Source organism: Triturus cristatus, chromosome 4_1 (assembly GCF_964204655.1).
Source record: "Triturus cristatus chromosome 4_1, aTriCri1.1, whole genome shotgun sequence".
In the NCBI taxonomy this organism is placed as follows: Eukaryota; Metazoa; Chordata; class Amphibia; order Caudata; family Salamandridae; genus Triturus; species Triturus cristatus.
Genome location: NC_140585.1, coordinates 14,370,639 through 14,514,817, shown reverse-complemented (window position 1 = coordinate 14,514,817; position 144,179 = coordinate 14,370,639). Strand labels below are relative to the sequence as shown.

The 144,179-nt window shown below is 46.4% G+C and overlaps 1 protein-coding gene across 1 annotated transcript; it reads left to right on the top strand.

Moving 5' to 3' along the window:
* Window positions 1–130,850: 130,850 nt before the first annotated feature.
* LOC146839313 (olfactory receptor 8U1-like) lies at window positions 130,851–131,789 on the top strand. The gene has a single exon (XM_085650334.1). The coding sequence runs from the start codon at window positions 130,851–130,853 to the stop codon at window positions 131,787–131,789; it is 939 nt and encodes a 312-aa protein (XP_085506460.1).
* The last annotated feature ends 12,390 nt before the right edge of the window (window positions 131,790–144,179 follow it).

Sequence of the window (144,179 nt, the reverse complement as noted above, 5' to 3'; positions counted from 1 at the left end):
TTTTCCTTTGGCAAACCTTTCCACAAACAACCCTTCCCTTCCATTCATCAAACCCCTAACCCTCCTACCCCAGGCTGTATGATTTGTTGAGGTGAGGCTTAATTTACACCATCAATGGATCACACACCTGGTGAGGTTTGATGAGGTGAAAGCAACACCTACTTACTTCAGGATTTCCTAAGCGATAGCCCACACTGGCCCCATTTACCCATTCACACATGAAAAATGATACATATTTTAGATCAGTTGACAGCATCATCATGCAGGCGTAACTGTAAACGCCTGACCTAAGCGTATCCACAGCAGACTTTGATTCCATTTTTTATAACGTGAGGATTTGGTAAATACTATTAGCTCCTCATTAGCCAAAAATTACTAGCATTGCTATTTTCTGTATTTTAGCACTATCAGGAATTCCTGTTGTGTCATCATGTAGTACTCAGGTGTCAATTCTTTGTAAAACTTTGATAAAATATAACCCACTAACATAATCAATCATTTAGATTATTCCTACAGTTGGAGCTCACCTGTGTGGAAGTGGGATCTAACTTGTGAAGTTGTGCTGCCTTCCCTGTTATTGCTTCATCTATATTGAGGTAAGACAACTAGTATGGATGAAACTGAACTAGTTAACCTAGTAAGTAAGTAACTAACTGCTGTTGTTTATCCAGGTTCTTGCAGAGTAGAAAATATATAGGTCATCAGAGCAGCATTCCCCCAATGGTCAGATAGCTATAGAAATCTAGGTCTATAGCTAAGCACTACACTGTCTCTTACAAGCACATAAACAACACGTGTGAAACTAGCTAAATGTAGCAGTGCAAAATAAAACTAAAACAAAGTATTTCAGACATACGTTTTGATAAACTATAAATTCGCTTTTAGTTTTTTAACAAAGAAACCCACCCTCACCACCTACACAGCATGCCCACTCCTCTCCCCAAACAAAACTGACCCAAGCCCCAAAAGTCCCGAAAGTCAAAATGTCCTTTTCACCCGGTCCACCAAGCCCCAACGAACAAGAGCTAGAAGAGGGCATTGTGTATACTGGTCCGGAGCTGGTCCAGGCTCTGCTCCATCGTGGTGAGCCAGCCTTCAAAGGTGTCCAGCCGCTTCAGGATGCAGTGCAGCAATGGCCTGTTGTCAGTGTGCGAGGGGGTGGTAGCAGGTGGCTGGCTGCTGTGCCGGTGACAGGATGGCCGGGAGGCTAAAGGGGTACCGGCTGCACTGGGGCCCAGTTTAGGTGCATTTGCTACCTCCTTCTCCTCCTCTTGCTGGACCACTAGCCACTGGTACTCTTGTTGAATATGCTCCAGCCTCTTGCCTGATGGGGTTGAGTGGTCCGGCTGAACCTGCAGGAGCAGCATTATTGAGAAAAACAAAAAAGACCAATTGTAAATAATGCTCTGTTGTCATAAATTACTGGGTGGCACAGTAGTAGTACATAGCTGGTCCCCTAGAGTCATTGGAATTTGATGTGATTATGATTAGAAGAGTAACAAGGTCAATTTTATATTTTATCCGCAGATGCCTTTCATAAAAATCACTGACTGTGTGACAGAAAAGTATTAAAAGGTAGAATAACACCAGATTAAAAAAGTGTGATCTGATTATTTTTTTCTTCTAAAGGCTATTCAAGTAAATATAAACTCACACTTTGAGTTGAAAAATAAATTACCTCTCTTTACAGATACAGCATTATGCACTATATGGAGGACATGCACATTGCTAGCCAGCGCATCGGGTAGTTTGCTACTGTCTGCAGCTGGGACAGCCGTAGCTGACAATTATCTATTTTTAATTCCAATGGCCATGCACATCTCCAAATGCAATTCTCTTTCTACCCTGACTCCAAAGAGGCAGATGAATAATAACACGATGCTACGCCACACACCTCACGTATGAAAGGCGGATATTAATCAATCAATCAGGGAATTGTAAGCACGCTACTCACCCGTGAGGATCTCAAGGAGCTGAGGGGGGGTCTGCAGATCTGTTTAGCTGAAGAGCCAGGTCTTGAGGGTCTTCCTGAAGGTGTTCAGGGAGGGGGCGTGTCTGATGTCTGCTGGTAGCTCGTTCCAGGTCTTGTCTGCAATGTGAGAGAAGGATCTTCCGCCTGCTCTGGCTCTGTGGATGCAAGGGTTTTTGGCCAGTGCGAGGTTGGAAGATCGGAGGTTTCTTTTGAGTACATGGAAGTTGATTCCGTCATTGAGGTATTTGGGTCAATTGTTTTGTAGGCATTTGTAGGCATGAGTGAGGATTTTAAAAGTGACTCTTTTCTCCACGGGGAGCCAGTGGAGACTTCGTAGGTGTTGGCTGATGTGTTTGTGTCGAGGGATGCCGAGGACGAGTCTGACGGCGGTGCTCTGTATTGTCTGGAGTTTGCGGAGTAGGGACTTGTTGATGCCGGCGTAGAGTGCATTTCCATAGTCAAGTCTGCTGGTGATGAGTGTGTGGGTGACTGTCTTCCTTGACTCAGTGGGATCCACTTGAAGGTCTTGCAGAGGATGCGGAGGGAGTTTAAGCAGCTGGAGGTAACGGCATTTACCTGTCTGTTCATAGTGCGTGATGAGTCGAGTACGATGCTGAGGTTCTTGGCGTGGTCTGAGGGGGTAGGTGGGCTTCCGAGGGCAGTCAGCCACCAGGTGCTGTCCCATGCAGAAGGGGTGGTACCGAGGACGAGGACTTCTGTCTTCTCGGCATTGAGCTTCAGGCAGCTGTCGGTCATCCAGACTGCGACCTCTTGCATTCCTTTCTGGAAGTTGAGTTTGGCAGTGGTGGGGTCTTTAGTGAGGAAGAGGATGAGCTGGGTGTCGTCGGCGTAGGATATGATGTTGAGGCTGCGTTTTCTGATGATGGCTGCGAGGGGGGCCATGTAGATGTTGAAGAGGGTGGGACTCCGCAGGTAATTTTCATGGGGTCGGAGGGTAAGGGTGGGAGTCTGATCCTTTGGCTTCTTCCGGTGAGGAATGATCGGATCCAGTCCAGTCCAGGGCTGTTCCTCGTATGCCTGCGTTGTGTAGTCTGGCGACTAGTGTGCAGTGGGAGATGGTGTCGAAGGCCCCTGATAGGTTGAGTAGGATGAGGGCTGCGGAGTGGCCTTGGTCCAGGAGGGTGCGAATGTCGTCTGTGGCGGTGAGTAGGGCTGTCTCTGTGCTGTGGTTGCTTTGGAATCTTGATTGGGACGGGTCGAGGACAGCATTCTCTTCAATGAATCGTATCAGTTTCCTGTTGACTGTTTTTTCTGCAACCTTGGCTGCAAAAGAGAGGAGCGAGATGGGTCGATAGATCTTGAGGTCGGTGGGGTCAGCTGTGGGCTTCTTGAGCAGGGGTCCTACTTTTACGTGCTTCCAGACATCTGAGAAGGTGCCTATTTTGAAGGTGGTGTTAATGGTGCATTGTAGTTCGGGTGCAATGGCTGCCGCAGCTCTGTGGTAGATGTGAGGGGGCAGGGGTCGGTGGGGGCCCCGAGTGGATACTTTTCATGGTTAAGGTGGTGTCTTCAGCCATGATCGGTATCAAGTTGGAGATGGTGGGATGGCTGGTGTTTCTGGGGGGCAGGGGGCCATCTGTGGTGCCTGGTGGCTGGTCGATGAAGTTGTCGTAGAGGTTTTTGATGTTGAGGTGGAAATAGGTTCCAAGCTTGTCGCAGAGGTCTTGGGATGGGGTGATGTCTGTGGCTTCGCTGCGTGGGTTGGTGAATTCTTGAATGACACTGAGAAGTTCCTTGGAGTTGGCCAGGATTTTGTTGTGGATGAAGTTCCTCTTGGTGGCTCTGATCTGGTTGTGGTAGTCCGTCATGGCGTCCTTGTAGATGGTGTGGTTTTGAGTTGTCTTTGTGTTTCTCCAGTTCTTCCCCAGGCGTCTGCAGATGTGTCTGGCATCTTGGAGACTGGTACTGAAGCAGGCGGCTTTCCTGGGGCGTTGTCTGTCGGGGTTACATAGCGGGTGTGCTCGTCTGCACAGTTGGAGATCCGGGTGTGGAGTTCTCTGGCTGCGTCATTTGCGTCGGGTGCCCAGGTGTGGTTGTCTTGGGTGAGGATGGAGTTAGGTTGCTCGTCGGTAAACTTGCTCCAGTTCCTTCATGGTGGGTGTGGAAATGGTTTGGGTGCCTTGGGTTTGTTGATGGCGAAGTGAACGCAGTGGTGGTCGGTCCATGGCGGCTTCGTTGTGTGGCTGAATCGGACGCTGTTTCCTGCAGCCAAGATGGGGTCGAGGGTGTGTCCTGCTCTGTGGGTCGGCGTGTTGACTGGTTGTGTAAGTCCGATGCTGGCGAGGTTGTCATGAAGGATAGTGGAGTTGGGGTCACTGGGGTTGTCGAGGTGGCAGTTCAGCTCTCCAATGAGTATGTAGTTTTATGAGGCGATGGCATGGGGTGCGATGAAGTCAGTGATGGTTGTGGCGAAGGGTGTTTGGGGGCCAGGGGGTTTGTAGATGAGGGTTTCTCAGAGTGTGGCTTTGGAGGTGATCTGGATCTGGAAGTGCAGGTGTTCGGCGGAGGCGAAGGTTTCTCTGGAGGTGGTGAGGTGGAGGGTGCTCTTGTGGGCGATGGCGAGGCCCCCTCCTGAGTGGTTGGGGAGGTCTTCCCAATGGATCTTGTATCCATCTGTGATGGCGGTGCTGATGTCGGGGGCAGAGGATGCATTGGTCCAGGTCTCTGTGAAGAAGGGGATGTCGGGTGAGAGAGAGTCAAGTAGGTTCCAGATTTCCATGGCATGTTTGTGTACGGAGCGTATGTTGAGGAGGATGCATTTTAGGGTGTCGCGGGTGTTGGAAGCTGGGGTTTTGGTGAGGGTCTGGCAACAGTGGAGACAGGAGAACTGGCCATGGCTCGAGTCACGGACGGGCATAGACGGGCTAGCCTTTGTCACTCCTTCGGCGTGCCGGCGGCGACCGTGGCGGCCGCCATTAAGTAGGGGAGAGGAGAGGGAGGAGAGGCTGGGAGGCGGGAACTGGGGAATTCCAGGGGGGAGAGGCCGCAGGGGCAGCAGCAGCAAAAGGCGAAAGAAACAGGCAGGCATGAGAAAATAAAAACAGCGGTGGAATTAGAGCAAGACACAGATGGGCACAATAACAGTGGCACAACAGGGAAAATTAAGAAGAAAAAAATGGCTGAGAAAGGTTACGGTGGTTGCAGGCAGTCTGGACCCAGTTGAAGTGGGCAGCAAGCGCAGGAGTGGGCAGAAGCTGCGAACATCCCAGGGAGGAGGTTGGGGTCTGTAGAAAAGAGATGACACAGTGGAGCTGTGGGGAGAGAGTGGACCTAGACCGAGGGTCGGAGGTCTTAATATTAATATTAATATTATCCTGTATGCCGTAAGTAGACATTGGGGAAAATTAATCTTATGGACTGAACTACAGGGAAAGGAATGGGCTATGTAGATTGTATTTGGCACATTCATCACTGTGTATCCCATACGCCTAACTTGACATCAAATCAAACACTTACTTCCACTTTACACTGTGGCCTCGCCCACAACCACATTTTTCCAACAAATGAATTTGCTAAGCAGTAAGCAAGGAAAGGACACTTGACTTACTCTACTGCAGGGGGTTGGGTAGAGGTGTTAGACAGGTAAGGTAGAGCTTTTTCAAATGGAATAGAAGGGCCACTACACTGATTATAGAGGCATCATCTTTGACTTATACAGTCACGGTACACGTCAAAAGGGAAGAATCTGAACAGGTGTAAAATAAATCTCTTATGGGAACATGGAACCATCGAATATATTCTGGAATCACTTCACTTCACATGGTTATAAAATCAAATGTGACACATGCCAAGAATGGATGTTCCAATTTGGTAAGAACTTATGAAAAAATAACGGAGGAAATTATTAAGAGGTGCCTGAGTGGGCAAATGGACAAAAATACACCTTGTGTGTTCAGTTTGCAATGCATTGAAAACATTGTAAATGCCGCATTAACTGTGGCAGACGCACATTACATAGCCAAAACTGAAGTCACGAATTGACCCACACTGCACTTTGGTCATAGGTAGCAAAAATGCCATGGGCAGGGAGGTGGGGTGATGAATGATGGGTGGAATACATCTGGCTCATTTAGCAAATTCAGCAAGTCAAGGGAGTAGAACAAAGAAAAGAAATCCCCCACTTAGAACCATAGCTTTGAATGATATCGATAACTCTACATAAACCAAGTAAGCAAAGTAGGTGAGCCGCATGCTCCTCATGAGAAGAAGAGCCGCCTTGCTTATTCATCCAAACAATCCAAATATGCATTCATCCTTTCATTCTAATTCACCCGTAGCCAACATGATTAAGCTTTACTTTCTCCCATCCAGTCATTCACCATCCTTTCCAATACATTATCCTTCCATTCAATAGCCACACTTTCTTCAAACCATCCTTTTGCCCATCCATCCCTTTACCCACACATGCACCATTGTACTCACCCACCCTTTAATTCATATACCATTTCCTATTTTTTAACCTTCCGATCATGTTGATTGGTTCACAAAGTTAGACAAGCTAGGGCTGGAATAATGTTCAATGAAAGACATATGGTGTTGGTTGGCAAATTTAATTGGAGTGGGACCTCATATTTGTTTTCCAGCCATGCTGCACTGCCATGGGAAACTGCTGACATGCTGTAACTATAAATGAACGAGACAGCAGCACACTACATTGGGGGGGGGGCCATGATGACCATGGCCACTCTCTTGTGAACTCAATTGTGTTAGAGCATGAGCAGAAAAAGAAAGACTTCTTAACAAACATACATGGTGAAGTTTATTCATAACACTAGCTTACTTGAGCCTGCAATATTCACGGAAGACAGCATCAACATTCCAATACCCCAAGGTTAATTCTACCCTAAGTTCACAACAATCCTAAAATCCAACATTAGGTAAATAATAATAATAAATAATAGGATTTACTGGGGTCAGCAAAGCCATCGGCAGCGGCGCTGGAGGTTGGCAGCGGCTGACCACCTTCTCCCGTACCCTCAACATTTCCCTCTTCTTGCTCTTGAATGCTGATGCAAGAAATTAGGAAGATAAAAAAAATAGATTTGTGATTCAGTTAATAATCTCCACAAACATTTTATGACAAGCACACGTAGTCAGATTGTGCTTCTCTAAAACAGATCGCCTATAGTACAACCAGTTTCAACTCAAGTCTATCGATTTTTGTTGAGTTGCCCCTACTAATCCTGAAATCCCTATTCCAAATTTCCCTAACAAAAACAACATTTGGAAGTAATGCAGTGAATGATCTTTGAATCTATTCTCATTTCTCAACCCCCTTGATGGACCAACTCCGTCTCCCTTTTTTGCAATGCACAGATGCATACTAGACATCACTGTTAAATAAATACCTTGGAACAGTACAAGTTATATAAACAAAGTCACAGAGAGAACGTGCTATTCATTAATTCACAATAGTAACAGGAGAACAGTCAGAAATGGGTTCTTAATTAAGTACGATTAAATAGCATTGAGCACCTGCCTGGCAACTAGAAACTGCATCACACAATAATATACCAGCGTAAACTAAACGTAACTTACCTTAGAGTGTGAACAGCATGCTATTCGGGATAACAAATGTTAGCATTGCAGAACATAAACACAATGAATAATTAATACTCCCCTAGCCCCGGAATATCTACGCCTCGCAGGTCAAGCAAGTCCTGTTCCCGGTACAGAATGTCCTCCCAGCGGTGCGTCAGCTGCTGGGTGGTGCGCCAAACCTGGCTGGTGGGCCAAACACACACTGGTGCATCGTCCCCCAGCACTGCAGACACTCCCGCACCAAAGATTGCCCGGGGCTGCACAACTGGGCGGCGGGGGTGCACACAAGGAAGTCTTCCCTCTGCCATGGTGCTGGGTGGGGTAGAAAATTTAAGGAATGGGAAGGGAAAGGAAAGGAAAGGAAAGGAAAGGAAAGGAAAGGAAAGGAAAGGAAAGGAAAGGAAAGGAAAGGAAAGGAAAGGAAAGGAAAGGAAAGAAGAAATAAATAAGGAAGTAAGGGAAAATTTGAAAAAGTACCAAAAAACACGAACATTTTTTCTGAAAAATGTAAAATGCACACCCACAAAGACACATGCTACTATAAAAAATAAAAATTGGGGTAGATCATTTTTAAAGGAGGAGGATTACAGAGATTAAAGAGAGATTAAGATTTAGGCCTGACACTATAACAGAGAGCAGAAAAACAAGATGAACGCCACAATTCGTGAGATTTAGAATGCAAGAACGTGTTTGAGAACGGCTTGCACACAATTTGGAGCAGGAGGATGAACTTTGCGTTCCCTTCGCAACACAAACGGGCGCACCAGCAAACTTCACCCACTAGTGGAACTCCCTGTAGTATGGTGGATTTTTTTTGCGACTCCACTCAGGCAAAATGTGCATAAACAAATCTGTCTTCGGAATCATGATGATGAGAAAATAATTGTGTGTGAGATTTGCATGAAAAGAGAATAGCCCTCCATTTTTGCATCCCATAGCTGGAGCGGAAACAATGCTACTTATCCATCCTTTAGACATGGAACGTAAAATGTTATCATTAATATGAGTTTCCTGTAAAAAGCTAATTTTATGAGATATTCTAAACGTTTAGGCCTCTTGACAGGATACTGTAAACCTTTAATATTTTGAGAAAGACAATATTCAGATTTTGTTGATGAGCAGTAGAAATAGGTAGAGAGATGCAAAAAATATGAAAAATAGATGACAGAGATAAGAAAGTAGCCCATAGAAAACAAGACAAACATGACGAACAGAACAGATTGAGGTCATAGACCCAGACCTCATATCAACTGGGAAAATAGAGACAACGGCACAATGTAAGACTGAACACGCTGCAATATAACATAGTAGACCGAGGGGCATTACATTTAAACCACTAGTAGACTGAAGGTTTGATTCCATGACAATAGGATCATGGTGGTCTAGAAATTGAATCAGGTCTGAAGAGGAAGAAAAAGTTTTATAAATGAGTCAAAAAGGCCATATTCATATACTGCCTCTTTCAGTCTTCGTTGTAGATCTCAAAACTGTCAATGAATTTTCAAAGTTTCTTTCACAAAATCCTTTCTTGTCTTCAAAAAGAAGAGTTTGAATTTCTCCTGCAGCTTTTCTAATAAGAAGACGACGATGTTGTAAAACTTAACATGATTTTCCTGGGCTTAGTTTGATGAGTCTTTCGATGTGAAAGGATACGGTGGGCTTTATCCATTTCAAAACTTTCTGGAAATGCAAGGTTGAGCACCTTAGGTAAGGTAGATTCCAAGAGGAGTCAACAGTTCTAGCCTTCAATACTTTCAGGAACACTGAAGATCCGTAGATTGTATCAGCGGTTTCTATTTTCCAGATCAAGTAACATTGTTTGAAAGTGAGAAATCTGATGCACACGCAGAGCTATAGTCGAAAGTTATTTAGTGCTGTCACAGATTCTGATCTCATTATCTGCTACCTTCATGGAAAGAGAAGCAATGTCTTATTGAATTTACTTAATGTCTGCGCAGAGGGAATCTGTATTTACATGGATCGCCTGTATTTCCTCTAAAATGTTACTTAATGAGGCTTCCTGTGAGTCTACGTCTTTGGACTTAGTGAGCAAAGATGAGGCAGTTTGTTACTTTTTGTTTAGGCGAGCTGACATTGATTTTCTTTACATTGTAGTGTATTAAGACAGCAACTAGGAAGCAAGAAAAAACAAATTATTTTCAGTGACCCAATGAAATGGCCCGGATACATCGTATTACAGGATTGCAACTCCAAAAAAACAGAAAACCAGTACTGACAGAGTTGATTGATTTCTACAAGCAGAGGTGCTGCAGTGGCTCCTGTTGGAAATTAACAGCCCCTTTAATAAGTTGGCAGTGGGAAATCTACCAAGCAATAAGACTGTTGGAAAATCGCTTTAGGAGGGAGAATGTAATCTGTGAGGAGGGAGGGGCTTACCACTGAGAAGCCCACCTCCTCACACTTCCCTTCAGAAAAGCAGGCTGTGTGAGGCAGTGCTGAAGAAGAAATATCAGAGGAGCTTCTGAAGCTGCCTGTTCATTGAAAAATCAATTGTAAACCTCAACAGAGAGTCTAGACAGTTTTTACAATCTGTTGCTGTTGTTGAAAATCAAATTAGTGGCACCACATGGGCATAGAAATTCATACAGCAGGTAAGGAAGGATGATTGGAGAGCAGTGGCCATCTTGCGTCACAGATGCTGCCATCTCCTAGAATAGATTATATCTTTGTAAGCAATGAACTCTTGCCTACAGTGACAGGCACCAAAATTCAAACCATAACATTCTCAGAACCACGCCCCCATATAAGCTACTTTTGCATGGGATGCCGAGGACCTTTCAGGGAAAATGGATTTTCAATACAACCCTACTTAAAGATGAGATGATAAAACAGGAATTGCACTCACATGTTGAGTGCTTCCAACAAAATCAGAATTGGAGACCCAAGCTATTCCTGCGACTCAGACACCTTTAAAGCTCTTATAAGGTGCAGATATACAGGAATACTCTCTTACTCTCGGCTACCAAAACAATTAAAAAATAGAGAAAAGGCCCTCTTAGAGGCAGAATCACACCCAGCAGAATAAGAATTAAAGGAAAACTGGATGAGGGTCTTCCAGAGAAAAGCAATATCCATCAGGGAAAAATTGAACACATTTACGACAAATAAGGTAGAACTGGTCCTTCTGTGGCTAAATAGAACCACATACAACCAGAGGAATAAAACAAGAACACACCTAGGCAGACAACTGCCTCAGAAAAAATAATATAGCTTTGTTAATAACATACGTTTTGCCATGTTGTATCTTCTGAAAAGGAGAATTTAGAGGCCTTCTGAGCATTCTTCCTTAATCTCTATTCGAAATACATGATCTCCAATGAAAATCAAACTCAGTATCTCAAAACGATTGATCTCTCTAGGCAACGCAAAAACTTGAATTTCCCTGCTAAGTAGGATGAGGTACACCTGGCGTTCAACAAGCTTAAGGTATATAAAGCTCAAAGGCCAGATGGGTTCACGAGTAAATCTTAAAAGGCTTTGACACTCCTTTAGCACCACACCTCAAAACCCTTTCTAATACATAACAAAAGAATGCAAAGAATCCTACTCAGTGAGTGAAGCTTTCATTTCCTTGATTCATAAACCTGAGAAAAATCTATGCAATGCATATCATATGGACCAATATACAAAAATTGTGGCAAATAGACTGAACGCCTTCATGCGGAATCTAACATACCCAGATCAATCTGGATTCATCACGGGTGCACTGACACATGATAACTTGCGCAGGATACTCCCCGTTGCTGAGAAGGCGAGTAGGAAAAACATGTTGGCTCTTCTGATGTCTCTAGTCACTAAAAAGGTTTTGACCAAGTGGACTGGCCCTTCCTCATTAAAGCCCTACACAAATTTGGATTTGGTCCACGCTATATCTCTACAGCGAGGGCCAGCTATAGAGCTCCTCTGTCTAGAGAACTAGTGAACAACTGTAGGTCTTGACACTTTACCCTGAAAAGGGAAACAAGACAGGGTTTTTCCCTGTTTGTATTAGTGTTTGCACTCAGTATAGTACCACTCACGGCACAGATAAGGGTGTACAAAGAGATTTGGCAACTTATTGTCCCTTACCAAACCTCACACATTTATCTTGAAAGTGCAGCATACACTTAATGAGTTAGAGCGCGTAGCCAAATTCAGGGTTTATCTTATTAAATAGCAACTCTGAACCTCACTTCTGAGGATGCATACGAAATGGCATCTCAAACCCCTTTCAAATGGACAAAACCCTTGATTACTTACCGTGAAGTCTGAAATGTCCCCAACCCAGATGACCTTTACACAGACAATTTTCCTCTCGTCTTTACGCTCTGTGGAATGATGTCATTGATGGTGTCCAGCTCTGCTGATGGGATTGTTTGGCTTAAAGTTCCTTTCAAAATATTCAACACATTTTGTTATCACCATTATGGACATCAATTTCTATACCTAGCCAATACTCAACATGCATTGTTTAATTATACACAATGGGAACATTGCCCAATTGCCCCACAAGGGAGTTCTAAAATGCATAAAGACAAATTCACATATTTTACCGGGTATGACACTTCACACCCCACCTCAGATTATTTTAAATCAGTTCCAACCCCACCAAAAAGATATATGGTGACACAGACCAAGCTAATATAGACAGCTTTATTTGTTTACCAGTTAGCCGTTAAAGGCTATGATTACTGGAAAAATACAATTGATTTGAAATCGATTTGGGGAACACAATCTTGGCAGGTTTAGGGGACGGAAACCTTGTTTCAGGCCTGCTTAATTGCCACACAAATGATCTTCTTGGATGATACGGTCCAGCAGACTACATGTCTGGTCTTCTCAAAAATTAAAGAAGTGAAAGCCCCAACAACTCCCTCTGTTTCCCGCTTTGATTATTGTGGAAGTTTGACCAATTAGACAATGAACAACTAAATAGCATCGTGCAGAATAGTACATTTAATTCCACCATTTCAGTTCCTAACAGGCTGCTATTGTGGCCAATAGACACTAATGGCAATCATGCTCATTTTCCTTATTCCACACCTGGGTTCAAATCGAGCAGACCCGAGCCCCGATACCCTCAATCACAACATTTTGATATTGTTACCACCTATGTGGTGAGAAGGTTCTGCCAACAATGGTTGGAACATTCCTCACCGTCTGCAGCAAAGCAACAACTTTCTCTCCTGTAAGCTGCTGCACGTTTAAGACCAGTTGACCAAGATACTTTGGATAAAGTCTTTGCTGTTGCTGATAATAGTATCAATATGTTGTCTTCTCATAATTGAATTTAAATAACATTGAATCATCTTTTATTGATACCAGGCAAAGTGACATGTCAACATTGTATTATGGGCAAAGTCATCTTAGATCTATTATGCAGTTTAGCTGGACACTTCAGAGACTTAAAAATGGGCGCATACCCGGGAACTACTTGAGCTTTAGTAGTTTATTCCTGCCCTTTAATTTGACCCTCAAACAACAACTGATGGCGATGAAAGACCCAACTTAAACAATGCTGCATCTAGAGAAATTAGAACTTCCATTTATTTTAGCTGAAACACCCTCAGCTTTGTGGCTAAGACACAGCGTTATTTCTTTACCAATCTCAACATTTCAGTTCACAGCTTGCATGAAACACTTTCCTGTTGGTAGATATGAACCCCTCGGGAGCAGCTTCATTCACAAAGTATGGTCACTTCCCTTTAGATATCATTGTGAACAGGCCAGTAAGGAGGTTTTCCTTATTGGAGAAGAATGTGACTCTTCTATCGAAAATTCACTCATTTACAATCATATTAAAATCCCCTGCGCATGAGATACTTCAGCGCCAAATCAGGCCAGTTATTTAAAAGGAATTCCAGTCCCCATAATTCTTCCTCTTATTACGGTTTTTTCAAATGGGAGGTATTTAATGTTTAGTGATCAAGATTGCTGTTTCCTGTCCACATGTAGATAGCTTCTTGTGGCCTTCCAACACAACTTTGAAGGCAAACTTCAACAAGCTAATCAGACTCAAAGCATTATTGTTTCAACATGCGGTAACACTCACATCTGCTCGCTAAACTTTTGAATTCCAGGTGGCTAGAACATCTAGTGAAATACAGTCATTGTTAAATGCAAAGCTTTCCCTGCATTTCAGCGAATTAGTGCATCAAATTTTAATGCCTCCAATAAAGCCGGCCTCACACACTTGTTTAAAGTGCTTGGCTCCGGCCTCGTCAGTTTATTTCAAACTATCTTTGGAATAATACTGGCTTTTTTCCATTCCATTTTTTCCAGTGTATTCAGGGGAGTTCCACTGCTGTCATTACTCATTTGCGGCATTCTCATCCTATTTCTGCTTCTCCGCAATGGATGCTACTTTTGCGCGCCCCCTGCAACTACAACCTCTCCAACATTATTGTGAGTGTATGCTTCACATCTTTTAAATATTTCTACTGCAAGAGCTAGATTTTGAGGTGTCCCTAACATTCCAGCCTGCCTGATTTACCTACGTGCAACCCGTGTTCCACTGTATCTGGTGCCCCTTTGAATGAACACTGGATATATGCCTGACTTCAAAGACACCACTGCCTTGGACATTAAAGTGCCAATGAGTCCCTTAGCGTGTGCCTTGGGTTTGCAACTTCTCCATATTGCGAGACTTGAAGTACTCACTTTCAAGGAATTATGTGCATCGGCACATGGATCACGGAATACAGGCGCTATAAACACAGAGTCGGTTGCACAGTAATTATTCCAGCATTGGGTGGGAAGAGGATCATGTCTGTTCTTTAAAACTTGTGACTTGGGCTGTTGATCCATCACCTTGTGCCGAATCAGACTCCTTTAGGGAGCTCCTCGCCCTTGAATTGGGATTCCACTGAAACACCATGATTTGATTATTTTGCCAAATTGACAATTCCTTATTACGGATTTATTAAAATTATGGCTTTTACAAGCTATGCTTTGAGTTTGTTTATCTTTTAATTACTTTTATGTCATTTGGTGCTTTTTATCGTCCTATTAGCCTGACCAAAGGGTGTTTCCTGCATGACCCACTGTCGTTTTCCCATGTTAGACTAACTGTGCATGTTGCAGGCCATTTGTATTGTGTACACGTAACCTACTTGTTTTTGTGCCACATTGTATTTTCACACAGAACCTGCACATGTTTTCATATTTTAATATTTTAATGGGATTCAATCTGAACACATTAGACAAGGTCAAACAACAATGCCCCTCATTATTATCTCTGGTCAGACACTAGCACTTAGACATGACGAGAGAATGCATCTGCTGTTTGTGAGCACACATGTCTTGTCATATAGCTGATGCCAAAAAGTGGGGTCAGGACATGGGGGTGGGTACCTCTACTATCTAGAGAGGCCTGGGTTCGCATATCTAAGGCGGCGGGGCCTTTGAAGATTCCCACACTGGAATGCCCATCCTGCTTGGATGAGGTGTGAACACTTTCACCCAGAGCAGACTTTTTTCCTGTCATCCGAGAGCGAAGGCTCTCACCTCAGGAGAGCAGAAGCATGTCTAGTGTGGCTGGCTGGTCAAGACCGGTTTGTCAACACACTAGTAGTCAGCAGGTTTTCAGGGAGCCCTTTGAAGGTGCTCTCTGGGTGCATCTATTAATAAATTCACTCCTGCCATGAGTGTGGGTTTATTAAGATGAGGCGTTTGGTACCAAACACCTTGGGGTACAGTGAAGCCGTTATGTAGCTGCGGAACCCGTAATAATGGGTGTCCAGCCCATGTACTCGGTATGGCTTACATGCGCACTCATAATATCTAAGGGCGTATCTAGATATCCGGGGACACATCCACTCGGGTAGATATGACCACACAGGCGTTAGTGCACCTTGCCTTCGGGCTGTAAGGTCTGCCATAGGGATGACTTACTTATATCACATGCAGTGTTTTGCTGACATGGGCACGGAGATGTGTGCAATATCGACTCTTCAACTTTCTATGCACTAGGACACACAGGCTGCAATGACAGTTTGCATGGCTTGGTGGGGGATCCTTTAGGGTGGCATAATTCATGCTTTAGCCCTTAGGGACCCTCTTTAGTTCCAAAAACCTAGATACCAGAGCTAACACTTAATAGGGACTTGCAAGGATCCTAAAGGGGTGTCAATCGTGGAACAATGGAACAGTTGAGGGAAAGAACACTGGTGCTGGGGACCTGGTTATCAGGAACCCCACACATTCTAAGTCAAGTTGTATCAGATAGCAGGCAGAAAGGGGAGGTAACCATGTCAAAAGGGGCACTTTCCTGCAACCACACACACTGTACTGGGTGTGGCCTGTCCACTGACACTCTAGTGATGATGGCTCTCCAGGTGTAAAGTTACAATCACAGACACACTGTGCTGGGCACGGTCTGTTAACTAACACTCCAGTGATTACTATCCATGGTTAAACTCGCAACAACACACATACTGTACTGGGCATCATCTGGCCACTGACACTCCAGTGATGACTGTCTGTGAGTAACGTCACAACCCCAGATATGCCTGCATGAAGGTGTGCTAGGGGGCCAAGTAAATGATTTGTGTGAGCTGCATAGGAACTGGACAACATAGCGTAAAACACCACATTACAAACCATAGGATAAGATGTTGGTGTCCCTATATATTATGACATTTTATTTTGGGCCCTAATATCAGCTCTCTTTTATTGAAGTGCCCAGGACAGCTTTGGTCATAGAACCCTTGATCCCAATCAAGGGTCTGGAGCCCCTTTGACACAGTGGGACCTGCTCCCTGGCAGTACATTGAGTCCTCGTTCACTGTCCCCTTGTTTCATCCAGCATCACTCATGGCAGCTGGCTAGAGTGAGATGCGCCAGCCGAGGGCCCTGTTGTCTCATTAGTGGGACCCTAGAGCTCAGCCAGTGCATCTCTCCAGTGCAGCTCCATCAAATTATTCTATCTCGAAAGAGCAACACAGAGATGAACCAGTGTTATTGTCCTGAGACGTGCTGTCTCTGCCACCCCGGGTGCGCCGCTGCTAGACACCAAGGGACCACATCCCTCGCACGGGAAGGCTCTCCAACACATAAAGCAGATCACCTCACGGGTGACGTGAGAGGAGACGTGAGCAGTGCAAGGTGTCTTCAGGCTCCACAGATGCCTCAGGCGTGTATGTGTATATATATTGTATATATATGTATGTATGTATGTATGTATGTATGCAGGGTACTTGCGTAGCACAAACCCAGCACTGGAGCAGCAATAAGAGTGGTATCCCAGAGGCAGAACTTGTTTGCAGTCGGAGTGTACATCTCTGAACACACTGACTGGACCACTGTCAGCACCGAGGACGCTGCAGCGCGGGCTCACCCTAAGGGACGGCCAAGAAACGAAAGAGCCAGCAGGTAGGTGATTCTCCTAGAGAGCAAGAAAGAGGCACCCAGCTTCAACTTGAGGACACCCGAGGAGTCACCACGAAAACACAGCAGGCATCACTTAAGAGAAGGCACCCATCACACTGAGGACAACACACACCAGGTATCACTGAGGGCAACACACTGTTCACACAAGGACAATGCATCTCTCATTCTTAGGCAAAGATGGCTACAATCGCATCTCTCCTTCACTCAGAGCCCTCTACTGGCTCCCAGTTGAAGCCAGGATCCAACTGAAGCTGGCGTGCACAACACACAAAGCCCTTCACAATTCTGGTCCTAAATACATAGCGAATAGGATCACTCTTTAAGGAGGAAGAAGGGATTCTAGAAGTGCTAAATCCCTCATACTTGAACCACCCATATTAAAAAACAGGAAATTTCACGGTGGCACTTTCACCGGCTGTGCCCCAAAAATGTGAACTCCCGACCACCCTCAACGAGAGCAATTAACTCACTCAGGGGCATATTATCAAGCACAGCGTTAAAATTATCGCCGCTTTAGCGGCAGAAAACTGCCGCTAAAGCGGCGATAATGGGCTTGACAATATGCCGCAGAGAATTCCAATAGAAGCCCATGTTGACACCAGAACATGGGCTTCTACGGGAATTCTCAAGGGCATATTATCAAGCCCATTATCACCCCTTTAGCAGCAGTGTTCTGCCGCTAAAGCGGCGATAATTTGAAGGCCCTTCCTTGATAATATGCCCCTTAAACTTTTCAAGAAGGAAGTTAAAGCCGTACTACTATAACGACATGTGGCATAAAAGAACTATTTCGAAACTTTTATCCCTCCCTATTTGAAATTGTATCCTATTTTGCTCTACCTTGCTCGTCAAAATCTATGTACAGCGTATCTTAAATTATAGTTCTTTCTGCCCTGCAACCCTCATCAGATCTCTCTCTGTACAGTGCTATAGAGTGCTCTGATACCGTGATGGTCATGTTTGCGCTTTATAAAACACAATAAATAAATAAATATGTAAATAAAAACACACTCTTCATACTGAGAACACACCAAGCATCACTGAGAACTCAGCAGAACCCACTGTGGAGAACATAGCAGGAACCTTTAACCTTAAAGTGAGGGCTGTGGATGGTAATTTGAGACACGGATCACACATGTCACAGAAAGCACACACTGTGTGCTCTCAGTTGTAGCTCAGTTTCTTCCTCAGTTTTGGGCTGACTGATGTATTCATTTGCTGCGCTATTTTACTACGGTAGACACTGGTAAATGGTTGCTTGTCGCAGGAACTTTCAAAGCATGTGCTGCTCTTGAGAGGAAATGTAGCCGCATTTGTTGATGTATCTAAAGTAAACAACTGAACATGACTCTAACATGTACAATAATACACTGAGTAACATAACAACATAATTAAAATATAACGGGGTACAACATAACAATGAAAAACGCGTGCCACTCAACAACCATTGGAACACATCATCACAGGAGACAACCTCACAGTCTCAAAAGCGGCTCAAACTCACAGGCGCAAGTGCTGGGGGACTTGTCACTCATGAGGAAGTGCATATGTGGTGGTGGGCTTTGGTCCTGCTGGGCCCTGCTTGCGGGAAATGTAGCAGTGTGTGTTGACATATCTAAATAAGAAAATATAACAAAAGGAAGCCAATGCAGGGCAGCCAGACCTTCCCCCCTCCATGCGACCCCTTGCACCGTAAACTGCTGCAGCACACACACCAGGTGAGATCTAGGTGAAATATGGGTCAGAGTCACATGAGCATGGGTCATCTTACACACCGGTTCCTTGGAGCATACAATGTTTGCATGAGTAAAAGCACAAAGTGTGCACTTGTGCAATCCTCCTCCAATACGTATTTATGGGCAGGACTGGTGTTCACGGCGTGCACAGAGACTGCTGGTGCTTCAGCCAATCATCACTGAGCTCCCATGAAATGCCTCATATTCACCCAAAGACGCATGGGTCAGTCATCAGCAAACACAGGGGCATATCAGCAAGCGCCGGCGACAATTATCGCTCAGCGCTCTTAGAGTGAGGATAATTATCGCCGGCCAACTCTGAATTTTAACGCGGAGATAGCGTGCTATTAGCAACGCTTATCTCCAAAGCGGGTCAGTGGGTGCCCTGACACCCTGTCCTGTCCTGAGACACACATGCCGGGTCGGACTGGCCTGAAGGGCAATGAAGCAGGCCTCGATGGACTGCTCTGACAGGTCAGTGGGTACCCTGACACCCTGTCCTGTTCTGAGACACACAGCCCGGGTCGGACTGGCCTGAAGGGCAATGAAGCAGGCCTCGATGGACTGCTCTGACAGGTCAGTGGGTGCCCTGACACCCTGTCCTGTTCTGAGACACACAGCCCGGGTCGGACTGGCCTGAAGGGCAATGAAGCAGGCCTCGATGGACTGCTCTGACAGGTCAGTGGGTGCCCTGACACCCTGTCCTGTTCTGAGACACACAGCCCGGGTCGGACTGGCCTGAAGGGCAATGAAGCAGACCTCGATGGACTGCTCTGACAGGTCAGTGGGTGCCCTGACACCCTGTCCTGTTCTGAGACACACGGCCCGGGTCGGACTGGCCTGAAGGGTCCATGATGGACTGCTCTGACAGGTCAGTGGGTGGGCCTGTTTTATAGTCTGCTGGGACGGTTTTTACTGTTGATTTTCATGCTATTAAAATAAACATTGCCTGCAGAAAGCTCACATCCACGCAGTCTTCTGTCCTGTGCAACACTATTTTTCAGCTGCATTTACAAGTTCAAAACTCCTGTGATTTCCAAATATGAGCCAGTTTTTAATTTATCTAATTCACCAGCTGGGGGCACCTTTATTTTGATGCCCGGGTGTACCGATAGAGCTTTATTACTTGTTTAGTGCAAGGGACTGACTAGACCCGAACTTCAGGGTGAGGGGGGCTAACAACACTCCTAGCCAGGGCTGGCTCTAGCGCTGGTGGCGCCCTTTGTGACAGTCTTTGTTGGCCCGCCCCCATGACCTCCTTCTCTGTGGATTCCCTCACTACCACCCTCTAACAGTGCACCTCATCTCTCCACAGCCTCTCTTTGACAAACATTTAATTTTTTATAGTGCTACTCATAGTTCATTCACACTCAGTTCTGTGATGCGCATAGTACACATTCTTTGCAGCAGGCACATTAACCCTCTGCGGTACTTGACAATGAGTCTAAACTGCCACTAGACAAGATTCCAGTCTCTCACAAGTAGGAACATTAATCACCAGAGTTTTCTTAACATTTGTATTGTCGCCTACAACCTGCTGCATGTGATGGAGCTTAGATTTCACCTATAAAATGTATGCATTATTATATGACAAAAAGCTGCAGACATGAGTTTTAAAATGGCATGCAGATTGTGGCGCAATCAAGATGAAAAGATAGGGCCTGATCATAATGCTTCAGTTTGGAGGTGCTTTCATGTGAAAACATGCTTAATTAGTTGAACAGCCATGCTTATATGTGATTAATCCATATGTAATCTCACTATAGAATGCACATTAATTTAGAAAATGTATTTGTACTTTTAAAATGGCATCATGTATTTTTTGCAAGACTAGAAATGTGCTGAATTGTGTTTCACAGTGTAGAAAACCACGTGATTTTAGTTTGTTTTAGTGGACTAAACTGAAACATTAGTTTGGAAGGTGCTCCTCTTTCCCCAGCAACTTTCAATGAAAGGGCCCTGATAAAAAATCCTGCCTACAGCTTCCTCCGACCTTCAAAATGTTGCATATTTTTGTAGCCTGTTTAAATGTGGAGAGAAGAACACACTTTTTTTTCATAAATCACAAGACTGAAATTTGAACAGGAACAAGCCTGATTAATGACGTATCCAGTCAGCCCATGGGGAGATGATGTGTCTTAAAGTTCTGATTGGACCAGCTATGAGGACTGAGCACGTGAACTTTTACTTGAAATATGGCTTACAAGTGGGAGGAGTGCCTTTTTGCTTTGCTTCTTTTTTCATTTTTCTGAGGGCCAGGCCCTGTTTCTGTGCTGGACACAGAGACAGGGTGGGGCTGAATTCTGTGGGGCTATGGTGCAGCTTGAGACAGAGACACAGACTAGCACAGCGAAGCAGAGGCAGAGGGAAAGAGCTGAAAGGATCAGAACAGATTTAGATTTTAGGTGCTAAACTGCATTTATTTCTATTTATGGGATATTTTTGCCATTTTTAATTATTGATTAACCTTGTAAGACTGAGGTGCCGATCACGATCCGGTAAAAACCGGGTACGAACCGTCGGACGGAGCAAAATCTCCGTCCGACGCGTACCCGGTCGTCAATTTTCACAAACAAGGAATTACGATTCGCACGGGTACACCAGTACCGTACGAATCGTAAAAAAGCCCGACCGACCAAAAAAAAACCTACCAATGCGATCCGGAAAAGCGCCGACCTGACGTCGGGACGCTCGCAGCCAGCCATTCACGACCCAGGAATCACGATTCGCACCGACGTCACCCCGCACGGTGAATATTTTGCGGCAGCCAAAAACTGCCGGGAAATCAGGACGACGCGAACAAGGACCACCAGTACGCGACGGACAGACGACGACGCGAACAAGGAGGACCAGTACGCGACGGACACACAGGACCACGCGACCAAGGAGGACCCGTACGCGACAGGACGACGCGAGCAAGGAGGACCCGTACGCGACAGGACGACGCGATCAAGGAGTACCAGTACGCGACGGACAGACATGGACCCGAACCTACGAGTCATCCCTGCCCTCATAGCAGTCCACCTCCTCTACAGGTTACGACGCAGACGCCGCAGAAGGTCAGAATAACTAAGGGAGGGGGGAAAGTGGGGTGGGGTGGGGGTGGCAGGACCAGGGCAGGCCACAAAACAACCACATAAGTCACACACCACACATGGCCTGGACATACCTGACTCCCATGCCCTGGTCACCACGAGGGGGTGGGGGCGTGTCCTGATAAGCCAGCGACCGCCACAACGGAAGTCCGTCACCACGCGAACCGGCAACACAACCAGACAGGTACGTCCCGTACCCACGCCTGAAGAACGTGGGTACGAGTCGTACCACGCCCACACACGTCACCCCAACAATGGCGGGACGGATCGCACCCACGTGGCAAAGGCCTGGGTACGGGCCGCACAAGCATCACATAGCGTGGGGACGTATATGTACGGACCCTACCCCCACCCCGTATGCAAGGGGCGCACCCCCCACCCCAACAGTGAAAGTACGACCCGTACCCCCACCCGCCCATGCATGGAGCGTACCCCCCATGCCAACAGTGTAAGTACGACTCCTACCCCCACCCGCGGACGTACGGACCGTACCCCCACCCCCACCAGTGTAAGTACGACTCCTACCCCCACCCGCGGACTCACGGACCGTACCCCCACCCCAACAGTGTAAGTATGACCCGTACCCCCACACGCGTATGCAAGGAGCGTACCCCCCAGCCCAACAGTGTAAGTACGACCCGTACCCCCACACGCGTATGCAAGGAGCGTACCCCCCAGCCCAACAGTGTAAGTACGACCCGTACCCCCACCCGCGTATGCATGGAGCGTACCCCCCATGCCAACAGTGTAAGTACGACCCGTACCCCCACCCGCGTATGCATGGAGCGTACCCCCCATGCCAACAGTGTAAGTACGACTCGAACCCTCACCCGCGGACGTACGGACCGTACCCCCACCCCCACCAGTGTAAGTACGACTCCTACCCCCACCCGCGGACTCACGGACCGTACCCCCACCCCAACAGTGTAAGTACGACCCGTACCCCCACCCGCGTATGCATGGAAAGTACCCCCCAGCCCAACAGTGTAAGTACGACCCGTACCCCCACACGCGTATGCATGGAGCATACCCCCCATGCCAACAGTGTAAGTACGACCCGTACCCCCACCCGCGTATGCATGGAGCGTACCCCCCATGCCAACAGTGTAAGTACGACCCGTACCCCCACCCACGTATGCATGGAGCGTACCCCCCATGCCAACAGTGTAAGTACGACTCGAACCCTCACCCGCGGACGTACGGACCGTACCCCCACCCCCACCAGTGTAAGTACGACTCCTACCCCCACCCGCGGACTCACGGACCGTACCCCCACCCCAACAGTGTAAGTACGACCCGTACCCCCACCCGCGTATGCATGGAAAGTACCCCCCAGCCCAACAGTGTAAGTACGACCCGTACCCCCACACGCGTATGCATGGAGCGTACCCCCCATGCCAACAGTGTAAGTACGACCCGTACCCCCACCCGCCCATGCATGGAGCGTACCCCCCATGCCAACAGTGTAAGTACGACCCGTACCCTCACCCGCGTATGCAAGGAGCGTACCCCCCAGCCCAACAGTGTAAGTACGACCCGTACCCCCACCCGCGTATGCATGGAGCGTACCCCCCATGCCAACAGTGTAAGTACGACCCGTACCCCCACCCGCGTATGCATGGAGCGTACCCCCCATGCCAACAGTGTAAGTACGACTCGAACCCTCACCCGCGGACGTACGGACCGTACCCCCACCCCCACCAGTGTAAGTACGACTCCTACCCCCACCCGCGGACTCACGGACCGTACCCCCACCCCAACAGTGTAAGTACGACCCGTACCCCCACACGTGTATGCAAGGAGCGTACCCCCCAGCCCAACAGTGTAAGTACGACCCGTACCCCCACCCGCGTATGCATGGAGCGTACCCCCACCACACCAGTCTAAGTAGACTCGTACCCTCACCTCGAATGCATTAAGCGTACCCCCACCGTGTATGTTCCAAGCGTACATATCCTGAAATCGGAGGTGTGTGTGCAGAGTCCACCCAGCAGTGCCCTGAGACAGGAGGGGTGGGTGTGGAGTCCTCCCAGCAGTGCCCTGAGACAGGAGGGGTGTGTGCAGAGTCCTCCCAGCAGTACCCTGAGACAGGAGGGGTGGGTGCCTATCACTCCCAGCAGTGCCCTGAGACAGGAGGGTTGGGTGCAGAGTCCTCCCAGCAGTGCCCTGAGACAGGAGGGGTGGGTGTGGAGTCCTCCCAGCAGTGCCCTGAGACAGGAGGGGTGGGTGTGGAGTCCTCCCAGCAGTGCCCTGAGACAGGAGGGGTGTGTGCAGAGTCCTCCCAGCAGTGCCCTGAGACAGGAGGGGTGGGTGCCTATAACTAACAGCAGTGCCCTGAGACAGGAGGGGTGGGTGCCTATCACTAACAGCAGTGCCCTGAGACAGGAGGGGTGGGTGTGGAGTCCTCCCAGCAGTGCCCTGAGACAGGAGGGGTGGGTGTGGAGTCCTCCCAGCAGTGCCCTGAGACAGGAGGGGTGGGTGCCTATCACTAACAGCAGTGCCCTGAGACAGGAGGGGTGTGTGCAGAGTCCTCCCAGCAGTGCCCTGAGACAGGAGGGGTGGGTGCCTATCACTAACAGCAGTGCCCTGAGACAGGAGGGGTGGGTGCCTATCACTAACAGCAGTGCCCTGAGACAGGAGGGGTGGGTGTGGAGTCCTCCCAGCAGTGCCCTGAGACAGGAGGGGTGGGTGCCTATCACTAACAGCAGTGCCCTGAGACAGGAGGGGTGGGTGCCTATCACTAACAGCAGTGCCCTGAGACAGGAGGGGTGGGTGTGGAGTCCTCCCAGCAGTGCCCTGAGACAGGAGGTGTGGGTGCCTATCACTAACAGCAGTGCCCTGAGACAGGAGGGGTGGGTGCCTATCACTAACAGCAGTGCCCTGAGACAGGAGGGGTGGGTGTGGAGTCCTCCCAGCAGTGCCCTGAGACAGGAGGGATGGGTGTGGAGTCCTCCCAGCAGTGCCCTGAGACAGGAGGGGTGTAACACATGTGTGTGAGGCCGAAATTATCCACATGCATACTGCCTACAAGGGAACATGTCCCCATGAACTCATGTCAACAGACTCCACACACAAGTACAGTGATCACCAAGGATGCCACGATTGTTGCAGGTGGAGACATGGCCCTGCATGCATGGCCAAAGTAGAAGGGCTCCGTCACACACACAGCTCATGTAGACACAGCTCTGCGCTAAACATTGGGAACACCCTGCAGGGAAGAAAGCTGGGTACACAGAGGAAGGAATACACCCTGGGACAATTGCACCATGCAGTAACTGCTTACATGAACAAAGAAAGTTAGCCAACACCTTGTGATGGCACACAGATCCCAGGGTCCCCCCAATGAGCAGCACACTACTACATATCCCACACACCCAAACCCTTAAACACCACCCAAAACCATGTAGCAGCCCCACCAATACCAGCATAGCAGTAGTGTGATAATGAAAAAAAAATTAAGCTTTATTCAGCATGAGCACAATGTCCGTGGATCGCAGGCAGTTCAATATTCACAAAGCCCATAGGGCAGTCAATGATTCCCAGCTGGATGGGGGACACAGTGGGATGCGTGTCCCCTACCTTGCCTGCACAGTCAAATGGCATCGTCTTCCACACTGGTGACGGCATCAGGGGGGGGGAAGCACCAGGCACCGCAGGGACATCAGGGCAAAGGGGCGGCGTTGTGGGTGCAGGGATGGAGGACTCCACCACAGGGGGTGGGTCATTGCCAAAGGCGGAGGCCAGGATGGCACTACACACCTTTGCAAGGTCCTCCAGGGAGTCCCCTGCACCCGAAGGGACCTCAGGCCCCAAGGAGGGGGGGGGGGGTCAGAGGGATGGGTCGCAGCGCCACCGGGGGAGGGTGGAGACAGGGGGGGAGACTCAACCACCCTGACCGAGGACTTCCTTGACCGCTTGCGTGGTGGTGTAACTGTGGGGCTCAGGGACAGAGCGGCCATGAAGGAGTCCTTGGGGGAGATGTGGCCAGGAGAGCTGAGGGGAGGGGATTTGGAGGGAGTGGACTGGGTGGAATGCGGACTCCCACTATGGCTGCGTGTCACACGTTTGCCCCCCGACCCAGTGGGTGTGCCTACCTCACCCTGTGTGTGCGTGTCAGGAGGAGTGCGGTGGACCTTCCCTGCTGGTGTGGTGCCTGTGTCTGTTGATGTGGGTGCATGCCGACGTCTGGGTGTACGTGGGACAGGCATGGAAGTGGGAAGTGTGGATGGAGCAGGGGTAGGTGGGGGGAGGTCGCGCTGCAGGAGACCCACTGCTGCAGTCAGTGTGGAGTCTATGGACCTCAGCAAGTTGCGTTGGTCAGCTTGCGATGAATGAATGCCCTCCAAGAATGCCTCGATGTTGGTGAGGGTTTTCCCGTGGGCATGGAGGACATTAAGGATCGCAGCCTGACCAACCTGCAGTTGCCGCTGGATGTCCACAGACTCAGCATTGGCGGCAGCAGTGGAGACAGGGGCAGGGGGTGCGGTGCCTGGCAGGAAGGAGACATGTGGGGACCGGGCACGCTGGGAAGGGACACGAGCAAGTGGGAGGCGGCTGATGGGAACTGAGGGGGCGGTGCGAGGTGTTGTTCCGCTGTCAGCTGCTGGTGCAGCCACCGCCCACTCGGATAACTCCTCCTCGGACCTGTCAGCTTCGTATTCTGACGTGCCAGTCGACAGGTCCTCGGCCGCACTATCCTCCACCTCTGTCCCACTCGATGTGCCAGCCCCGATGTCACGGCTGGCACTGGTGCTCGGTCCCTCCGCCTTGCCTGTGTCCATGTCTCCCTCTGTGTCCCCCGACGATGCTGTGGGCAGGGTGGAGAGACAGAAATTAATCAGACAGCTGTACACATCAGTCACATGAGTCCAATCGACATAGGTAACACTGCATAGCCTGAAAAGGAAGATCCATAACATCTTCAAAACAAGGTACCGATGTAGGGCATGAAACACACAGTTGGATGAGCCACCATGCCACTGAAATACCATGGAGAGCATGAGACAATAGCTAAAGACAGGAAACGTAGTCTGACATAGCACCCAGGCCCTGGGGACAATCCAGCACTGCATCTGCACCACACAGCGTTGGCGAAAATACCGATGACCAGGGACCATATCCATGAACTTGAGACACATGCTGCATAGGTAATGCAGAAGACATGCCCAACATGACTCGGTCACTGCACCTTGCGTGTGTGTCCAGAAACATCACACACTGCCCAGACCCAGCAAGTAGAAATCCGGATTTGACACATAGGCATTGCCCGCCCCAACAAACCCCTACACGAGGCAAATTGCTGAGACACAGGTGGCACCAACATCTCATAGTCTGGGTGATAAACACAGGGGCAGGCAAAAAGCAAGATTGGACGCCAAACAGCCAAGGTGCGCCTGTACAAATAATGAGGTACCAGTGCCCATCCTCAGATGAGTATAACAAGACACACAGGCACTGGCAACTGTGAGTATGAAGAAGGACAATCAGGTCAGGCTGCACAGTGGACACCTGTACATAATAGCACGTCTATATACATGGTGACAGGGGACAATGGCACAGAGCACAACCTACGCTGTAGACACTGAGAGTGTCCACGGTTATGATGACACATACAACACTGAGGAAAAGGTGCCCCAGGGGACAGTAGTGGGCACGCAACTACATGCTACTGAATGGTAATGACTGCAACACACGTCACCATCCCTGCACTATGCGCATCGCACACTCATGCACATCATGTCACAGGCCACTACATAGGACATGCGCGCTGTAAGGCATGACACATGAGAGACCAACTCCCATGTCTGGAGTCAGCATCAGTGCCAACTGACATGGAACCCACATGCATTGAACTTGACAGTGCACAGGCAAGGTCCCACAACCTGTTACACACCACCCCCAGACATGCTGCTACAGTCATTGTTCGCGTGGACAAAGCGCCAGCCTACATTACCTTGTGAAGGAGTGACTACACACAGACCAGGGAACACATTGCAAGGAGGGGAAGGGTGGCAGGGGCGCAGCGCTATACTGGGGCAAACTGGATCTGCACAGCACCTTTAAACCCTGCCAGTGAATTCATGCTACTGTGCCCTTCCAAATGCCGGTGACACACAACAAACACACATGTACCTACCCCCTTCCGGCTGCTGCATCGCCTGTAGGCGCCTCTCCAGGTCTGGAAAGACCACCGGCAGCACACGCCTGTGGAGGTGGTTCAGACGGCGGCGGCCGCGGTTCTTGTGGCTGTCAGGTGAGTCCCCCAGCAGGAGCCGTGCAATCCTCCGCGTCCAGCACCGGATATCCTGCCAGCGTTTCCTCACCTGGGGCAGGCTCCGCCTCCGACCATCCACACCCCTCACGGCACTGACGGCGGTCAGCCAGATCTGCTCCTTGGCAGTGGCGCCTACCTGTGAGGAAGAACAAGTGACACCACATCAATACACCAGCCACATGTCACAGAGAGACATATGAGTACAAATTAGCTGGTTACAACAAGGCATGTCATGCAGTCAACGCATTGCACCTTTGTCATAGGGACATGATCCTCTGGGGGAAGGCCAAAAGCAGTACGTGCCATTGAAAGGACACAGGTGGAATGAGGGCAACTACACAATCAGTGATCCAGGCTCACACTGTGCATCACACCCACCCCTCCTGTCTCAGGGCACTGCTGGGAGGAATCTGCACACACCCCTCCTGTCTCAGGGCACTGCTGTTAGTGATAGGCCCCCACCCCTCCTGTCTCAGGGCACTGCTGTTAGTGATAGGCCCCCACCCCTCCTGTCTCAGGGCACTGCTGTTAGTGATAGGCCCCCACCCCTCCTGTCTCAGGGCACTGCTGTTAGTGATAGGCCCCCACCCCTCCTGTCTCAGGGCACTGCTGTGAGTGATAGGCACACACCCCTCCTGTCTCAGGGCACTGCTGTTAGTGATAGGCACACACCCCTCCTGTCTCAGGGCACTGCTGTGAGTGATAGGCACACACCCCTCCTGTCTCAGGGCACTGCTGGGAGACATCAGGCACCCCCCCCTGGTACCCCCCCGACAGTACATGGCATGTGTGTCACACCAGGACACAATGCCTGAAGTCACAGTCACAACATAGGGACAGTCTGTGGCAGTGGCCTATGCACTCACCTGATACCCTGGTCGCCCATACAGCATGGAGTACTGTGGGAGGATCACATCCAGCAGAGCCATGTTCTCCTCCAGGGTGAATGGCTGTGTCCTCTCCACAGCCCTTGACATGGTTCCAGGGAATCAGTAGCAGCAGCTGGGTCGACGAATGCAAAGATGTGCAGGCAAGTACTCCCTCATGGGACCTGGCTGCCTTATATGTGCCCTTCTGCCCAGTCTCATGCACAGGAGTACAGAGTGATTGGTCACTCACATTTGCATCCTATGTTTCCACCAATCCCTTCAAACCTAGCAGTCTGTGAGTTCTCTATCGGTTTCATTCTCCTGCATGATGTCAGCCCCACAAACACATTGCAACAAAGTAGAAGAATTCCAACTGACTTCTGCTGTGCACCTTCCAGAACAATTTCGAAATTTGAACTTGGTCTCCATGACAACCAGCATGCATGTAGGCCTTAATACTTGTCCCCTATGTAATTTGGAGCATCACACACAGGTACGGTGCGTTTCGGGGCCCTAGGGCACCCCAAATGCATGGCAACGGCCCGTACATGCATGCCTACGTTCACTATCACTATGGGTCTGCACGCGTATGCGTACCCGTAGTGGTACGGACCGTACACACGCATCTTCGTTCACTATCACTATGGGTCTGCACGCGTATGCGTACTCGTAGTGGTACGGGCCGTACACTCGCATGTACGCTCACTATCACTACGAGTACGCATACGCGTGCAGACCCATAGTGATAGTGAGCGTGGATGCGTGTGTACGGTCCGTACCACTACGGGTACGCATTCGCGTGCAGACCCATAGTGGTACGGACCGTACACACGCATCTACGCTCACTATCACTATGGGTCTGCACGCGTATGCGTACCCGTAGTGGTACGGACCGTACACACGCATCTACGCTCACTATCACTATCGGTCTGCACGCGTATGCGTACCCGTAGTGGTACGGACCGTACACACGCATCTACGCTCACTATCACTATGGGTCTGCACGCGTATGCGTACCCGTAGTGGTACGGACCGTACACACGCATCTTCGTTCACTATCACTATGGGTCTGCACGCGTATGCGTACTCGTAGTGCTACGGGCCGTACACTCGCATGTACGCTCACTATCACTACGAGTACGCATACGCGTGCAGACCCATAGTGATAGTGAGCGTGGATGCGTGTGTACGGTCCGTACCACTACGGGTACGCATACGCGTGCAGACCCATAGTGGTACGGACCGTACACACGCATCTACACTCACTATCACTATGGGTCTGCACGCGTATGCGTACCCGTAGTGGTACGGACCGTACACACGCATCTACGCTCACTATCACTATGGGTCTGCACGCGTATGCGTACCCGTAGTGGTACGGACCGTACACACGCATCTACGCTCACTATCACTATGGGTCTGCACGCGTATGCGTACACATAGTGGTACGGACCGTACACACGCATCTTCGTTCACTATCACTATGGGTCTGCACGCGTATGCGTACTCGTAGTGGTACGGGCCGTACACTCGCATGTACGCTCACTATCACTACGAGTACGCATACGCGTGCAGACCCATAGTGATAGTGAGCGTGGATGCGTGTGTACGGTCCGTACCACTACGGGTACGCATACGCGTGCAGACCCATAGTGATAGAGGAAATATGAATTTTATGGTCAATTGTGTCCCCTATCTTAGACCCCAACGGCTCCATGTACGTGCTACAAGTACATGTATGTTCCCTCCACTTCCAGCTATGAAGACGCAAATACATGTGCGTCCAACGTTAACATGTCCTCTTTCAGATTCGCCATGAATGGGTCGAATATTCCGTTCCTAAGTATGCCTTGCCACCGTCTTTATATGGTATACTTTTCACGTTTTCCAGCTCTGGCAAGGTAGGCCCTGAATTCTGCCATCGAGCCTTTTCCTGCTTCTGCCTCTGAATGCTCCAGCCTGGACCTGTATCTGTATCCATGACCTTTGTCTTACTTCCTGCGCGGCTAACGGTGCCTGGCCCGGCCTGTTGCCTGCCAAGACTGTATTCAGCCTTCAAGTTATCTGCTCCGCTCCTCATCCAATACATTCCTGTCTAGTAGTTTAGGTAAACATCCTTCCAGCTGCAGAGCAAAGGGCCCGGCCTCACTGTCTCCGTGCAAGTAATTCATAGTTTTCGTTGCCATGGTAGGCCCATGCCCCTCGCATCTCATGCAGACACGTAGACGCTTATACACGCACTAGTATTTAGTATAGGATAGCCTCTGCCTGAGAGACCTTTCCTTCCAGATAATATAGTTCCTTAAACACAAGATATTAGATACGATTTGGGATTAGGTTGTTCTGACATCCCAGACTTCTGTCTCCTCATGTAGGGCTAAATGTCAAGTCCCCTTCACCCTCTAGTTACACGTCAATCACACGTCATACGGCTGCGCGCGCATCTCTTCCATGTATTTCTGCTGACATTGCAGGATTCTCTTATGGATCCACCCACCTGTGACATCCTCTTAATGACGTTTCTAGTATACGCCTTTATGCACGCCTACTGTAACGCCTTTTTATTACGTATGTGTATTCTTATCTTTCCTATCAGCTGTTACGCCTCCTGCATCTGTCTTTACTGTAATGCATTTACTATATATATAATAACCTGTCAATAATGTATTGCCGATCCCTTCCTGAACCTTAGTGGTGACGGAACCCGATTGCCTGGTTCGAACCAATTCCTTTGTAAGGAATAAATTCCCTTTTATATCCTCAAATACCACGGATTCTGCCTCTTATTTTTACTGAGTTATTCTTATTGAATTTTACCGCATAAATTAAGTCTAGGTAATTTAAATTTACCACATAATTGGCGCCCGAACAGGGACACCTCTCACACCCCACGCGCCGGAGGTGCGTTGCAGACCCGGTCTCCTGCCACAGCCGGACGGACAATTACGCGTACCCGCAGGATTTCCTGTATCTCCCTCAGGCCAACGGGGGGCGACTGAGGCTGCGATCAACACCCAGACGAGGCGGTGAGGAGTGCGGAGAATCCCGACCAGAGCCTAGCTGAGAGAGCAAGATCCGAGGTATACAGAGGCCCACCAGATTCCGAAGTTCCGAAGTATCTATGTCACGAGTCGAGTCGAGTCGAGTCCAGTCCGATCCAGTCCAGTCCAGTTTCCGAGGCCTTCCGTTCCGTGCTTCCCGGTGAGTACCGTTGCTGGGGACGCATTTAGACGTGCACATTAGTTTGTGCCGGTCAAGACGGGTTTGGGTACACAGATCCGGTCTGCACTGTTTCAGCAGTGTATCTGTACTGTTTAGCAGTACATCCAGTATATCTAGTACTATGTCAGTAACTAGTTTTATTCTAATTATTATTGTTCGTTCTAAAATGTTTTGATATGTTTTAAATGTCGTGGTATGAGGGATTGTTCGATCTTCATTACTGTGTTTATTGTATTAATTGTGTTCAAGTCCAAGTGTTAAAATTCAAGTAAGAATCAAGTAGCAAGGTTCAAAGATGCCGTTCTTTTCAAAATTAAGACAGATAAAAACTAGAAAAGGGATACTCGAAGAAGCCGTTCCCATTCCACCTAGGGACACTCCAGGGTACTTTATGTACCATAAACATGGCCTAGATGCCGTATTATATCTTGATTTATGGGTGGACTACACCAAGGATTTAGCAGAGAGTCAGAGATGGCCCGCTGCTGGGACATGGGATGCAGATTGCATCATGAGAGTAGAAGAAGTATTATGGAAAAAGAAAGCCAGACAGTCACAGAAAGATGCCATTGAATTATGGCGTAAAGAATCGCATAGACGCGCAGAGAAAGCGTTCAGAAAGGAAGAGAAAAGTAGAGAGAATTCAGACAAAGCCCGTGAAAACATATTAATTGACGAAGGTATCCGAGTAAAAACAGAACAAGTAGACAGACAACGAAACACTCTTATGAATGGTATGTATCCTCTTCTGGCCGAGGGTTTGCCTAAGGCCACCCGGGAGGTACCAAAAGATCTGCCACCTCCATTACTCCCGATTAAAGTACATCCCAAGACCGCAAAGGACATTTTCCTTTCTTCCTATTTAGATGATGCTGCCCCCGAATATGCTAATGGTGAGCAGCCACGCGCACCACCTGTTGACGACGCTCAACACCAAGATCATCTGCCCCCACCTCCGCAGCAACAAACTCCTCCTCACGTTCTAAACGTTCCACCTGTTTCTACAGTCCTTCCTGCATCTACACTCTCTACCCTACATCCAACAAATCCTTTTGGACTTGGCACCTCAGGAGGTGCGTCAGGAGGTGCGACAGGAGGTTTTTCCACGCCACCGCCAGCACCTAGGTTGACGTATAGGGATTTAGCACACCAACGTACACCCCAAACAGCTAATCACAATATATTTAATGAGCCTCTTACAGATTGTAGATATGATCCAGTGCCCGGTAAACACGACAGAATGTTGCTATCATCAGTACGTTTACGACGAGTTTCGACCTATCTAATGACGCTACCAGGAATGATTGGTCATCTAGACAAAATATATCACTTTATCCAAACAGGGCAAAGTCCTGAAAGTATTGGCGAGGCCATGGAATACCAGAAAGTGGACATGCAAAAATTATTGTTACGCTTCTTCATAAACTGCTTGATCAGAAACAGAGATAGGCCTGAGGTAGATCCAGATGAAATGCAAGTACTTACCAGATGGGGTCAGAATATAGCAGACGGAAAACATGATAAACAGAAGAGTATAGAAGTTATGTACCGAAAGATCCGAAAAGAAGTAGAACGAATACATGAAAGAAGATTAGAGGCAGATAAAACTGAATCAGAGGGAGAGGAGGAGGAACAGTCAGAAATGACCACAGGACAATTAGAATTACCAGCTAGAGAAATGATAGCTTATGTAGGTAAGGGAAGATCTTTTAATAATACAATGCGTCCGATACGTCCAGAATGTAACAGAATTTTTCAAGCAACTATATCAAATCCAAGGACCCCTGAACACTTATTCCAGGCTACTGATAAATTACTTCGAGAACGAAGGGGGTATCATGTGCTCGATTCTATGGATGAACAAGAATTAGCCAGGTCAGCAGTACAATGGGCTGACAGTTCTGAAAAATACAGTGATGATGCGCTAGCACACACGTTTCTGAATCTTACACCAGACGAACAGCGTTTAGCTGGTATATACATGATACAACACCTCCTTATATTGTATAAAAACGAACACTCCGATCCTGGTCCCCTACCTGATATACTGATAGAATTACTCACGAATAAATGGAGAGGTATGGGTACCGATCTAATTAAAGAAATTCTAGAACATCCGCATCGATACAGTGCTTTCCTATGTCCAGAGCATGATTCAGCTCCCTCCATGGAAAGAAAAATGTATTACATAGACAGACAGAATCCCTTACGCGAAGTGCACCCAGTTAAAAATGTGGATGATTCTTTTTCGCGCGTGTTTGTGTACACGCCCATAACTAAAATAGAACTATTGGAAATGAAAAAATTAGTGCCCAGCCATGACAAAGATCCAGCAGGTTTTCACCGTGAACTAAAGGACATGCTACTCATGGGTGATTATACCTATCCTGACATTATGAAAATATTAAAAGTATTATTGCCTGCCGGTATTTACGAGAAACTCAAAGAAAAGGAATGGGAGGTGGGAGACCAAAAGATTGATTGGACAGCCTTAGAAAACGAAGAAAAGGCCCGAACAGCAGGCCGAGGGCTTGGGGACAAAATTAAAGCATTACCAGGATTATTAGTACAAGTATTGCCACGTTTATTAACTACGAAAAAGGAAGACTGGGGTGCAATCTCAGCCTGTAAACAGAAACCCGATGAAGACACTAGTGATTTCTATTCCCGATTTGAAAAATGTTTTGGTATTAATAGCGGCCTAAAAGCAAATAGCGAGTCATATCCACATCTTTTTGTAACAAAACTAGTCGAGAATTCCCTGCCCCAGGTTAAAAACAGAGTATTGAAAGTTGAGAGCACTTGGCAAGCTAACACTCCTTCACAAATGTTACAAATGTTACAGTATCACCAGAATAGAATTAGAGAAGAACAAGACCACGAACAAAGACGTATGAAAGACACGAAAATGAAAATGCTCGTCGCCCAGTCAGTTCCAGCTGACAGTCATGAAAAGGGTGCAACACAGTCCAGTAATTCAGCGGTTCCCGTTAAAGGGACATGCAACTATTGTAAACAGCCAGGTCATTATATAAACGATTGTGCAGTTCTGAAACATAATATCTCTACGGGTAAAACCAAGGAGAGACCACGTCCACCTAGACAGGATCAGATCCAACAACAAGCACCTCAGAATGTACAGCCTATGCAAGCTGCACAACAGACCGTAGCGGTACCACAGTCACAGCCTATTGCCGCAACACAAAACACGACACAACAGATGTACCAGTATGCACAAAATGACTATCCAGATTATCAGCGATACACATGAAATAGCCTAGAGAGGGAAGTTGGCTTACCCCTTATTGAGGTTCCCGTAGATCAAGAGGGTCCTTATGTACAGAGTCAAGTATTAGGGAAAGACAGAAAGTTTTTAATTGATACAGGGGCAAGCAGAACTACTATAAGTCATGACGAAGTCCCAGGGGCACCCCTCTCAGGCTCACAGAATATTTCCCTTGGTTTTTCAGGAAAGCCTACTATTAATGAAGTATCGCAACCTCTGCCTCTTACAGTTGGTCCATTGACACGGACTACAGATTTATTGCTTACAAAAGCATGCCCAGAAAACTTGTTAGGTATAAAGACACTGAAAGCTCTAGGAGCTATAATATGTTGTTCTCCGGACGAAGTACGACTATTTTTGCGTGACTTTAAAGGTCACTACGTGTCAAGAGACATGGATCACCGGTTACAGAATCTACCTGCACATTTATGGGCACAAGGCCCCACTGATGTAGGTTGTATGCACATTACACCATATCGAGTCACACTCAAAGCAGGAGTGGTATTACCACGAATGCGACAATACAAGTTACCTCCAGATGCTGTAGTGGCTTTACTGCAAATCATTGACGAGCTCATTGCACAAGGAGTGGTTGTGGAAACCGACTCCAATGTATGTAATTCTCCGATCATTCCGATTCTTAAACGAACTGATCCAAAAGCACCCCCAGTATATCGATTAGTTATTGATCTGCGCGAATTGAATAAATGCATTGTACCACAATATCCCGTGGTTCCAGATATCTCTTCATTACTGACAGCTATTGATTCAGAAGCAACGTTCTTCACTGTAATTGACCTCAAGAACGCCTTCTTTAGCGTCCCAATCGATCCGGAAAGTCAATATTTGTTCGGATTTAGTTTAAATGGACGAAGCTTTAAATTTGCACGCGCACCTCAAGGATTCACAGAAAGCCCCAGCATCTACAGCCAAGCACTGAAAAGACAACTTGACAGTATCCACATGCCTGTCAACACTGCCCTGCTTCAGTATGTCGATGATCTGTTGATCACCGCCCGAAGCGAACCCGAATGTGAAAAAGCATCACTGACGGTTTTACATTTTCTGGCCGACAAGGGGCACAAGGTGTCCCCTTCGAAGCTACAATTCTGTGCCCAGCAAGTTGTGTACCTTGGGCACTTGCTGTCCAAGGGGGGGAGACAGCTCACACCTGACCGCATCCAGTTAATTGTAAACATGCCACCACCCAAGACACAAAAGGAGGTACGGGCCTTCATAGGCCTCACTTCGTACTGTAGGCAGTGGATTCCCCAATACGCATTTCTAGCAAAACCACTCATTCAGTTGACAACCCAGGAGGCAGCGACATCGACTGTCCTCCCTTGGACTCCAGAACATACACAAGCTTTTGAAGACTTAAAGAAAGCCTTATGCCAAGCACCTGTTTTAGCGACACCATGTTACAGTAAGCCTTTTACACTTTTTGTTACAGAACGTGAAGGTACTGCCTTGTCAGTACTCACTCAGGAACAAGCAGGATCACACAAACCATGTGCTTACTTTTCTAGCACATTAGATCCCGTAGCTCAGGCTCTTCCTGCGTGCCTGAAATCAGTCGCAGCGACAGCTTTAGCGATCAGACAAAGCGATTCCATAGTATTAGGACATCAATTGACAGTACAAGTACCACACGCAGTAGAGGTTCTCTTGAACCGGACACAAACACAACACTTGACTATAGCACGACTGACGGGTTATGAACTAACATTGTTTCAGCCACACATAGAAATCAGACGTTGTAGTACATTAAATCCTGCCACACTTTTGCCATTAAGTGGAACAGACCCACTGGCACATGATTGTATTGAAGTCATCACTATTACGACGAAACCCAGACAAGACTTGACAGATGTCCCATTACCAGATCCAGACCTGACACTTTATGTGGATGGTTCATGCATGAGAACAAGTACAGGAGAATTAGTGGCCGCTTACGCAGTCACGACAGACACCGAAGTTATTGAAACAAATTGTATTGACACATTATCAGCTCAAGCAGCAGAGCTCATCGCTCTGACACAAGCCTGTATTCAAGCCAGAAATAAAAGAGTCAACATATACACAGATTCACGTTATGCATTCGGAGTTGTACACGACTTCGGAGTCCTTTGGCGAGAGAGAGGTTATTTGACTTCTCACGGTGCCAACATTCAACACGGTCCCCTCATTCAAGCCCTATTAGATGCAATACATCTACCTACTGCGATATCTATCATGAAGTGTAAGGCCCATACAAAAGTCACCGATATTATTTCCCAGGGTAACGATCTAGCAGACCGAACAGCTAAACAGACAGCTCAGAATCGGAATCACGCAACGGACGTGACAAAGACAATAGTTCCGACATCGACACACTGCATGACAGTTAAGGATCCCGCCCTTGATGTAATTGACATACAGACACATGCTACACCAGAGGAAATAAAGAAATGGACTGAATTAGGAGGGATCCAAACAGATCAGGGATGGATGACGAAGGGAAAATCTACATGGTTTCTCCCCGACTCCATGGTTCAAGTTATCATTAACACAATACATAGTCCAGCGCACCTGGGAGAAAAAGCTATGCTAGATAGTATTCAACACATTTGGTTCAACAAACACTTACGAGCTGCAGCCAAACAGAAAGTCCGTACTTGTATGATTTGTTGTCAGTTCAACCCAGGTAAAGGTGTACCTGTAGAGCAGGGTGGATTTCAACCTCCCGATCACCCTTTTGAAGTCCTCCAGATGGATTATATCCAGATGGAACGTTGTCGAGGATTCAAATATGTCCTCGTAGTTGTATGTGCTCTTTCCCGTTGGACAGAGGCATATCCCGTCTCAGATTACACTGCCCCGACTACTGCCAAACAGTTAGTTTGTGAATTCTTCCCACGGTATGGTTTGCCCCGTATCGTGTACTCAGATAACGGCCAGCCGTTCTCATCCGAGCTAATGAAACACATTTCACTCTTGTTAGGTTATCAATGGAAATTTCACTGTGTCCGGCATCCCGAGGCAGCAGCGTCTCGTGGAACGTCATAACCAGACTCTGAAAATTCGACTTTCAAAAATCTGTAGAGAGAAAGGCGTTGACTGGATAGTAGCCTTACCAGTTGCACTCTTTTACATGAGAATGGTAGCACATTCTTGAACAGGGCTATCCCCGTACGAGGTGGTCTTCGGTAGGCCACCAAATATGTGGGGGACGCCTATACCTCGTAAAATCACTGATGTTGATTGTAATATGCTGACATATTACCTTGCTTCCTTGATGTCTGCACTACAATCTTGCCGTTCACAGGTAGCTGCAGCCTTTCCCGACAACACCGAGGTGAAGCCCCATGAAGTGGTTCCCGGAGACTTTGTCTTCATAAGAAATTTCGACAGGAGGAGCCCGTTGGAGCCTCGCTGGCAAACGCCAAGATTAGTACTCCTGACCACGAGGACAGCAGTGAAGGTCGAGGGTCACAAGGGTTGGCTACACTCGAGCCATATCAAGAAATTTCATGGACTACCGTCTGATTTGAACTCTCAGCCCTGCCTTCCCCCACAGACTGACTCAAAACTCCCCCTGGTTGAGAAAACAGAATCACAAGAATACAAACTGAAACTAAGGTCTAGCAAGTCAGACAATTTGATTGTTTAAGTCCTCTCCAAGGTGAATCGGTTGAATTAGTCTCTGACATGTATCCTCTAGACCGAAATCGAGAGAGAAATAGACAGAAACAGCTCAAGAAACATGCATACTGTAAATCACTTCGTAGTCACTGTGTAGTGACATTATTGATTATGTTTTTTCTAAGTCTTTTGATTATTGCTGCAAGTATACTGTTGCACATATACTACCCTATTTCCAAGCGTGCTTTCAATGTTACTGCCGAACATTCTTTTAGTGAATTACCTCCACATGAGTTGTCCTACAGATTTGCGCTGCGCAACAACACATTCATTAGTATGTTACATCATTCCCATCAGACCAGCAATGCTACAAATTGTTGGATATGTGACCGACTCCCTCCCTATCAGAAATACAAGGGAGTTCTGCCCCTCTTTCCGTACCCGTTCACACACAATGGTTCCTGTGGCGCATGGTTTAGTTTGATTAATTCTTTAGATTCAAACACTGTAGTTTACCAGAGCAACTGGGTATGGGGAAACCTGAACTTAGTTTTGCTTAAAGTCTGCTACCCTAACAAGGAGGGACTTCCCAAAAGGACAGGAACTGACCTAGAAAATGAAGTATATGGATTAGGTAATTTTACACTTAACCTCATGATTCTGAATGTTGAATCCGAAGCTGCACCAGTCTTGCCTGCTATGTCAGTATTTCCAGTTAAAGGTGAATTATGTGTAAGAAAGAATGGTTCAGTACACATGGGCCATAGTAAATGTACCACTGTGATCGAATTCCGTGATCAAGGCAAATCTACATTTAGAGCTTCCCGTCATTCCTACTTCATATGTGGTCATACCGCATATATACGTTTACCTCTAGATTGGGATGGTACCTGTTACATTGCATTCCTTCTGCCACCTGTTTTCCTAGCCCCTCCTGATTATCATAGGAATACCCATTTAGTACACAATAGACCCCAGAGAGATCTCCCGATTGTCGACTACACTGAAACGGCATGGGAGCAATACACAGATTTCAATAAAGGTTTCTTTCCCTACATAGGTGTTGTCACTAATAGTAAACTGATACGTAGATTAACCAGAACCCTTGAAGCAGTAGTGAATGAAACTACTTCCGCCCTAGGCAACTTAACAGAGGAGCAGTCTGCGATGCGGATTGTTGTTCTTCAAAATCGTCTTGTCCTTGACGTCATCCTAGCCGATAGGGGCGGAGCCTGTAGGGTCATCGGATCGAGTTGCTGTGTTTTCATTCCAGAAAACGCGCCATCCGTATATAAAGCCATAACTCGTCTTCATAAGATTGTAAGCCAGATACACCAGAATCCAGGCACCTGGACTTGGTCCGGTTGGATCTGGAGCGTGTTGTCAGCCTGGGGATGGAGGATCTTATCCTTCCTAGGTATTGGCCTTCTCATAATATTCAGTTGATGCCTGTGTCTACAATGTGGACCAGCGATTTGCGGCCTGTGTGCCACGTCATGTATTCCACGTTCAAGTTCTCATTCAAAATCCCGGAAGAAGAAAGAAGAGCAAATGATGTTACATGAACAGATTGATGGATTCCTGAGGATCGATATTTCATGAAGGGTCCGTAGGGGACAAGGAGGGAATGAGGAAATATGAATTTTATGGTCAATTGTGTCCCCTATCTTAGACCCCAACGGCTCCATGTACGTGCTACAAGTACATGTATGTTCCCTCCACTTCCAGCTATGAAGACGCAAATACATGTGCGTCCAACGTTAACATGTCCTCTTTCAGATTCGCCATGAATGGGTCGAATATTCCGTTCCTAAGTATGCCTTGCCACCGTCTTTATATGGTATACTTTTCACGTTTTCCAGCTCTGGCAAGGTAGGCCCTGAATTCTGCCATCGAGCCTTTTCCTGCTTCTGCCTCTGAATGCTCCAGCCTGGACCTGTATCTGTATCCATGACCTTTGTCTTACTTCCTGCGCGGCTAACGGTGCCTGGCCCGGCCTGTTGCCTGCCAAGACTGTATTCAGCCTTCAAGTTATCTGCTCCGCTCCTCATCCAATACATTCCTGTCTAGTAGTTTAGGTAAACATCCTTCCAGCTGCAGAGCAAAGGGCCCGGCCTCACTGTCTCCGTGCAAGTAATTCATAGTTTTCGTTGCCATGGTAGGCCCATGCCCCTCGCATCTCATGCAGACACGTAGACGCTTATACATGCACTAGTAGTTAGTATAGGATAGCCTCTGCCTGAGAGACCTTTCCTTCCAGATAATATAGTTCCTTAAACACAAGATATTAGATACGATTTGGGATTAGGTTGTTCTGACATCCCAGACTTCTGTCTCCTCATGTAGGGCTAAATGTCAAGTCCCCTTCACCCTCTAGTTACACGTCAATCACACGTCATACGGCTGCGCGCGCATCTCTGCCATGTATTTCTGCTGACATTGCAGGATTCTCTTATGGATCCACCCACCTGTGACATCCTCTTAATGACGTTTCTAGTATACGCCTTTATGCACGCCTACTGTAACGCCTTTTTATTACGTATGTGTATTCTTATCTTTCCTATCAGCTGTTACGCCTCCTGCACCTGTCTTTACTGTAATGCATTTACTATATATATAATAACCTGTCAATAATGTATTGCCGATCCCTTCCTGAACCTTAGTGGTGACGGAACCCGATTGCCTGGTTCGAACCAATTCCTTTGTAAGGAATAAATTCCCTTTTATAACCTCAAATACCACGGATTCTGCCTCTTATTTTTACTGAGTTATTCTTATTGAATTTTACCGCATAAATTAAGTCTAGGTAATTTAAATTTACCACACTACGGGTACGCATACGCGTGCAGACCCATAGTGGTACGGACCGTACACACGCATCTACGCTCACTATCACTATGGGTCTGCACGCGTATGCGTACCCGTAGTGGTACGGACCGTACAAATGCCTGTACGCTCGCCATCACGATGGGTACACATACGGCCGCACTCCCACAGTGATTTGGGAACATACACAGGCCCTCTTAGCAGCAGTACGGCGGTTTTTACACATCACAGTGGTGATAGGCGACACACAGGTAGGAATAGGGCGGACATAGTTGTTCATGGATGGGCATACTTGTCCATGGATGGACATACTTGTCCAGGAATGGACATCAAGGCATCGTCTGTGCATTACTACATGTGTGGGGCACAGGTGTGACAGGCTGTGATGTGGAACATGACTCCTGAGTGGGGAAGGCACCAGATGTATGATGAGATGTGTATAGGTGTACTGTGTGACGGTGCAATGTGTGCCAGGCATGCCCTTGACTCCTTTGACATGTGTGCATGTCGTACTGCGCACTTGGGGTGAGCGTCACTGGCATGGCAGGGACACCAACACACGGAAGTGTCCCATGATGCCCGGTACAGGGGTCATGACACATGACTTGTCACTACCCACAGTGCACAATGTGACTATGTCATTTATGTGTCCGGGATTTTCATCAGGTTGATGTTGTAGCACCCTCAAAAGCTGCAGCCGTTGCAGCAACCAACATGTGTCTGTGTGTAGATTGTCATTGCACACTGTTCCGCACACCATGCCACATGTGTTATCGGATGTGAGGTGCACATGCATGCATGGGACACGGAGTAGCGTGACAAGGCCATGTCAGCATCCTCACAAGGAATGTGTGGTGAGTCATGACATGTGCACCTTCATGGCAAGGTGTGTGGGCAGGCCTAGTGTAATGTCATGTGACCTGTGGCTCCGGTGTTCCGCAACCAGTCTCTGCAATCGGCATCCCACTTCTGCTGATGTGTGGGTGTATGTCACTCCTGTCTTCCGTCGGGCTGTTCACTTGCACTGGGACACAGCTATTCCCATGGCGTGGCATGGGGAGGTTCTCAATCTCCGTGTGTAGCTGGGTCTTGGAAGGAGTGTCACCTTGCATCCATACGTGTCCTGGGCATGTAGCACATACCTCAATCCCTATGTAGCATGTGTGTATTGCCAGATTTACATGTGCTCAGTAGACATGAGTTGTTGTCGTAGTGCACTCACTCTTCATTGTCACTTCCAAATTACTGCAGAGCGCCGCCTCTTGCCCGAATAATTCCAGACTTGGCTGCCATGCAGGAGAATGACAGCATCCGGCTCTACCGCTTCACCCAACCGTTGATCCTGGAGCTGACGGCGAGACTGGCACCACACCTGCAACCGCAGCACAGGTATCCTACGGCACTGACACCCCAGCTGAAGGTAATGGCTGCCCTACATTTTCTTGCCACGGGTACCTTCCAATATACCATAGCTCATGTTGGTGGCATGTCCCAGAGCATGTTCAGCGGTGTGCTGCATGATTTCTTGGAGGCCATGTTGATTCACCTGGATGACTTCATCAAGTTCCCAACCCCGGAACAGATGACTGAGGTCAAGCGTGGATTCTATGCCCTGGGAGGGATGCCCCATGTCATTGGGTCCATAGATGGGACACATGTAGCTTTGGTACCACCACACGCACGGGAGGTGGCGTACCGCAATCGGAAGCACTACCACTCCATCAATGCCCTTGTGGTGTGTCTGTCCAATATGGTGATTTCACATGTCTGTGCTCGTTTCCCAGGATCAGCACACGATGCCTACATCATGAGGCGTAGCGGGATGCCTGATAAGATGATGCAGCTGCGCAACGAACGGGCATGTGTTGTTGGTGGGTACAGTCTGTCTGTCCTGTATTCTGTATAGCCGACCAGCACGACCGCTTCACCAGTTCTAACGATGTCCATGTGCTTCCCATGTAGGGGACGCTGGCTATCCCAACATGCCTTGGCTGCTGACACCTCTCCGCAACCCCATCACGCCGGCCCAGCTCCGCTATAACACCGCCCATGGCCGGACAAGGCGAGTGATAGAGAGGACGTTTGGCATGCTGAAGAGCCGATTCCGGTGCCTCCACAAGACCGGCGGTGCACTCCCTTATGCCCCGGCGAAGGTCTGCAAGATCTTCATGGTCTGCTGCATGCTGCACAACATGGCAGTTGAAAGAGCTGTGCCACTCATCCTGAATCAACATGACGAGGACCATCCATCCGTGGAGGACGAAGGGCTTGGCAATGGGGCTAGTGATGTGGAGGATGTGGAGCCGCAAGAGGACATCCGGACTCGGCTCATACGCGACTTCTTTGCTTAGTGGTGAGTACCAGTGTCTGAGTGTGCACGCATTGGTCCCCGTGTGGCATGCGTTGTGATGTGTGTCTCCACCTGCATGTATGGCACGTGGGTCAGAGGTGTGTGTGGGTGTGTCACTGGAGTGATGGTGGCAGTGATGGTCGTATTTCCCCAGTCATAATTGTGACCTAGCATGTTGTCATCCATACATGTGTCGAGTAAATGCACATGCACGTGGCTGTGCTTTTTGTGGCTGACTTCTTGTGTGTCTCTCTTCCCCAGGTACCTGCGCATGCCGTTTGCTGGTTGCATTGTTGTGGCACTGCTATTCCTCATGGACATGACATCGTGGGCTGAGTCAGCGTTACAGGCACGGACACGTTTGGAAGTCTCCATGGGGTAAGGGATGCATCTGGGGTGTATTGGGTGTGGCAGTTGTTCACGATGTGTGCACACTGCCCCTGTCGTGGTTTGGTTCCTCTGCAGCCATGTTGCATCCCCATGGGACACGACATGCAGCTGTGTACACCTGAATAGATGGTCTGCCTGGTTGTCAGTCATCAGTGATGGGATAGTGGATTGTGATGATGGCATCAATGTGTTTGACACTGCCCTCGGACACATACGGTTAGCATTGGCTTGACATGGTGTGGGACTTCCACATCCGCGGATCTATGGTGTATGGCAGGCTCTCCGTGTGCAGCTGTGGGTATTTAGCTGTTAGCCGACGCTTGTGTGCCAGTACCATGGCTATCACGCATTTGTGCTGCAGAAGGGGGGTGCCAGTGTTGGACCCACATGTCACTCCACATGATGTGTTCATGTGTACTTCGAGTTGCCTCTGCAAACCCAAATACATGACTAATAAAGGTGTCCCTATGCCTCCAAGGTGCCTCTTCTCAGTCAATGCTGGTGTGTTGGCACGGTGCATCCTGCATGTCTGGCATGGTATTCCCTGATTGTGGCTATGTGTCAATGTGTCGAGTGGCAATATGCAAGCTGTGTGTGTGGGCTGACACTGTGTATTGGGCATGATGTCCATGACTGCGTGGGTATTGTGACATGTGCCATCCCCATGCATCCAACGTTGGACAGGCCCCCATTCTCTGCATCCACCGGACTCAAGCTTGCAGGACATGGTTCTGCCACCTGTCTACACATACCTGGGTGCCAACCAGGACACTGGACTGGATCCCTGACCTCTGCGCATGACTGTTGGTGTACTCAATGTGTGTGTCAGCACGGTTGTTCGGCCCCCCCTCAGCTGGTTGTGCCCATCACGGGTGTGTATGGTGCTCCATGTCTGTCTTGCCTAATAAACTGTGACCCATGTGTCCTGTGCCAGACTCAGGCCCCAGGGTGTGGATGGTTGAAGAGAAAAGATGACTCAGGCATGTTTAGACTTTACAAGACACATGTTAGGTAATAATGCTACCAGCAGGCATCTACTCTTCATAGTGTGATTTATTATTGGGGGGGGGGACAAAGTGAGGGGCTTTCCGGGATTAGGGAATCCAAAGTTCAGTAGGGGAGTTGGTGTCCTTGCCATTGGAAATCCTCAGAGTCCATGCCACAGTCTTTGTCAACATTGGTCAGCCAGTGACCAGCAGGGCCATGTGGCAGAGAATGTCTCTTGATGCTGTGATGCTGTTGCTCCAGTGGGCCAGGTGCCAGGCCAGGTGTCCTGGGAGATGGTGATGTAGCAGCCACCCTCACGGTCCTTTCCGTGGACGACCCGGCCTCCTGCGGGGAACCTCACCAGCAGGCCGTGACGACGTCTGGGATGCTCCGTCGGATGTTTCCTCCTCCTCCTCCTGATCCCTCCCTGTGGGTGGTGATGTTCTCCGCCTTCTGGCACAGGGAGGGTCGGCCATGGTGTCGGCCATCCGACGGAGTGTAGCGTGAATCCCCTGGAATGCCGTCACTTGCTCAGCCTGTCTGTCCTCCATCCTCCGTTGGTGTACCAGTAGACAGGCATGTAGCTCCGCATGTTGCTGGGCCTGCTGGGTCTTAATCTCATCGAGGCTCCCCTTGATCTCAGTGAGGGTGGACACAACCTGGGCCATGCCCGTGGTGTCCTGCCGGTATGAGTCCAGGATGTTACGGACATGGGAAAATACCAGATCCCCAGCCAACTGGTCAGGCTCGCGCCTCCGCCGTCCTCCACTCCCACCACCCCTGCCCACTTGCACCTGGCCTGCACTTGTGGGCACATCGGGTCTCCGGGACCCCTGAGGGGTGGCATTGGCGTTGTCGCCTGCCTCCTCCTGGGTGCCCGGGACACCGTGTCCCTCCTGGCCAGCCTGGCTGCATTGTGGTGTTGGGGCAGGGATCCTGGGTGTCTCCTGGGATGTGGCAGGAGTGGGGGTGGTGGTTGGCACAGTTGTACCTGACGCAGGTGCTGCAGGTGGTTGGACACCAGAGGGGCCAGGTCGGTCGGGGTCGTCCACAGAGTGGTGAGAGTGGTCGCTGCCGGTGGGATCGGTCTCCTGCAGATCCGGGTCCTGTGAGTGTTCCCCCCCAGTGTTGGGGGGTGCACCACGACGTTGACCTGTGTGTGAGAGAGACAATGTTAATTTTGGTCCATGCAACATCCATGTTTCATCCGTTTCAAAGTTGGCACATTTCCTCTTGGAATTGGGATCTGTCTTGCATTCCACTCACAGTGCACTTGTGCATGGGTGTGTCCCTTGGGCACCACTTTGGCCCCTTTAACTATGTGTGGCACAGTCTTACTTGCTGCGTCAAGTGTGACTGCAGTCAGCAGGGGAGTGGGCAGGTGTGGCGAGCCATGCATTGGCGCCTTCCGTGTAGCACTGTACATGCGCACATGGAGGGGATCCACACACTTATATGATCCAGGTAGCTGTCCTTGTTCCCGTGTACAGGTTGTGACATGGCCCTGTGTTTTGCCATGGTGAAGAGGGGGGGTTCTGGCACTGGCCACCCTTGTCTACATGCACGCAGTCTACCTGCTGATGAGCAGACATTCACACACGCAACACGGCTGATTAGCTCTCCCTGTGTCTTGCTCCCTCTGTGTCCCCCTCTCCCTCCCTCCGTGTGTCAGCCTCCTCCCTCTGTCCGTCTCCCTCCCTCTCTGTCCCCCTCTCCCTCCCTCTCTGTCCCCCTCTCCCTCCCTCTCTGTCCCCCTCTCCCTCCATCTCTGTCCCCCTCTCCCTCCCTCTCTGTACCCCTCTCCCTCCCTCTCTGTCCCCCTCTCCCTCCATCTCTGTCCCCCTCTACCTCCCTCTCTGTCCCCCTCTCCCTCCCTCTGTGTCCCCCTCTCCCTCCCTCCGTGTGTCACCCTCTGTCACCTCGGCCCAGCTTCCTGGGCACACACTGTTAGCAGATCTTTGAGTGGCCCTTGGCTTGTTGATGTGAGTTTGTTTCTGATCTCCAGGCACCCATTGGGTGTGATGTGTGTCTGTGCGCTGCTGCTGTGGTGGTGTGTGCTGCCACTCTTTCACAATGTTGGCTGTTCATTAGCTGCTGTCATGTGCAAAACAGTGCCTTCACCCCCATGTGTTGATGCAAGGCGTCCGCCATTTGCTGGCAAGTCATTCCTGTGTTGGGACACACTGTTTGTCTGGCTGTGACCTAGGCCATATGGGTAGAGTGAATTGTTGTCTGCTTCTGAGTTGCACTATGTGCTTTTTTGGGCCCAGCCTCCCGCCATCCGGGTTACCGTGTCATGTGTTGTTGTCTTCTGTGGCCTGTGACTTGACATTGTCCAGCTGGGTGCATGGGGCATGGTGGCAGCAGTGGCATGTGTGTGCTCATGGAGTGTGGTTGAGTCATGCGATGGCTTGTGGTGGTTGCGTGCCTGTTAGTAATGTTGGTTGTGGATGCCGTTCCCCCATGTGAGGTGCGTTGTTTGTGTACTCACCCGGGTCTCGGAGTCCTTCTAATCCTTCGACTGCCTCCACCGGCAGTATGGCCATCACCCTCTCCTCCCAGGGATGGTAGTGTACGGGTCTGCTGCGGGAGGGCCCTCCTCCGGTGGCGTTGGCCTGGTCGTGTTCATCCTGCCTCTTGGCTCGGACCCTCCTCCGCAGATCGTACCACCTGTTCTGGCATTCCTGCCTGGTCCGTCTGGTGTCCGCAACAGCATTCACAGCATCGCCGATGGTCTGCCACATGGCTGTTTTTGCTGCCTGGCTGGTGTTTCTGACCAATGTTCCAAAGATCTGTGGCTCGACTCTGAGGATTTGATCAACAAGAACCTCCAACTCTCGGTTACTGAACTTTGGATTCTTGGTAGTGGGCATGATGAGGGGTGTGGATGGTGGGGGGGGTGTGGATGGTGGGGGTGGTGTGTGGATGGTTGTGGGTGTGTGGGTGTGGTTGTGCAGGTGCGTGTGTGTGTGAATGTGATGAGGGTGTGTTTGTGAAGGTGGTTGTGTGAAGGTGTGCATGTGTAAGGTGTAGTGAAGGTTGAGGTCTGGTGCTGTGGGTTGTCTGTGGGGTCTGGCAGCAGTGGGTCTGTTGCAAAGGCTCATGGTTTGTGTGTGTGGGCCCTTTTTATTGGTCCATTGGTGGGTGTGGCTGTGTTTGAACTTTGGGTGGGTGTGTTATAAGGAGTGTTGGTGTTTAGGGCCTCTGTTTGTTTTTGGCAGTTGCAGGTCAGTGAAGGTGTTGTTTTGGTGTTTTTTGGCCATGTTTAGTGGCTTTGTGCCATTCGAATGGTGTATTGTTGTGTTGTTTTGTTTAGTCCTGGTTGTGTCCGTGGGTTTTGAGCGTGTGTACGGTGTGTACATGGGCCATTTGGTTGTACGGTGCTGTCCTTGTGTGTGGCTTGGTACGACTCGTACATGCGGTTGTGATGTTGGGGCCTGGGGTGCGCTCCGTAGTTAGGAGGTTGTGTTGGGGGTAGGACTCGAACGTACTGGGATGTACATACACGGTGGTTCGACACGTACAGGGGTGGGGGTAGGACTCGAACGTACTGGGTACACGGTGGTACGACACGTACAGGGGTGGGGGTAGGACTCGAAGGTACTGGGTACACGGTGGTACGACACGTACAGGGGTGGGGGTAGGACTCGAACGTACTGGGTACACGGTGGTACGACACGTACTGGGGTGGGGGTACGACTGGAACGTACTGGGGTGTAGGTACACGGGGGGTATGACACGTACTGGGGTGGGGGTACGACTGGTACGTACTGGGATGTAGGTACACGGGGGTATGACATGTACTGGGGTGGGGGTGGGGCTCGACCGTACTGGGGTGTAGGTTCACGGTCGTACGACACGTACTGGGGTGGGGGTACGACTGGTACGTACTGGGATGTAGGTACACGGGGGGTATGACACATACTGGGGTGGGGGTACGACTGGTACGTACTGGGATGTAGGTACACGGTGGTTCGACACGTACAGGGGTGGGGGTAGGACTCGAAGGTACTGGGTACACGGTGGTACGACACGTACAGGGGTGGGGGTAGGACTCGAACGTACTGGGTTCACGGTGGTACGACACGTACTGGGGTGGGGGTACGACTGGAACGTACTGGGGTGTAGGTACACGGGGGGGGTATGACACGTACTGGGGTGGGGGTGGGGCTCGAACGTACTGGGGTGTAGGTTCACGGTGGTACGACACGTACTGGGGTGGGGGTACGACTGGTACGTACTGGGATGTAGGTACACGGGGGTATGACACGTACTGGGGTGGGGGTGGGGCTCGAACGTACTGGGGTGTAGGTTCACGGGGGGGTATGACACGTACTGGGGTGGAGGTGGGGCTCGAACGTACTGGGGTGTAGGTTCACGGTGGTACGACACGTACTGGGGTGGGGGTACGACTGGAACGTACTGGGGTGTAGGTACACGGGGGGTATGACACGTACTGGGGTGGGGGTGGGGCTCGAACGTACTGGGGTGTAGGTTCACGGTGGTACGACACGTACTGGGGTGGGGGTACGACTGGAACGTACTGGGGTGTAGGTACACGGGGGGTATGACACGTACTGGGGTGGGGGTGGGGCTCGAACGTACTGGGGTGTAGGTTAACGGTGGTACGACACGTACTGGGGTGGGGGTACGACTGGAACGTACTGGGGTGTAGGTACACGGTGGTACGACACGTACTGGGGTGGGGGTACGACTTGAACGTACTGGGGTGTACCTAGACGGGTGGGGGTATACATACACGGGGGGTACGTGTCGGACGTACGGGGGCTGGGGGGAGTGTTGGGCGCGTATGCGGGCACATGTCTCCATGGTTGCTATAGGAGTTCGGTGCGGACGGTGTTTTTTCCATACGGTTGTACGCTCGGACGCACGGGATGGATCGTGATTCCTCGGTCGGACTTGGCTTTTCACGTTTGTAAGGTAAATCGTCCGAGGACGTGTCGGACACATTTTCCGACCCGAGGACGTGTGGGGACTGATTCCCAATGCGGTTCGTATGGACTTTTTACCATGCGAATCGTGATTGCCAGTTCGTACGGCACTTGTACGATTCGTACGGTAAAAAGACCCGATACGAGTCGTACGGGGACATTTTTTACCGGATCGTGATCGGCACCTGACTCTTTTTCTTTGAAACTCTTTAAGAGTTTTGACTGACAATTTGCGCCACATTTCCCTTCCTATATGTGATGCTTATATGCAGACTGTAATATGTTCTGTATTAATGCTATTTTTCCTATTTTTTAAAAATTTGTAACCTGATTGATATTTGACTAATGAATAAAGAGTCAGAGAACCATAACTTTTGACTTAAAATAAAACCCTTTAAAATAACTCACCACTCTCATTATTGCCTCCAACATTGTTTGCATTTATTTTTCATATATATGTAAAGTCACCTGTTTGGTGAAACACGGTCATCAAAAGATCCATCATTTTTCACCCTTTACAGCGGTAAACCATAGGTGATGTGGTTTTGAATACGGAAATTACCAGGTAATTACTGCTGGATCACATGTACAAGGAAGTTCATGAGCTTTTAAACCCAAACTTATTTTTAAACACTTTGCCCCCCACCAAAGTGTGCGGCAGGTGCGACTGCACCTCTGGCACGTCCCTAAAGCCAGCCCTGCTCCCAGCAACGGGGAAGGACAAACAGTTCCAGAAATGGGGCTGGAGCTACCCTCATAGCCAGTAGATGAGGACAAAGAAGTGACAAATTGTGAAGTTTAAATATACTGGACCAGCCTGATAGTGTAGCAAACATATTTTGTGTAGATTTGACACTGTTCCTAGGTTTCAACTGATCGCAACTCCAGAGATATGCTCCTGACCCATCGCTGGCTGAAGGTACACTTTTAGTTTACCCAATGAGATGTTGTAAAATATTTTGGCTTTGAATGCACATCACAGCAGTCACCTGGCCATATGCGATCAACAGAAAAAGGGCTTTAGGAGAGGCCTGGACCACATGGCTCACTTTTGACTGTAAATTGGGAAAAACTACAGGTAGGTTAAGAGAGCGACAGGATTAGTCACTTTTTAAATGTAAACAATTATATCTACTTTAAGGTTAGACCACACTTTTGTTTAATCGCAAAATCTCCGCTCCTGTCTTTTCTGCAGACACAGGGCACACTCAACCTTTCCCTCTGTCCCCTCTGCACCATGCACATTCTGCTCACTAGTGCAGACTTAAGATCTATGGAACGGTGCAGTGGTACTTCTCCCTAGGAGCAGATCAAGTTTTTTTTCAAATGTCTTAAGTCGGAAATTACTTCCACTACACCAAGGTCAGCATTTTTTTATGGGTGGGTTCCTTTTACCGAGGAGTACGTACAATATGACAGTGACAGACATTTACCATGGATACTTCAGCCACAGTCATGGGCACCTGTAAAGATTCCCTCTGGTATACTGGGGTCTGTATTTTGCCAATGACACCCCCTATAACATGGGTGCAGGAAACCTTATGACAAGAGTTATCTCAAGTATCTGTTTCAACAGTTTCCTATGGATCTATCCCAAATGCTAAGAATTACGTGCATCATGTCGGGGCCTTTGGCCAGGCGTGGTGGCACGTGTTCTGTGTCCCTGCTGCTAGGTACAGCTGGGCTAGCGGCTTTCTCAGTTAGACAGTTCGGGTTCTCACGGCCAATGATGGTGTCGTCATAGACGCATGTCAGGGCCTGAAGTTTGCCATAGGTAACACCCCCCATCCATACGCTATTAGTGCCCTTGTGCATAAGGCAAGAATAACCTCCAGTATGCCAGACCAGTAACACACTTGTACTCATACTACACATACACTCACACACACATACACAGACACCTTGTCGCTATATCTCTTGCACTCTTTCATACCTTTGTACACATTCACAGACACACTACCACACACACTTCTATTAGTCAACCTACTTTTATTGTGCTAGAAAGGTTGCCCTGCTGCTTCTGCTATACGTGCCTTGCCTTTTAGTGAAGGTTAATAAAAACGCATTCTCTAAATGCTATTAAAAAATAATAATATATTGTCTAGTCAATGTTTGTTACAAGTATGATGTGAATGAAAAGTGCACTTCCTTAAAATAGCTGTATGGGGCTTATATTTAGTTTGAAGTGTGGATCAAGCACTTACAGTACTGGAAATAAACAAACCCACTTTGTATCATGTAATATCACAGCATCTAATTGATCCTATGAAATGCATGACGTCATCTGCATTGATGGATTTAATTCAGCAACACTTGTGAGTGCAGCGTGAGTGGTGCGAGAGTAGGGCAAAAAATGGACTGATGTGAGTGTCAGGTGAGCAGCATGAATGCATTGTGAGAGGAGGGCTGTTGTGAGTGTCAGGTGAGAGGAGTGAGTGCAGAGTGAGAGGAGTGAGTGAAGGGTGGTGTGAGCAGTGTAAATGCAGGGTGAGTGATGTCGCTGTGTGTGGTGCAGAATGAGCGGCGCGAGTGAAGGGTGATCTGTGAGAGTGACTGGTGAGTGCATGGTGAGAGGAGTTAGTGCAGAGTGAGTGGTGTGACCCTATGAGTTCTGGCAAACTATTGTCTCTGTGAAGGCAGGATGAACAGAGTGCCTGTATGAAGGCAGGCTGACAGGTTTATCTGTGTGAGTGCAGGGTGAGAGGAGGAAGTGCAGGGTGAGTGGTGTGACTCCAGGATGAATGCTCTGCTTGTTTGCATGGTGTGAGTTTAGGGTGAGGGCTGTGATCATGTGAGTGAAGGGTGAGCCGTGTGAGTGACAGGAGTGCCTATGGGAGTGCACAATGAGCGATGTGACATTGTGGGAGTAGGGTGAGGGGAGTGACTGCAGGGTAAGTGATGCAACATATTAGTTTGGGTGCGGGTGAAAGTGCATAGTGGGAGGAATGAATGCATTGTGAATGATGTGCTTGTTTGAGTGAGATTGCAGAGCAAACTGTGAGAGTGACAGGTGAGTGAAGTATCACATGTGTGCAGGGTGAATAGTGTGCTCATGTAAGTGCAGGGTAGGTGGAGGGAGAACGACGTGAGTTCATGGCAAGGGGCATGAGTGCAGTATGGTCGCTGTGAGTGCAAGGTGAGTGGTGTGCTTGTGTGAGTGCAGGTTAAAAGTGGGATGAATGGTGTGAGTGCAAGGTAACAGCATGATTGCAGTGTGATCGCTGTAAGTGTAGGGTGCGTGGTAAAAGTGATAAGTGAGTTGTGTGTCATGTGCATACAGGGTGAGCGGTGTGCTCGTGTGAGTGCAGAGTAGGAGAAGGGTGAATGGTGTGAGAGCATGGTGAGCAGTGTGAGTGCAGAGTAGGAGAAGGGTGAATGGTGTGAGAGCATGGTGCTCGTGTGAGTGCAGAGTAGGAGAAGGGTGAATGGTGTGAGATCATGGTGAGCAGTGTGAGTGCAGAGTAGGAGAAGGGTGAATGGTGTGAGAGCATGGTGCTCGTGTGAGTGCAGAGTAGGAGAAGGGTGAATGGTGTGAGAGCATGGTGAGCAGTGTGAGTGCAGAGTAGGAGAAGGGTGAATGGTGTGAGAGCATGGTGAGCAGTGTGAGTGCAGAGTAGGAGAAGGGTGAATGGTGTGAGAGCATGGTGAGCAGTGTGAGTGCAGAGTAGGAGAAGGGTGAATGGTGTGAGAGCATGGTGAGCAGTGTGAGTGCAGAGTAGGAGAAGCGTGAATGGTGTGAGAGCATGGTGAGCAGTGTGAGTGCAGAGTAGAAGAAGGGTGAATAGTGTGAGAGCATGGTGAGCAGTGTGAGTGCAGAGTAGGAGAAGGGTGAATGGTGTGAGAGCATAGTGAGCAGTGTGAGTGCAGAGTAGGAGAAGCGTGAATGGTGTGAGAGCATGGTGAGCAGTGTGAGTGCAGAGTAGGAAAAGGGTGAATGGTGTGAGAGCATGGTGAGCAGTGTGAGTGCAGAGTAGGAGAAGGGTGAATGGTGTGAGAGCATAGTGAGCAGTGTGAGTGCAGAGTAGGAGAAGCGTGAATGGTGTGAGAGCATGGTGAGCAGTGTGAGTGCAGAGTAGGAGAAGGGTGAATGGTGTGAGAGCATGGTGAGCAGTGTGAGTGCAGAGTAGGAGAAGGGTGAATGGTGAATGGTGTGAGAGCATGGTGAGCAGTGTGAGTGCAGAGTAGGAGAAGGGTGAATGGTGTGAGAGCATGGTGAGCAGTGTGAGTGCAGAGTAGGAGAAGGGTGAATGGTGTGAGAGCATGGTGAGCAGTGTGAGTGCAGAGTAGGAGAAGGGTGAATGGTGTGAGAGCATGGTGAGCAGTGTGAGTGCAGAGTAGGAGAAGGGTGAATGGTGTGAGAGCATGGTGAGCAGTGTGAGTGCAGAGTAGGAGAAGGGTGAATGGTGTGAGAGCATGGTGAGCAGTGTGAGTGCAGAGTAGGAGAAGGGTGAATGGTGTGAGAGCATGGTGCTCGTGTGAGTGCAGAGTAGGAGAAGGGTGAATGGTGTGAGAGCATGGTGAGCAGTGTGAGTGCAGAGTAGGAGAAGGGTGAATGGTGTGAGAGCATGGTGCTCGTGTGAGTGCAGAGTAGGAGAAGGGTGAATGGTGTGAGAGCATGGTGAGCAGTGTGAGTGCAGAGTAGGAGAAGGGTGAATGGTGTGAGAGCATGGTGAGCAGTGTGAGTGCAGAGTAGGAGAAGGGTGAATGGTGTGAGAGCATGGTGAGCAGTGTGAGTGCAGAGTAGGAGAAGGGTGAATGGTGTGAGAGCATGGTGAGCAGTGTGAGTGCAGAGTAGGAGAAGGGTGAATGGTGTGAGAGCATGGTGAGCAGTGTGAGTGCAGAGTAGGAGAAGGGTGAATGGTGTGAGAGCATGGTGAGCAGTGTGAGTGCAGAGTAGGAGAAGGGTGAATGGTGTGAGAGCAGGGTGAGCAGTGTGAGTGCAGAGTAGGAGAAGGGTGAATGGTGTGAGAGCATGGTGAGCAGCGTGAGTGCAGAGTAGGAGAAGGGTGAATGGTGTGAGAGCATGGTGAGCAGCGTGAGTGCAGAGTAGGAGAAGGGTGAATGGTGTGAGAGCATGGTGAGCAGTGTGAGTGCAGAGTAGGAGAAGGGTGAATGGTGTGAGATCATGGTGAGCAGTGTGAGTGCAGAGTAGGAGAAGGGTGAATGGTGTGAGAGCATGGTGAGCAGTGTGAGTGCCACATGATCATGAAAGTGAAGGGTGAGCAGTGAGAATGAGGAATGAGCTGCTGCAGTGTTTCACATATGAGCTAAACTATTGCTCTTAAGGCATCAATCAGGGATGGAGGAAGTAAATAACGTGCCGATCCTGCAACAAACGTTTGGTTTCCTGATCAGGGATGCCAGCTGATCGGATTTCTTCCGGCGCCACTGGCATTTTGATGTCCCAACCAGTACAAAAATAAACAAAATCACCAAAAGCTCTTTTTTTGGCACCTATCGGTGCATCCGTCAAACAGCAAATGTGAGCAGAAAGCCCTTTTACATGTGTTCTAGGGCAGTATTAATGGTCCATGATTAATAAATAAAGGAAACAAAAACAGAAAGGTAATGTTACAAATGAGTACATCCGATTTTATTTACAGCCCTATTTAGTGTCAAGGTGAGGCCTTTTGCGGCTTCTCTAACAACAACAAATGGAAGGTGTTTTTCTTTTGTAAAGGTTGCATCTCTGCTCGTGAGATGCCTTTTCACCAAATGTATTCTCCCACTGTGGCAGTAAAAATAAAATACAAATGTAAGGAATTTGCAGAGTGGGGATCCAGGAGGTACTGGAACGAGTGAAAAAACAAGCAAAGCCATATTGACCAGTTCACAAAAGGCATGTAAATGGTCCTTTAAAGACCTGTGAAAAACTTGAGTGTGGCTAAGACTTCTGACACTGCACAGTCAATGCCACAGCAGTTCAAGCTGCAGCAGCCCGGGCTGAGAGACACGACGGAGGGTGTCTAACGCCCTTTAGCCCTATGAACGTTGTGAGCCTGCCTAGTGCTGTATGTTGTGTTATGAATACTCACATGTATGTTCCACGTTCCTTGCTGGAGCTTCAGGGGGTTCTGTTGTCAACAGCTTGTCAGGTGGTGCATTGCCTCCTTGGAGGAACCAGCACAGGACGTGGGCTCCCACTTTATGCCAATAAACGTGGATTTGGCCAGTTATTGTATATCTGCACTTACTGCCATGCCAGGCCTACTTTCTGTCCCAGTCTGACCCATGGCACTGCCAGGGTCCTGCCAGCTCTGGTGCACAAGTGTATGGAAGTGAACCCTTAAAGGTTCACAATGGCATCCTACGGTATTATTTTTTAGTTCTTATGTTAACCAAGTCCTTTTGATTTTGTTAAAAAATGCAAAATATACTCACATATCAATCAATTAATCAATCGGGGCTTTTCAAGCGCACTAATCACCCGTGAGGGTCTCAAGGCGATGGGGAGAGGTGCAGCTCCAGGCAGCCGAAAAGCAAGGTCTTGAGGCTCTTCCCGAAGGTGCGTAGGGTGTGGGAGTGTCTGATATTGACTGGGAGTTCGTTCCAGGCTTTGGCTGCGACATAGGAGAAGGCTCTACCCCCGGTTCTGCGGATGCGCGTGATTGTTGCTAGGGCAAGGTTGGCAGAGTGGAGGTTTCTTTTCGGTGTGTGGAAAGAGATTCTTTCATTGAGATATTTGGGTCTGATGTTATTTAGGTATTTGTAGGTGTTGGTGAGTAGCTTTAAAGTTACTCTCTTATTGATGGGGAGCCAGTGGAGGTCTTGCAGGTGTTGGGTCATGTGCTCACGTCGTGGGGTGCCGAGGACGAGTCTGGCTGCAGTGTTTTGGATGGTCTGGAGTTTGTATAGCAGGGATTTGTTGATTCCCGTGTAGAGGGCATTTCCGTAGACCAGTCTTCTAGTAATGAGTGCGTGGGTGACGGTCTTTCTGGCTTCTGGGGGGATCCACTTGAAGGTCTTGCGGAGGACGCGGTGGGAGGTGAAACAGGTTGAGGCGACGGCGTTGATCTGGCGAATCATGGGGAGGGAGGAGTCTAGAATGATGCTGAGGTTCCGGGCGTGGTCCGTCGGGGTGGGTGGGTTTCCGAGGGTGGAGGGCCACCAGGAGCTGTCCCAAGCGGTGGGGGAGGGTCCAAGGACGAGGAACTCTATCTTCTCCGAGTTCAGTTTTAGACAGGTGTTGCTCATCCAGGCTGTGACGTCTTTCATTCCTTCCTGGAAGCTGAGTCTGGTGTCCTCGGTGTTCTTCATGAGGGAGAGGATGAGCTGGGTGTTGTCGGCGTAGGATACTATGCTGAGCCCATGCTGTCTGACGATGGTGGCGAGGGGGGCCATGTAGATGTTGAAGAGCGTGGGACTGAGCGATGATCCTTGGGGTACAACGCAGTTGATCTCTGTGGGTTCAGAGAGTAAGGGTGGGAGTCTGATCCTTTGGGTTCTGCCGGCGAGAAAGGAGTGGTTCCAGTTGAGGGCAGATCCACGTATGCCAGCATCGTGGAGTCTGGCTGCCACCACTCTTTATCCATTGGTCTGTTGTTGTTTCATTCACATGTTACTTCCTCCCACTACAGCATATGGCATGGGATAGGGGGTCAACCTACTTCAACCACTAGTACACTTCACTTTGAGTGACTGCATTATGCTCTCTCACAAGGAACATATCCGCATGCAAGGCAATTCCCTTCAATGCCAGTGTTTTTGTTTTTACCTTATAATAATTTTAGCATTGCCTTTGTGTGTAGATCCTGATGTGATAGTAGAACGCTTCTAATAACATTCCAGCTTTATCAGACCCAATCTCCTGGCCTTTTGGAGTGTTTTGTTGCTGACTGATGTTATTTCACAGCATATCAGATTGTGTTCATTTGAAAATGTTTTTTATTAAGTTATCCTCCTTTTACTTTTTTCTTTACTAATTTCGTTCCTTCTTTCATTCTTGACGTCTTTTATTCTTTTCTGTTTCTCTCTTTCCACTTTCTCTTTTTTCTTCACTCTTTCTTTCTTTCATTTTTCTTTCTTTCTTTCTTTCTTTCTTTCTTTCTTTCTTTCTTTCTTTCTTTCTTTCCTTCTGTTTTCTTTTTCTTTCTCTCTTTCTTTCTCCTGCTTTCATTGTTGCCTTCTCTGAGTCCTTGTTTCCTTCTCTTGTTTATTCTTTCTTGGTCTGTCTTTCTTTCTTTCTTTCTTTCTTTCTTTCTTTCTTTCTTTCTTTCTTTCTTTCTTTCTTTTTTCTTCTTGCTTTCTTTCCTTTTCTTTTCTTTCCTTCTTTCTTTCTCTTCCATTCTCTATCTTTCCTTATCTTTCTCTCTTTACCTCTCTCCCTTTTTCTTTCTTTCGTTCTTTTTTCTTTCTTTCATTCCTTTTTTCCTTCTCTCTTTCTTTCGTTCCTTTTCTTTCCATGTTTCTTTCCTTATTTCTTTTAACTATTTCCCTCTTTTTTCTCTCCTCCTACTTTCCCTCTTTTTCTTCTTTTTTCCTTTTTTCTTCCTTTCTTTCTTTCGTTCTTTCGTTCTTTCTTTCTTTCTTCTTTCATTATTGTATTTCATTCTTATCTGTTTTATCTCTCTCTACTTTCTCTGTTTCCTTCACTCTTTTTCCTCTTTTTCTTTTTCTTTCTTTCTTTCTTTCTTTTTTTTTCTTTCTTTTCTTTCTTTCCATCTTTTTTTCACCTGCTTTCATAATTGCCTACTTTGATTCCTTCTTTCCTTCTCTTTTTCACTCTTTCTCTCCTTTCCTTCTTGCTTTCTTTCCTTTTCTTTGCCTTTCTTTCTTTCTCTACCTTTCCCTTTCTTTCCTTATCTTTCTTTTTTTACCTCTCTCCCTTTTTCTTTGATTCTCTTTTTTCTTTTTGTCATTCCTTTGTTTGTTCCTTCTTTCCTTCTCTCTTTCTTTCTTTCCTTCTCTTTCCATCTTTCTTACCTTATTTCTTTCAACTTTTACCCACTTTTTGTCTCCTTTTACTTTCTTCCTTCTTTCTTCCGCTTTTCTTTCTTTCTTTCTTTCTTTCTTTCTTTCTTTCTTTCTTTCTTTCTTGCTTTCTTAAAGGAAAGAGCTCTGCAGACAATACCAGATTGATTGACATGTTTAGGTCTTTGTTAGCCAAGTCCTTTCGTTTTACTAACATTACATGTGTAACGTAGTGGTTGGTTCACATTTTTCTTCCACCCTTACAAGCATGAATTAAGGGGTAAGGTACAGCCCACTTCAGCCACTGCCTGGCTTTACTACGAGTTACAGCATGACCCCTATCACAAGGAACACATCCGGTAGTACTATAGTAATGTGTGGGTTTTTTCAAACCCCAAAAACTTTTTGGACCTGTAGCAAATGTTTTTTGGTTTTTTTGATTGATGAGCCTCTGTCATATTCCCAAACAATAAAGTTTTGCAAAAGCCATGACAAAACAAAACAGTAACAGGCAGAAGGCTGGCGGCCAACGCCAGAACTATTGGCTTTGCCAATGCCTGTTCATTTTTATTTCACTTATAAAACGTGCATTTTCCCTGAGAGATTTCTTGGTGCTGAGAATTCAAGTCCCTGTTCTGTTATAATGTACGAGGTGAGTCCCTTAATAATATTTCTGAAATTACCCTGCCTGGTTCATACCTTACAGGTGTGGATAGTTAACTATGCATATATATAGAGGCCCGGTGCTCTCAGTCATTCTCGACCCTTTTGCATACACGGAGCACGGACCCTGTGGTTTTGACCATATTACACGTAAGTCTCAAAACCTTACGGTTTTTCGTTTTATCTTCGCCCTTTGACAAATTGGCAATTATGATACTGCCGCTCCCTGTGATTATCTAGCTATTGGATGTCACTTAGTAAACTTGTATATACGGCGCCGGCTTTCATGGACAAGCGCGGGTGTGAATCCCTAATGGCTATTTCTGACTAACCACCCGAAGGTCTCTAGGCGCTATTGCTGAAAGAAGGGTTAGCATAAAGGAAAGGAGGTGAGTTAAAGTGACAAAAGTTAGGCATTTAGGCGTTTTCTGAAAAGTAGGAGAGATGAAAATTTGCATCCCTAATGGCTGTCTTCCACCAAGACCATTGATGCCTGACTAGCCATACCTAAAATTGTTTAATATGGCTTCAAAAATTGTCTGAATATGTTTGTAATTTCGTTCCTGATTTTGAATGTATCCCCCAGTCTGTCTAGATTCACAGGTCATATTGGGTATAAGAAATGTATTAAGACAATACTTCAGGTCTTGAAGTGATAATAGCATTTTTTCGCCTTTTTTTTCTCTCTCTTTTATTATGCAAAATGTTTTTTTAAATTGTACATAATAATGTATGTCTTATATATGTATCTTTATAGCCTTGAAGAAGTCCCGTAGGGACGAAACGCGTCGGCTATGAACTGTATGCTGTATTTTTAAATGAAAAATCTGAACTACCAAATAAAGAAAATTTCATCTTCAAGACATCGAAGTTTATCGTGAATCTTTGGGGATACATTACACATCTGTTTGTTCATTGATTGTGACGAATAATTTTGTCCATTATATCCGCATTTAAGTTGTGTGCTGAGCCACTTCTGTCTTGTGCATTTTTTTGGGTGACACCAAATATTAGGGGCGTATGAAGGTCACGTCCCTGGCTCCCTGCACCACATCTTTGCTCATTTACAACACTGTATTATACTTTTTTGATTGGTGCAGTTTTTCGAGTGCCCTGATCTTCTTATCTCTGTTCTATATCACCTTACGGATCTTGTTAAACTATTGAAAGTGAAGCAGCACAGACTCAGGGCGTGTTAACCCGAGTCTAGAACACACATTAGATGTGTCTCTTTGTAAGGGTGCTGCTGTTTTTTTCCTGCAGACGGTGTCTGTTTGAGGCTCTCATCCCCTATGTGCACCAGCATACACTCCTGATGCAAAGTCTCCAAGCAGCATTGCAGAAGGGATAGTATGAGTCCCAGTGTGACAGCATACTATCCCTTCTCTCAGGAACAGGCAAGGTGGATCTCTCCTAGCTCCTGTTCTCTGCTTCATACCTCTTCCATGCCCTCCTTTCCAGTCTTTCCGGTGCCCTATTACCTGGCAACCTGTAGGAAGTGCATAAGACTGTTGAAGGGTGCAGAGATTCCAGGCCTGGTGAGTGCTGTGATTGAACCTGTCCCACAGCACACCGAGGGACATCCCACAAAGAGATGAACCTATCTTTCTCTTTTGAGTGTCCCTGACTCACACGAGGCCTGGTGTGTGCGGTGACTGAGTTGTCTCATACACCAAGGGATGTCACAAATAGAGCTGAGAAGTGCCTAATTTGAGACTGTGGTTTCCGGTGCTCAGCACCAGCACTTAATTGTCAACACCGGCACTTATGACAGTCTGCCACATGGTGACACTGATTGTCTAATTTCAAGATTAGCACAACAACAGTAGTTCATTAGTTCAGTATACATTTGAAATGATTAATACATGTATCCCAAGCCATTCTTATAACTCTGGGGGCCTAGAATAGCCTGAATTGTCACACGTGTAGGACCGTGAGGGTTAGCAATTGTGTTGGTGCTATCATTGGCAGCGCTGGCATGGCCAATGGGGGGTGCAAGCTGCAGTGGCCTCCTGACTAGAGCCCCAGCCCTTTTTTATTTTTACAAATTAAGCCCTGGAGCTGAGCCTGTCTTTCTCTTTTGTGTGTCCCTGAATCAAACGAGGCGTGGTGAGTGCTATGACTGAGCTGTCTCACTGCACACTGGGGGACGGTGCACACAAAGCTGAGACTGTCATTCTCTTTTGAGTGTTCCTGACTCACACCAATCCTGGTGTGTGCTGTGACTGAGCCGTATCACTGCACACTGAGGGACAACCAAAAGAGAGATAAGCCTGTCTTTCTCCTTTGACTCTCTCTTAGACCTTTCATGCTTGGGGTGGTCTTCCCCCAAAACATTTTGCTTTTGAACTCCAACATTTGTTTTGTTGGCTTTAGGACTCTGAGTACTCTGAGTACTGTGCCACTGCTGACCAATGCCAAAGCGCATGTGTTTCTCCCCTAAAACATGTGTGTAACTGGCATATACATGATTGGTAATTTACTTGTAAATCCCTTGTAAAGTGGTATACTATATCCAGGGCCTGTAAGTTAAATGCTACTAGTAGGCTGCAGCACCGATCGTGCCACCCACAGAAGTAGCCTATCCAACATGTCTCAGGCCTGACACTGCTGTGCCTGTGTATGCAGTTTGCTGCCACTTTGACTTGGCATTTAAAACTACTTGCCAAGCCTCACACTCCCCTATTATTACATATAAGTCACACCTAAGGTAAGCCCTAGGTAGCCCAAAGAGCAGGGTGCTATGGAAGTAAAAGGTAGGACATGTACCTTTATGTTTTGCATGTCCTGGTAGTGACAGACAGCCTATTTCTTCTAGTTTTTCACTACTGTGAGACCTACTCCTCTCATAGGTTAGTATTTACAGCTGTAATTCCTGATTAGAAAGGAGTAGCTTTTTCATGTTACATATGTTAGGAATGGTAATGATAAATCCTCCTTACAGGTGAAGTTGGATTTAACATCACTATTTTTAAAATGCCACTTTTAGAAAGTGGACACTTCCATGCACTTACTGTTCTGTGTGCCTTGCAGCCAGTCTCCAATACGCGTCGGGGGTGGCAGCTAAACTTTGTTCATTCCCTCTAGAAAGCCACAATACAGGTAGGATAGGTGTATCTGAGTCCCCATCTACCTACATCGGCATTCTGATGGCCTTGCCTGGGCAGGAGGGAAGGTAGGGACTAACACTTCACTTCAATAGGCGGGGTCCTGTCCCCACACAAAGGACTGATTACCCCCCACAGACAGCCTGGCAGACAAGACTGGGTTAAAAGGGATACTAGTGCACTTGAGAGAGATGCTTTGAAGTCGGGCCCACATCAAAGGCACTTTTGGGTATGAGTGCTAGTTCTCTGACCCATCAAATCAGCCACTACTGAACTTGTAACTGAAGCTCTGCCAGAAAAACTGTTCTACTGCTTAAAGGACTCAACTGGACTGCTGATCTGGAAGGCCTGCTTTTCTGCTTGATGCCTTGAGGCCCTCTGCTCTCTGTCTCTGCTGAAGGAGAGCTGGACTCTGCCTTCCTCCAAGTGATCTCCAAGGGCTTATTGGCTTGCCTCCTGTTGCTTAAGACTCAGGGATATCAAAGTCTCTACCCCTGCTCCTGTATTTGGAATTGTCCCAGATACTTGCAACACAGATTTAGACGCATCTCCTGTCTATGTGTAGTAGAACTGTAGCATTGACCCTGGTTCAGTAGCAAAATTGGCGCATTGCATTGGAATCAGAGCTTTGCGTCCCTAGATCGACGCATCAGACAGCTTATCACCACTGCTGCAGCTTGGTAAGGTCAACATATCTCTTCGACAGCGTGGCAGAATCCGGACCATCATTCGATGCCTCTCAACTCTGTCACCCGTCTTCGGAACTAACACATCACCCTCACTGCATGGAGAAGATCAACACATCTAGTTATTTGGAACCAGGAAAGGTACTTTGCTCACCGGAGCCGACGTGGGTCCTTAAGCCTGCACTTCCACAAGGTCGGCCTGAACTTTGGCTTTGCCCCACTCCAGCGTGACCTAAAGTATCCTTTTTAGCGTTACTTGCTTCTAAGTACTTACTGCATTTATTCTTTTAAAATTCAATATCTCAACTTGTATACATTGGATTTTTGTCATTTGGGTCTTGTTTTGTTTCTAATATAATAATCTATTTTTATTAACCTGTGCAGAGTCTTTTTGTGGTGTATTTATTGTGTTACTGTGTGTGTGTGTGTGTGTTGCAAAAATACTTTACACATTACCTCTTTAGATAAGCATGATTGCTCTGTGCCACGCTACCAGAGGGTGAGCACGTGTTATCTTTTAGTGAGTATCAAGCCTACCCTGACTAGGATTGTGGTTCCTGCTTGTATAGGGTGCACACTCTGCCAACCAAAAACCCGATTTCTAACAGTATCATTGACTCACATCAAGTCACACCAAACTGATGTTTGCTGTGACTGAGCTCACACACACACTGAGGGACGCCGCACACAGAGCTGAGCCTGTCTTTCTCCTTTGAGTGTCCCTGACTCACCCCACACTCGGTTAGTGCTGTGACTCTCTCACACACACACTGAGGGACGCCGCACACAGAGCTGAGCCTGTCTTTCTCCTTTGAGTGTCCCTGACTCACCCCACACTCGGTTAGTGCTGTGGCTCACACACACACTGAGGGACGCCCCACACAGAGCTGAGCCTGTTAGTTTCCCTGACTCTCCCCTCAGGAGGTTGGCCAAGGAAAAACTCTACTTTTTAGAAGTGTGCGAGCGGTGTCATAGGTAACACTATTCCAAAGAACATTGCATTTAATATCTATTGCGCTTAAAGGTCCAGCCCATGGTTTACTGAAAGAGTTATTTCTATCAACGAGATACCACAGCAGTCAACAATGGAAAGATAGGCTTGAAACATAAGAAAAAAGTCAAGTCAATATGAAATATAAAAGTGTCGAGAATCAGCTACTTACCTGGTAAATCTCTAAACGGATCTAGTCCTAAGAAGACCTAGACACTCAGGGCAGTCAGAAATTCGACTTTCGCACAAGGTGTTTGAGATTTATTTACTTATTTGGAGTTTTATGTACAGTGGACGCGGTGTCAGAATTACAAAAATATTTGCTTCACTTTTGGTTTCCTAACTGGTGGAGGTGTCAGGTAATTTATAGGTGTATACATTTTGATGTGTTACAAAGAAGCTACATCCTGCAGCCTTTCCTTTCACATTCCCTGTACACCAGCAAGTTTGTTACATAATTCACATTACGTTTCTTACTCTCACTGCAAAGTGAGAAAAGTGTGTAAACTCCATCCTCCCATGTTAATAAAATGTTAGCAAAAATGTGTTGGAAGACATAAACTGACATTTGACCTTTGTCTTTGAAGCGCAGCACATGTGACAAGATAAATACAGAATTTAAAGGCGACCTTATTGAAAGGAAGACGACAGGCAGGTAAGTTTTCAGCTTCCTTTAATAACATCCAGTCTCCCAGCTCCCCTGCAGCAACTGCTGATAGCAGACCATTCCATGTTCCACGCAGGGAACACACAGAGAGGAATGCGCACGAGGCCTAGGTAGACGCTAATTAAATTAATTTAGTCTGTACTGCCACTTGGCTATGCGTAGAGAGGCCCTGCCACCACCCTTGGTGGTAAAAAGATCTACCAATGGTTTATGGTCGGTTCTTAGCACAAATTTGTTCCCCACAAAAAGTTGCGGATATACTGTACACCCCACCACAGGGCCAGGGCCCCCTTCTCAGTAGTAGAAGTTTGAAGTTTTTCATTAACTGTATAATTAATTAAAATCTTTACAGTAACAACAATCAGTATAAAAAGGCTAAAAACTGTGATTTCAAACCTTAGTGCTGGTCAAAATTTGACACCCCTCCCGAGACCCGTATAGTCTTTCCCCAGCATGTGAGCACGTGTTCTTGGAGCCCCCATTTATGCCCTGAAGATGATCTAGTTTGCGGAGCTCTTGAACTGCCGTTTGTGGCACACTAGGTGTCTCTCAAAGGGCAATGTTCTCTTGGAGAGCATGCGAGGAGGGCACTGTTGGTGCATCCTTGGTGCGTCGTTGAGAAAACCCATTAGCTCTCCTCCATGGAGATTACCATGCTCTTCCCCAGGGTTTCGCTACTTTCGTTAGCGGCTTTTAAGGCTATCCTGATTTAGTGGATGAATTTCGCCAGTCTCGCTAGTGGTGGTTGAAAAACACAGGGCTGATACTTCACTGCACAACTTTATGCCATTTTTGATGCAGATCGGGCGCAGGAGTCGCCGATGTTCGTTGTTAAAATTGGGGCAGCAGCATAGGAGATGCAGCCAAGATACCCTCTTATAGTGGCACAGTCTGCAAGTTGTGAGTTCCCCTCTTCGGGCCCATGCAGGGTTGAATTCCGCAATCCCTAGCATGGTCAGCCTCATGAATAAGATTTTGCTTCGAGCCGGTGTGGTGAGGGCCTCGCTTAGGTAAGGATGTGCTTTACCTGCAGTGTAGGAATTATTCAACGGATCTAAGTGAGCGCTTCGGCGGAGAGATTTAAAATCTCGTTTGAAGGAGATTTCATGCACTTTTTTGTTAACTGCTCTCTTCCAGGCATTCAGGTGGATGTCCGGCCGCTTGATGCTTTCTTCCTCGATCTTCAAGGCTTTAATTGCGTTTCCAAGGCTAGAGTGCCAGGCCGAGCCTGGCCCCTCAAAGATTGGTTTCAGCTGATTTGTTAGGGAGTTAGCCGGTGCCCTTAATATCCTTAGATATAACTTTATGATCTCCCCTGGCACATCAGATCTGGGCTTGCCAGACCTAACTCCAGTCTTAGCTTTGGTTTTCTGGCTGTCCTCGGAATCGAAAGCAATGCCTTATGCGCCTTGGCTTGGGCTGTGTTAAGGAGGGCGTCCAATATTCTGGGAAAGGAAAGGTTACCATAATTAATTGCTGGAAGGAGCTTCGCTCTTAAGACTGTAAGAATTGGGCTGGCGGAAGGGCTGATTAAATGCTGGCTTAGTTGTTTTAATAGATCTATAACCTTACTGGCCTTGGAGCTCTGCTGTTTTAGGTGTACGTTCGCCTTAGCCCGTTCCGTCAGCCAGACCCCTAGGTAGTTGTATGAGGCCGCCGAGTTGATTTGCACGTTTCCCAGTTGCCACTGTGCATTCTTTTTCAAATGGTACGATCCAAAAATGATGACCTTGGTTTTTCCTTGGTTGCCTGTCAAGTTATTAGTGATGTTAAAGTTGTTTAATGCGTTTAGGGCTCTTTTTAGGCCCACCTTCATGTGGTCCATTATGACTGTGTCATCAGCATACTGTAACACTGGCAGCCTCACGCTTCCTAGTCTTGGGGCTACTAGACTGGCTCCTTTTAGGGCCTCTCCCAAATCCTCCGTATATAGGTTGAAGAGGATGGGGGCCAGCACGCATCCTTGCTTCAGCCCATTCCCCGTGCTTATTTTGGGAGATACTGTGCTGGCACTTGTTTTAACCCGCACCCAGGTGTCCTCATATAATGACCTTATTGCCCTCAGAAGATTTGGTGGAATACCCCAGTTTTCTACTTTCCCCCATAGTCTTTTTCTAACTACTTTGTCGAAAGCTGTACTGTAATCCACAAAGCAGCAGGAGAGTGGGGGGTGATTCTTCAGGCTTGCCTGGGCTGAAAGATACGCTATCACCAGAATGTTGTCCATGGTTGACGCCTGTGGCCTGAAGCCAGTCTGGTGCAAAGGTATTATGTTTCTCTCTTCAACCCACTTCTCCAAGTCTGTCAGTAGTAGACAGGCGAATGCCTTAGCTTCCAAGTTGAGCAGGGCAATGAGCCTATAATTAGACGGCTTTAGGTGGTCTCCTATTTTGAAAATGGGGACCAGTATGGAACACCTCCAGGACTACGGGGTCGTGGCAGTCAAGTAGATGTGATTGAAGAGCGGGGTTAGGAGTGACGCCCAGAATTCTGGTACCAGTTTGAAAACCGGTGTAGGAATACCGTTGGACCCTGGCCCCATCGTGTTTCATGCTCTTGATGGTTCTGATGACCTGTTGGACATTTGTCTGGGCTGGTAAAGGGCCATGAGAATTGGCCGGGGATCTTGCCTGGGCTTAGGATCATGACTCCTGGCTTCATGTTAGCTGGATCGGCTTGCCCGGCTGGGTCCACCCTACCACTTGTTAGATCTCTATTGGAAGGCGCTGTTACATATAGCTGTTTCACGTGTAGCAACCAATCTTTTTAAGACACTCCGTTTTCTCTTAAGGGTCCTCGGTTGCTCCGCTGGTTTATGTAGCTCCAGAGTTGTGCTGGGTTCCTTTGTTTGAGCAAGGAAAAGACTTTGAGCCATTTGCTTTCCATGTTGGTTTTTTATATTCCCATAGTTTCTTCCTACAAGATGACCTCAGCGATGCGATTGATGGTCCCTCTGTTTAACTACCCCCTCTTTTCTTTTCTGCGAGGACCTTGCCCAGAAGCCTTTTGCATTCTCATATATTGTTGTTTGGACAAGTACTTCCTGGTCTTCATTGCCCATTCTGTCTCAGGTTTTGGGTCTTGAGGTTCCCGCACTTGATTTGTAGATCTTCGATAATGTTCTCCCATCCTTTTATGGGTGAAGGGTCGGCGAGCAGACTACGTTCCTGTTTCTGGGCCAACCAAGCTTGAAGTATATTCCCGGTCTTGTTTGACCACATGATCCTCCTCAAGACGCTATGTATTAGATGGTAATCAATTCAAAATATCCAGTCCGTTTCCTATGTCGGACCCAGTATACACCATGCCGTATCGACGGGGCCTATCCACCCGAAACGATCCCTCGGCGTCCCGATTCCTGCCCGTATTTCGAACCTTCCATTCCAGTCGCCATCTCTTCGCTGGCCATGATGTAGTCAATTCTTGACGCGTCCCGGAAGGTGAGCTGAGAATGCCAGGAGGCCGAGCAAGCTTTTTTCAGTACATGGGTTGATGTCAGCTTGTAATTGTTGAGGAGGTCGTGCAAAGGAGCTGCCCTGCCTAAACCCTGAGGGAGGGATTCAATTTTATCAAGATCCTTCAGATTGAAATCCCCCACTAAGATGACCTGGTGTGATTTATATTTGTTTAGCAGGTTTTCGAGGTTCTGTGCCATTGCCTCTAGCAGATCTTTCATGAGGGTATGTGCTGGGTTGATATAACAGTTAATTAATAACAGGCGCATTGAATGTTTATTAAGAGTCAGGCCTCTGATCTGTAGGGCTTGTAGTCCAGGAGAGTTCGAGTTGATTGCTGTGTCTGCAAGGGCACATTCATGTTTTATGAAGACTAATAAACAACCGGCTGGACCGCCAAAGAGGTTCCGTTTGATGGCTGGGACTTGATGTTCATGGTACTCTGCCAGAGGAATGCAGGACAAGGCCCATGTTTCCTGGAAGCAGATTATATCCCCACTTTCCAGGAACTGCTTCAGATTTTTGTTTTTACAGATTTTGCTAATCCCTTCTATGTTCCAGGAGATTATGGTTAATTGCTGCTTATGGTTTAGTCCTGGCCCAGCATCTCCTCTGACCGGCTGGCTTTTGTCGTGGTTAGGAATACTGTGGCCTCCTTCTTGCGAGTCCCTTTTGATCTGTATTAGAGGAGGTGGTACTTATAACCCAATGATTGTTTTGGCATGAGATCCTGATGCCCATTAGGTCCTTTTGGCCCGTCTGGCTTCTCTCCGAGGGTCCTGAGCTTTTTGTCCCTTGCAGGACTGACCAGGTGGCCTTGCCCCCTGGGTCTGGGGCCAAGACGTGTGGGTATTTTGGGTGCGGTAACATCTGAACTTCGATGCCCCCCTCAGCGAGTCGAGTGGAATTATTCATGACAACTTGTTGTATTTCTTTATTCTTCAGACCAACCACTGATGAGTCGCCATGTGTGTCTCCCTTCATGCTCAGGAATTTCACCCATTCTAGGTCTCCTGTTTTCATCTTGTCTAGGGTATCCAGATGTTTGAAGAGATGTAGAATGTTGCTTCGATTCAGGATGTCATGCTGTCCCGTGCTAAGGAATCTCAGTGTGAGGACCACCTCATGTACAACTGCTGGTGCACCCACAGTTAGGATCCTTTCTCCCCTTTCTGTGGCTGTCTCTGCTGGTGTTGGTCGTATGCTGGTGCTTCATCACTGAGTTGGGGCAGGTCCTGCTTGAGGCCGCTTGTTTTGGCCATGATTACTCCTAGTGGCGGGCTGAAGCCCCAGACCTAATTGTGGTAGATTTGAAGTGGCCGACCGTAGTGACTGCGTTGCTGAGGCTGTCTGGTTAAGGGATTCTGCAGTAGATGGACTTATTCCGGCTGTTGAGTCGTTGTCTGTGGGGTGATTCGCCCTTTCTAATGACATTTGGCCCTTCACACTGAGGGTGCTTGGTGGGACAGTTGACTTGTGGATTTCCAAAGACGTGGAGGCTGGGGGGACACTTTTACCCCAGTTTTGTCAGTAAAGATTGGGTAAAGCTGAGTGACTTTTGTGTCCCCTTGTAAGGGCGGTTGGATGGTCTTTGATGACCGCAGTTGTCTCACTTTTAGCTTTGACTTTTTCTGTTGCTTCTGCAGTTTCTTTTTTGCTCTCCTTGATGAGGAGGGTTTGTGTGTGTCTGTTGAGAGTGAGGTATGTTCCTGCAAGTCTGTTCCAACAGCGTTGTTGGCCCTGAAGTTTGGGCTTTGTGTGTCTTTAGGTGTTTCGGGGGTGCTGGCAGGAATGGTGGTCGTGTGCGCTGCACTTTTGACGTTGTCACCTGCGATCTTCTGTTCTATTGAAACCCCTACTGGCTGTGTTGCCGATGGAGTGTGACTGTTGGGCTTCGCCCGATCGTCTGTGTTATTTAAGGTCGGTGCCTCCATGCACCCTTTTGCTATCTTGACTATGTCAGCTAGAACCTCTGGAAGGGAGGCCCACTTCTCGGTGAGATTTGAACAGCTACAGGAGCATTCGCCCCAGTTGGAAGCCACATACTGGGAGATCCTTTTCTCTAGGTCCTCCACCTTAGAACTTATGTTAACTAGGCACCCTGCAATTGCTTGTAGAAGGTCTATTTGCACTTCCATCTTGGTTGATTGCCACAAAAGAGCTTTATTTGTGGCGCTGTTTGTCTCAGTCAAGAGTGATTTCTCTAAATCCACTTCAGTACTGATGTTGTGTGAAAGATATTCGATTTTTGAGCTCGGGCCCATGGGGATGCTGAGGGCCATAACAGGTTTGGAGTTAGATTGAGAGTTCTTTCAATCTTTTGTTCAAGATTGGAAAGGAACGAGGATGTGAGCTCCCCCACCATTGGAGACACTGGGGTTGAGGGAACTGATTCAGACCGGGAGATCGTTGGTTTTGGCACTTTGGGATCGTATTGGGGCTCACTGATCTCCGTGGTCTGCGGGTCTAGACCGAGGGCATTGGGCTGGTGGATTTGTGCGGTCATCGTTGCTGTGGAGCTGCCTTTAGGCGGGGCTGTGCCAAGGATCTTGCTAATTGTGGTGTCCTGCCCCTTATCTTCTTTGAGAAGTGGGGGGTTCCACCCCCGGATGGGCATTTTAGTTGCTTTGGAGGGGTATAATTGTGTGCTATTCTGGTTGTTTCCTGCATGGTCCTAAGTTCCTCGCAGGGGGGATCTTGTCCTTCAGTATGCAGATGTGTTTGTTGGTGCTGCTGACTTGAGCTGGGCTTGGGCCAAAGGGAGGAGTGTCCAGTGATATACTACTGTCACTGCTGGGGGGGTCGTTTTTCTTAATGAGAAAGATTCTAATCGAGCCCCTTTGATCTCCCTCTAGCGGCATTTCTTTTAAGCGGTCAGTTAATGATTTGCTGCTCGTAGTCCTTTTGGTCCCTTTGTTGGGCGGGTTGCTTGTAGGGATTTCTTACAGGGTTGTTTGCATTCGGCCCTTCCTTTTGAGCGCCATATGCCCGATGGATCGCTGGGGTCAGCTGGGGTTGGCCACCGACTACTGGGCGTCTGGGTCAAGTGCAAGTTGGAGTCCCTAATTGCCCTTTCGTCACTTTTGTCTCTGTCACTTTTGTACCTTTTGTCTCCTTTGGCTCTTTTTTGGCTTTCTCTGCTCTCTCCACTCTTTCTTTGCGGGAGAAGCTAGGCTGCTGCTACTCCTTTAGATGGTGCTTGAGCTGGTGCTTGGTGGCGAAGGTTGTGTCACTTGGGTCTTTAGTGCTGCCTTGATGATGCCAAATTCCCCCTTCCCCCGCCGGTGCGGGGGAGGTCAAGGCAGAAGTGGAGGTGGTGGGGAGCAGGTGGGTCTGTCTGCGGGGGGATGATTTGGGGAAGCGGGGCTCTCCAGGCAGGTCGTGGGCTCCCCCTGACCTAGTCAGGCCACCTCCATGCCTGCCGTGAGCACTCACTCACTTGCTGCAGCCACCTGTGTGTAGCCGCGCTTGCTGCTGCCGTTAGCCCCCTTCTGTGCTGATACCTGTCGAGGGGTTGCTAAGGCTCACTCGCCAGTGGCCACCCACTCTGACCCTTCCTCTGGTGAGGTTGTGGGTATAAGGTGTTGCTGTGGTCTTAATCTCCCCAGACGCTGCTACTGAGAGGGCTGCGGGGGGGGCCCGGCTTACCGCGTGCTGGTCTTGACCTGGTCCAGGTGCAGGCGCTGAAGTCGGCTGTTGGATGCTAGGGCTTTGCTGTGCCCACCATGACTCGAGGACTGCGCTCTATGGGGGGTGGGAACGCGAGCTCCATCATCTGCACTTTATTCCCCCGGCCGGCCGCCCTTAGTTTGCAGATCACTTTTGATTAAATTCTCGCCGTGTGGAAGTCAGCCGGGTGTCACTGTCTGGCAGTCTAGAGCCGCGGCGTCCCCCTCAGTGTCTCCCTCATTCTCTCGGCTCGACTGCAAATTGGCCGTGAACTGCAGTCGGCGGTTGGCGTGAAACCACGGACTGGACAAGCAGCGGTGTAAGTGCTCTCCGCTCCCCGAAGTGCTCTAGAGGCAAAAGCAATGGTCTTCTCCCTATTATCGCATCTTTTTTTGCAAAAGAACAGCCCCTAGACCCACATTGCGTGCATCAGTGGTAACAATGCAGCGATCATTAATGTTAAATAAATTGAGTGGGCGTGCCTGCACAATTGCTTCCTTCAAGAGCTTGAAATCACAAGCACACTTGTCTGACCATACATACTTCACATTCTTTTTCAGGAGGTCACGCAAACACACCGTACTATCCACAAAAAGAAATTGGCCACAAATTTAGCATAGCATTCAACCAGTCCAAGAAAGGAACGAAGCTGGTCCTTACTCTGTGGTTCAGGTGCATTTTGAATGGCATCTAAAAGGTTAATCTTGGGTTCCACCCCACTCCCGGAAATGTGGTGCCCCAAATAGTCTACACCTTCTTGAAGAAATTTACACTTGTCCTTCCTCAACGTTAACCCACTTGACTTGACAATCTCCAACACTTGTTTGACCCTGGCATTATGCTCTAACTCTGTTTTGCCATGAATCAGGATGTCGTCTTGGAAAAACACGACTCCTGCAGTGTTTTTAAACAGGTTTCCTATGAGGCGGTGGAACACCGCAGAAGCCGACGCCAAACAAAACGGCATGCGTACATAGCGAAACACACCTTCGGGTATCACTAAGGACGTGAGGTGTCTCGAGTCCTTGCACAATTCCACTTGATGGTAAGCGGAGGAGATGTCGAGTGAGGAGAAATACTTTGCACCTTCCAGAGTAGACAGCATCTCATTGATGTTGGACAGAGGTTGACGGTCCACCCGTATGCAAGCATTTAGGTCGCACAAGTCCACGCACATTCTGAGAGACTTGCCTGCCTTGCGTGCCAAAACAATGGGGGATAAACATTTGGACCCCTCAATGGACTCAATTACTCCCATTGTGCACAACCACTCAAATTCCTGACTGAGTTCACCACGCATACTAAGCGGAACCTTGCGCACTTTGGGGCAGATTTCCTACTTCTGGCGCATCGCTGCTAATCAGCAGGGATGCACCAGAAGAGTTGCGACGCATCTGCCCACCCGTGCGCCACCACTGATGCGCTGCATTTACAATGCGGCGCACCGTGGCGCATGGATGGGCAGATGCGTGTCGCATCCCCCGCGAAAAGGCGGCGCATTGCTGGAGCTCCAGCAAGGTTCGGGGTGCCCCTATCCCTAACATGCTGTGTCAATTCTTACGCCTGCTTCAAGCAGGCGTGGGGTTTTGACGCAGCATGGCCGTAAAAGTGATTGAGTGAAATCTTGTAGATTTCACTCAGCCACTTTTCAGAGGTGTTCCTGCGCCGGAACGCCCCCCACCCCCCCACCCCCTGTGCAGGAACGCCCACATGTGGTGCAGGGCTTTACAACGTGACGCATCTCCCTAGATGCGTCACGTTGTAAATAGCCCGCAGCATGGCGCTGGCTTTGCGCCGCCGCTGCATCACAAAAGTGACGCAACGGTGGCGCAAATCTGGCGTAAGGGGCTTGTAAATTTGCCCCTTTGTGTGCGACAGCCACTGCACCCTCTTTAAGGACAATGCGGTGTTGAAAATCTTTGAGTTTTCCCAATTCACCACTAAAAATCTCAGGGTACCTTTGGATCCAGTCACTATTGGATAACAGTCAAACAGGGACTGTATGCACAGGGGTGGCAGCAGTGGGACTGGAGTAAAACTGTTTGGCTTCATGTTTCGACAACACCATATCCGGATGGTTGGGATCCAGTATGAGCCCAAGCTCACCCTTCTCCTCCCACCCCAACAAATTTGCACCATCCTTTACAATGTATACAGTCCCTTGTGCAAAATCCCCTTTGAATTCCAAGTTGCCCTCAAACTTGCCAAGAACCTCCACTCTTTTTCCACCATAAGCAAAGATCTTTATGTTGGACTGGTCAACTGGAATGTCGCCCAATCCCTCAAAGTTGTTGGCATTGATGATGGTAAACGGAGAACCGGAATCAGCAAGAAACTTTGTTATTGCCGTTCAGACTTCTAGCACATGCAGGTGATTTCCTTTTATGTGGTTCCACAATAGAAGCTATCTCCACCACACCATCCGATTGCATAGAGGAAGAAGACAACATTAATAAATCATAACTGTCATTTTCTTCCCCAGAGTCAACATAGTCCTCCTCAATAGCTTTCACAGTTCGCGATGGTCCCTTGTGCGCTACTGTAGCCTTGCACACACCTGCCAAGTGTCCTTTCTTGCCACACTTGAAGCAAGTTTGGGTTACAGCAAAACAAAACTTAAAATTTCCCAGATGATATCTGTTACCACAACGGTAACAAGTGAGGTCAGATCTTTCAAGTTTGGGTTTAGGCAAACTAGGTGCAGGTGAAGGAATACGAGGCACGTTTGTGTTGGTTCCCTTTACACATTTGCTGATAGATTTTGCACTAACTAACTTGATTTCGTTGGATGACACAGACCCACTCATCTCTTTCATGCAAAATTAAGAATGCTCAATACTTCTAGGTAAGATGAGAGCAGTTTCCACATCAGGATCCTCAGAAGATAGAAGTTTCTCCTGAATCTTCCTATTGCATGTGCGTTCAATTAGCTGATCACAAATTATCACGTCCCTGAACTCCCTATAATTGCAAGTGACAGCTAGGTTACTGAGAGCAGCTATGACATCATCAATGGATTCACCCAGAATCTGAGCACATTGCAGAAATTTGTGACGCTCCAGTAGTATATTCCTCTTGGGATTGAATCTCTTGTCTAGAGTTTTGATAAGTGAAGCGTAATCATCTATAATTAAAGAATCACCATCATCACCCCCACTAATACATGTTCTCACGAGTTCCAGGGGTAAAGTCTTTAAATTGCTTCTCCCTTCAGAAACCAAATTGTATACAAGTAGAGCTTTCTTCCTTTTTGAGGTGAAAGTGTCCCCAACTATCGTTTCAAGATAGACATCATATGTCTCCTTCCACTGTTGCGAATTGAAAGGAGGAGTACCGGGTGACTGCAAAAAGGAAGAAGGTGCGATTACGCAATCCATTTGGTGACCGTACGTGGGTGAGTTGCTGCCCCAGGAATTAGAAAATTAGAAAAATCAGCCTCCACACGAAATTGCCTTAGAAACAAGTTAAAATTGTGAGACATATAAATCCATCACCAGCTATATACATGCAGTTAAGGGAGTATCAGGTGTGCACATCATTGATGTGCTTACTAGCAAGAGGTGAGGAAAACGCTGGTAAAGTGTGTTCACACAATCTTATTCCACAGAAAAATGTGAGATTCACTGATGCTGTAGATACCAGGAGTTATAGTAAGTGTGCCAACATAAGAAATTCTTCCTAGATTGTTGTAGATGGAAAGTTAAATGGTGTGTGAATCACTGGTGTAAGGGTGTCACAATGTGTAGAAGATTGTAAGCACTGCACTGCAAACTTTAAATAACACATTAACGCACACGGAGGGCGTGTATTGACAAGTCAATTTACTGTGGCAAACAAATTCCAGAATGAAAAATTGACACGCCTGGCATGCGCGTCACTGTAAGAAGGAATTGTACAAACAAATTCAAGAACGACAAGTTGACACGCCTGGTGTGCATGTCACCGTAAGGATAAATTGCATGTGTAAAGTAAATAAACAACAGCACTTTAGCTCAGTTTCAACATGGCAGGCCAGGTGTGCGTACCACCATTTAAACTCTGACAACTTTATTGCTGTCCACGACGAACATTTCACAAAAAAGGCAATTAACAGTATCAATTACAGCTGATGCGTAATTGAATGCGCTGCTGAAAGAAAAAAATGCTTCCAAGATGGCGCTACGCAGCGTGCATTGCGTGCGTCAACAACTAGAAGGCATCTTCAGTTTATTTTCTGACGTCACATCATCAGGCACAAGCTTTTGCTCCTTCTCTTCAAATGCCACAGCAGCTCAAAAGCGCAAACAAAACCTTACTTTGGGTAGAGATGCGTACTCGGACTCCACAAGACTCCCGTCGACCGTCGAAGACTGCACCACACGACCTCAGGTTCAAATGTGGCACCACAACTGGCATGTCCACGACGCACCGAGGCAATATGAGAGGCAGAAATCAGCAATTTCAGCATCCAACAACACGAGGTGGAGGAGACTGGGGACCGGACAACCTGTCGCCAGTGAAAGAAAGACAACAGGCAGGTAAGTTTCCAGCTTCCTTTATTAACTTCCAGTCGCCCTGCTGCCCTTGCAGCAACTGCCGATAGCACACCATTCTATGTTCCACGCAGGGAACGCACAGAAAGGAATGCGCACGAGACCTAGATAGCACGCGATCACAATACTTATTTATTGCTTAGACTTTCAGGCCCACCAAAATCTGTTCACAACCCATCAGTCGGTCGTGATCCACAATTTGGGAAACACTGTACTAGGGTAATCCCCTGGTCTTGGGGATTACCACAGAACTAGCAACAGGTCTGAAAGTCCTTCACACCTTCTGCAAAGAGTGCAATGGCCTATGCCCCTCACACCCACTGTGCTGGAGTGCTATATAGACCAGGACCCAGCTCTCGGAGGCATGTGTTGATCAACCTTACTTTACACCACACAGATTTAAAAATCAGTAGTCAGTCCAGTACCACACAAGGGCAACCACTCATATTGCAACACCCTCCCATGGAAAATAAAGGCAGGCAGGGACTTAAAATAATAGCCCAGAGGAAAGCATATTAAATGTAATTAAATAATTTAAAATAGCTAAACATAGAAAACAGTATAATTTAATGTTAAAAATATAAATAGAATGCATATTTATTATTTAATTATTTTAAATTTGAGAACTAAATCAACAATATTTTTTTCTTAAAATATACCACCATTCATTTAGTTGATTCCATTCATCTCTTTGAATAATTATTAATACATAATAAAGGGGTGAGGGTAGAGCTTAGTTGCTGACACGGCGGTCGTCCCTTGATTTGCTTTGCAAGTTTTTGCCCTCTCAATACACTTGTTTTACGCTGATAGGGGCCCAAAGCCACCTCTATCTGGCTCCCAATTTTTCCACCTCACACTGTACTGGACCCTGACCCCCTCAGACACCACAAGCCACAGAGGGACGATTCCTGCAACAACAAGGTGGAGGTGCGGCCTGCAGCAAGCTGCAGAGGAATGTGCTGCCATCCCAGAGGTCTCCAGGTGCAGAGGTGCTCCCTTGTAGGTGGTGGTGCTGCCGCTCTCTGGTGACAACAGAAGGCTGCCCCTTCAGCTTCATATGATTCAGGACACACCAGTCCTTCAGCCATAATCCAAAGAAATGTTTAGGTCTTCATCCTTGCCCTTCGCAGTGCCTACATCTTCGTTGGGTGAACTATCAGCACTCTTCTGGCCACCACCCAGGTCAGGCCTATAACCTACTGACTCTGGAGCAAATCAACCCAGGGCGGTTTCCATCTTTGTTTGGACATTGTTGATGACCTTCCCTCTTCATCTTGCTGGTAACTGGATTTGTCATGCCCAAAGTGACACCTGCTGGCTTGGAGGGCAAACTGCACTGCATTCACTGAACATTCAGTACAATTGCCTTGGCCTTTGTCCTGGCTTGCGCTCTTACCTGGTGCATATCACCAGCAACATCTGGTATGTGGTTGTGCCCTACAAGCTGGCAGAGGGGACGAAGCATCTCGATAACTTTCTTTTTTGGCGGCACTAGCAGGTCCTAAAGGGAAGTAACCCCTGGCCATGTCACATGACTTCTTAATCACCATGGAAACACTCATGTTGGAGCTGCATGTTATTAAATCCTTGATCAGGGCAGTGGAACAATTGTCCACAGAAACAATCAAAGAACTAAAAGACATGCATCAGGAAATGTCTGGAGGTCACTATCTACAATGGCCCTGACCTGGGTCAAATAGTACGAGCATTGCAAAAATGAATAGCGGACTTCGAGGAGCAGAGTAGGAAGGTTAATAAATGCCAGCATGGCCTACCGGGACAAGAGGAAGAAGACAACCTTGATGGCTTCCTGAGAATCTTCATTCTCAGAATTCTAAAAATGTACTTTACAAGCCCACTGGAATTCGAGAGGGCCCACATGCCTAATATCAGACAATCAACCATGCGCACCACCCATGTGTATTGTTTATTTGACATGTATTGATTATTTCCTGGTCAGCCTGTCTCTCCTTGCCAAGTTCATGAATTGCGTGATCGGGGGGGCAATGTACATCTGATCACACCCCCACGTCCATAGCCATTGATCCCATTCTTCAAATCTCAGGAGATAAGTCATGGAGGCTGAGCGTTCTCCGATATTGACTCCTCGAGGAAAAGGGCAAGTTACTCACCTATCTCACGGACTATGTGGAGATGAACAAAAGCTTGTTATCCTCTGCTCATTGTTGAGATCAGCACCTATGTTGAAAGTTTGGGGGTGATTCGTCAAGGGGGGGCCGAGAAAAATGGGGGGTCCCAAAACATGTTTTTTCAATGTTAATTTCCATGGAAACTTTAGACAAGGCTAAAGGTCGAATGGGTGAACGGAATTACCCTAAATTTGGCAGGAAGAAGGGTCTTGGTCTAGGGAGCACGCTTTTGTTTATTTGGTGTAAATCCGTTCAGTAGTTTTTGAGAAATATCGTAATTTACAGATATCGATATTTGGGAATTCTGCCATCTTATTGGCTGAGGCGTTACGAGCACGAGCTTGCTGCTGATTGGCTGCGAGCGCTTGAAGCATATGCAACTAGGAAGTGTTGGCCGCCTTTTTGTGATTCCGTTGATGCAAGTAAGGGGAAAAAGGGCGAAAAATGTGGGAAAGAGGAGGGTAGGAGCACTGTAACCTCTGTGGGATGTTTAGGGTGTGCTATAGAGGGGGTGCGAAGTGAACTAATCATACCTACCAGTGTGAAAGTTCTAGGCTAAGAAAATTAAGTGAGGTATTGGCTAGTGTGTGATGTTTCTAAGGTGAGCTTGTGTGCGACTCAAGGATAAAAGCGTGAGCCCACACTGTGTGTCTCATGCTGTGAAGTCATGTGCCCTGGCCACTGCAGTACAGTTGTGGAAGTAGTGTCAGCATGTGTTTATACCTACTAGGATGAACTACTGACCCGTAGTGGTGTGAAAGTCCTGGGTACGGAAAATATGTGAGGTATTGTCTAGAGTCTCATGGAAGGAGAAAGTGTTGGCCGCCATTTTGTTATTCCGTTGAAGCAACTAAGGGGAAAAAAGGGCGAAAAAAGTGGGAAATACGAGGGTAGGAGCACTGTAACCTCTGTGGGGTGTTTAGGATGTGCTATAGAGGGAGTGAGAAGTGAACTAATCATACCTACCGGTGTGAAAGTGCTAAGCTCCGAAAATTAAGTGAGGTATTGCCTAGAGTGTGATGCTGCTAAGGTGAGGTGGTGCGGGACTCGGGAATTACAGTGTGAGTCTAAATTGTGTGTCTTATGCTGTGAAGTCATGTGGCATGGCCGCTGCAGTACAGTAGTGTAAGCATTTGTTTATAACTACTAGGACGAACTACTGACCCGTACTGGTCTGAAAGTTCTGGGGTACGGAAAATATGTGAGATAGTGTATAGAGTCTCATACTGCTAAGCTGAGCTGCTGCCGGACTCGGGGATGAAAGCGTGAGCCCAACTGTGTGTCATATGCTGTGAAGTCATATGCTCTGGCCGCTGTGCCACATCTGTGCAAGTAGTGTCAGCATGTAGTTATAGCTGCTTGGAGGAACTTTTGTTTCGAACATTGTAACTTGTGTATGGTGCTTAGGGGGTTTTATATAGGGAGTGTGAAGGTAAATTTGTGTGTATGAAATGAATTTGGTATTTGGAAAGTGGAAAGCTCTGACTCCTACGGGTCTGATGGCGCTGGGGGCGTAAGGTGAGGTGCTGCTGGAGTTGGGAATAAAGCTGATAAACTACTGACCCCTATTGTGAACTTTTAACGTGCACGTGCTGTTGAATGTTCAAGAAAATGTTGCAAAACTATATCGTTAGGTTAAAAAAATATATATGAACTTTTAACCTGCAGGAGTCGTAAAAGGTTCCAGAAAGTGTGGTGATAAAATAGGTTGAACTTGTGACCTGTATGTGGCGCGGAATAATAAGTAGCTTTTCGGAAGGAAAATTCAAATTTAACCAATGGAGGTAAGTTTTGGAATGTTGTTGAAGGAATGAAGTATTCTGATTTGTTCTTTACATGTATGTATGTGTGGAGCGACAGAGAAATTGTGCCATTCCTGGTTTCATTCTTGATGAAGTCGTAGCTTTACATGTACTATGTGAGAAAGAGAGAACTGTATGCGTGTGTCATTTGAAATCTGGATAACGACTACAAACGTGAGTTAGAAATGAACAAGGTGTGTTATGTGTTTTATAGTATTGATTAAGTATTTGAGGTGATGTTTTTAATTTTGAAAGTATTTTTTATTTCAAAGTAATATAGTGTTAGTAATGTGTGGTGTTTGATATTGGTTATGAAATATGCATAAAATGTGAGCTGTTGTTATATAAGTATTTTATATATGTTTAGGAATTTTTCACAGAGAAGAAGTGTAGTTTGTCATCTTTATAGGACTGTATTGTTTTGAAAATGAGGTACAGCATTAATTTGAGTTTGTAATGTATTTGGGGAGATAAAGAAAATGTTGCACGTTTGCAACTGATACTTTTTGTGGAAATAGTGGGGTGGGGGTGGTGGTAGGAGACGTATGTGTTATTAAGTTAAAAGCGATAAAACGAAATGCAGAAATGTTATGTGGGCAGGTTGTGGTCTTATTTTTCACACTGAGAGGTAGGTTTGAATGTAAGTCAGGGTAGCTTGTTGTACAGTGGGGCCGTGTACAGTGTTTTGAGATTACATGGAGAGGAGATGCAGATAGGAAAAGTGATATGTTCCTTTTATATGTGCGCATAGTTTGAATCATGTGATCCTAAGTTGAGATAAATATGAATATGGTTTCTGGTTTGCATTTGGGTATAGTGAAAAGTTTTAGTAGTTTGTGACTAGTGAATAATAAAAAGGTAGATATACTAAAATATATGGTAGTAAACGTATTAATTATTGTCTGTTCTTATGGAATAGAAGTAGTTGGGGAGTGCTTCTTTACAAGAGATTTTTTATAAACGTGTGAGAGATAAAAAAAATGTAAATGTGCTGTATAGTTTCTGTATGAGTTTGTTGACATTAGAGAACTACATGTGATTATAAGTGATACTATTTGTCAGGCTGTGTCGCTGTGGCGGATATATGTAGGTGTTGAAGTGTTCGTGTTTTACTGATGGTGAGCTTCACTATCCCTTTTGAGACACTCGTCAATTTATTCATTCCATTTAATATCTTTAATATAGATACAGTAAAGGGACTGTATATCAAAAGTTTGGGAACTAGAACTTTGTTTACTCTCCCCATGCCCTGCTATACACTCTACAGAGTGTTTAAATGACTTTCGTAACATATAGATGTCTAGCTAGTAAAGGTGGTGTAGTTCAGCTGGGCCCATTTATAAACCGTGCTATGGGATGGTTTATGTTTTACCCACCAATTTGCATGTTTGAATACTTTTTGCTGATAAGTGTTCCGGCAGACACCTGTTAAAATTAACGTCATATATGGGTATAGTGGCGCTACTGGGAATGGTGGGGGTTATGTTGCTGATTGAAACACAGAATACAGTACCGTGCAGATGTCGAGTTACTAAAGGTGATCTAGTACCACTGGGAGCACTTATAAAGCGCCCTATGACATGCGTTATGTTTTAGTGGCAAATTTGCATGTTTTAATACGTTCTACTGATGAGCGTTTCGGGAGCCATCTATTGAAATTAAGCCTCTGTTTGGCTATAGTGGCGCTTCTACATTTGCTGGGGCTCTTTCTTTTATTGCGTAAGGTTTAGCAAGGGCGGGTGTTGAGGTGGTGTAGTGGTACTGTGACTATTTATACACCGTCTTATGGTATGGTGTATGTTTGAGTTGCAAAATTGTAAGTTTTTGCTGATGAGCGATCCGGCAGACACCTCTTGACATTAAGTCTATGTATGGCTATAGTGGCGGTAACGGGAGTGCTGGGGATCGTTGTTTGATTTCGTAAGGTTAAACATGGGTATGGGTGGGGTTGGGGAAGGTGCGTATGTTGCTGATTATAAGACGGATATTTGTAATGTGGGCATGTGTAATTACTAAAGGTAATGTAGTTTCACTGGGCCCATTTATAAACAGTGCTATGGGATGGTTTATGTTTTACCTGCCAATTTGCATGTCTGAATAGTTTTTGCTGATAAGTGTTCCGGTAGACACATGTTAAAATTAGGCCTGTGTATGGGTATAGTGGCGCTACTAGGAATGGGGGGTTTCTGTTTGATTTCATACTGTTAACCAAGGGCGGGGTGGGTGTGGGGGAGGTAGTTATGTTGCTGTTTGACATACAGAATATAGTAACATGGAGATGTGGAGCTACTAAAGGTGATGTAGTACCACTGGGATCACTTATAAAGCACCCCATGACATGGTATATGTTTTACCCGCAAATTTGCATGTTTTAATACGGTTTGCAGATGAGCTTTTCAGGAGACATCTATTGAAGTTAAGGATGTGTTTTATTGCGTAAAGTTAAGCAAGGGCAGGTGTTGAGGTGGTGTAGTGGTACCGTGACTATTTATAAACCGTCTTATGGTATGGTATATGTTTGAGTTGTGAAATTGCAGGTTTTAATAGCTTTTGCTGATGAGCGTTCCGGCAGACACCTGTTGACATTAAGTCTATCTATGGCTATAGTGGCGGTAACGGGAGTGCAGGGGCTCGTTGTTTGATTTCGTAAGGTTAAACATGAGTACGGGTGGGGGTGGGGGATGTGCGTATGTTGCTGATTATAAGACGGACATTTTTAACGTGGGCATGTGTAGTTAGTAAAGGTAATGTAGTTTGAGTGGGCCTATTTATTGACCATGCTATGGTATTGGTTATGTTTTTCCAGCGAATTTGCATGTTTGAATACTTTTTGGTGATAAGTGTTCTGGCACACACCTGTTAAAATTAAGCCTCTGTATGGGTATAGTGGCGCTGCTAGGAATGGTGGGGGTTTTTGTTTGATTTCGTATGGTTAAGGAAGGGTGGGGTGGGTGTGGGGGAGGTGGGTATGTTTCTGATTAAAACACAGAATTTAGTAACGTGCAGATGTCGAGCTACTTAATGTGATGTAGTACCACTGGGAGCACTTATAAAGTACCCTATGGCATGGTATATATTTTACCCACAAATATGTATGTTTTAATACGCTTTGCTCATGAGCGTTCCGGTAGACGGTTGTTGAAATTAAGTTCTTGTATTGGTATAGTGTGTTTACTAGGTTTGGTGTGGCTCTTTCCTTAATTTTGTAAAGTTAAGGAAGGATGGGGAAGAGGGTGGTGCACTGGCAGTGTGCCCATTTATGAATCGCTTTGTGGTATGGTATTTTCTTTTCTGGCAAATTCCCATGTTTCAATACGTTTGGTGATGAGTGTTCCAGCAGACAGGTACAGAAATTACTCAACATTTCTGTGGATAAGATGTCTTCGTGCTGATAGACACTCTTGTACTGTGGTAGAAGGCTGATAGCGTTGATGGAAAATTATGAAACTTGGTGCCATTGTAGATTTTAATGGAAGGTTACACTGTTTGTTTGTTACTATGGTGTAGTTAGGGTTCTAAGTGGGAGAAAAAAAGTGGGGGTGCTCTAAAAGGGGGGGCAAAGCTCTTAAAGGGGTGTGGGCTATGCAAGTTGGGGCGTGGTCTGAATCAACATAAGTATCATTGTGTGCTTTAGAAAATCCTCTCCAATTATCGTAGGTTCGGAAAAAAACATTGTTTAAAGGATTTCCCTTACTTCTACAACGTGGGTAACCTAGCGTGATGTCTCCAGTTCTCAGTAGTGAGCAAAATAAGCATGCGTACATCGATGTGCATGCTGTCACTGCAGTGTAGTAAAAAAAATAGAAATTGACTATCTTTGAGAGGGCTGAAAATAGAGCCTGGTAGAGAGTCGTTTGGTGGCTGCCTGCAAATAAGTGTCGGCCCCCAGACCCGGCCCAATTAAAGCACAGTTTCCATGCATGCTAAGCACTGCGCCATTCAACCATCTTTTAATTGATGGATATATTCCTTCTTATATATATACATAAATCTGTTCGTCTGCTTATCTTAAGCATCTATGAGCGCACTCGCCTATAGTAAGCACTGTGCCATTCATGCAGCGATACGCCTATATATGCATAGATATATCTGTCCCAGAATCAATCCTAAGCATTTATCAGCTCACCCGTCTATCGTAAGTACTGGTCTTTGCATTCATTCATGCTTCCATCCATCCATACATTGATACATTGATCTATGTATCTATCCATTGATGCATCTGGCCATGCATCCACTCGCCCTTTATTCAACTATACATTCTTATTTCCGTGCATCGTCCACCCCGATCTTAAATACGATGTATTATACTCATCCAGCTACCCTCTTAAGGCGTTGAAAAGGCTAGCGAAAAGCATTGACAGGCAGATTTTTTAATAAGAATAACAAAGCTTTGAGTTACTCTTTGTGGAGCATACTTCAACACCCCTCTCTGGTGGTGTTTTAAACAAAGGTACATCTAGCGAAATAAACGTAAAGGAGCTTTTAAATGTAATACGTTAATTTAGAAACATAATATTTTGTCGAGTTGTTTATAGGTACACTGTTTTAAAGTGGCCGTGGCTGACAGATAGTGAATACCTGTACTTCTTATATTTGAGAAAGTATACCAGAGAGCTAATTTGGGGTGGTGAGAACCTTCAGTTCTATATTTCCATGTGAATACAGTATTGGAATATAAAAGTAATTGAAAAGCTTTTATGGTCATATTAAAGAGGGGGTGTGAGAACTTAGTGAGGTAGGCAAAATGTGTGTTTTCGTAGCACTAAAACAAGACCGTGTGTAAGGTGAGAGCAGGTTCGTGCTGGAGTTGCCTTGTTGTGGTCGTTTACAGAGACGCAACCAGAGGGAAATTTCGGGGGAGCCTAATTCTTTCAGCAATAGGCAGAGTGGGCATGCAGGGGTTGTAAAAAGGGGTGAAAAAGAACAGAGTCTCCTTTACAAAAAATTATGTTTTGATGACCGGTGAAGTACTCTGGTGCGGCTCTGTGTGTGCTCCTGGGAAGCTGTGTCAGGGAGTCCGGGGCAATGGGCATTACGCGCATGGTGGTCTGTCTGCTAATCACCCCACGATGATGTTGCTGGTGCTTTGCAAAAAGAGAAGGGAAATACTGAGAGAAAATGGCTCTCTTTAAAGGATTTCCATTCTCCTACAATGCGAGCCACTTGGCATGATGTCTGCACTTATAAGTAGGAAGCAATGTGTATGCTCTCACAGTGTCACTGCAGTGCAATAAAGAAAAAAAACGGATTACGTTGGTGAGGTCAGAAAATAGAGCCCTATAAAGACCCGTTTCGAGACTCCCAAAAATAAAGTTCAGGTAGTCACATCCCCACAGTCACCCCCTCCAGTTAAGGCCCTGGGTGCGAAGTTGTTGATAAAATTGTTAGGTAATAATGGAAATTTGTATGTGTGCTGTTTGGTTGATAATATCATTCTAATTACATAGATTAAAAAAAATTTAAATTCTATTTATAAAGTTGTGTGTGGTGGGTTGCAGAGAAAGTAGTGTGAGGTGGTGGGGTGTGGCGGAGAGGTGAAAAGTATGAGGTAGTGTAGTTACATATAAATTGTAAATGAGTATGTAAATAATTAAATACTTTCTTGCTGTATGTTCTATGGCACTACTTGTCATCCTAGTGCTCATCTGTCGTGCTCCATCATGTTGCAGCACTGGGTCATGAAGTTGTTAGTGGAAGTTTTGCAATTGTATGGTATTATTTTAACATAGTGAAGAAATGTGAAAAATAATTGAATCTATTTTTTGTTTTTCAGAAAATTATTTCATTTGGATTGAAATTTGGAAATGCCTAGAAGAAGTGGAAAAAAAGAAAAGAGAAGAAAAAAATATATTTGACGAAAAGGAAAGATCTTGAAGTAGAAAGAAATGGGAGTAGTAGAGAAACTGTTTGTTTGAGTAAAAGGAAAAGACAATTTTTGAAAACAATATTAAGAACATTTCATGAGAAAAACATCATACAAAGCAAAAAGACGAATTTTTCAAGTACGGTGAAGCAGAGTTCAATTTCAAATACGATCAAAAGGAAAGATGATAAAGAAATAGTATCTGATACTCGGAGACAAAAACAATTTCAAGAAATTCGTCAGAGACTTTTTCGATCTAGAGTGATTCAGAATTTATTGGAAACATGCTGCAAATATAAAAGAAGAATGTTCCGATTCAAAGAGAAGCAGCGTATTGAAAGTATAGTGGATACTGCTTTTAATTTGAAACAGAAGTTGTTCATTTTGATTTTAAAGAGATTGAAAGTTTTGGATAAAATAGTCAAAGTATTGAAAGATAAAAGTAGAAAAAAGAGACTTGTGAACAGAACCAACTTTTGTAAAACCTTTAGTGGACATTGGAGACATACTTCTAGTACTGAGCCTTTTTTTAACCCCTTCCATGCTCATGACGGAACGGTTCCGTCATGAGCCACGGTTGAGCTGTGCTCATGACGGAACCGTTCCGTCATCGGCCCGCCCGCGCACGAACCCTTCAGCACCGCGGCGGAATTCGCCCAGCGCTGAAGGGGTTAATGAGGAAAGTTACTTCCAGGAAAATAGTTTATCATTTGCAGTTGATACTGGAGGTCGTCTACGAAGTTCAGGATGGTGTTCCTCTTCCAAAGGAGGAAATGGTTAGTAAAAGTGCAGAAGAGTTAATAGCTGAAGAAGTGCAAGGGAAACGTCCACGAGCTCCTGTGTATAAGTGGAGTTGTAGTAGCATTTGTAGTATTCGACAGGAATCCATTGATAAAATGCAACATTTGCTATGAGAATATACTGAGAAAAGTATAAAACAGAAGATTAGGTTGTTACAAGGACTAGATTCATGTAATGTAAGAATATATACTGAGAAGTATGGGCATTCTCTGGCTTGTCTTTCAAGAAAAGTTTGTAAAAGTGTTTTTCATCATTTGAGGATGTTAGCAGTACACCATTCAAAAATGCGGAACTTTGTAAAGAAACTGTACTATGTAAAAAGTCCTGCATTAAGTTTAAGTGAACTGAAAGGAAGTCTTTTATATGGTTCTTTATCAGATGTTCAAAAAAAGTGTGATGATATTGAAATGCGATATTTTGGTTCAGAAGAGCAGTTCATAGAAAGTGAAGGTTTGACAGTTACAGATGTTGGAGGAGATGAGAAAGAGATTAGCACTGATCAGTTTGAAGAAGAAATTGGAAATTTTTATGTAGTGTGCTCTGAAATACCAAACTATGTTTGTGTTTGTTGTCAACATACTCATTATAAAAGTCAAAGTAGGAATGTTGATTTGTATTTGAAAAGTGAAAAGGCGAACAATGGTAAGTGGGAAGAATTTGCAACTTACTTGTTTGTTGAAGGTCGATTTGAGTTAGGTAGTGATCAACGTATATGTAAATATTGTTATAACAAATTAGAAGAGAACAAAATGCCTACTAGAGCAGTGCATAATACGTTGGAGTTAGTAGCTATTCCGCAGGAGCTGGCCCAATTGAATACATATGAGTCGTTCTAATTCAATCTGTTCATCCTTTTCAAACTATAATTTGGATGGAGCCTAAAACAGGTAAACTGCCACCAACAAACTTGCAAAGAGGGCTGAAAGGAAGAGTGGTGTACTTACCTTTGGATTTTAAGAAAAACATTGAAACCATTGCTGGAGAGAAAAAGGAAGATGAGGCAGTAGTTATTTTAGTAAATGGTGTACCCACAAGGGGTCGGAAAATATGGCAAGAATCTGTGGATGTTAATAAAGTTGAAAAGGCTACCTTATATCTTATGGAGAACAATATTTATTACAAAAATGTAAATGTGGATGAACAGGTAATATGTTTAGAAGATGATTTTGAAATTTCAAGTGGTCAAATAGAGAAAGTAGACAAGTCAAGGACTGAAGAGATTTATGAACATTATACAATATGTCCTTTGCATTCAAAAGAAGTGATAGGAAGTAGCATTGAGTTATTTCAAATAAAAAAAGCACAGGGAACTCCAATGAGTGTATGGGAGAAAAGCTTGGAAGCTCGTTTTTTTCCACAGTTGTTCCCTACTGGAGAAGGTGGACGATATGATGACCGACCTGTACGGATTCCAGCTTCAGAATATTGGTCAACAAGATTATAAGATCCTAGATTTCGACAGTGCATTCCATACATATTTCACCTTTTGTTTGAAAGCGATCTGTCTTCTCTCTCGTATGCAGTGAATCATATACTTAAAACTGGAGTTCATGAATCACTTCTTTCTGCGAAAGAATTTGTGGAGAAAGTTCAAGAAACAGATGAAAATTTAGAAGCACAGTTAATCAATTTGATGGCATGTCAACGTGGAACAAATGAGTATTGTTATCGTCGTCATGGAGAACTCAAGTGTATGTTACGGAACTTAGGTACACCAACATGGTTTGTCACACTCAGCTGTGCAGAGTATGCATGGGAAGATTTGCTTGAGTTTTTAAGAGAAGCAAATTCTAATATAAAAAATGTTGAAATAAAGACTCCTGGTGAACTGTGTTCATTGGATCCTGTAAATGTGTGCAGATATTTTAATCATAAGTTTCAAGGTATTGTGGTAAATTTAAATTACCTAGACTTAATTTATGCGGTAAAATACAATACGAATAACTCAGTAAAAATAAGAGGCAGAATCCGTGGTATTCGAGGGTATAATAGGGTATTTATTCCTTACAAAGGAATGATGGTTCGAACCAGGCAATCGAGTTCCGTCACCACGAAGGTTCAGGAAGGGATCAGCAATACAGTATTGACAGGTTAAAGCATATATAGTAATGCATTACAGTAAAGACAGATGCAGGAGGCGTAACAGCTGATAAGAATACACATACGTAATGGAAAAGGCGTTACAATAGGCGTGCATAGAGGCGTATACTAAAAACGTCATTATGATGATGACACAAATGGTTGGATCCATAAGAGAATCCTGCAAAGTCAGCAAAAATATATGGCAGAGATGCGCGCGCAGCCGCATGACGTGTGATTGACGCGTAACTAGAGGGTGAAGGGAACTTGACATTTAGCCCTACATGAGGAGACAGAAGTCTGGGGTGTCAGGACAACCTAGTCCTAAATCATATCTAATATCTTGTGTTTAAGGAACTATATTATCTGGAAGGAAAGGTCTTCTCGGACAGATCCTATTCTATACTGACTGCTAGTGCGTGTACAAGCGTCTAAGTGTCTACATGAGATGCGAGGGGGGCATGGGCCTACCATGGTAACGAGAGTCATGAATTACTTGCACGGAGACCGTAAGGCCGGGCCCTTTGCTCTGCAGCTAGAGGGATGTTTACCTAAGCTACTGGACAAGAATGCATTTCTTGAGGAGCGGAACAGATAACTTGAAGGCTGAATACAGTTTTGGCAGGCAACAGGCCGGGCTAGGCACCGTTAGCCGCGCAGGGAGTAAGACAAAGTTCATGGATACAGATGCAGGTCCAGGCTGGAGCATTCAGAGGCAGAAGCAGGAAAAAAGCTCGATGGCAGAATTCAGGGCCTACCTTGCCCGAGCTGGAAAACGTGGAAAGTATACCATATAAAGACGGTGGCAAGGCATACTTAGGAACGGAATATCTGGCCCATTCATGGCAGATATGAAAGAGTACATATTAACGTTGGACACAATTGTATTTGCGTCTTCATAGCTTGAAGTGGAGGGAACATACATGTACTTGTAGCATGTACATGGAGCCGTTGGGGTCTAGATAGGGGACACAATTGACCATAAAAAATTCATATTTCTTCATTCCCTCCTTGTCCCCTACGGACCCTCATGAAATATCGATCTTCAGGAATCCATCAATCTGTTCATGTAACATCATTTGCTCTTCTTTCTTCTTCCGGGATCTTGAATGAAATCTTGAACGTGGAATACACGATGTGGCACACAGGCCGCAAATCGCTGGTCCACATTGTAGACATAGGCAGCAACTGAATACTATGAGAAGGCCAATAACTAGGAAGGATAGGACTTTCCATCCCCAGGCTGACAACACGCTCCAGAACCAACCGGACCATGTCCAGGTGCCTGCATTCTGATGTATCTGGTTTGCAATCTTGTGAAGACGAGTTATGGCTTTATATACGGATGGCGCGTTTTCTGGGATGAAAACACAGCAACTTGATCCGATGACCCTACAAGCTCCGCCCCTATCTGCTAGGATGACGTCAAGGACAAGACGATTTTGGAGAACAACAATCCGCATCGCAGACTGCTCCTCTGTTAAGTTGCCTAGGGCAGAGGTAGTTTCATTCACTACTGCTTCAAGGGTTCTGGTTAATCTACGTATCAGTTTACTGTTTGAGACAACACCTATGTAAGGAAAGAGACCTTTATTGAAGTCTGTATATTGTTCCCATGCTGTTTCGGTGTAGTCAACAATCGGGATATCTCTCTGGGGTCTATGGTGTACTAGATTGGTATTTCTATGGTAATCAGGAGGGGCTAGGAAAACAGGTGGCAGAAGGAATGCAATGTAACAGGTACCATCCCAATCCAGGGGTAGGCGTATATATGCGGTGTGACCACAGATGAAGTAGGAGTGACGGGAAGCTCTAACTGTAGACTTGCCTTTATCACTGAATTCGATCACAGTAGTACATTTACTATGACCCAGGTGTACTGAACCATTCTTTCTTATACATAATTCACCTTTAACTGGTAATACTGACATAGCAGGCAAGACTAGTGTAGCTTCAGATTCAACATTTAGAATCATGAGGTTAAGTGTAAAATTACCTAATCCATATACTTCATTTTCTAGGTCAGTTCCTGTTCTTTTGGGAAGTCCCTCCTTGTTAGGATAACAGGCTTTAAGCAAAACTAAGTTCAGGTTTCCCCATACCCAGTTGCTCTGGTAAACTACAGTGTTTGAATCTAAAGAGTTAATCAAACTAAACCATGCTCCACAAGAACCATTGTGTGTAAACGGGTACGGAAAGAGAGGCAGAACTCCTTTGTATTTCTGATAGGGAGGGAGTCGGCCACATATCCAACAATTTGTAGCATTGCTGGTTTGATGGAAATGGTGTAACATACTAATGAATGTGTTGTTGCGCAGCGCAAATCTATAGGACAACTCATGTGGAGGTAGTTCACTAAAAGAATGTTCGGCTGTAACATTATAAGCACGCTTGAAAACAGGATAGTACATATGTAACAGTATACTTGCAGCAATAATAAAAAGACTTAGAAAAAACATAATCAACAATGTCACTATACAGTGACTATGAAGTGATTTGCAGTATGCATGTTTCTTGAGCTGTTTCTGTCTATTTCTCTCTCTCATTCGGTCTAGAGGATACATGTCAAAGACTCAATTCAACCGATTCACCTTGGAGAGGACTTAAACAATCGAATTGTCTGACTTGCTAGACCTTAGTTTCAGTTTATAGTTTTGAGATTCGGTCGGTTCAACCAGGGGGAGTTTTGAATCAGTCTCTGGAAGGGGGCAGGGCTGAGAGTTCAGTTCGGATGGTAGTCCATGAAATTTCTTGATATGACTCGAGTGTAACCAACCCTTGCGACCCTCGACCTTCACTGCTGTCCTCGTCGTTAGAAGAACCAGCTTTGGTTGTAGCCAGCGAGGCTCCAACGGGCTCCTCCTGTCGAAGTTTCTGACGAAAACGAGATCTCCCGGAACTACTTCATGGGGCTTTACCTCGGTGTTGTCGGGAAAGGCTGCAGCTACCTGTGAACGGCAAGATTGTAGTGCAGACATCAAGGAAGCAAGGTAATCTGTCAGCATATTACAATCAACATCAGTTATTTTACGAGGTATAGGCGTCCCCCACATATTTGGTGGCCTACCGAAGACCACCTCGTACGGGGATAGCCCTGTGCGAGAATGTGCTACCATTCTCATGTAAAATAGTGCAACCGGTAAGGCTACTATCCAGTCGACACCTTTCTCTCTACAGATTTTAGAAAGTCGTATTTTCAGGGTCTGATTATGACGTTCCACGAGACCTGCTGCCTCGGGATGTCGGACACAGTGGAATTTCCATTGATAGCCTAACAAGAGTGAAATGTGTTTCATTAGCTCGGATGAGAACGGCTGGCCATTATCTGAGTACACGATACGGGGCAAACCATACCGTGGGAAGAATTCACGAACTAATTGTTTGGCAGTAGTCGGGGCAGTGTAATCTGAAACGGGATACGCCTCTGTCCAACGGGAAAGAGCGCATACAACTACGAGGACATATTTGAATCCTCGACATCGTTCCATCTGGATATAATCCATCTGGAGGACTTCAAAAGGGTGATCGGGAGGTTGAAATCCACCCTGCTCTACAGGTACGCCTTTACCTGGATTGAACTGGCAACAAATCATACAAGTTCGGACTTTCTGTTTGGCTGCAGCTCGTAAGTGTTTGTTGAACCAAATGTGTTGAATACTGTCTAACATAGCTTTTTCTCCTAGATGTGCTGGACTATGTATTGTGTTAATGATAACTTGAACCATTGAGTCGGGGAGAAACCATATAGATTTTCCCTTCGTCATCCATCCCTGATCTGTTTGGATCCCTCCTAATTCAGTCCATTTCTTTATTTCCTCTGGTGTAGCATGTGTCTGTATGTCAATTACATCAAGGGCGGGATCCTTAACTGTCATGCAGTGTGTCGGCGTTGGAACTATTGTCTTTGTCAAGTCAGTTGCATGAGTCTGATTCTGTGCTGTTTGCTTAGCTGTTCGGTCTGCTAGGTCGTTACCCTGGGAAATAATATCGATGACTTTTGTATGGGCTTTGCACTTCATGATAGATATCGAAGTAGGCAGATGTATTGCATCTAACAGAGCTTGAATGAGGGGACCGTGTTGAATGTTGGCACCGTGAGAAGTCAAATAACCTCTCTCTCGCCAAAGGACTCCGAAGTCGTGTACAACTCCGAATGCATAACGTGAATCTGTGTATATGTTAACTTTTCTATTCTTGGCTTGAATACAGGCTTGTGTCAGAGCAATAAGCTCTGCTGCTTGAGCTGATAATGTGTCAATACAATTTGTTTCAATGACTTCGGTGTCTGTCGTGACTGCATAAGCAGCCACTAACTTTCCTGTACTTGTTCTCATACATGAACCATCTACATAAAGTGTCAGGTCTGGGTCTGGTAATGGGACATCTGTCAAGTCTTGTCTGGGTTTCGTCGTAATAGTAATGACTTCAATACAATCATGTGCCAGTGGGTCTGTTCCACTTAATGGCAAAAGTGTGGCAGGATTTAATGTACTACAACGTCTGATTTCTATGTGTGGCTGAAACAATGTGAGTTCGTAACCTGTCAGTCGTGCTATAGTCAAGTGTTGTGTCTGTGTCCGGTTCAAGAGAACTTCTACTGCGTGTGGTACCTGTACTGTCAATTGATGTCCTAATACTATGGAATCGCTTTGTCTAATCGCTAGAGCTGTCGCTGCAACTGATTTCAGACACGCAGGAAGAGCCTGAGCTACGGGATCTAATGTGCTAGAAAAGTAAGCACATGGCTTGTGTGATCCTGCTTGTTCCTGCGTGAGTACTGACAAAGCAGTACCTTCACGTTCTGTAACAAAGAGTGTAAAAGGCTTACTGTAACATGGTGTCGCTAAAACAGGTGCTTGGCATAAAGCTTTCTTTAAGTCCTCAAAAGCTTGTGTATGTTCTGGAGTCCAAGGGAGGACAGTCGATGTCGCTGCCTCCTGGGTTGTTAACTGAATGAGAGGTTTTGCCAAAAATGCATATTGGGGAATCCACTGCCTGCAGTACGAAGTGAGGCCTATGAAGGCCCGTACCTCCTTTTGTGTCTTGGGTGGTGGCATGTTTACAATTAACTGGATACGGTCAGGTGTGAGCTGTCTCCCCCATTTGGACAGCAAGTGCCCTAGGTACACAACTTGCTGGGCACAAAATTGCAGCTTTGAAGGGGACACCTTGTGCCCCTTGTCGGCTAGGAAATGTAAAACCGTCAGTGATGCTTTTTCACATTCGGGTTCGCTTCGAGCGGTGATCAGCAGATCATCGACATACTGAAGCAGTGCAGTGTTAACAGGCATGTGGATACTGTCAAGTTGTCTTTTCAGTGCTTGGCTGTAGATGCTAGGACTTTCTGTAAATCCTTGAGGTGCGCGTGCGAATTTAAAACTTCGTCCATTTAAACTGAATCCGAACAAATATTGGCTTTCCGGATCTATTGGGACGCTGAAGAAGGCGTTCTTGAGGTCAATTACAGTAAAGAACGTTGCCTCTGAATCAATAGCTGTCAGTAATGAAGAGATATCTGGGACCACGGGATATTGCGGTACAATGCATTTGTTCAATTCGCGCAGATCAATAACTAATCGATATACTGGGGGTGCTTTTGGATCAGTTCGTTTAAGAATCGGAATAATCGGAGAATTACATACATTGGAGTTGGTTTCTACAACCACTCCTTGTGCAATGAGCTCGTCAATGATTTGCAGTAAAGCCACTACAGCATCTGGCGGTAACTTGTATTGTCGCATTCGTGGTAGTACCACTCCTGTTTTGAGTGTAACTCGATATGGTGTAATGTGCATACAACCTACATCAGTGGGGCCTTGCGCCCATAAATGTGCAGGTAGATTCTGTAACCGGTGATCCATGTCTCTAGACACGTAGTGACCTTTAAAGTCATGCAAAAATAGTCGTACTCCGTCCGGAGAACAGCATATTATAGCTCCTAGAGCTTTCAATGTTTTTATACCTAACAAGTTTTCTGGGCATGATTTCGTAAGCAATAGATCTGTAGTCCGTGTCAATGGACCAACTGTAAATGCAAGTGGTTGCGATACTTCGTTAATAGTGGGCTTTCCTGAAAAACCAAGGGAAATATTTTGTGAGCCTGAGAGGGGTGCCCCTGGGACTTCGTCGTGACTTATAGTTGTTCTGCTTGCCCCTGTATCAAGTAGAAACTTTCTGTCTTTCCCTAATACTTGACTCTGCACATAGGGACCCTCTTGATCTACAGGAACCTCAATAAGGGGTAAGCCAACTTCCCTCTCTAGGCTATTTCATGTGTAACGCTGATACTCTGGATAGTCATTTTGTGCATACTGGTACATCTGTTGTGTCGTGTTCTGTGTTGCAGCAATAGGCTGTGGCTGTTGTTGTGGTACGGTCTGTTGTGCAGCTTGCATAGGCTGTATATTCTGAGGTACTTGTTGTTGGATCTGATCCTGTCTAGGCGGACGTGGTCTCTCCTTGGTTTTACCCGTGGAGATATTATGTTTCAGAACTGCACAATCGTTTATATAATGACCTGGCTGTTTACAATAGTTGCATGTCCCTTTAACGGGAACCGCTGAATTACTGGACTGTGTCGCACCCTTTTTATGACCGTCAGCTGGAACTGACTGAGCGACAAGCATTTTCATTTTCGTGTCTTTCATACGTCTTTGTTAGTGTTCTTGTTCTTCTCTAATTCAATTCTGGTGATACTGTAACATTTGTAACATTTGTGAAGGAGTGTTAGCTTGCCAAGTGCTCTCAACTTTCAATACTCTGTTTTTAACCTGTGGCAGGGAATTCTCGACTAGTTTTGTTACAAAAAGGTGTGGATATGACTCGCTATTTGCTTTTAGGCCGCTATTAATACCAAAACATTTTTCAAATCGGGAATAAAAATCACTAGTGTCTTCATCGGGTTTCTGTTTACAAGCTGAGATTGCTCGCCAATCTTCCTTTTTCGTAGTTAACAAACGTGGCAATACTTGTACTAATAGACCTGGCAATGCTTTTGTTTTGTCCCCAAGCCCTACGCCTGCGGTTCTGCTATTTTCTTCAGTTTCTAATGCGGTCCAATCAATCTTTTGGTCTCCCACCTCCCATTCTTTTTCCTTGAGTTTCTCATAAATACCGGCAGGCAATAATACTTTCAATATTTTCATAATGTCAGGATAGGTATAATCACCCATGAGTAACATGTCCTTTAGTTCACGGTGAAAACCTGCTGGATCTTTGTCATGGCTGGGCACTAATTTTTTCATTTCCAATAGTTCTATTTTAGTTATGGGCGTGTACACAAACACGCGTCTAAACGTATTGTCATCATTTCTAACTGGGTGTACTTCGCGTAAGGGATTCTGTCTGTCTATGTAATACGTTTTTCTCTCCATGGAGGGAGCTGGATCATGTTCTGGGCACAAAAAGGCACTATATCTATGTCTGTATTCTAGAATTACTTTAATTAGATCGGTACCTAAACCTCTCCATTTGTTCATGAGTAGTTCTATCAATATATCAGGTAGGGGACCAGGATCGGAGTGTTGGCCTTTATATAATATAAGGAGATGTTGTATCATGTATATACTAGCTAAACGCTGTTCGTCTGGGGCGAGATTCAGAAACGTGTGTGCTAACGCATCATCACTGTATTTTTCAGAGCTGTCAGCCCATTGTACTGCTGACCTGGCTAATTCTTGTTCATCCATAGAATCGAGCACATGGTACCCCCTTCGTTCTCGAAGTAATTTATCAGTAGCCTGGAATAAGTGTTCAGGGGTCCTTGGATTTGTAATAACTGTTTGAAAAATTCTGTTACATTCTGGATGTATCGGACGTATTGTTTTATTAAAAGATCCTCCTTTTCCTACATAAGCTATCATTTGTTTAGCTGGTAATTCAAATTGTCCTGTGTTCATTTCTGACTGTTCCTCCTCCTCTTCCTCTGATTCAGTTTTATCTGCTTCTACTCTGCTTTCATGTATTCGTTCTACTTCTTTTCTGATCCTTCGGCACATGGCTTCTATACACTTCTGTTTATCATGTCTCCCGTCTGTTATATTCTGACCCCATTTGGTAAGTGCTTGCATTTCCTCCGAATCTACCTCAGGCCTATCTCTATTTCTGATCAAACAGTTTATAAAAAAGCGTAACAGTAATTTTTGTATGTCTACTTTCTGGTATTCCATGGCTTCGGCAATACTTTCAGGACCTTGCCCTGATTGGATAAAGCGATATATTTTGTCTAGATGTTCAACCATTCCTGGTAACGTCATTAAATAGTTTGCAGCTCGTCGCAAACGTACTGAAGACAGCAACATTCTGTCGTGTTTTCCTGGCACTGGATCATATCTACAATCAGAAAGAGGCTCGTTTAATATATTGTCTGATATTCTTTGGGGTGTACGTCGATATGCTAAATCTCTATAAGTCAATCTAGTTGTTGGCGGTGGCGTGGAAAAACCTCCTGTCGCACCCCCTGAGGTGCCAAGTCCAAAAGGATTTGTTGGGTGCAGGGTAGAGAGTGTCGGTGCAGGAAGGACTGCAGAAACAGATGGAATGGTTAGAACTTGAGTAGGAGTTTGTTGCTGCGGAGGTGAGTGCAGCTGATTTTGGGGTTGAGCGTCGTTAACAGGTGGTGTGCGTGGCTGCGCACCATTAGCATATTCGGGGGCTGCATCGTCTAAATAGGAAGAAAGGAAAATGTCTTTTGCGGTCTTGGGATGTACTTTAATCGGGAGTAACGGAGGTGGCAGATCTTTTGGTACCTCCAAAGTGGCCTTAGGCAAACCCTCGGCCAGAAGAGGATACATACCATTCATAAGAGTGTTTCGTTGTCTGTTTACTTGTTCTGTTTTTACTCGGGTACCTTCGTCAATTAATATGTTTTCTCGGGCCTTTTCTGAATCTTCCCTACTTTTCTCTTCCTTTCTGAGCGCTTTCTCCGTGCGCCTATGCGATTCTTTACGCCATAGTTCAATGGCATCTTTCTGTGACTGTCTTGCTTTCTTTTTCCATAACGCTTCTTCTATTCTCAGGATGCAATCTGCATCCCATGTTCCAGCAGCGGGCCATCTCTGACTCTCTGCCAAATCCTTGGTGTAGTCCACCCATAGATCAAGATATAATACGGCATCTAGGCCATGTTTATGGTACATAAAGTACCCTGGAGTGTCCCTAGGTGGGATGGGAACAGCTTCCTCGAGTATCCCTTTTCTAGTTTTTATCTGTCTTAATTTTGAAAATAACGGCATCTTGAACCTTGTTACTTAATTCTTACTCGGTCTTGAACACAATAATTACAATAAACACAATAATGAAGATCGAACAATCACTCATACCACGACATTTAAAACATATCAAAACATTTTAGAACGAACAATAATAATTAGAATAAAACTAGTTAACTGCATAATACTAAATATACTGTATGTACTGCTAAACAGTACAGATACACTGCTAAAACAGTGCAGACCAGGTCTGTGTACCCAGACCCGTCTTGACCGGCACAAACTAATGTGCACGTCTAGATGCGTCCTCAGCAACGGTACTCACCGGGAAGCACGGAACGGAAGGCCTCGGAAGTCTGGACTGGACTAGACCAAACTGGACTGGACTCGACTCGTGACTTAGATACTTCGGAACTTCGGAATCTGGTGGGCCTCTGTATACCTCGGATCTTGCTCTCTCAGCTAGGCTCTGGTCGGGATTCTCCGCACTCCTCACCGCCTCGTCTGGGTGTTGATCGCAGCCTCAGTCGCCCCCGTTGGCCTGAGGGAGATACAGGAAATCCTGCGGGTACGCGTAATTGTCCGTCCGGCTGTGGCAGGAGACCGGGTCTGCAACGCACCTCCGGCGCGTGGGGTGTGAGAGATGTCCCTATTCGGGCGCCAATTATGTGGTAAATTTAAATTACCTAGACTTAATTTATGCGGTAAAATACAATACGAATAACTCAGTAAAAATAAGAGGCAGAATCCGTGGTATTCGAGGGTATAATAGGGTATTTATTCCTTACAAAGGAATGATGGTTCGAACCAGGCAATCGAGTTCCGTCACCACGAAGGTTCAGGAAGGGATCAGCAATACATTATTGACAGGTTAAAGCATATATAGTAATGCATTACAGTAAAGACAGATGCAGGAGGCGTAACAGCTGATAAGAATACACATACGTAATGGAAAAGGCGTTACAATAGGCGTGCATAGAGGCGTATACTAAAAACGTCATTATGATGATGACACAAATGGGTGGATCCATAAGAGAATCCTGCAAAGTCAGCAAAAATATATGGCAGAGATGCGCGCGCAGCCGCATGACGTGTGATTGACGCGTAACTAGAGGGTGAAGGGAACTTGACATTTAGCCCTACATGAGGAGACAGAAGTCTGGGGTGTCAGGACAACCTAGTCCTAAATCATATCTAATATCTTGTGTTTAAGGAACTATATTATCTGGAAGGAAAGGTCTTCTCGGACAGATCCTATTCTATACTGACTGCTAGTGCGTGTACAAGCGTCTAAGTGTCTACATGAGATGCGAGGGGGGCATGGGCCTACCATGGTAACGAGAGTCATGAATTACTTGCACGGAGACAGTAAGGCCGGGCCCTTTGCTCTGCAGCTAGAGGGATGTTTACCTAAGCTACTAGACAAGAATGCATTTCTTGAGGAGCGGAACAGATAACTTGAAGGCTGAATACAGTTTTGGCAGGCAACAGGCCGGGCTAGGCACCGTTAGCCGCGCAGGGAGTAAGACAAAGTTCATGGATACAGATGCAGGTCCAGGCTGGAGCATTCAGAGGCAGAAGCAGGAAAAAAGCTCGATGGCAGAATTCAGGGCCTACCTTGCCCGAGCTGGAAAACGTGGAAAGTATACCATATAAAGACGGTGGCAAGGCATACTTAGGAACGGAATATCTGGCCCATTCATGGCAGATATGAAAGAGTACATATTAACGTTGGACACAATTGTATTTGCGTCTTCATAGCTTGAAGTGGAGGGAACATACATGTACTTGTAGCATGTACATGGAGCCGTTGGGGTCTAGATAGGGGACACAATTGACCATAAAAAATTCATATTTCCTCAGTATGATGTCTTTTATCTGTAATCAAAAGAATCCACCTCTTGGAGAAGTTACCGATTTCTTTTGGAGAAAGGAGTACCAAGCAAGAGGTGCACTTCATATACATATGCAATTGTGGACCAAAGATGCACCTAAATTTGGAACTGATTCTGATGAAACAGTATTGTCTTTCATCGAACAGTATGTGACATGTGAGATTCCGAGAGTAGGAGGAGATAGAAGCTTGAGACAGCAAGGTTTACGTTTCCAAAGTCACCGTTGTGGAAAGTACTGCAGAAGAAAATACAAGTCTAAAGGAAAATTTTACACCAAATGTCGGTTTGGTTTTCCTCATCCAGTCATTTGTAAAGGAAGAGTAAATTCGTTGTTTTCTTCTGTGAGGCACACAATAACCCGGAAATCTACAAAGAATACCTACAACTTAAAAAGAACTGAAGTGTCAAAGTATATCAATGACTACAATCCAGTCATTTTAAGAATATGGAATGCGAACATGGACATCCAGTATGTTGCGGATAACTCAATTGCTGTTGCACATTATGTTACATTGTACATAACATAATCTGAAAAAACAGAGATGAAACAAATGTGGGAAGAAATTGCACAAGAGAATAGTCTTACCAAAAAATTGTACAGCTTTAGTTTGAAAATGCTTTCCCACCGAGAAAATGGATCGTATGAATGTTCAGACCGCTTGTGTTCTTCAAGTTTATATTCAAAGTCACGAGAGATCATTTGGGTAAATTTAGGTCTTGCCTGCAAACGATATAGAGTGTTGAAATCATTGGAAGAGATTGAACAATTAGCAGCAAAGGAGCCAGATATTACAGACATTCTTAAAACTAATATGTTGGACACATACTATCCGAAAAGGAGTCAACATCTGGAACAGCTATGTTTGTATGAAGTATTCCAACATTACAGCTTCAAAAGAAATGTTAAAGAGAATTTAAAAGAAGAAATTTTGCAGTAGTTGGATATCATGTTTGTTTAGTAAAAAATGCAAAGGGTAAACTTATAAACCACAAGAAACTTAGTTGTGAAACTCCAGATAAGCGAGAAATTTACTATTTTGCACTTCTGCAGCTGTTTAAACCATGGCATAGCGAAAATGAATTACTTGGAGAGTTTGACTGCTGCGAAGATTCTTTTAATGCTTGTAAAGATAGCATTTGATGTCCAATTTTCCCTACATATTTAAAAATGTTGAATGATGAAGTTGAACAGGAAAAGACTATTGTAGCTGAAACAGCTCATGAAAGTTTTCATGATAGTCAAAGTAGTGGTCCATGTAGTCAAGATCCTCTTGGACAACCAATGCTGGAAAATGAATCAGCGATTGCTATGCATAAAGTCAAAATTGCAATGCAACAAGCACACAAGGAGAATATAACATTGGAAAAGTTTGAAGAACAAGTAAATGTTGAACAGAAAGAAATAGATGTGCAAGTGAGAGAACGGATAGAACATGGTTTGTTGCATGAAAAAAAAGAATGTCTGTGTTCATCTTTTAAACCTCTTCTGATGTACATCAGTGGTCAAGCTGGGACAGGTAAAAGTTTTTTTATTAAAGTTTTGACCAGTTATCTTCAAAAAACTACTGGTTCACATTTATGTTGTGTGGTAACAGCTCTAACTGGATTAGCTGCACACAATGTTAAAGGAGTTACTTTAAAAAGAATATTGATGTTACCAGTGGAGCATGATAATAAATTAGAATATCAGAAGTTGTCTGGAGAAGCTTCTTATGAAGTGTCAAGAGTGCTAAAGAAAATGAAACTTTTAATTATTGATGAGGTGAGCATGGTCTCAAACTTAATGCTTGCTTTTGTACATTTAAGAATGCAACAGGTATTAAAAAGAGATTACGATGTTCTCTTTGGAGGAAAACATTTAATTGTATTTGGAGATCTGCTACAACTAACCCCTGTAAAAGAAGAACCAGTGTTTAAAACTCGTCTACATGAAGACACAAAGAAATCTCTGGGACGTATTGGAAATGTGAATCTGTGGTTAAATTTTTAATATAAAAAATCACTCAGAATATGCGACAAGCAAGAGATGAAGATTATGCAAATATTCAAAAAGATGTAAGAACTGGTGTTCTAAGCAAACATGGTAAAGAAGCTTTTCAAAGTCGTCTACTAAATAACTTGTTTACAAATGAAAACACACCAGCAGAAGTAATGTAGAAGAAAATGAAAGAAAAGAAGTCTATAGTTGGCTTAATACCTACAGTGGAAGAGTGTTATACATTTAATAGAGAGTTTATGAAATTGGAAAATCAAGAAATAGTTCACATTGAAGCTTTTGATAAAATAGAGCATCAAGGAATAACAATTGTTCTTTCAGAAAAACTATAGACTAAATTGGATTAATGGAAAAGTCTGTATCAAAAACTGCTGGCTCTGAAAAAAATGTAGATGTATGTTTAAACTGTCGGGTAGTAATCTGAATATAGAAGAAGGTTTAGTGAATGGAGCAATGGGGAAAGTTGTTGATTTTGTGAAATATCAAAACAGAAATGGAATTGAAGTTTTGAAAGTTAAATTTGATTAGATTGCAGAGGTAAGACAGATTGGATGTTCTGCCGCACATTTTTTGCTTGTAAAAGACTTGTATGTATGTAGAAAACAGTTTCCCTTCTGTTTAGCATATGCAATAACTATTCACAAATCACAAGGTTTAAGTGTAGATAATGCTTTGGTAAATGTTGGAAAAGCTGTGTTTAAAGAGGGAATGGTATATGTTGCATTATCTCGAGTTAGAACGTTGTCTGGTATGTATTTAATTGATTTTGATGAGAACAAGGTTAGTGCTGATGTTGTCAAGTTCCTCAAGCTGAAGTTTGTTTTCCACAGGAGCCGATGCTGGATCTCCACTCCCCCACTCCGCTGTCGCGAACTCAGGGCTCACGAGCAGCAGTGAGGGGGAAAGGGGAATTGGACAGACAAGAGAGACTGCACTGTATGTTCTTCCAGGACTGGCCTCGTAACTTCTTTCGTCTTGGACCCTGTAATGAGAGTTAATAAACAACAACTCCAACCACTAACTCTCTCTACACTCTAATTAAAAACCTTCTACCAAATACCTGTCCTGATACAGTGGGTAGCTGCTCTCTATTCTCAGCGAGAACCTCATTTGTGGAGGATGCGCTGTGCAGATGGCAGAGACAATTCCTGCAATGAAAATGTACACATGAACTCCCAGCCTACCAGAGACTCCCCCACCCTCTCCTTATCTGGCTACCATACCTGTCTACCTTCTGTGAGGAACCCTTGCATTTATATTTCACCAAACTTGGAAATGGAGCGATAAGATTGGGCGAGATAGTTTTGTTGAAATTCTGGACTCCAGAATGATTGGTTGCAGGATTGTGAAAACCCTATATATATATATATATATATATATAATTGCACACCCCTCAGCGCTTTTAGGTTCCATTAAAACAAAGTCTCTTGTTGAAGGAAGTACGCCTTAGGTCTGAGTTCAACACAACACTGCTTGGAAAAAACGTTGCTGATCAAAGCTGGAACAAGTCTGTGCTCCCACGGAGTTTGATAAACTGAGTTCTCTACTTCTCTTTGACTGGAAGAGGACACTGATGATGCTGCTTACGGCAAATACAAGAAAGAGGCTTCACTTACTTATCAAGAGGTAATCTTCCCTCGCGAAACACAAAGCCTCCTTACTTCAGAAGAACACTGCCCATTCGTCGAGCAGCCTGGAAATTCTCTTCATATCCGCCGAACTAACTCTGAAGGATAAGTTGCAAGAAAGTCACGAACTGAACGCTCCACTCACGGAGCCCAAAAGGAAGTCACAGAGAGAGAGAAACCCTAACTTGGATTCTCCCAACTTCTGACTGAAAATTTCTTGTGGGGAATGCGGAGCTCCAAGAGAAACCGCCACTCAGCAAAAATAGACGGTTGAAGTGCGCCGCGTATTGGCAGCGCGCGCACTACATTCAAAAGGGAAACACTGCAGCGCGTCCACAGAGTGAACTGAGGAACAGAAGCACCAACAGCAGCCATCTTGGAGGTGTGGAGGGAAGGGGGGAAGAAAGGAAAGGAAATGTCTAAACTAATAGTAAACGGAGGAAAGCGGAGAGCGATCTTGCAGACACACATCTCCGCCTTCTTCTTCCAAACCTTGCCTGACGAAAGTGTTGTAGGTGCAAACGGGGAAACCTGACCCTCTCAATTCCAAACCTGACAGTACCTCCCACCAAAGCCCCTCCTCTCCCCTCCTTGGGTTTAGTGGGATATGTGTGATGGAACTCACGAAGCAGACGTGGTGCATGGATATTGGACAATGGCTCCCAGGATCTTTCTTCAGGGCCATACCCTTTCCAATCCACTAAGTAGAAAATTTCCCCTCTTTGTAGCCTAGAATCTAAGATTCTCTTCACCTCAAATTCGTCACTGCCCTGCACTTTGATTGGCGGAGGGGTCTTCCTTAGCCTACATCCTTCTGGACTACGCTGAAGCAGGGAGACATGGAAGACCGGATGAATCTTCAATCTAGGAGGAAGTCTGACCTTTACACTGACCGGATTCACCATTCGGTCCACACTAAATGGGCCCACAAACCTAGGCTGAAACTTCCGGTTTCCCTTCAGGCGTAAGTTTCGCGTGGAAACCCAGACCAGATCCCCCTTCTCATATACTGGGTTTGGACGCCTCTTCTTGTCTGCCTGTTTCTTAAAAGAACTCTTGGCCTTAGCTAAATTTCTAGAAGCTGATTGATAAGCCAAGTGTAATTCTTGTACTACAGTTTCTACTGCTGGAACATTACTGATTTCTCTATCTACCAGAGTGTTTGGATGCCTACCAGAATTCAAATAAAATGGGGAATACCCCGTAGATGCATGCTGTGAATTATTGTAAGCAAACTCAGCTGCCCAGACCAAGTCTGGCCATTCTCCTTCCTGATCCATCAAGAACAGGCGCAAGTATTGTTCCAATTCTTGATTTACTCTTTCTGTCTGTCCATCCGTCTCTGGATGGAAACTGGTGGACAGTCGAGAATCAACTCCCAATCTCTTCAAAAAGGATCTCCAAAATCGAGAGACAAACTGAGGGCCCCTGTCGGAAATGACTGTCTTTGGAATGCCGTGTGCCCTGACAATGTGTTGGGTAAACAGTTTGGACAGAAGTGTGGCATTGGGAAGAGTTTTCAAAGGGACGAAGTGGCTCATTTTAGAAAAAAGATCCACCACCACCCAAATGACTGAAAGCCCTCCACTGGACGGGAGATCAACAATGAAATCCATTGAAATGGTATGCCAAGGGTAAGGGGCAGGAGGCAAAGGCTGTAATAGACCTTGTGGAGCCCTTCTAGGCGTCTTTCCCTTGATACACAACTCACAAGTGGCTACATACTGCCGCACCTGAGCTTCCATGGCCGGCCACCAAAATTCTCTTTGCATCAACTCCATAGTCTTCTTCACTCCTTTATGCCCAGCCAGAGGATCGTCGTGAAAGTGTTCAATGATCTGCTTTCTCAAACCCAGATCCGACACAAACAACTTGTCAAGATAATAGGGTCTTCCTTCTTTGACTTGAAATCTCTTCCCTTTGGCGGTCCAAGTCCTAACCTCTTCTGGAGACTGCAAAGCACTCAATTTCTTTTCAATGTCGGCGTAGGTGAGAGTTCCAACTATTCGGTCTACTGGGATGATTACTCCTTTCTCACTAGTGTTCACTTCCTCACTCACATTCAGGCGAGAAAGAGCGTCCGCCTTTCCATTAGCTTTTCCAGGTTTATATGTCAAAACAAAATCATAATCTGCAAAGAATAAGGACCATCTCAATTGACGTGGAGTTAGAGTGCGAGCGGATTTCAAAAATTGGAGATTTCGATGATCCGTAAATACGGTTACAACATGCCTGGCCCCCAACAAATAATGTCTCCACTCCAAGAATGCATCCTTGACTGCTAACAGTTCCTTATCTGCGATTGGATAATTGATCTCTGCAGCTGATAATTTTCTGGAACGAAAGGCTACAGGATGCAACTGGCCAGTTTGCTTATGGCGCTGGGATAAAATTCCCCCAATTGCCAGATTGGAGGCATCTGCTTCCACAAAGAATGGTTCTTCCGGATTTGGATGAAGCAGCACTGGGGAAGATACAAAGGTTCTCTTAAGATCATTGAAGGCTGATTCAGTTTCCGAGTTCCACTCGAACTTGGTCTTTTTCTTGAGTAATCTTGTAAGGGGACAGACTCGCTCAGAAAAGTTTAGGATGAAACGTCTGTAGAAATTGGCGAAGCCGAGGAAACTCTGGACTTCCTTCACTGAGGTCGGAGAGGGCCAATCCCTGATGGCTCTTACTTTAGACTCATCCATGAATACCCCAGTGGGGGACAGTACGAATCCCAGGAACTCAACTCGGGTGGAATGGAAAACACACTTCTCCAATTTTACAAAAAGTTGGTTCTCTAGCAGCTTCTTCAGGATGGATCGAACATGCTGGATATGTTCCTTTAAACTGGCTGAAAAAATGAGGATGTCGTCTATGTAAACCACTGCACAACGATCCAAAAATTCGCGAAGCACGTCGTTTACAAAGTGCTGAAAAGCGGCTGGAGCGTTGCACAGACCAAATGGCATGACTTGATATTCGTATAACCCAAAACGAGTTCGAAAAGCCGTCTTCCACTCCTCTCCTTCAGCCATACGTACCAGGTGATAGGCTCCTCTCAGATCCAATTTCGTATATACCTTCGCCCCCTTCACCTGATCCAAAAGCTCAGAAATCAAAGGCAGTGGATAACGATTCTTCTTTGTCACCAAATTTAAGGCACGATAGTCAATGCATGTACACAGTTCGCCATCCTTCTTAGGGATGAAAAAAAGTGGAGACGACACCGGTGACTGTGATGGGCGGATGAAGCCATTAGCCAAATATTTACTCAGATATTCCTTTAGATGGACATTTTCCGTTTCAGTCAATGCATAGATTCGACTACAGGGCAGTGAGGCTCCAGGCTCCAACTCTATCCGACAATCGTACTCTCGATGGGGGGGTAAACGTTCTGCTTCCTTTTCATCAAACACTGAGGCGAGATCTTCATACTCTTGGGGTATTTCTTGAGTATCTAAAGCACAAATGGTCTGAGACACGCTTGCCAACAATTGGGACTGGGAGGCTTGAGCTGCCGCTGAGGAATCTGAATATGTATGAAAACAATGTTGCAAACAGTAATTGGAATTCATGCGAATGGATCGTTGAGCCCAGTCGATTTGAGGGTTATGCTCCGTAAGCCAAGGCAAACCCAAGATAAATTGGAATTGCGGAGCATCTATCAGGCTGAAGCGTACTGAGCTAAGATGTTGACCGGGGCCATACAACAGAATTTCCTCAGTTTCGTAGACAATAGGTCCGGAGGACAAACTAGTTCCATCTACTGCACGTACCAGCTCTGGCCGTTCCTTCCTCACGAACAGGATTCCAAGAGTCTTAGCAAAACCAATATCACAAAAATTTCCTGTGGCCCCTGAGTCAATCATGACGGAAATCCCCTCTTTAATTTGACCTCCAAATCTTATCTGTACCAATAAAATTAGATGCGGGGCCGAAGATTGCAAAGTGTTAGCCACCAATTTTAAATCTGGAGTTGACTGCTCCTTCGCTTCCACCAGGGCAACCCCTTCTACTGGTGGAGCCGATCTTTTACCCAAGAATTGTTCTTTGGTCTCTTCTGGCATTCTTTCACGAAATGACCTGGGTTCCCACAGTACATACACAACTTGCCCAAACGTCTCTTCTCTCTTTCTTCTTTCGACAAAGGTCCTCGCACAGAACCAATCTGCATTGGCTCATCTTCTGAAGTCGTTTCCTTAGACTTGGCTCCTTCTGCTTTCATCCTGTCGAAACGAGGAGGAATATATCTAGTTTCTTTGCGCCTCTCATTCTTCCTCTCATTCTGACGCTGATCAATCTGAAGAACAAGGTCAATTAGTTCAGAAATCTCTGTGGGACGTTTCGGAATCTGTGATAGACCATCCTTGATCTCATCCTTGAGACCACGATAAAAGATTGCCGCACGTTTTGCTTCTGGCCAGTTAGTTTCCACAATTAATTTATTAAATTGAGCCAAGTATGCCACTAACTCACGGTTCCCCTGCTTTAGATCTAGTAGCTCATTATCTGTGGATTGAGAAATGGACCGTCTGTCAAAAATCCGTAGAAATTCTTTCTTAAATTCCTCAAATTCATATAAAATTGGATCATTGTTGTTGACCAACGGCATGGACCAAGCTGCGGCATCTCCACTCAGGTACGACAGCATGAACGCCACCTTAGACTGATCTTCCTTAAAGATAATAGGCCGACAGAGATAGTGTAAAGAGCATTGTGTGAGAAAAATTTGGGCCTTATTCGGATCCCCACTATATCTCTCAGGAGCTGCTAAAGGAATTGTTGGTGAGATTGCATGGATCACCTGTGTAGTGAGTTCTGCCGCAGATGGGGCAGGAGCAAAAGTGGGGGATTTATCTTCTTTGTCAGGAGGGCGACTACTTCCAGTAAAATCTTCAAACTGTTGGCGTAAATAACTAGAATCTACGACTGACTTCCTGACCTCTTCTCTAAGGGACCTATTCTCTTCCATAGTATCACTTAACTGTTTTTGTATACTATCTAATACTGTGGCCAGGGCCTTAACATCTATTCCCTCAGCCATCGTGCTCAGGTGGAAATTTCGGTTTTAAGGCACTTCAATCTGTCAAGTTCCTCAAGCTGAAGTTTGTTTTCCACAGGAGCCGATGCTGGATCTCCACTCCCCCACTCCGCTGCCGCGAACTCAGGGCTCACGAGCAGCAGTGAGGGGGAAAGGGGAATTGGACAGACAAGAGAGACTGCACTGTATGTTCTTCCAGGACTGGCCTCGTAACTTCTTTCGTCTTGGACCCTGTAATGAGAGTTAATAAACAACAACTCCAACCACTAACTCTCTCTACACTCTAATTAAAAACCTTGTACCAAATACCTGTCCTGATACAGTGGGTAGCTGCTCTCTATTCTCAGCGAGAACCTCATTTGTGGAGGATGCGCTGTGCAGATGGCAGAGACAATTCCTGCAATGAAAATGTACACATGAACTCCCAGCCTACCAGAGACTCCCCCACCCTCTCCTTATCTGGCTACCATACCTGTCTACCTTCTGTGAGGAACCCTTGCATGTATATTTCACCAAACTTGGAAATGGAGCGATAAGATTGGGCGAGATAGTTTTGTTGAAATTCTGGACTCCAGAATGATTGGTTGCAGGATTGTGAAAACCCTATATATATATATATATATATATATATATAATTGCACACCCCTCAGCGCTTTTAGGTTCCATTAAAACAAAGTCTCTTGTTGAAGGAAGTACGCCTTAGGTCTGAGTTCAACACAACACTGCTTGGAAAAAACGTTGCTGATCAAAGCTGGAACAAGCCTGTGCTCCCACGGAGTTTGATAAACTGAGTTCTCTACTTCTCTTTGACTGGAAGAGGACACTGATGATGCTGCTTACGGCAAATACAAGAAAGAGGCTTCACTTACTTATCAAGAGGTAATCTTCCCTCGCGAAACACAAAGCCTCCTTACTTCAGAAGAACACTGCCCATTCGTCGAGCAGCCTGGAAATTCTCTTCATATCCGCCGAACTAACTCTGAAGGATAAGTTGCAAGAAAGTCACGAACTGAACGCTCCACTCACGGAGCCCAAAAGGAAGTCACAGAGAGAGAGAAACCCTAACTTGGATTCTCCCAACTTCTGACTGAAAATTTCTTGTGGGGAATGCGGAGCTCCAAGAGAAACCGCCACTCAGCAAAAATAGACGGTTGAAGTGCGCCGCGTATTGGCAGCGCGCGCACTACATTCAAAAGGGAAACACTGCAGCGCGTCCACAGAGTGAACTGAGGAACAGAAGCACCAACAGCGGCCATCTTGGAGGTGTGGAGGGAAGGGGGGAAGAAAGGAAAGGAAATGTCTAAACTAATAGTAAACGGAGGAAAGCGGAGAGCGATCTTGCAGACACACATCTCCGCCTTCTTCTTCCAAACCTTGCCTGACGAAAGTGTTGTAGGTGCAAACGGGGAAACCTGACCCTCTCAATTCCAAACCTGACAGATGTTATTTGTGTAAGAGAATATAATCGTTAGAGAAGGCTTTATGCTCCCCATTTAAGTGAATATCCTATTTATGAAAAACGTGTTGTGTGTTCAAAACGCAAATATGTTGAAGAGTCAACTATGTTTGAAAAGCAGAAAGAAAATCAACAGAAAAGAAAAGATGTAAAGAAGCAGAAAATACAAACAAGTGATGATGTCATCGGATACCAATTAGAAAATGCTTCTGGTGTCAACTGCTATGGTAATGTCATTCTAAATGTTATATTTTATCTTGAAGATGTTTGTGGTGAAATTATGGAAAGTCAGGAAAGAGAAATAAAGGTGCAGAAAGAAGCAAGAGATATGTAGAAAGAACCAACAGATGTGCAGAAAGAGGCCTTGTTGCAAAGTCACCCCCCAACTTTTGGCTGTCTGGTACTGGTGATAACTGACTCTGACTGACCCTGGGCTCTGCCTAACCAGGCCCGGAGCCAGTGCTATGCTGAACAACACTTAGAATACAGTGAAAACACCTACATACACTAGGCTACACTATGGTTTGGGGTACCCCTTATGATTGGCATGACCTCCCCTGTAAGGCCCTAGTACATAATAGGGCAGGGGAATTAAAACTACCTTTAAGTCCCTAGCATATAATTTGGCATGGCAGTTTAGAGGCCAGCAGCCATTTTCTGCACTAGCATGTGTGCACTACTGAGCCTGAGGTCAGTTTAAAAGTATCCCTGTAACTCCCACACAGTGGAAGTACTAAGTTGTCATAGCAGGCCATGCACCCTTTCCCCACCAATCTGCAAATGCACCTCCTGGCACATTCTAGGTTGGGGTATTAAGTCCCCTTCATTCCTGAGGGTCCCTGGGGGCCAGCTATTCCACCAGGTACCTCCAAAAAGGGCCACACACCTGAATTGCTGAGAGTGGTCAGAGTCCATACCCCCTTTTTACACCACTCTGCAAACACGTCTCCTGGTGCACTGCTGCTCAGGGGATGAACTTCACTTGTGTCCTGAGGTCCTCAGGACACAAGAGGACCTAATTGCCTGGGGGTGCATTTGCAGAGTGGTGCAAGGAGGGGGCGGGGCATCAGGCGAAATGTCGTTTTCTAAAATATATATTTAGAAGGGGACTGTGTGGGTACCCTTCTTTTAGTATTTTTGGGGCCCTGGGAACCCCATTCCCCAGGGCCTGACCCTTTTTATAAAAAAAAGTATTTAAAAAACGGGAAGGGGGCGGCGTGGCTCCCCTCCCAAGGCCAAATTTGGCCCGGGGCATGGCATCCTTTTTTAAATATATTTAGAGGGAGGGGGGCCACGTGGCCCCATTCCTTGGGCCACTATTGGCCCCAGGTGCCTCATCCCCGGGGCTTGGCCATCTTAGATATATATATTTAAGGGGGGCCACACGGCCCCCCTCCCCAGGCCGATTTCGGCCCCGGCGACCCCATCGCCCGGGGCCCGGCCATTTACTATTTTTAAAATAAAGGGAGGGGGCCACGTGGCCCCCATCCTGGGCCACTTCTGGCCCTTGGGACCCCATCCCTAAGGGACGGAACTCAGCATTGGGGACCATGGGGGGAGCCCCAATACCCCCACGGTCCCAGCTGGCTCCCCGCCTCCTGCGGGAGCCAGCATTGCTTTTGGGCAAGGGGAGCTGCTAACATGCAGCTCTCCTTGTCCAAAATCAATTCTGCTTTGCTTTGTTGAAGCTAGAGCAGGTTTCCTTCACCTTGCTTCAACAAAGCAAAACATTGTTTGCTATGACGAGGCAGGAGCTGTGCTCCCACCCTGCCATAGGAAACAGAAATATCCCAGGGGTGGGCACCCCGGCAGATTGTAGGAGGTGGCCCGGGGGGTGGTGGTCCCTAGGGCCATTAGGGCTCCAGGAAGGGGGCTGCGTGCCCCCCCATCATTTCAACAGCCCCGGGGAGGTGGTGGTCCCCAGGGTTTGGGGGGCCTGGGTGCCCCCCCACATCTAATTAAACATGCCCCGGGGAGGTGACGGTTCCCAGGGATGTGGGGCCCCCCGTGGTCCCTTACTATATAATTTTCGGCATTGCCCCCGGGACCTGGCCCACCCAGGGGCTCATTAAAATGAAGTGCAGGAGCTGGCGCTTCGTGTTTTTTTAATTTTCCTATCGTGAATTCTGCCGATTGTTTTTTTTTTTAATGCTTTTTTTGGGCATGAGCAGGCCTAGGGTGTCAGGGTGTTTCTACCCTGCCCCATTTTCTTCATTTTTCACTTTTCTTTTCCTTTTTCTTGTAACTCGGTTACTGAGTCACAAGATGACTCCAACACATTCTGATTTAGAGAATGAAGCTCATGGTCGGGACGGTTTGCTGCCTCTCCTCAGTGCTAAGATATATATATATTTTTTTTTTAATCTCTCAGCAACTACTAAACGGATTTACAACATTTTAAAAAAAGGTTGCTTTCTGGACCAAGAGCTACCTTTTTTCCAAATTTGGTGTAATTCTGTTCAGCAGTTCGGGCTGTAGCCATGTCTGAAGTTCATATGGAAATTAACATGGGGTAAATGTCTTTTGGGACCCCCTTTTTTCTCGGCCCTGCTTGATGAATTACCCTGAAACTTTCAAGACAGGAGCTGAGCTTAGTGAACCATTAGTTTTGAAAAGTTTGCAAAGATTCATCAAACGGCGCCAAAGATATTGGCAAAAGAATTAATGCTTTTTGAATATCAACAAGGTCTTAACTATAACTACCTACTAGTGACTGCCAGTAGGTAATATATATATATATATATTAAAAAAACAATATACTTGTGGAGGGTGCTCCCTTTGGCACCCTCCATAGGTACTCAGATATAGGCTGTTTCATTGGAGTATTTCTACAGACCATATGAAAGAAGGAGAAAACAGAAGGGGCCAGATAGGGACACAAACTCCCTTTAAAGTAACCCCCCTCCACTGAGAGTCCTCTCCAAAATCCAAACCAGGAATCAGTTTGCTCCCTTGGTGAACCTAGAGGAGTGTGATTGACTGACCAGCTGGTCTAAAGGTGATGTAAGAGCTAGAATCCCTATGAATCAACCAAATATAATAGGGAAGGGGGAAATGAATGGGGTAAAATTGCAGTGAAAGTGGAAGGTGATATCCTGGAATACTGCAGGCTGCGCGAGTAAGAAAGATAACAAGGATAGCGTGGATGATATCAGACAATTTGATATGGTATGCCTACAGGAAGCTTGTAGGGTGGGGCTCCTTTTCTTGGATGGATATCAATCTCGTCAAACACTGGCACTGCCATCTAGAGCAGGAGGGGCTAAAGGAGGGTTTTTAACCCTAGTAACAAATAATCCTAATTTCCCTGTACTAAAATGTATTAATTGTTCCTCAAATTTTCATATTGTGATCTGGGGTAAGCATTTGAGAGAGGTCAAATTTACAATTCCCACTCCAGTTTGTGCAACAGTAGGGAAATAGTTGGACTACGGAGGGGTAAGATTTACTATTTCTACTCCAGTCTGTTGGGAATGTACTTTAACAGTAGGGAAAGGACTTCAGTTCAAACATATACCACATTTTTTATATAAACCTATTAGTTTACAACACATATAAAACCCTTAATATGAACATTAATATGAACATTATTAATGAAACAAACAAAATTACATATTTAAAAATAAAAAACAATTAAACGATTTACATGATTATTAAACACTGTAACAATTAATTATCAATTAAATTTTGTTGTTATGTATGTATTACTTAATTAACTTCCCACACTGTCCCCCCACAAACCTAGCTAGATTGTGCAACAGTAGGGAAAGCATTGAACTTTGGAGCTGTTAAATTTACTATTCCCACTCTAGTCTGTGCAACAGTTGGGAAAGCGTTGGACTTCGGAGTGGTTATATATACCATCCCCACTACAATCTACGCAACATTAGAGAAAAAGTTGGACTGCAGTCGGATTAAATGTACTATTCCCACTGCAGTCTGTGCCACTGTAGGGAATGCTTTGGACTACAGAGGGGTAAAATGTGCTATTCCCACTCCAGCCAAAGCAACAGCAGAGAAAGGATAGAACTTCGGAGGGGTTACATTTATTATTCCCACTGCAGTCTCTGCTATGGTAGGAAAAGTGCTGTACTTCAGCGAGGTAAAATGTACTATTGCCACTCCAGTCTGTGCACCAGTACGAAAATTGGTTGGACTACAGAGGGGTAAAAGGTACTATTCCCACTGAAGTCTGTGTAACAGTAGGAAAAGCATTGGACTTTGGAGGGATTAAACTTCCTATTCTCACTCCAGTTTGTGCAACAGTAGGGAATACATTGGACTTCAGAGGGATTAAATTTTCTATTACCACTCCAGTCTCTACAACAGTAGAGAAAGCGTTGGACTTCGGTGGGGCATAATATACTATTAGCACTCCAGTCTGTGCAGCAACAGGGAAAATATTGAACTTCGGATGAATCCAACTTACTATTCTACTCCTGTCTGTGCAACAGTATAGGAAGTACTTCACCTCAAACACATAACATATTTGTAACATAACCCTATTATTTTATAACAAAAACTCTTAATATGAGCATTATTAATTGAACAAAAAATGATATACATAAAACATTCAAAAAAATAAACTGGTTACATGATTAATAAATAATTTAATAATTATCAATGATTCTTAAACAATTTATTTATTACCTAATTAACTTACCACACCACCCCCCACAAACCTAGCGGGCTGTGCAGCAGTAAGGAAACTGTTGAACTTTGGAGGGCTTAAATTTACTATTCCCACTCCAGTTTGTCCAACAGTAGGGAAAATACTTCACTCCAAATATATAGCAAATATGAAACTCTTTATATGAACATTGATAATTTACCAAACAATATTATATATATAAAAATAAAAAAAATAAAGATTTACATGATTATTAAACAATGTAATTATTTAGGAGGTAATTAATGTCCCACACTGTTCTCCACAAACCTAGCAGCCTACAATTAAAATATAACTAACATAAATAAGTATAACACAATTAACCTAATTAATAATCAATTAAATAATGGTTAATTTATTAATTATTACTTAAATTCCCACCCTATACCCCTACAAACCCAGCAGCCCGCACCTTTCATTCATTCATTCATAGAACTTTATTCGATATATAGAAATACCATAAAAGCAACAAAATTTATCAAAGCCCGTACCAAATATATGACTTAAAAAATAAAATTATTTCACAAATAATAATTATTAATTGATTAAATAATTATTAATATATGAAATTACTTTGTGCTTCAGAACCTTCTGCTAGCTGTGGATGTTTAGTCGTATCACTTTTTAAACATGTATTTTCCCTCATTGTACCGTTGACATGTCCTGGACTTAGTTATATGTGCGGGTACTGCCAGATTATCTTAACCATTCACATGGTGAACCATTAGTGAAGTGAAGTGAAGTGAGGGGTTTTTATAGAGCGCGTCTGCTGCCCGCGGGCGTCCAAGCGCTGGTAGTGGAAGGAGACTCTGAGGAGGGGCCGGGAGAGAACAGGGAGGATATGTGAGAGGGGGCAGGAGAAGATTAGTTTCTGAATAAAAATGTTTTCAGTTCTTTGCGGAAGTGACAGAGGGTGGGGTTGGATCTAAGTGAAATGGGAAGAGAGTTCCAGAGTTTGGCAGCATTCAGAGAAAAGGATCTACCACCTACTCTAGCTCTTTTAATCCTTGGGACTACGGCGAAAAAAGCATTGGTGGAACGAAGGGTTTTACCGGGACAGTAAGGGGTGAGAAGTGAGTGATTGATCTCCGGGCTTACTCTATGAAATGCTTGATGCGATATGCAGAGGGCTTTGAACTTTATTCTCTCTCTGACTGGGAGCCAGTGGAGAGATCTGATCCCTGCCTTGACTGACTGTCTGCGAGGGATCTGGAGAAGAGTGCGGGCAGCACAATTCTGTGGTCTCTGCAGTTTTTCCAACACATACTCTGGGGCTCCTAAGTATAGAGCATTGTTGAAATCCAGCCTAGATTGTACAAGGCCTTGAATAACCACCTGCTTGGCTTCAAAGGGTAATATTGGCAGGATTTTTTTCAACATTCCGATAATCCCGAAGCAGGTTGCAGCTGTTTTCGTTGCCTGAGTATTTAGTGTGAGTTTGTTATCTAACCATACTCCTAGGCTTTTTATATCTTCCTTCGGTATTGGCATTGGTCCTAGACTTGCGGGCCATAGCTGGTCATGAGAGGTGAGAGGAGAGGGGCCGAGAATCATTATCTCGGTCTTATCACCGTTGAGTTTTAAGGATGACTTTGTCATCCAACTTTTGACATCCTCCATGCATGCTACCAGATTAGATTGGGGAAGCGCACTGCTTTTCTGTGTCAGGGAGACCACCAGCTGTGTGTCGTCCGCATACGATATAATTTTGATACCGTATTTTTGGACGACCCCTGTCTTTTGGTTTGGCGAGCCTGTGCTGCTACATTCAAACCTTTGTGTTTAGACATTGGGAGTGGGCATTGAGACATGTCATTCGGTGTTCGATTGATTGCTGGTATATCACTGTGCTGTTTTTACTGTGTACCCTTCTGGTTTTCCATGTGTAAACTGAATAAAGATTAAATATAATGATTATAAATTATTATGTGAAGCCTGCCTGTTGTGGTAAATAAAAATTCCTTTACCGGGACTGAATTTGATACAGAAACATTATAAAATAGCTCAGTAAAATGAGAGGCAGAATCCGTGATATTAGAGTTTCGGAATGGGCTTTATTCCAATAATCGATTATAATCGGATGCTTCAAGTTCCATCACCACGGGGGTTCAGGAAGTGAAGTACATACTTTATTGACAAGAAGTAACTTTTATAGTACATACATTATAATGAAGTGAATACAGTAGGCGTAACAATTGATAAGGAAATTGACGTTTGGTCTGCGTAACCGAAAATGGGTGTAATAATGAGTAAAAAGGAACATGATTGGTTATGATGTCATACATAGGTGGATCTATAAGATAATACTTGGCCTAAATGCGCGCGCAGCAGTATGACGTGTAATTGACGTGTAACTAGGGGGTGACGGGGATTTGACATTTAGCTCTATATGTGGAGACGAGAAGTCTGGGGGGTCAAGTCAACCTAATCCCAAATCATATCTAACATCCTATGTTTAAAGAACTATGTTATCCACAAAAGAAGGACTCTCGGACAGAATCTATTCTATACTGACTGTGCGTGCGTGTACAAGCGTCTAAGTGTCTACACTGAATGCGAGGGGGTAGGAATATTCCATGGTAACAGGGCTATGAATTACTTGCATGAGGACAGAGAAGTTGGACCTTTTTGCTTGGTAACTGGAAGAATGTTTACCTAAACTACTAGGCAGGAATGCATCGGCTGAGGGGGAGGCAGATAATTCGAAGGTGAAATACAGTTCTTGGCAGAGAATGGGCTGATGTCAGGCTTCGTGAGCTGCGCAGAGAATGAGACAAAGTTCATGGTCACAGATGCAGGCTCGGACTGGAGCTTTCAGAGGCAGAAGGCAAGAGGAGTTTTGATGACAGAATCAGGGCCTACTTGCCTGGACTGTAAAGTGGCATAAGTGAACCATATAAAGCCGATGGCCTTTCATATTTAGGAATGGAATATCCGGCCTATTCATGGCGGATCTGTCAAAGGACATGTTGACGGTGGACGCGCATGTGTTCGCGTCTTCATAACTGGAACTGGAGGGAACATACATGTACTTGTGACATGCACATGGAACCGTTGGGGTCCAAGATAGGGGACATAACTGACCAGAAAAATCCATATTTCCACATTCCCTCCTTGTCCCCTACTTGCCCTTCAAGAGATATCAATCTTCATCAATCCATTGATCTGTTCATATAGCATCATTTGTTCTTCTTTCTTCTTCCGGGATCTTGAATGAAAATCTTGATGTGGAATGCATGATGTGGCACACAGACCACAAATCGCTGGTCCACATTGTAGACATAGACAGCAACTGAATAGTATGAGAAGGCCAATACCTAGGAAGGATAAAACTCTCCATCCCCAGGCTGATACCGCATTCCAAAACCAACTGGACCAAGTCCAAGTGCCTGGGTTCTGGTGTATCTGGCTTACAATCTTATGAAGGCGAGTGATGGCTTTATATACAGATGGCGAATTTTCTGGTATGAATACGCAGCAGCTTGATCCGATGACCCTACAAGCTCCGCCCCTATCAGCCAGGATGACGTCAAGGACAAGACGATTTTGAAGCACAACAATCCGCACAGCAGACTGCTCTTCCGTTAAATTGCCTAAGGCGGAAATAGTCTCATTCACTACTGCTTCAAGGGTTCTAGTTAATCTACGTATCAGCTTACTATTAGTAACAGTACCTATATAGGGAAAGATGCCTTTATTAAAATCTACATACTTGTCCCATGCCGTCTCAGTGTAATCGACAATGGGGAGATCTCTCCGTTCTCTGTTGTGTACTAAATGAATATTTCTGTAATAATCAGGAGGAGCTAGGAAAACAGGTGTCAAAAGGAATGCAATGTAGCAGGTACCATCCCAATCTAGGGGTAGACGCATATATGCAGTCTGACCACATATAAAGTAGGAGTGGCGAGAAGCTCTAAATGAAGATTTTCCTTGATCACTGAATTCTACTATAGTAGTGCATTTACTATGGCCCATATGTATGGAACCAACCTTTCTTACACACAATTCACCCTTCGCTGGGAATACTGACATGGTGGGTAAGACTAGTTCAACCTCGGATACGACATTTAGAATCATGAGATTAGGTGTAAAATTTCCTAATCCATATACTTCATTTTCTAGATCAGTTCCTGTTCTTTTGGGGCGACCCTCCTTGTCAGGGTAACAGACCTTGAGTAAAGCTAGGTTCAGATTTCCCCATACCCAATGATCTTGGTAAACTGCTGTGTCTGAGTCTATGGAATTAATTAAACTAAACCATGCTCCACAGGAGCCATTATGTGTAAATGGATGTGGAAAGAAAGGCAGGACTCCTTCATAATTCTGATAGGGAGGGAGTCGGCCACACACCCAACAATTGGTGGCATTACTAGTCTGATGGGAATGATGTAACATACTAATGAAAGTGTTATTGCGCAGCGCAAGTCTATAAGACAATTCATGCGGAGGTAAGTCACTAAAAGAATGTTCAGCAGCAACATTATAAACATGTCTAGAAATAGGGTAATATATGTGCAACAACATACTTGTAATAATTATTAAAAGACTCAATAAAAACAAAATTAATAATGTCACTATGCAGTGGCTACGCAGTGATTTACAATACGCCTGTCGTTTCAACATTTTTCGGGTATTTTCTCTACTCAGGTCCAAGGGATACATGTCAGAGACAATTCAACCGCTTCACCTTGGAGAGGACTTAAACAATCAAATTGCTCGACTTGGTGGGCCTAAGCTTTAGTTTGTAATTTTCAGATTTGTTCGGTTCAACAAAAGGGAGTTTTGTATCAGTCTGTGAGGGAGTGCAGGGCACAATGTCTATATCCGAGGATAGTCCATGAAATTTCTTGATGTGGCTTGAATGAATCCAGCCCTTGCGGCCCTCGATCTTCACGGCTGTTCTTGTGGTCAACAGGACCAACTTGGGTGCTTTCCACCTGGGCTCCAGCTGAGTCTTTCGGTCGAAATTCCTCACAAAGACAAGATTACCCGGAACAACGTCATGGGGTTTCACCTCAGTGTTGTCGGGAAAGGCTGCAGCTACCTGTGAACGAGAAGATTGTAGTGCAGACATCAAGGAAGCCAAGTAATCTGTCAGCATATTACAGTCAATATCAGTTATTTTGCGTGGTATGGGCGTCCCCCACATATTCGGTGGTCTACCGAAGATCACCTCATACGGGGATAGCCCTGTTCGAGAATGTGCTACCATTCTCATGTAAAAGAGTGCAACTGGTAACGCTACTACCCAGTCGACACCTTTCTCTCTGCATATTTTGGACATTCTAATTTTCAGTATCTGGTTATGTCTTTCTACGAGACCTGCTGCCTCGGGATGTCGGACACAGTGGAATTTCCACTGATATCCTAACAGGAGTGAAACGTGTTTCATTAATTCGGATGAGAACGGCTGGCCGTTATCTGAGTAAACAGCACGTGGTAAACCGTATCGTGGGAAGAATTCTCGAACCAACTGTTTGGCAGTAGTCGGGGCAGTGTAATCTGAAACCGGGTATGCCTCCGTCCAACGGGACAGAGCGCAAACAACTACGAGAACATATTTGAATCCACGACATCGTTCCATCTGGATATAATCCATCTGGAGGACTTCAAAAGGATGATTAGGAGTATGAAATCCACCCTGTTCTACGGGAACGCTTTTTCCTGGGTTGAACTGACAACAGATCATACAGGTACGGACCTTTTGTTTTGCTGCTGCTCGTAAATGTTTATTGAACCAAATGTGTTGAATGCTGTCTAGCATAGCTTTTTCTCCTAAATGTGCTGGACTATGTATAGTGTTAATTATAACTTGGACCATTGAATCAGGAAGGAACCATACAGACCTTTCCTTCATCATCCATCCTTGGTCCGTTTGGATCCCTCCTAATTCAGTCCATTTCTTTATTTCGTCTGGTGTAGCATGTGTCTGTATGTCAATTACGTCAAGAGTAGGATCTTTAACTGTCATACAATGTGTCGGTGTCGGGGCTATTGTCTTTGTCATATCGGGGGTTTGAGTTTGAGCAGTCAGTTTAGCTGTTCTGTCGGCTAGATCATTGCCTTGGGAAATGATATCAGTAACCTTTGTATGGGCCTTACATTTCATAATTGATATTTCAGTGGGTAGATGTATTGCATCTAATAATGCATGAATGAGGGGTCCGTGCTGAATGTGGGCACCGTGGGAAGTTAAATAACCTCTCTCTCGCCACAGCACGCCGAAGTCATGTACAACTCCGAATGCATAACGCGAGTCAGTGTATATGTTGACTTTTTTATTCATGGCTTGAATACAGGCTTGTGTCAGAGCGATAAGTTCTGCGGCTTGAGCTGACAAAGTATTTATACGATTAGTTTCAATGACTTCAGTATCTGTTGTGACTGCGTAGGCGGCTACTAACTCTCCTGTACTTGTTCTCATGCATGAACCATCTACATACAAGGTCAGGTCTGGATCTGACAATGGGACATCGGTTAAGTCTTGTCTGGGTTTTGTTGTTATTGTAATAACTTCAATACAGTCATGGGCTAGTGGGTCTGTTCCGACTACTGGTAAAAGTGTGGCAGGATTCAATGTGTTACAGCGTCTGATTTCTATATGTGGCTGAAACAATGTAAGCTCGTATCCTGTAAGTCGCGCTATAGTCAAGTGTTGTGTTTGCGTTCTATTTACAAGAACCTCTACTGCGTGTGGTACTTGAACTGTCAATGGATGTCCTAACACTATGGCATCGCTTTGTCTGATTGCTAAAGCTGTTGCTGCTACTGATTTTAGGCATGCAGGCAAAGCCTGAGCTACAGGATCTAATGTACTAGAAAAATAAGCACATGGTTTGTGTGCTCCTGCTTGTTCCTGTGTGAGTACTGACAAGGCAGTACCTTCGCGTTCTGTAACAAAGAGTGTAAACTGTTTTCTGTAACATGGCGTTGCTAAAACGGGTGCTTGACATAAAGCTTTCTTTAAGCTTTCAAAAGCTTGTGTGTGTTCCTGAGTCCAAGGGAGAACAGTCGGTGTGGCTGCCTCCTGTGTTGTCAATTGAATGAGTGGTTTTGCTAGAAATGCATACTGAGGGATCCACTGTCTACAATATGAAGTGAGGCCTATGAAAGCCCACACCTCCTTTTGTGTCTTGGGTATTGGCATGTTAGCTATTAACTGAATGCGGTCGGGTGTAAGCTGCCTTCCCTCCTTGTCCAGCGAGTGTCCAAGATAAACAACTCGCTGGACACAGAATTGCAGCTTAGAAGGGGACACCTTGTGCCCCTTTTCGGCTAGAAATTGTAAAACTGTCAGTGATGCTTTTTCACATTTGAGTTCGCTTCGGGCGGTGATCAGCAGATCATCGACGTATTGAAGCAGAGCAGTGTTAACTGGCATGTGGATACTGTCAAGTTCTCGTTTCAGTGCTTGGCTATAGATGCTGGGGCTTTCTGTAAATCCTTGAGGTGCGCGGGTGAATTTAAAGCTACGCCCATTTAAACTAAATCCGAACAAATATTGGCTTTCCGGATCTATTGGGACGCTGAAAAAGGCATTTTTGAGATCAATTACAGTAAAGAATGTTGCTTCGGAATCAATAGCTGTCAATAATGACGAGATATCTGGGACCACAGGAAATTGTGGCACAATGCATTTGTTTAACTCGCGCAGATCAATAACCAATCGATATACTGGCAGCGCTGTAGGATCTGTTCGTTTAAGAATCGGAATTATCGGTGAATTACATACATTGGAGTCTGTTTCTACAACTACTCCTTGGGCAATAAGCTCGTCAACGATTTGTAGTAAAGCCGTTACAGCATCTGGTGGTAGCTTGTATTGTCGCATTCGTGGTAGCACCACTCCTGCCTTTAGGGTGACTCGATATGGTGTAATATTCATGCAACCAACATCAGTAGGGCCTTGTGCCCATAGATGTGTAGGTAAAGTCTGCAGTCGGGGATCCATGTCTCTAGATACATAGTGACCTTTAAAATCACGTAAAAACAACCTTACTCCTTCCGGAGAACAACATATTATGGCTCCTAGGGCTTTCAACGTTTTTATTCCTAACAAGTTTTCTGGACATGATTTAGTAAGCAATAAATCTGTAGTTCGGGTCAGAGGTCCTATCGTAAGTGGAAGAGGCTGTGATACTTCATTAACAATAGGTTTTCCTGAAAAACCAAGGGAAATATTCTGTGAGCCTGAGAGGGGTGCCCCTGGGACTTCACTTCGTTTTATAGTTGTTCGACTTGCCCCTGTATCGAGTAAAAATTTTCTATCTTGACCTAATAATTCACTATGTACATAAGGTCCTTCTTGATCTACAGGAATCTCGATAAGGGGTAAGTCAACTTCCCTCTCTAGGCTAGTTCATGCGTAACGTTGATACTCCGGATATTCATACTGTGCAGTCTGATACATTTGTCGTGTTGTTGTCTGTGTGGCAGCAACAGGCAACGGTGGTGCAGCTGGCACAAACTGTATTGGCTGTTGTGCGGCTGGCATGGCCTGGGCATGCTGCATAGCTCCTTGTTCATTCTGATCTTGTCTTAGTGGCCGTGATCTTTCTTGTGTTTTACCTATGGCGATATTATGTTTTAGCACTGGACAATCGTGTACGTAATGACCTGGCTTTTTACAATAATTGCATGTCCCTTTTACAGGTCCTGCTGAATCGGAATGTGTCATACCCTTTTTATGTCCTTCAGCTGGAACTGTCTGGGAAACTAGCATTTTTATTTTCGTGTCTTTCATGCGTCTGTGTTCATGTTCTTGTTCCTCTCTAATTCTATTGTGGTGGTACTGTAACATTTGTAACATTTGTGTTGGGGTGTTACCTTGCCAGGTACTCTCGAATTTTAATACTCTATTCTTTACTGGGGGCAGGGCATTTTCCACTAATTTTGTTACGAACAGATGCGGGTATGATTCGCTACTTGCTTTTATGCCACTATTTATACCAAAACATTTCTCGAATCGGGCATAGTAATCGCTAGTGTCTTCATCTTGCTTCTGTTTACAGGCTGAAATTGTACCCCAATCTTCCTTTTTCGTAGTTAATAAACGTGGCAGTACCTGTACTAGTAGACCTGGTAGTGCTTTAGTTTTGTCCCCAAGCCCCGAACCTGGACCTCGGGCCCTTTCTTCTGCTTCTAATGCTGACCATTCTATCTTTTGGTCACCTACCTCCCACTCTTTTTCCTTGAGTTTCTCATAAATGCCAGCAGGCATCAACACCTTTAATATTGTCATAATGTCGGGGTAGGTATACTCTCCCATGAGTAACATGTCTTTAATTTCTCGGTGAAAACCCGCTGGGTCTTTGTCATGACTGGGTACCACTTTCTTCATTTCTAACAATTCTATTTTCGATATGGGCGTATATACAAATACGCGTTTAAACTCATTGTCCTCGCCTTTTATTGGGTGTACTTCTCGTAAGGGATTCTGTCTATCCAGGTGATACGTGGTTCTTTCCTTGACAGGCAATGAGACATGCTCTGAGCATACAAAAAGAATATACTGCTTTCTTGATACTAGAATTTCTTTAATTAATTTAGTACCTGGACCTCTCCATTTATTCATAAGCAATTCAGTCAATATGTCAGGTAAGGGACCAGGGTCCGAATGCTGACTCTGATATAGTATAATGAGTTGTTGAATCATATAAATCCCAGCTAACCTCTGCTCATCTGGGGTGAGATTCAAAAATGTGCGTACTACTGTCTCATCACTATATTTTCCGGGACTGTCCACCCAACGGACAGCTGCCCTTGCTAAATCTTGTTCATCCATAGAATCGAGAAAATGATAACCCCTTCGTTCTCGGAGTAGTTTGTCGGCGGTTTGGAACGAATGCTCGTTAGACCTTATGTTAATTATAGGTATTTGGAAATTCCTGTCATTATCTGGACATATTGGACGTATTGAGTCAGTATGACATCTAGTCTGATCCCTATTACAAGATCTTCCTCTACCTACATAGGCTATGGTGTCCGACTGTCCTGCGGGCAGTCCTGACCCTTCTTCCTCGCTTTGTTCGAACTCGTCTGTCTCTAATCTCTCCTCGTGTAGGCGTTCTATTTCTTTACGGATCTTTCGGCACATAGCTATTATACAATTTTGCTTATCGTGTCTCCCTTCTGATATATTCTGGCTCCATTTTGTAAGAATTTTCATTGCTTCCGGATCTACCCCCGGTCGGTCTTGATTTCTGATCACACAGTTTATGAGGAAACGTAACAGTTCCCCCTGTATCTCTACTTTCTGGTATTCCATAGCTCTGTTAATACATTCTGGATCTCGCCCTGTTTGAACAAAATGATATATTTTATCTAGATGCGCAGTCATTCCTGGTAGCTTCGCTAAATACCCTGCGGCTCGTCTGATACGTAATGATGCCAGGATCATTTCGTCCTCTTTACCGAGCACCGGGTCATATCTACAATCTATAAGAAGTTCCTTAAGCGTACGATCACTTACGAATTTGGGTGTACGTGAATGCGCTGACTCTTGAAAAATAAGTTTATTTATTCTAGGTGGCGTAGAAAAAATATTGGTAGCACCTCCCGTGGCCCCGTCTGGGGCGTCGGGTGTGAAAGGATTCGTCGAACGTGACACAGCAACTATAGGTGTGGACTCAGCTATAGAAGTACCTGTAGGGACAGGTGCAGAAACAGATGTGCTTGCCGGAACTTGTGACTCGATTTGTTGCTGTAGGGATACGGGTGCTGGATCTTGGCGTTGGACCTCCCTGGTATGCTGTCTACGTGGGACGGAATTAGCATACTCGGGAGCTGCGTCATCTAAATATGAGGAAAGAAAAACATCTTCTGCGGTTCTAGGATGCCCCTTAGGATGTACCTTGATTGGGAATAATGGGGGTGGCAAGTCTTTCGGTATCTCTGGAGTAGCCTTAGGTAATCCTTCGGCCAGAAGGGGATACATACCATTCATAAGGGCATTTCTTTGTCTGTCTACTTGTTCTGATTTCACTCGGATACCTTCCTTAATTAATAGATTGTCTTGAACTTTGCTTGAACTTTCTTTACTCTTCTCTTCCTGTCTACGTGCTTTTTCCGTACGTCTATGAGATTCTTTACGCCATAACTCAACGGCGTCTTTCTGTGACTGTCTGACTTTCCTTTTCCATAACTCTTCCTCGACTTTCATGATGCACTCTGCATCCCAGGTTCCCGCTGCGGGCCATCTCTGACTTTCTGGTAATCCCTTGGTGTAGTCTACCCATAAATCAAGAAATAATATAGCGTCTAAGCCATGTTTGTGATACATGAAGTGCCCTGGAGTATCCCTAGGAGGAATAGGGACGGCTTCTTCAAGTACCCCTTTTCTAGTAGTGATCTGTCTTAATTTCGAAAAGAGCGGCATATTGACAACTGATCTGATACTTAATCTTGAACACACTTAATAAAAAGCACACTTAATGAACAACCATTCATACCACAATATGCAGGACGTTTAACACATTAAACATTAAAACATTAAACCTTTAACTGAAACAACAATGATGATCGTCTGCATAACTAATCACCATGCTTAATTCTTGACAATAACTAGATACTTCGGAATACTTGATATACTGCTAAACAGTACAGATACACTGCTAAAACAGTGCAGACCGGATTTGTGTACCCAAACCCGTCTTGACCGGCACAACCTATGTGCACGTCAGAAATGCCTCCCCAGTAATGGTACTCACCGGGTAGCTTCGGAAACGGAAGGCCTCGGTAACTTGAACTTGAACCGGACTGGACTCAACTCGACTCGTCGGAAACTGGGCTTGATTTCGAACTGGTGGGTCTCTGTATACCTCGGATCTTGCTCTCTCAGCTAGGCTCTGGTCGGGATACTTCGCACTTCTCACCGCCTCGTCTGGGTGTTGATCGCAGTCTCAGTCGCCCCCGCTTGACCGGAGGGAGATACAGGAAATCCTGCTGGTACGCGTTATTGTCCGTCCAGCTGTGGCAGGAGACCGGGCCTGCAACTCACCGCCGGCGCGTGAGATGAGAAAGTGTCCCTGTTCGGGCGCCATCATGTGGTAAATAAAAATTCCTTTACCGGGACTGAATTTGATACAGAAACATTATAAAATAGCTCAGTAAAATGAGAGGCAGAATCCGTGATATTAGAGTTTCGGAATGGGCTTTATTCCAATAATCGATTATAATCGGATGCTTCAAGTTCCATCACCACGGGGGTTCAGGAAGTGAAGTACATACTTTATTGACAAGAAGTAACTTTTATAGTACATACATTATAATGAAGTGAATACAGTAGGCGTAACAATTGATAAGGAAATTGACGTTTGGTCTGCGTAACCGAAAATGGGTGTAATAATGAGTAAAAAGGAACATGATTGGTTATGATGTCATACATAGGTGGATCTATAAGATAATACTTGGCCTAAATGCGCGCGCAGCAGTATGACGTGTAATTGACGTGTAACTAGGGGGTGACGGGGATTTGACATTTAGCTCTATATGTGGAGACGAGAAGTCTGGGGGGTCAAGTCAACCTAATCCCAAATCATATCTAACATCCTATGTTTAAAGAACTATGTTATCCACAAAAGAAGGACTCTCGGACAGAATCTATTCTATACTGACTGTGCGTGCGTGTACAAGCGTCTAAGTGTCTACACTGAATGCGAGGGGGTAGGAATATTCCATGGTAACAGGGCTATGAATTACTTGCATGAGGACAGAGAAGTTGGACCTTTTTGCTTGGTAACTGGAAGAATGTTTACCTAAACTACTAGGCAGGAATGCATCGGCTGAGGGGGAGGCAGATAATTCGAAGGTGAAATACAGTTCTTGGCAGAGAATGGGCTGATGTCAGGCTTCGTGAGCTGCGCAGAGAATGAGACAAAGTTCATGGTCACAGATGCAGGCTCGGACTGGAGCTTTCAGAGGCAGAAGGCAAGAGGAGTTTTGATGACAGAATCAGGGCCTACTTGCCTGGACTGTAAAGTGGCATAAGTGAACCATATAAAGCCGATGGCCTTTCATATTTAGGAATGGAATATCCGGCCTATTCATGGCGGATCTGTCAAAGGACATGTTGACGGTGGATGCGCATGTGTTCGCGTCTTCATAACTGGAACTGGAGGGAACATACATGTACTTGTGACATGCACATGGAACCGTTGGGGTCCAAGATAGGGGACATAACTGACCAGAAAAATCCATATTTCCACACTGTCCATAGGATAACTTTGGATTACCTTGTTACATGTTTGATATCTATGAAATTGTAATTAAAAGTCCTCTTTATTGGTAAAGTCAGCTTTTAAATTACAATTTTGAAAATGCTGCTTTTAGAATGTTCTGCATTCTGTCCATCAATTGTTCTTTGTACATTTGTCACCCAGAGTGGGACGGGTATGCCCAGACATGGGTCCTGTGCTCTCCATGCCACTGGAGTTAAGCTATCTTCGCAGATGAGGGGTGAAACCCCAAAACCAGTGCTAGGATGTTTGTTTCCAGTCCAGGGAGAAACTGGACTGGCAGTTCAGGCTGGACTGTTCCCATTGGGCACAGGGTCAAGACTGATTTGCATATGGGTGGGTTCAAACTGGAATGGCATGGGGAGTAAAAAAAACTGTGGATTTAGGCCCAGATCTCTGTACTGGGGTGAATGTATGACATTGTTCTGTATTCTGTCCATCAATTGTTCTTTTTGCTTTTAGAACATTGACATTTTCCTGCCCTTTGCCATTTGCTGCCTACAGCCTGTTCTAGGTTACATGGCTGACTGCAGTTGGCAGTTAGACTTTGTGAATCCCTCCCAGACGGTCACACAATAGAAGGAGTAGGTGTGCCTGAATGGGCCATCAGCTAGCAGGATGTGGGTGGGGGTGCAGAGCTAGGCACAGCCCCACTTGCAACTGAAGAGGCTGGGCTCTACTTTCACACAAAAGGGTCTGTCAGCACTGCATTGCTCCTGCAGCCAGCTTGGAGCCAGAGCAGTGGAATCAGGAAATTCCAAGCACTCAAAGAGAAACCTCTAGAAACTTCTCCTGCTTTAAAGAAATCACCAAGTTTAAAAATAGGACCCTCAGAGCCACTCCTCCGCACACTGTATGGACCTGTGCAAGGACTCTGAGAGGACTGCCTGCTGCAGTGGCATGATGTGTACTCCACAAGACTCTTGCATCTGGAAGGACTGCTTTGGTGCCTGGAGCCTGTCTGAACCCTCAGAGGCCTGTCCACTCTAGTAGTGGCATGCTTCATCATCGGGTCTCATCCTGGTCCCTGAAACTAGATTGGGCTCAACATCATTCTAGGGAGCACTTTTCTCAAGAACGCCCCCAAACCCTTTGAGGCCAGTTCCTACAGGCTGAAACTAGTCAACAAATGACAAATGAATAGGGTAACAACTTCATTATTCCCCATCATGACCCACCGTATAGAACTTTATCCATACCTGAGTAACCACAAATAAAGAGACACTTGGGTTACTTAAGGTATTTTTAGTCTTTGTAGACCCCGGCTGCTAACTCAAAGTGCTCCCTGGAATACAGTCAAGCCCATCTCAGTTTTTAGGACCAGGATGAGACCTAATAATGAAGCATGCCACTACTAGAGTGAGTGAGGGTCATTAAAATGAAACACTTGTATTTCTAGAGCAGACGGTGACTAGTCCATCACTTTATTACTGTTTGTGTACTACATAAATATGTTACACATTGCTTCTAAGTTAAGCCTGCCTACTTTTTTTGTGCCAAGGTACCCAGGTTTAAGCACAGGTTAATTTAGTGACTTTTTGTTTGTCCACCTTGCCGGGGACTGTGGCTGTTGCTTGATCAAGGGTCACCGCCCATTTAACCCACAACCCACTTTCTGACCACCTGCTATTTATTATCCGACAACTTAGTTTCAAAATAAATGTATGCATCTACAGGGTATTTATATAGCACAAACCCAGCAAGGGGAAACATACTGCAGTGATTATAAGGTCATAGTCTTCCTTATAATGAAACTAGAATGTCTTCACTTTGCTTTGTCTCTTTTCCACTCCTAGGAGGTCTTCTCCGCTGGACACATGGCTGACAGAAACATGACCTGGATGTCAGAGTTTATACTCCTCGGTCTCACAGACGACCCTCGGCTCGAGGTCCCTCTCTTCATTCTGTTTCTCATGGTCTATGTTGTTACCTTTCTGAGCAATACTTGTATTGTGGCACTGATATGTACCTCTCCGCGTCTTCGAACACCCATGTACTTTTTGCTGAGTAACCTGTCTGTTGTTGACACATGTTATTCCTCTACCATCACGCCTAACACATTGGCCAACTTCCTATCAAAGAGAAAGGTGATATCACTCGCAGGGTGCATAACTCAGATGTTTTCATTTGTTCTCACAGGGGGTGCAGACATTCTGCTCCTGGCAATGATGGCGTATGATCGCTATGTGGCCATCTGTAACCCTCTGTATTACACAGTCACTATGACGAAGCTTGTGTGTATTTATCTTGTTGTTGGGGCGTATTGTGCCGCCCTACTGAATGCCCTCACGCAAAGCTGTCTCACCCTTAGGTTGTCCTTCTGCAGGTCCAACAAGATCACTCATTTCTACTGTGATGTCCCTCCATTGTTGAAGCTCTCCTGCTCTGACACCAGCACCAATGAGGCTGTCCTGATCTTCGTAGGAGGTAGCATCATGGCATCATCCCTTGTTGTGGTCCTCCTCTCCTACGCTTTCATCATCTCTGCAGTACTGAAGGTCCATTCATCAAAGGGGAGGCACCGGCTCTTCTCCACCTGCTCTGCTCACTTCCTTTGTGTGACCTTGTTCTTCAGTACAAGCTTCTTCATGTACATCAGACCCAGCTCTAGTTACTCTATGGACCGGGACCGAGTGGCCTCAGTATTCTACACCATGGTGATTCCCATGCTAAACCCTCTCATTTATAGCCTGAGGAATCAAGAGGTCAAAGAAAGTGTTAGGAATCTGGCTGAATATGTCATTTTAAGAAGATAGCTATGGAAGCCCTGTTGCATTTAGACAAGTGTTTCTATATGTAGGTGTTCTGAAGGTACCAAGGGCAGGATCTTAACAGACTCTAGCCCTAAAAGAGAGTGTAGGATAGGCTGGCTATGTGTATTTAACTGTGATGTTGATTATTCCTCACAAGCCGTGACATTAAGGAAACTAAAAAGTGATGGCTTAAGTTTACGTTTATTGGTAAATCACGTGATTACCTAAAACCATTGCAATATAATAACAATTTTAAAATACAAGTTACAAGTTCCATAAATACACAATAAACGTAAGTGTTATTCACAGTTTAAGAACACACATGTGCAGGAGTAAAACATTTTTAGAAGCTTGGTCCCTGTCAGTTCTGTCTATGCCCCCAAGGGTGAAATGTTGTGGTTGACATATTGTCTCAGTCATGAATGATTGTGTGTTTTTAGTAAAGTGTAAGTGCAGAAAGGGGTACAGTCGATGTAGTTCTTCTAAGAGAGGAGAGGATATGGCCTTACGGCTAGAGCGGTTGACCTCGAAGCTGGGAAACCGGGCTCGAGTCTCGGCAACGACACTCAACATCCTGTGATTCTGAGCAAATCACCTTATCCCTTGTGCCTAAAAAAATGAATGTGTCCATCTGTAACGAAACTGGTGCTCATGTAAAGCGCTGATACCTGATATCTTCGAGTCTAGTTTGTGCTATGTAAAAAACTAAAAAAATACATTTAAAAAAAAAAAAAGATTTGAGTGTGGCTGAATGTTTCAGCTGGTTAGGGTACCCCGCCGCACTGCTCCGCCTGTACATAGTCTTGGTTGTGGGCCTTAATATATAAGTAGAGTAAAATAGTAGGATTGTGCAACTGAAAAGGTTAAAGAACAGGATTATTGATTGGTGCCATGAGGGGCTTTTAGGAATTGTGAAGACAAAAAACGCATGAAGGAATTGTATTGGTGGCCTGGAACGGGGTTGGCCATTGAAAGGAAAGTCCAGGAATGTATATTGTTAGACCCGGCCCTCTTAACATAGTCAGACCTGACCCCTGCACCTCACACCAGCCCCGAGCCCACGGCCTAGCCGATCCTTCCCACCAGAACACACACACCCGACCCGGACTTCCCCCGTCCGTGGCCTTCCTCCTTCGGCCACCCTGGGCCCGCGTGCCCACTGCATGCACCAAGATGGCCGCCCGGCCCCAGCGCGACCCTAGCCTAGAGGCGCCACTCCGGCTGGAGGACATCGCGCTCCCCTTGGGATGAGAAAGGGAGGAGCAGTTTCCATCACACCTCTGCGCTTCCCTGGGAAGGTGGGTTTCGATCGACCCGCCGGCCTCCCCGAGGGCTGGCTCCGCGCCTGCTGGGTGTCTGGGGCTCCTCCGGACCCGGCCCTGAAAGGATCAAAGGACAATGGCAGGAAACCCCCAACAAGCGACCCCCAGGTGACAAGACCCCTGCCTGCACAGACTCCGGACATCAAGGAGGAGTCGCCCTATAACAAGGGGTGCTCTGGGACTGTCCGGCAGATTCGCCTTGGAAACACCTGAGCCCTGCTGAGTGACTCGCGGCTCCCTGAAGATCGTAAGACCTCCGAACTTGTGCTTGAGCCCTGCTGAGTGACTCGCGGCTCCCTGAAGATCGTAAGACCTCCGACTTTGTGCTTGAGCCCTGCTGAGTGACTCGCAGCTCCCTGAAGATTGTAAGACCTCCGAACTTGTGCTTGAGCCCTGCTGAGTGACTCGCGGCTCCCCGAAGATCGTAAGACCTCCGAACTTATACTCGAGCCTGCTGAGTGACTCGCAGCTCCCACAGACTCTCTTGGTCCCGCCGGACCCCACGACAACAAGCGTATCCCCCAGCTCGAGGATTGTGAGCTGTGCGCCGGGTACGCTCCTGCATTTGATTCCTATCCCCAAAGACTGTCCCGCTACCTCCTAACCCCCCTCCAAGACTTTGTGAGCCCGCTCTCTACTTGTATATATTTTGCCTTGCTGATCAGAAAGATCCTACCACTCCGATCTAATAAAGATTTGCTCTTAAGAACTCCTCGTGTAGTGTCTCTCTGTCGTGTGGTGCCGAGTGTACGATCCTAGATACGAAGTTCCTCCCCTGAGGAGTCTCCCGCCAGCGCCCGGCAACGATACCTCGAGGGTGGGTCTCAGGGCAGTCAGGGCCCTTCCGGGCCCCTCTGAGGTCGCCTTCTAACATTGGTGGCAAGCGACGGGATTCGGGCCCATAATCTAGAGATCGTACAGTGAACGGCTGACGCACTACCGACAAATATGGCAGAAGGAAACGCCGTGGTTCTCATAAAAGACGACGCCAGTACCGTGTTCCAGGTTGAACAGCTGGAAGAGTACACTCACAAAGAACTAAAGCAATTCTGTAAGGAACTCAGAATCGCTACCACTGGTCTCAACACCAAAGAAGACATGCAAAAGGCACTGAAAGCTTGGGTGGATTCTGGAGCCTCCCGCCCAGAAGGAGCGGGGGAGCCCCGCGACGAAGCTGGACCCTCCCAAGGAGAACGCAGCAGCAACCAGGTGCGAGGCTTCGTACCAGACGGGGGCCTATCCCCGGAGGAACTCGCAGACAGAGAAAAAAGTCGCCATCACGAGCTCGAATTAGCCAAACTCAAAATTGAGGGCGAGTTGAAATTAGCCGAGAAAAAGCTAGCAGTAGAACAGTTGCGAGTACAAGGAGAACTAGAAGAGAAGAAACTCCAACGAGAACACGAGGGAAGGAGACTTCAACTGGAACATGAACGTAGCTTGAAGGAAATAGAACTGAAAGCAAGAAGCGAAGAAGCGCGGCCCCCGGGGAACCGGGAGGCGGCCGCCCCCGACGGAGCAGAAGGTCCACATCCCCAAGGATGTGGTCAAAGAATATTACAAGAATGATGACATTCAGCAGTGGTTCCGGGCCTACGAGGTTGCCATGACCTCCCATCGGGTCCCTGGGGAACGACCTGGAAAGTTCCCCCTGGGGACAAGTTGAGCGCAAGACCCACCTAGGGATGATGGGCCTCCCTGAGTGGGTGTGTGCCACCACTCGATCCATGGCGGCTCGACTGACCCCCCTGAGAGACGTCGACGATGCCCCGACCCCTGAAGATGGGATGGTCCCGGCCGAGGGTCCCCACATCCCCCCACCAGAAGAGTCGATCGCCAGTGACGAACCCCCGCCTTCTGACTCCACCCCAGACACCGAGTTAGGCGATCTGCCCGAATTAGCCCAGTGGCGCCACGAGGGGGGCCCCTCCCGAGAGGAGTTCTGCCGAGAGCAGGCTACCTGTCCCTCCCTGGTCGGGCCCCGGCAACAGGCCAAGGCCCAGGCCGCAGGCGACCAAACGGGGACGCACCGGGTGTATTGGGAGAATGAACTTTTGTACAGCGAGCAGAAGTTGGTGGAGATAGGGTCCGGCCGGGTGCTGGTGGTACCCCTACGCTTCCGAAACCTCCTCCTGGGCTTGGCCCACGACGTTCCCCTCGCAGGCCACTTGGGTCAGGACAAAACATACAGCCGCCTCGTGACTCACTTCTACTGGCCCAGAATGAAAGCGGATGTGGAAGCCCACTGCAAGTCCTGTCCCACGTGCCAGGCCTGTGGGAAGAGTGGAGGGAAGCGCAAGGCTCCCCTCCAACCCTTCCCTGTCGTCAGTACCCCTTTTGAGCGGGTCGGGATCGACATTGTAGGACCTCTGGACCCCCAACTTCCCAGGGGCACCGGTTCATCCTCGTCCTGGTGGACCATGCCACCCGTTACCCGGAGGCCATCCCCCTGTGCACCGTCACGGCCCCCGTGGTGGGCCGGGCGTTGATGGGGATCTTCTCCCGCATGGGTTTTCCCCGCGAGGTCGTGAGCGATCGCGGTACCAACTTTATCTCCCGATACATGAGGTCCTTATGGCAACAGTGCGGGGTGTCCTACAAGTTCACCACCCCGTACCACCCCCAAGGAAACGGCCTGGTAGAGCGGTTTAACCGGACTCTGAAGGGGATGATCGCGGGCCTGGAAGAGCCCCTCCGGCGTAAGTGGGACCTCCTGCTCCCCTGCCTCCTATTCGCATACCGAGAAGTTCCCCAGAAATCCTTGGGTTTCAGCCCCTTTGAGTTACTCTACGGGCACCCCGTCATGGGGCCCCTCAGCCTGGTCAAGGAAGAGTGGGAGGCGGCGCCCCGAGGCCCCCCCCGAGATGTGTTCCGTTACGTCCTGACCCTCCGAAATCAGACTAGGAGGTTCCGGGAGATGGCAGAGGCCAACCTGGAGGCGAGTCAGGAGGAGATGAAGCGCTGGTACGACCAGAACGCCGCGCTGGTCGAGTTTCAGCCGGGCCAGCTGGTGTGGGTCATGGCCCCTGTCAAACCCTGCGCTCTCCAGGATAAATGGACCGGGCCCTTCAAAGTAGTTGAGCGGAAGAGCCCGGTCACGTACTTGGTAAACGTCCAGTCACCCCGGGACCCCCTCCGGGTCCTCCACGTGAACCGCCTCAAGCCCCACTTTGTGCGGACAGAGCTGAGCCTCCTACTGGCCACTGACGACGGGTCCGAAGAAGAGTCAGATCCTCTCCCTGATCTCCTGTGCACCAAGGAGAAGGACGGCTCCGTAGAGGGAATGAACCTCTCCCCGTCTCTCACTCCCCAGCAACGTGAGGATTGCCGCCAGCTCCTAGGGCAGTTTCCGGACCTTTTCTCCCTGGTCCCCAAGGTCACCGACTGGTGTGTCCATGATGTGGATACCGGGGACAGCCCGCCAGTGAGACACCGAGCCTACCGAGTCCCTGATCGGGTCCGGTCCTGTATCCAAGCCGAAGTCTCGAAAATGTTGACCCTAGGCGTGATCGAACCCTCAGACAGCCCCTGGGCCAGCCCCGTGGTCCTGGTCCCAAAAGCAGCTGCCCCCGGGGTCGCCCCGGAACTCCGCTTCTGCGTGGACTACCGGGGACTCAATGAAGTCACCCGAGCCGATGCCCACCCCATTCCCCGGGCCGACGAGCTCATTGACCGGCTCGGGGCTGCTCGGTTCCTCAGCACCTTCGATCTCACCTGCGGCTACTGGCAAATTGCGCTCACAGAGGGAGCCAAGGAGCGGTCCGCCTTCTCCACCCCGGATGGGCACTATCGCTTTCGCGTGATGCCCTTCGGGATGAAAAATGCCCCGGCCACCTTCCAGCGACTGGTAAATAGAGTCCTGGCCGGGCTGGAAAAATTCAGCGCTGCATATCTCGACGATATTGCAGTTTTTAGTTCCGAATGGAGTGAGCACCTCCAGCACCTCCGGAGGGTGCTAACCGCCCTACGCCAGGCGGGCCTCACCGTGAAAGCCAGCAAATGCCAGATTGGGCAAGGTTCGGTAACCTACCTGGGGCACCAGGTCGGAAGCGGGCAGGTCGCCCCTCTACAGCCCAAAATCGACGCCATCCTAGCCTGGGAACCCCCCACTACCCAAACAGAGGTCCGAGCCTTCCTGGGCCTCACGGGCTACTACCGGAGATTCATCCGGAATTACGGCAGCCTGGTCGCTCCCCTCACGGGACTCATGTCCAAGAAGCAGCCCAAGAAGGTACAGTGGTCCCCTGCCTGCCAAGAGGCGTTCAATGCCCTGAAAACAGCCATGTGTACGGCCCCCGTCCTCCAGGCCCCCGACTACTCCAAAGAGTTTGTGGTACAAACGGATGCCTCCGAGCATGGCATCAGGGCAGTCCTCTCCCAGGTAAATGACCAGGGTCTAGACCAGCCAGTGGCCTTCCTCAGCCGAAGGCTGTTGCCCCGGGAACAGAGATGGAGTACCATCGAGCGTGAGGCGTTCGCCGTGGTCTGGGCCCTCAAGAAACTACGCCCTTACCTGTTCGGCACCCATTTCAGGGTCCAAACCGACCATCGCCCCCTGCGATGGCTCATGCAGATGCGAGGAGAAAACCCCAAGCTTCTGCGGTAGTCAATCTCCCTCCAGGGGATGGATTTCACCGTGGAACATCGCCCTCGTACGGACCACGCCAACGCCGATGGCCTCTCCCGATTCTTCCGCCTCAGCGAAGAGAACCCCCAAGAAGATGGGTAGTTCTCTCTGGCTTTCAGCTGGGGGGGACGCGTGTTAGACCCGGCCCTCGTAACATAGTCAGACCTGACCCCTGCACCTCACACCAGCCCCGAGCCCACGGCCTAGCCGATCCTTCCCACCAGAACACACACACCCGACCCGGACTTCCCGCGTCAGTGGCCTTCCTCCTTCGGCCACCCCGGGCCCGCGTGCCCACTGCATGCACCAAGATGGCCGCCGGGCCCCAGCGCGACCCTAGCCTAGAGGCGCCACTCCGGCTGGAGGACATCGCGCTCCCCTTGGGATGAGAAAGGGAGGAGCAGTTTCCATCACACCTCTGCGCTTCCCTGGGAAGGTGGGTTTCGATCGACCCGCCGGCCTCCCCGAGGGCTGGCTCCGTGCCTGCTGGGTGTCTGGGGCTCCTCCCGACCCGGCCCTGAAAGGATCAAAGGACAATGGCAGGAAACCCCCAACAAGCGACCCCCAGGTGACAAGACCCCTGCCTGCACAGACTCCGGACATCAAGGAGGAGTCGCCCTATAACAAGGGGTGCTCTGGGACTGTCCAGCAGATTCGCCTTGGAAACACCTGAGCCCTGCTGAGTGACTCGCGGCTCCCTGAAGATCGTAAGACCTCCGAACTTGTGCTTGAGCCCTGCTGAGTGACTCGCGGCTCCCTGAAGATCGTAAGACCTCCGACTTTGTGCTTGAGCCCTGCTGAGTGACTCGCGGCTCCCTGAAGATCGTAAGACCTCCGAACTTGTGCTTGAGCCCTGCTGAGTGACTCGCGGCTCCCCGAAGATCGTTAGACCTCCGAACTTATACTCGAGCCTGCTGAGTGACTCGCAGCTCCCACAGACTCTCTTGGTCCCGCCGGACCCCACGACGACAAGCGTATCCCCCAGCTCGAGGATTGTGAGCTGTGCGCCGGGTACGCTCCTGCATTTGATTCCTATCCCCAAAGACTGTCCCGCTACCTCCTAACCCCCCTCCAAGACTTTGTGAGCCCGCGCTCTACTTGTATATATTTTGCCTTGCTGATCAGAAAGATCCTACCACTCCGATCTGATAAAGATTTGCTCTTAAGAACTCCTCGTGTAGTGTCTCTCTGTCGTGTGGTTCCGAGTGTACGATCCTAGATACGAGGTTCCTCCCCTGAGGAGTCTCCCGCCAGCGCCCGGCAACGATACCTTGAGGGTGGGTCTCAGCGCAGTCAGGGCCCTTCCGGGCCCCTCTGAGGTCGCCTTCTAACATATATTATGTGAAAATGCAGATAAAAGTCAAGTAATGTTAAGACCACCTTTGTGTCCGGTTAGTACTCCAGGAATTCCAGGGGAGAAATTGGGTGTGGACATTACCGGTCCGATCTGGAATGGACTGGTGCAGAAGTATCTAGTGGTTGTTTTCAACCATTTTTCAAAATGGCCAGAGGTGGAGGTTGTTGAACAGGTGGATGGTGGCGCTGTTGTGATGTTTTTAGATAAAAACAATTCAGAAGAAAGGTTTACCCAAATCAGTGATCTCTGATAATGGTGTACAATTTATGGCTGAAGCATTTGAAAAGTTTTTGAAACATAATGGAGTAAAGAATTGTACCACTCCTCTCTATCAACTTGTTGGCAACGGTGCTGTGGAAATATTTAATAGAGTGATTAATGGTGCCATACAGCTAGCTAAGGGTAATGGATTGGAGGGGGAGGTGGAATTGTTTCGGACCATATGGGTGTTCAAAATTGCGCTGTGTACTACTACAGGACACAGGAAAGCACAGCAGAAATGGGTGTTAGAAATGGGAGGTTTGGTAGGATTGTAGGGAGACCAACGAGACTGAAAGACTATGTATGCCAGTAAAGTTTTAATGTATTTGTGACAAGCAGATGAATTTATATTCTGCTGAACTATCTTTTGTCTATTTCGTGGGATGTTTCCTTGCTAAGCGAATTTCGTTATTCTTGAAACTTTATTCTTGAAACTGTGTTGTGTATCCTTTATCTTATTTTATCTTTCATTTTGCTGTGTAATCAAAAAAGTGGAAGATGTGTTGTTACCCTATTCTAATCTTTGGAATGTGGATATCTAAGAGTGGAACATGTAGTTGGAATGGTTAGTGGAAGGTGTAGTGGGTGGAATGTTATGAGTGGAGAACGAGTGCCGTTTGGAGGTACAGGCATCTGCTGTGTCTGTACAAGGACCATAGAAATAAAGTTTATGGAACTACATCCAACTACGACTCATCTTTAAAATAGGTATTGGACAAGGTCCCAGGGAAGCCTTTAGTTTAGGTGGGAGAAGCTCAGAGTGAGAAAATTCAAATTTCGTACCCGCAAAAGTCCTCTAGCCAGCCAAACACGTTTTCTACGTTCTGACTTAGTCACTTTTATGGACCTCGTATTCCTCCAGTGGGGCAAGGTTGCAGGCTCTAGCCATGGAGAGCACCACAAGGCTGGATACTTGCTACTCAAGCTCAGTGCCAACACATCCTCATCAGATCAGCTGAGCAGGTTTGTCCCAGTTTAGTGAAGGTGTTTGGAGCCAAAAATGTCCAGGGTTTTCAAAATGTTAGGAGGAGTACACGTTCACACAGTCAAGGGCTCCAGGAGCATAGGAATAGTACTTGGGGAGTCAAGACTCACTCCAGAGGATGCCACCAGCATGATCCAGGCCAGGGCCAGTTGGTAGTGGTCAGTTGGGCTCTTCAAGAAAAGGGCTTATTGCAGTTTGTTGTGTTCTAGCTAATCAAGAGATCTGCCAACTGACTTTTGGAGTTCACTTTTTTGTCCTGGGTACAAGTTGAAGGTGTAGCTCTTCAGGTCTCCTCACAGTTCTCAAACAGCAGGTGCAATCCTTCTTCTATTCTTCCACAGGACCATTGTGTTCTGATGAAGGTGCCGATGGGTGCTCTATTTATGCCTGGCACTCGCCTGTAGGTGGGGTGGACTCCTGGCCCTCCCTAACTAATGAGCTAAAAGTTACTAGGGTAACCCTAGCAACTTTTGCAGCAGTTCCTGTGTGTTTTACTGTAAACTATTCCACAGTGCCCCTCACACACTAAATCCAAGATAGAAAGTGTTAGCCCACCCAGAGGCCACTTAAAGCAGACAAACTTGCTTTGCGGCAAGCTGAACGCCGCTGGCGTCGCCATTATGACCAACAGCTAAAACTTGTTTATACTGGGGCTTTAAAATCCTATAAACAATCGATCCTAACAGCCAAGACGGCATATTTTTCACAATTAATCCTGGACTCTAATAACAAATCGAAAGACATTTTCTCAATTGTAAATGAGCTTTCCCTGCCGGATAGGGTCACCCCTCAGCCCCAGCCGACCCAAACCCTCTGTGATTCTCTAAACTCTTATTTTATAGAGAAAATAACAATCATAAGGAACAATATCCCTAACCCGGCATCTCCTACTCCCCCTCCTCTCCCTCCCAGAAACACTAGTACTTTGTCGGAGTTTCCTCCTATCTCTTTCCAAGAATTCGCCTCACTCCTTCTCAAAGTCAAGTCAGGTTCCCCCAATGATTGTTGCCCCCCGCAGATCTTGAGAGAGGCCTTCCTTGCATGTCCAGGCCCCCCCCTAGCCCTACTTAACAACTCTCTTGCAAGGGGGGAGGTCCCTCTCTCCTTCAAGCAAGCTGCCATCCTACCTATCCTGAAGAAATCCAACGCAGATCCCACCATACTCAGCAACTATAGACCCATCTCCCTTCTCCCCTACCTAGGAAAAATCCTGGAGACCTACGTTACCCGCTGCTTGAGCTCTTTTATAGAGAAATCCTCCTATTTGGATCCTCAACAAGCGGGTTTCAGACCCCTCCATTCCACCGAGGCGGTCACAGTAGCAGTCTTGGACACCCTTAGGAAGGGCACTGACAATAACACCCCCCAGGCCCTTGTCCTACTAGATCTCTCGGCGGCATTCGACACGGTCGATCATACCATCTTGATCGACCGTGTCCACAATGCCGGCATTCAGGGAGTGGTCCTCGACTGGCTCAGATCTTTCCTCCACCAGCGATCACAGTCCGTCCATCTCCCCACTCTGTCCGCACCCTACACATCCCTTCCTTGCGGAGTCCCACAGGGCTCTGCATTATCCCCGCTTCTTTTTAATCTGTATCTCCAACCCCTATTAGCCTCCCTTCGCAACTCCCCGGTCACAATCTTTAACTATGCGGACGACCTTCAGTTCATTTTTCCTATAGATTCCCTTCCTTCCTCCCGCGTTAATTTCCAGACCACCATGTTGACCATTGCGGAGTGGATGTATCACAGCCACTTAAAACTAAACCCTACCAAAACTGAGCTCGTCTTGGTAGGAGGTCCCAATCACCCATGGAATTCCACCTACTGGCCAACATCTCTGGGGACAGCACCCACTCCCGTGCGCTCAGTCAAAAGCCTTGGGGTGATCATTTCTGAAGATCTCTCGATGAAACCGCAAATCAACTCGTCACTTCAGCCTGCTTTTTCCACCTCAGGCGGATCCGTAAGATCAGCAGGTTTCTTACCAAAGACGCCCTGACCCAAGTTGTTATTGCACTCATCACCTCAAGGCTTGACTACGCCAACACGCTGTATGCGGGTATCCCGGCCTGCCTCCTTCACCGACTACAGCTGGTGCAGAATCAAGCTGCCCGCCTGATTTTCCACCAGCCCAAACATCAGCACGTCACTCCCCTCCTCCATAGTCTGCACTGGCTCCCTATCTCCAAACGTTGCACCCACAAATTGGCATGTTCTACTTTCAAGGCCCTCTCCAATGCAGCCCCCGCGTTCATCTCATCGTGCTTGATCCGCTACACCCCTTCTAGGGCTCTTCGTTCAGCTTCTCTCAATCTTCTTGAGGTCCCCAAATTTAAAAGGAAAAAGCATGGTGGCTTGAGCTTTTCTGTCCAGGCCTCCTCTACCTGGAACTCTCTGCCATCCTCACTCCGTCTCTGCCCACAGTATGACTGTTTCCGCAGACTTTTAAAAACTCTGCTTTTTCATTCTGCATATGACTAACCCTCTCATCCTGGATCATGCTACCTGTCAATTGAGCGCCAAGAAACCAATGGTGATAGCGCGCGTTACAAATATTTTTTAACATAACATTACATAACAGAGGTTTGCTGTTGGTAATTAATAGTCCTCACCTCTTTGATCACTCTAATCCAGTTATGAGGGTAGCTATCCTCCCACTGGGATTGGTGACTGTCTGGTGGGGAGGGGACAAAAGAAGGGTCCTTACCAGCGAGCTAACTAACATTTGCCTGTGACAGGGGATGCCTCTTTGAAGCTAATTTTGTTACTGTGCCCAACCCCACTGTCCATCCTGTCAAGGGAACAACACCACCTCTCTAGACCCAGGCCTGTGTTCTCTGCTCTGAGAGCAGTTTTCACACCTCATATGGGCTTGAGCACTCCGAGGGCTACAGCGGGAGGCAAATGCAAGTTAGCATCCTGAGGCTATAGACACAGAAAGGGTAACTTTCTTAAAGTCCCTTTTCCTTAATTCAGTATTACAATTTATTTTGAGTTTTAATAATATTTTTTAAGAATCCTTGAATTAAATGTTGCTGTTTCCTAGCGGGATACAGCATAATTAAACTTAATAATGTGCACTAATGTTTAGTTGTGGCACAGCAAACTTTGCTACAGTGAAAATTGCTTCATGGGCCTAGTCGCTGTAAGGATATGTGTAACATTACATTTCTACATGTCCTACTTGTACATACCATGCATCCTACCTTATGGGCTATAAGGCCTAGATAAGGGTGTGACTTATTAATATTAGAAAGCAAGGGTTTGACCTGTCAAAAGGGGTTATTTTGACAGGCCACGCAGTAGATTTTAAAGTGCCAGAGTCTGGATACAACGGTAGGTCTGAAGTCATGTTTATAATGTCACAGTAGTGGATGGCACAATAGGTGCTGCAGTCAATGAGTGACATTTAACTTTCAGGCACTGGGTACACGTGGAACCATATACAAGGAAATTATAAGTAATTGAATAGGTCAATTAGGAGTACACAAATTTAGACATGTGTTAACGGGTCAGAGCATATAAACCGGGTCTTGGTTAGCAGAGTGCCAGTGCAGAGAGTCAAAACACCAGCAACATCAGCCCACAAAAACTGGGGGTGGACACTCAAAAAAAGCACCCTCTTACAATTACCTAGAACAAACAAGAGAATGCAGAATTGTAAAAAGAAGATCTTTCATCACTAACTGGTATAACAGACAAGAGCTTTGCTTACTTGACAAGGTGGATCCCCTTGAGTGGAGTATGAATCTTTTTCATAAAGACTCCCGGCAGAGGCAATACTCACCTTCGTGTCTTTACTACAATTTGAAACTTTCCTTCTCGATAGCTAGGAAGG

What these genes read in the sequence shown, in the direction of transcription:
- LOC146839313 (XM_085650334.1), top strand. Translation starts at nt 130,851, where the DNA reads ATGGCTGACAGAAACATGACCTGGATGTCAGAGTTTATACTCCTCGGT.